This window comes from Leptodactylus fuscus, chromosome 11 (genome assembly GCF_031893055.1).
Source record: "Leptodactylus fuscus isolate aLepFus1 chromosome 11, aLepFus1.hap2, whole genome shotgun sequence".
In the NCBI taxonomy this organism is placed as follows: Eukaryota; Metazoa; Chordata; class Amphibia; order Anura; family Leptodactylidae; genus Leptodactylus; species Leptodactylus fuscus.
In genome coordinates this window covers 78453134-78597312 of record NC_134275.1, presented here as the reverse complement: position 1 = coordinate 78597312, position 144179 = coordinate 78453134, and the positions used below count along the sequence as shown (strand labels likewise).

The 144179-nt window shown below is 43.3% G+C and overlaps 5 protein-coding genes across 7 annotated transcripts in view; 1 reads left to right on the top strand and 4 right to left on the bottom strand.

The window, feature by feature from the left end:
* Nucleotides 1-50758, top strand: part of TNXB (tenascin XB) — a 51241-nt gene extending 483 nt beyond the window's left edge. The window contains exons 2-25 of one of the 3 annotated variants that reach the window (XM_075259292.1): nucleotides 9129-9361; nucleotides 15882-18257; nucleotides 18876-19000; nucleotides 19441-19591; nucleotides 20679-20942; nucleotides 22331-24682; nucleotides 26423-26503; nucleotides 28171-28461; nucleotides 32774-33058; nucleotides 33885-34157; nucleotides 34460-34732; nucleotides 36299-36574; nucleotides 36797-37099; nucleotides 37392-37514; nucleotides 37600-37737; nucleotides 37841-37960; nucleotides 38218-38361; nucleotides 38477-38607; nucleotides 38996-39128; nucleotides 47724-47875; nucleotides 47993-48089; nucleotides 48490-48651; nucleotides 48926-49089; nucleotides 49707-50758. In XM_075259292.1, coding sequence (XP_075115393.1) covers nucleotides 9160-9361; nucleotides 15882-18257; nucleotides 18876-19000; nucleotides 19441-19591; nucleotides 20679-20942; nucleotides 22331-24682; nucleotides 26423-26503; nucleotides 28171-28461; nucleotides 32774-33058; nucleotides 33885-34157; nucleotides 34460-34732; nucleotides 36299-36574; nucleotides 36797-37099; nucleotides 37392-37514; nucleotides 37600-37737; nucleotides 37841-37960; nucleotides 38218-38361; nucleotides 38477-38607; nucleotides 38996-39128; nucleotides 47724-47875; nucleotides 47993-48089; nucleotides 48490-48651; nucleotides 48926-49089; nucleotides 49707-49805 — 8715 coding nt within the window. In that variant the 5' untranslated portion in view covers nucleotides 9129-9159 and the 3' untranslated portion in view covers nucleotides 49806-50758. Of the gene's footprint in view, nucleotides 1-9128; nucleotides 9362-15881; nucleotides 18258-18875; nucleotides 19001-19440; nucleotides 19592-20678; nucleotides 20943-22330; nucleotides 24683-26422; nucleotides 26504-28170; nucleotides 28462-32773; nucleotides 33059-33884; nucleotides 34158-34459; nucleotides 34733-36271; nucleotides 36575-36796; nucleotides 37100-37391; nucleotides 37515-37599; nucleotides 37738-37840; nucleotides 37961-38217; nucleotides 38362-38476; nucleotides 38608-38995; nucleotides 39129-47723; nucleotides 47876-47992; nucleotides 48090-48489; nucleotides 48652-48925; nucleotides 49090-49706 lie in introns of all 3 variants that reach the window. The other 2 variants (XM_075259291.1, XM_075259293.1) reach the window with 2 other exon arrangements.
* A 4817-nt stretch (nucleotides 50759-55575) lies between these two features.
* CYP21A2 (cytochrome P450 family 21 subfamily A member 2) lies at nucleotides 55576-60823 on the bottom strand. Its single transcript, XM_075259315.1, has 10 exons — nucleotides 60589-60823; nucleotides 59817-59906; nucleotides 59573-59727; nucleotides 59278-59373; nucleotides 58471-58581; nucleotides 57047-57133; nucleotides 56757-56966; nucleotides 56348-56517; nucleotides 56002-56105; nucleotides 55576-55847 (listed from the first exon to the last, which is right to left on the bottom strand). The coding sequence occupies exons 1-10, from the start codon at nucleotides 60821-60823 to the stop codon at nucleotides 55576-55578; spliced, it is 1530 nt and encodes a 509-aa protein (XP_075115416.1).
* Nucleotides 60824-63196: 2373 nt separating this feature from the next.
* LOC142185525 (histone H3-like centromeric protein A) lies at nucleotides 63197-69664 on the bottom strand. The gene is made up of 5 exons (XM_075260953.1): nucleotides 69514-69664; nucleotides 64077-64211; nucleotides 63787-63923; nucleotides 63513-63590; nucleotides 63197-63344 (listed from the first exon to the last, which is right to left on the bottom strand). The coding sequence occupies exons 1-5, from the start codon at nucleotides 69662-69664 to the stop codon at nucleotides 63210-63212; spliced, it is 636 nt and encodes a 211-aa protein (XP_075117054.1). The 3' UTR covers nucleotides 63197-63209.
* A 980-nt stretch (nucleotides 69665-70644) lies between these two features.
* On the bottom strand, nucleotides 70645-78221 carry LOC142184456 (proteasome subunit beta type-7-like). Its single transcript, XM_075259335.1, has 8 exons — nucleotides 78004-78221; nucleotides 76247-76340; nucleotides 76070-76167; nucleotides 74744-74884; nucleotides 74170-74285; nucleotides 73834-73892; nucleotides 71979-72130; nucleotides 70645-70998 (listed from the first exon to the last, which is right to left on the bottom strand). The coding sequence occupies exons 1-8, from the start codon at nucleotides 78066-78068 to the stop codon at nucleotides 70893-70895; spliced, it is 831 nt and encodes a 276-aa protein (XP_075115436.1). The 5' UTR covers nucleotides 78069-78221; the 3' UTR covers nucleotides 70645-70892.
* A 4569-nt stretch (nucleotides 78222-82790) lies between these two features.
* On the bottom strand, nucleotides 82791-128479 carry LOC142184432 (complement C4-like). Its single transcript, XM_075259295.1, has 41 exons — nucleotides 128402-128479; nucleotides 125149-125350; nucleotides 124583-124766; nucleotides 122924-122994; nucleotides 119436-119518; nucleotides 117601-117683; nucleotides 117300-117387; nucleotides 117062-117167; nucleotides 116046-116169; nucleotides 115259-115374; nucleotides 114502-114657; nucleotides 113971-114156; nucleotides 112931-113113; nucleotides 112695-112847; nucleotides 112472-112595; nucleotides 111492-111560; nucleotides 111022-111228; nucleotides 109979-110090; nucleotides 109815-109885; nucleotides 109553-109692; nucleotides 109028-109240; nucleotides 108870-108921; nucleotides 108271-108360; nucleotides 107604-107807; nucleotides 107171-107246; nucleotides 106657-106816; nucleotides 105191-105292; nucleotides 104936-105104; nucleotides 104183-104349; nucleotides 103657-103809; nucleotides 102577-102636; nucleotides 102353-102443; nucleotides 101839-101998; nucleotides 100825-100915; nucleotides 100239-100313; nucleotides 99746-99848; nucleotides 98824-98913; nucleotides 97822-97905; nucleotides 83941-84024; nucleotides 83339-83468; nucleotides 82791-83142 (listed from the first exon to the last, which is right to left on the bottom strand). Exons 1-41 carry the CDS (start codon nucleotides 128473-128475, stop codon nucleotides 83001-83003), a joined length of 5028 nt encoding a protein of 1675 aa, XP_075115396.1. The 5' UTR covers nucleotides 128476-128479; the 3' UTR covers nucleotides 82791-83000.
* Between the last annotated feature and the right edge of the window lie 15700 nt (nucleotides 128480-144179).

Here is a 144179-nt window from a genome sequence, read left to right as displayed (position 1 = left end):
CAGCTTGTATCATACATATTCTATCATGTCACTTTATACAGATGTCACAGTCTATAACTGGGATCGGATAATTTACTACAGTAGCAAACAAAAGTCAAGTTAAAGTTTACTGTAAATGTTTATTTCATGTATTAACCGTAGTGTTAAACTTTTGCTGCATTTCTATACTTCAGTACGCATTATCATACCATATAATATTGTGCTATGTTATATTTTACTGTACTATGTCATATGATACTATGCCGTGTTATCTCTTGTTATAACATATCATACTTCTATCATAGTGCACTTTATGATACCGTATAATATTGTAGCATAACATCTCTTAGGATACTGAATAATATTATATCTTCTCATAACATATCACACTGTATCAGATTGTATCATGTCATACGATCCCATATCATATTATATATTAAATTATATTACAATTTATGATACTATATCATATGATACCACTATTATAGATCATACAAGATCATATAGTACACATTATCATACCGTATAATAGCATATAATAGAATATGATCATATTATACCTGGTATATTTATCATAACATCATACTATATCATATATGAAATATATCAGGTTATGTCATATGTTATACCTTACTATATCATACAATATTGTATCATATTATAATCTATCATTCCTTATAATAAGACACATCATAGATAATATATCATATAATATGTTACCAAACACTTCAGAAGTATGAGAGATGCTTAACTTCTAGTGTACCATATACAATGATAGCAATAGATATATTATATGCCATACCATACAGTATATATTAAACGTATCATTACTATATATAGTGATATAATATCAGATCATCATATAATACTGTATACTTCATGTCATAAAAGAACATGTAATAACATGTTATTGTTTCCGTCACACAGTGTTACATTGTATCAGATCATGTTATATCATATATTCCATATCTCATATTCTACAATCACATTAGCGGGATCATCTTTCACTGAACTATTTGGAAACCTGAATCTGAGTTTCCAATGGAAGTTTTTCAGATGAGAACAATAGAGTAACCCTCTCCCTGCAGGTGCTGCTGTTTCTGGACGTCTCATTGGTATCTAGTCATGGCACAGCACAGGCGGCCATACAAGTGCCAGGATCCTGCGGATGGACATGTGGATGCTGTATATATCATGATAGATATTATGTTGTATATTATATATTATATATATCCTCACGTACTAGGAATATAATGTATAAGATAATATGCCAGTGATATATAATGGGGGGCGCTGCTGCTTAGGGGTGTCATAGATGATGAAGCCGTAATTGTCTCCTAAGGACAATGTGTATGCAGGAGGTGCAATGGTTAACTCTTGGTGCCTGAGGACACAAATACAGCGCCGGGGGTTCAGGTTCACAATCCTAGAGGAGGTTTGATGGAAAGGAAGAAGCTGCAGAGCATCGCACCCACATGATGCATAAGGACTGGCAATGATGGAATTTCAGGGTTACCCATCATGACTTGGGAGCCCTGGAAATGTTATATAGAATTCTAAGTGCAAAGTGTGTCAGTGTGCTGTACCCCAAGTGTAGCCCAAGTGCACCCCATCATACCCCAAGTGTAGCCCAAGTGCACCCCATCATACCCCAAGTGTAGCCCAAGTGCACCCCATCATACCACAAGTGTAGCCCAAGTGCACCCCATCATACCCCAAGTGTAGCCCAAGTGTCAGCATACCATTGTCCTGTACCCCGTGTCAGTGTGTTATTATCCTGTACCCCATTGTACCCCAAGTATTTCCATGTCTTTATCTTGTACCCTGTGTCCAAATTTCATTATCCTGTACCCCAAGTGTCAGTGTGTCATTGTCCTATATCTCAAATGTAAGTGTCATTATACTGTACCCCAGGTGTCATCCTGTCATTATACTGTACCCCAGTTGTCAGTGTCTCATTGTCCTGTACCCCGGGTATAAGTGTCATTGTCCTGTACCCTAAGTGCGGGTGTCATTGTCCTGTACCCCAAGTGAGGGTGTCATTGTCCTGTACCCCAAGTGCAGGTGTCATTGTCCTGTACCCCAAGTGCGGGTGTCATTGTCCTGTACCCCAAGTGAGGGTGTCATTGTCCTGTACCCCAAGTGAGGGTGTCATTGTCCTGTACCCCAAGTGCGGGTGTCATTGTCCTGTACCCCAAGTGCAGGTGTCATTTTCCTGTACCCCAAGTGCGGGTGTCATTGTCCTGTACCCCAAGTGCGGGTGTCATTGTCCTGTACCCCAAGTGCGGGTGTCATTGTCCTGTACCCCAAGTGCAGGTGTTATTGTCCTGTACCCCAAGTGCAGGTGTTATTGTCCTGTACCCCAAGTGCGGGTGTCATTGTCCTGTACCCTAAGTGTGGGTGTCATTGTCCTGTACCCCAGGTTTTGGTGCCGCTCTGCTCCGCTTCCCCCTCCCCCCCCAGTAGTTTGCCTTGATCCCACTGGGGCTTCTTGCTGGATCTCCTAAACACAATCGCACCTTCTGGAATTCTAGAAATGACGCTCCTTGTCCTGCTGTGGGATTCTCTGCTGTTCGGAGCTGTCAGGTTCGTCTTCTGTGACAGGTCAGGAATTAATCATATTCTGCACTCCTGAGTGTAAAGTGTGAGAACTGCTCCTGTCTGCACAGGCCACAAATAGGCTCATGTCTTATAGATGGCCATACACAATATCAGGGACTAGATCCACAAGAACAACAAAAAAACTCACAAAAATGTTTCAAAAAATTGGCAATAAATATAAATGACGGGCATTAAAAAAGTGTACAATTATTTGGATACTCTGTTACAATACTTCATAGCCATCTCTGTACCCAGGAACTAATATGGCCGCCATCACAGCGGTGCCACCGGTTAAGGAATAATCCGAATATTACTCCATACTCCCCTTCATCCAATAAATATTGTCAATGTGTTCATCATAAAATATCAGCTGCACATAAACGCGGGCGGGGGAGAGGGGGGACGGGCTTTAGGACGTCGATTCATGTTGAGATTTTCTAGTGTCCTCAATATCTAGAGTAGGTATAAAAACATCTCTACTGGCTATACTATACTGAAAGGGTTAACGCAAGCATCAGGTTTATGGCAAACAAGAGGAAATGTAGCAATAGCGCCCCTAGTGGTTTAGTGCTGACATAGGGTTACGTTCTAGGGCAGGTAAGTGGCGAATATTTCCATCACTGGTGATCCAGAGCAAGGAAAAAGGTTTAATTTCTAGTAAGATTTCCAGGTGGTCTTAAGTGGGAAAGGGGTTAATGTTAAGCATCCTTGGTGGTCTACAGCATGGAAGAGGTTAATGTAAAGCAAACCTGGTGGTCTAGAGGAGGGAGAAATTCAATGGATATTCCCACCTTCAGCATGTATAGCATATCCACAAGGTACAGATGTAGCAGAATTATCTGAACTTGTACAATTGGTTAAACTGCTGCAGCGTCGTATCGTGCCACAGAAGATAACAAAAAAATTTCCAATGAGTTTTTACAGTTTTTTGTTGTCTTCTGCGATAAGATATCACTTTGCAGCAATTAAACCAATTGCAGGCGCTGAGGAGAAACTCTGCTACGTCTGTATGTCATAAATAGATGATAGATGGGACCTGCATCTATCTCCAGAATGAAGGACCCCGACCCCATTAATGTCAATATCCCTGGTGGTCTAGAGTGGTGAAGGTATTACTGTGTGTTTGTGATGGTAATATTATCAGCCTCCCTGGTAGTCTAGGGTAGTGAAGACATTACGATGAGCCCCTCCTGATGGTCTAAGGTAGGGAAGCTATCAATATCAACCTTCCTGGTGGTCTAGGGTTGTGACGTTATTACTATCTGCAATCTTAGTGGTGAAGGGTAGTGAAGGTTTTATGGTCAGCCTCCCGGGTAGTCTAGGATAGTGACAGTGTTATTATCAGCCTCCCCCAGGTGGTCTAAGGTGGTAAGCTATTACTCTCAGCCTCCCTGAAGGTGGAGGATAGTGAAGGTATTACTATAGGTCTCCCTGGTGGTGGTGGTGGAGGGGGGTATAGTATTACTATAAGTCTCCCTGATGTTCTAGGGGAGGGGGGTAAAGGTATTCCTGGTGGTTTAGCGCTGTAAACATATCCATGTCAGCATTGCTGGTGGTCTTGTTTGGTGAAGGGGTCAATCATAGCGGGTGTCTAATGTTACCCTACACTATGGAGTTGTGACGACAGGTCATTATAGTTGCCAGTAATGTATACAATTAGACCGAGCCGTATACAATGACATATATGACTGTACACAGTCTCAGCCATGGCATGTCCCGGGCCGCCGGGGTCCGAGCCTCCGTCTACTCTGCAGGTTGTGTATAATGGTTGGTACAACATCCTAAGCTCACATGTAATTCCTGGACACAGGGCACAAGTTATGTAACCGAAATATCTCACCGGCAGCCAACAATAGTTAGAAGGAAATGGAATTTTTTAGTAATAAGGAAAGAGGCGATCATTATTGTTTACTCTGGTAACTACGATTCATTTATTACACGGTGGTGGCGGGGGGGCAGGGGGGCACAGCTGGATGTTCTGTCCAGTCCTATGGGATTGTCTTCTTCTGCTACTTAATTCTTTACCGTACAAGCAGTAAACAGCTTTTGGTCCTTTGCTTGATGTCCCTCTAAGGATCTCGATGATTTACTGACATCTTAGTCTTTGGAGACCTCGATACTCCAGATGTAAGACAGAAAACAGGGACTGTGTATATCGTAACGAATGACAACATTACAACCAGTTATTGGCCCCTTGTAGAAGTACGCCTTAGGGACCAGTTCAGACAGCGCAGACTACTGCTCCCCGACCTGCAGCTCATCTACTGTTGGGAAACTACAACTCTCTGGTCTGTTGCGTTTCCTGGTTGACATATGTGTTGGATCGCAACGACTGTGAGTGAATCCGTTCCCTTAGTTGATTCTGCTAATTTTGGAATCCGTTGTGCGACCAACTTCTGATGACCATGGACCCCAATTCTCCAACCTTTGCCGATAGACTGGGAAAGTTGAGTTTCCTTGTGTTGCGTTTCCATGTGGTGCCCACTGTAGGGCAAAATTGATGATAAATGTAACACAAAGCGTTCCGGGACACCAGAGTTGAACCTGGTATTACAAACTTCTCAATCTTCTATTATAGATGAAGTTCCTGAGTAGTGATCCACACTATAGGACATGTCAATGGTGGTTGGCATCATGGGCCAATATAGTTGCCAATGTCCAAAATTTTCAGAAGTCTTAGCAAATTCAGCAGTCTTCACCTGAACAGGAGTATTGACTAACAAAACCACACCCCAAAGTGGGTGGTCCTTCAGTGGGTGATCCAGGAAGAGGCGTGTCTAAAGGTGGGACTTTAAACATCCCTAATTTACAAACTTTATAGTATATGACACCCCCTAAATGTATCAGGGATCGGGGGAGGTAACGGGTTCATTTCCAATGTAAAAGAAGGAAAGTAAAAATGATAGAAAAATAAAACAAAAAGTTTGGTAACGCCAAGGTATTGTCCACTATTGGGACCATGAATGAGTATTCATAAAATATAGTATAGGTGGGATTGCTCTTTAAAGGGATTGTCTGATATTGTGTGTTAGGTCCGGTCACTTTAATGGAGCTGAGCTGCAATACCAGACACAACCCATGGACGGGTGTGGCGCTGCTTCTGTAAGGAAGCAGATATAGTTTCCAAATCTCATAAGCCCCTTTGAGCAAAATTACAGTATAGTTACCGAAAGGCGGCAACTGGAAAGAACATGACCTGATCCGAAAACTTGAAGACCAGATGTCCCAATAAATCCCCCTTCTTGTGCATTGAGTAGATTCGCTCGTTATTTCCAGTAACAGATAATTTCTGTAGATACGGAGAGATCTAAATGGAATCTGGAGTAAACCTGATGTGATATTTTAGAGGAAACCCGAGACGCCTGAAGCGGAGTCATTTCATGAGTCCATAATGAGGTCGCCATTAGACTGATCCCATCTGGAGGTGCCAGACCTCATCTTCGAGACGTCCTGGAAAACCTGAGAGCTTGATGTTTTCACTTGGCGTAAACAATATTGATATAAAACCTGCCTTGGCGACACTTAGTAGTGATTTTGTGGCCGCTGGGGGCACTCGGTGTTGTCTCGCGGCCAGCCTTGATTGGGTGACCTTGTCGGAGCTTTCCCTGGAGTTAATTTAGATTGTTTGCAGGTTTTGTGTTGATGTTGTGCAGACCATAGGAAGCCATATGGAATTCATACAGCACAATGGCTCTAATTGTATGGAATCATCTCCCCCAAACCCCACGTCACCCTCACCTGTCTCTAGTTACTATGTGTCAGATTAACTCTTATCCTCAACGCTCAATTTACTCTCACCCTCCTCTGATTTATGCTTTCTCTTCTTTTTACACTTTATTCTTAGTCACAGTTTACCTTGTTTTTCTGAACTCTTTCTCTACCTCCCACCTTTTTTCTCCCTTTACTCCTGCTTTACCTCCCACCTTCCTTTTTCTCTTCTTCTCCTTTCACTCCTGCTCTACTTTGTATATTCCTTCATTTCCCTTCATTTCTCCTCAACCTCACACATTAATTCTTTTCCCTTCAGTTTTTCATCTTCTGTTTACTTCTGCACATAACAACGTTCGTCTCTTCATTCTTCTACTCTCTTCAAACTCTCTCTTTTCTCCATCTCCCTTCACCTCCTCTGTATCTCACACCTCCCTCCCTCCCTTCCTTCCTTCCCTCCCTCCCTTCCTCCCTTCCTCCCTCCCTCCCTTCCTTCCTTCCTTCCTTCCTTCCTTCCTTCCTTCCCTCCCTCCCTTCCTCCCTTCCTCCCTCCCTTCCTTCCTTCCCTCCCTCCCTCCCTCCCTTCCTTCCTTCCTTCCTTCCTTCCTCCCTCCCTTCTTCCCTTCCCTCCCTCCCTCCTTCCTTCCTTCCCTTCCTTCCTTCCTTCCTTCCTTCCTTCCTTCCTTCCTTCCTTCCTTCCTTCCTTCCTTCCTTTCCTTTCCCTTCCTTCCTTCCTTCCTTCCTTCCTTCCTTCCTTCCTTCCTTCCTTCTCTTACTTGTTCTCTACTGGATAGTCTTCAGTAGTTGATCCCTTTTTAATGGCTAGCTAATAATGGTGACAGATTACAACGTTTCGGAACTCTCGGCTCCTTTCTCAAGTAAATTTAAAGGGATTCTACCATTAAAGCAACTTTTTTTCTAATTACCACGTCGGAATAGCCTTAAGAAAGTCTATTCATCTCCTACCTTTAGATGTGGTCTCCGTCGCGCCATTCCTTAGAAATACCGGTACTTACCGGTATGCTAATGAGGTCTCAGCAGCAATGGGGACGTCCTTCTTCTTCATCTGCCTCCTCCCCTTGTCTGTCGTCTTCTTTCTTCGTCATGTCTGACACCTGCGCAGTCAGCTCTGACACGAGACCCTGTTAGAGCCGACTGCGCATGCCGGACGGCGGCCATATTTCCAAGGCTGCAATTGCGCGCATGCGCAGTACGCTCCTCACATCTTTGCCGAACAGAGTGTACTGCGCATGCTCAGTAAGGTCCGTACAGCCCTCTGATGCCTGGATGAGTTCACTCGCGCGTCGGAGGGCTGTACGGACCTTACTGAGCATGCGCAGTACACTCTGTTCGGCAAAGATGTGAGGAGCATACTGCACATGCGCGCAATTGCAGCCTTGGAAATATGTCCGCCAACTGCGCAGGCGTCAGACATGACGAAGAAAGAAGACAACAGACAAGGGGAGGAGGCAGATGAAGAAGAAGGACACCCCCATTGCTGCCGAGACCTCATTAGCATACCGGTAAGTAACAGTATTTCTAAGGAATGGCACGACGGAGACCACATCTAAAGGTAGGAGACAAATAGCCTTTCTTAAGGCTATTCCGACGTGGTAATTAGAAAAAAAGTTGCTTTAATGGTAGAATCCCTTTTAAAAACCATTTCTGAAGGAGCAGATTTATGTACAAAAGGACACATAGGGATAGAATTCTAGGAGGAAGGGGGGGGGGGATTGTTAGTAATTGGTATAAACAATGTAAACAATTCCAGGTTCTTATCAGTTCTCAGGTCAGTGATTTCTGTAAGATGCCATAAACCCATGTGACAGATTTAACCCCTTCTCCAGTGTTTGAAGCAGGGTCATAAGTTTATACTCATAAATCCGTCACTCTTTCTTTGATTTAAAATTCCCTCTTAAAACCAAAATTTTCATGTGTCCCACTGATAATCTATATGTTGGAGAGACCGGCCAGCAGCTTAGAATGCGTATGAATTCACATCGCCATAGAATTAGAGAACAAAGAATGGACCTTCCTGTATCAAAACATTTCTGCAATGAGGATCATAATATCGCCGATCACATGAAAATTTTGGTTTTAAGAGGGAATTTTAAATCAAAGAAAGAGCGACGGATTTATGAGTGTAAATTTATAACCCTGCTTCAAACACTGGAGAAGGGGTTAAATCTGTCACATGGGTTTATGGCATCTTACAGAAATCACTGACCTGAGACCCTGAGAACTGATAAGAACCTGGAATTGTTACATTGTTTCTACCAATTACTAATAACCCTCTTCCCCTCCTTTCTCTTGGACTTTTATTCCTATGTGCCCTTTTGTACATAAATCTGCTCCTTCAGAAATGGTTTTAAATTTACTTGAGAAAGGAGCCGAGAGATCCGAAACGTTGTAATCTGTCATCATTATTAGTCAGCCATTACAAAGGGATCAACTACTGAAGACTCTCAAGTTTTTTTTTGTAATATTTCCTCCCCACGGGCTAACACGGTGCGAGAACAAACATTTTCCTTGTTCTCTACTGGAGAACTTCCTTCCGTAGCCTTTACTTTCGCTCACCTCTCGCACATGTCAGCAGATAGATGTGTGGTCATAAAGATGAAGCTTGTTGGCAGCGCAACCCCTGTGACTGTACAGAAGAACAGAGGTTGTGCGGCCATCTCTACAGCTCACTATTAGTACTAATCCCCTCTAGCCCACCAGGAATAATGCAATTTTAACCCTAAACCACCCTGTGTAAACGGATAGGAAGGAAAGTTTTGCCATCTCGATCTTTGAAGTCATCTTGTTCATCTTCTAACGTCTTCCCTTCCTTTTCACAGGTGACCCAGGAATCTGTCCCTTTATTTAATAATGTCCCTCCTTTCAATATCTCTCATTATCCTCGTATTTGGGGGATCCCTGTCGGCACCTCCCACCTCTCCGCAGCCTAAATGTCCAGAAGCAGAAGGAGTCCAAAACCTGCTGAAACGTCTGATGATCTTGGAGAAGTTGGTCAGGGACATAAAAGGACAATGTACCTCGAACTGCTGTGGTAATGTACAAAGTGGTGCGGGTAAGTCCATGACAACCAACCCATTGTCCCTGGTACACTCTTTAGCCCTATTATTAACCTTTCTGGTTCCCTATTCCGTTCGGTCACAATGTATCTCTGTGTCTTGATGATCGGGACAGATGTGGTTTCCCAGGATTTGCAGCCATTAAACACTTTAAAAAAAAAATGTTAATAACTTTTCCACTTCACTCTCTTGTACATCTTTGTCCTCACGAACTTTCCTAGTCGCGCCCATCCCTTTAGTAACACACAATATTTCAAGTTTATGGAAAGGGAAAGACTTACTGTGGACCAGAGCAGAATTCCACATGGGCACTTGTCTGCAAAAATAAAAAGCAGATTCAAGATGTCATAGGTCGTGAAGATTAGGTTAGGTGCAACGCGTTTCGAGGTCGGTACTTGCCCCTTACTCAGGTCTAGAGAGTTAGTAGACCAAGGGACAACTGTCCAAATCCAACAAGAGCCAAGGATCAGTCTTCACATGAGTACAACTTTATTAAAGGTTCATCTTTTCCAATATTATCTATGGCAGAAGAACAGGCAAGTGTCAGCCCCAAAATGTGACGGACCTTTGTTGACATTATAATTGTATATGGCGGTATGAGATTCGCTATAAGTTTTTATATCACGTTTGTAAAACTTGTAAAATTTAAATCATCGTCATCCATTGAACCCAAGCCTGGTGATCACCTTGGAGGCTTGTAGAGATGGGATATATTAGGCTGCAAGGATATATAGACTTCAGTGGGACATCTATGTAACCAAAGGAGAGTTAAAGGCAGTGCACCATGGGAAAGTATGCAAATGTGATGGGGTGATGGTCTGTCTGTTACATTAATGTTCCAAAAGGGTATTCTGTTCTCAGTTCCATCCTAGAGATTGGGGGAGGAGGAGTGCGGCACATTAGGTGAAGGATACATGGCAACTCTGGCTGCAACTCCTGTTGTGTGACCATAAAGTGACGTATCGCTCTGCGCCTTCTTCACTAATGTAAGTGAATCAAGTCACATTGTGACCCAGAGGGTGCTACTACTAGTCTCCAAAAATATCCATCAGTGTTCCTTCTCTTTGTGGTTAGTAGTCGCATTGCCCCTGGGGTTACAATGTGGCTCCCCTTACATTAGTGAAGGAATCACAAGGTACCCTGGCATTCATGGGATGTGTGAGAGTGGGCAAAATGGCCCTGTGGCCCCCACCTTATACCACAGCTATTAGCAGCCTCTTTACCAGGGGGATTACCGAGACGTTGTCACAGCACACCACTCATTAGGGTCTTATTCACATGACCGTGTCCGTTTCTTGACTGTGAAAAATGAAAGAGCCAATAAGTTTTTGGTCAGGAGACGTCCTATAGGGAGAGATAGTAAAGGGAGTTATTAGACCATAAACACCCTGCTAAGGAATCTGGGAAAGGCAAATAAGATATTAGTAGAAAAGAGGAGTCTGCTGCTAGCGCCCAGTGGTGAACCTAGTCTCGCTGCTGCCTGAGGCGGCCGCCTCACCTCGCCTCATTAGTGGTGCGCCCTGATCTGGGATTGGACAAACCTACATCCACAGAAGATCTGGGCTTAGTTCTACAAGATGGCGGCGGGAATAACCTCCCTGCCCAGTTCTGCCAAATACTGTCTGCAAGTACCGAGAAGAACTGATGGAGGGCAAAGGGCAAAGGTCACACCGAACATTGATGGGATTTACATTTCTTTTATCTTCATTCACTTCAATTTGATAATGGATAAAAGCAATCTATTAACCCTTCTATTTTTGAAAGCTTTCTTACCTTTGCTTTGAGACAATTGCCCTTTAAATGTACTTTGAAGTGTTTTTTGGGGAAGGGGGGAGAGGCAGGTCTCCGTCCATATCTGGCGCGATGGCTAACAATCGCTGCGTTCCCGCTAGACTCATAAAACACTGTTTATCCAGATTCGCAGACTGTAGAAATACTCATTGTAACTGGACAGCAGTCAGATTTTCTGTGGGAGGAGAAGATAAAAACATATTTTAATACCGTTGCCAGCTTTGAATAGTTCGATGCTCTTCGTGGCCGTTCCCGTCTATCGCCCTTCAGCAATAATCCCCCGTCCCATTACATTTAATGAGCAGCTTCCCCTTTTACAAAGCGCAGGAAACATTACCTACCTGCCCGCACCGACCTCGGAGACCGAGGCCAAAACCAAAGTCATAAAGCTGGCACGAGGCGTGGAGTCACCGAATGACACGACCTGAGGCAGGAACACATGTCACGGTGACAAATGGCGGGGATGGCTCGTAAAATGAGACAGTTCTATGGTTCCTGGAAGAAAGTGGATATAATCCGCAGAGTCAATGACTTATTTATTCCTGTTTAATGTCTTGTTTAATGTTCAAGAACTTCACAAAGACCCGTAGAAGCAGAAATATTACCGAGGTGATGCTGGCGACGGCAACGAAACTTCAGCGTAGAAGCAAAAGCCATCTGTAGAAGAGGCTGCCATGTCAGATGAGGTCCAACATTCTGCACTCATACATTTCTTAAAGGGGGTTTTTCGGGACAAGATGTTTCTAATTTGTCCTTAGGCAATATAAAACTCTTGGGAGTCCAACTCTCAGCACCCCCATCAATCCGCTGATCATGGCAAACAATGGCACCTCCTCCTCAGGCCGTACTCTGGACGTCCTATACTTACTAGCATTGGTGCAGCGTATTACAGCTTTGTCCCGTACAATGCCGCAGTGCCGCACATTGCTGTTACTTTATGTATAGCATGCCCCCAAAGTAGTCTCCGCTGGCAACTGATGATGGTTTGCAGTCTCCAAAGTTAGATGTGAGAGTCGGTAAAAGTGGGGTCTGAACAATTCGAGGTCCATACGATATTATTTTGAGTCCCCAGTCCCTGAATTAATAAGGGGCTCCGGATTCCTAATAATTCAACCGCAATCCCATGCAACAGAGTTGCCGTCTACATAGTCAGAAACTTGCATAGATTTCAGATATAACTCATGACAGCTTTCTGGTCTATAAACTTGGTGGTCGGAGGTTCCCCCAAACTAGTACATCTTGGTCTCCACCCCACGCCACCCACTTTCATAAAAAGTAGCAAATGGGATACAGAAGGACCAAAGTGGTGAATGTTTGGTACAAGAGAGGGCTGTGAACCAAAGATATGCCACGTTTACATCCATCTGCACCAGGTGGATCTGCTTTAGGGAAATGTACAGGTGACATGTATCAGATCACACATACAGTGGGGCAAAAAAGTATTTAGTCAGTCACCAATAGTGCAAGTTCCACCACTTAAAAAGATGAGAGGCGTCTGTAATTTACATCATAGGTAGACCTCAACTATGAGAGACAAAATGAGAAAACAAATCCAGAAAATCACATTGTCTGATTTTGTAAGAATTTATTTGCAAATTTTGGTGGAAAATAAGTATTTGGTCAGTAACAAAATTTCATCTCAATACTTTGTTCTATATCCTTTGTTGGCAATGACAGAGGTGAAACGTTTTCTGTAAGTCTTCACAAGGTTGGCACACACTGTTGTTGGTATGTCGGCCCATTCCTCCATGCAGATCTCCTCTAGAGCAGTGATGTTTTGGGGCTGTCGCTTGGCAACACAGACTTTCAACTCCCTCCAAAGGTTTTCTATAGGGTTGAGATCTGGAGACTGGCTAGGCCACTCCAGGACCTTGAAATGCTTCTTACAAAGCCACTCCTTCGTTGTCCTGGCGGTGTGCTTTGGATCATTGTCATGTTGAAAGACCCAGCCACGTTTCATCTTCAATGCCCTTACTGATAGAAGGAGGTTTGCACTCAAAATCTCACGATACATGGCCCCATTCATTCTTTCATGTACCCGGATCAGTCGTCCTGGCCCCTTTGCAGAGAAACAGCCCCAAAGCATGATGTTTCCACCCCCATGCTTTACAGTAGGTATGGTGTTTGATGGATGCAACTCAGTATTCTTTTTCCTCCAAACACGAAAAGTTGTGTTTCTACCAAACAGTTCCAGTTTGGTTTCATCAGACCATAGGACATTCTCCCAATACTCTTCTGGATCATCCAAATGCTCTCTAGCAAACTTCAGACGGGCCCGGCCATGTACTGGCTTAAGCAGTGGGACATGTCTGGCACTGCAGGATCTGAGTCCCTGGCGGCGTAGTGTGTTACTGATGGTAGGCTTTGTTACATTGGTCCCAGCTCGCTGCAGTTCATTCACTAGGTCCCCCGCGTGGTTCTGGGATTTTTGCTCACCGTTCTTGTGATCATTTTGACCCCACGGGGTGAGATTTTGCGTGGAGCCCCAGATCGAAGGGGATTATCAGTGGTCTTGTATGTCTTCCATTTTCTAATTATTGCTCCCACAGTTGATTTCTTCAATCCAAGCTGGTTGCCTATTGCAGATTCAGTCTTTCCAGCCTGGTGCAGGGCTACAATTTTGTTTCTGGTGTCCTTTGGCACCTCTTTGGTCTTCACCATAGTGGAGTTTAGAGTCTGACTGTTTGAGGGTGTGCACAGGTGTCTTTTTATACTGATAACAAGTTTAAACAGGTGCCATTACTACAGGTAATGAGTGGAGGAAAGAGGAGACTCTTAAAGAAGAAGTTACAGGTCTGTGAGAGCCAGAAATCTTGATTGTTTGTAGGTGACCAAATACTTATTTTCCACCATAATTTGCAAATAAATTCTTACAAAATCAGACAATGTGATTTTCTGGATTTGCTTTCTCATTTTGTCTCTCATAGTTGAGGTCTACCTATGATGTAAATTACAGACGCCTCTCATCTTTTTAAGTGGTGGAACTTGCACTATTGGTGACTGACTAAATACTTTTTTGCCCCACTGTATCTATCGAAGTCTATGGAGAGGGGATGGGGGAGGATTGAGCAGAGAGAGAGAGAGAGGAAGATGGCAGCAGAAACTCAGGTTTCGATCACAGTCAAGTACTTTATTCACATCAGTACAGGTCAGTAGTTCTCTATATATGTCCTGGGGCTGTTTCTGAGTATGAGATTCTCCTCTACGTACTGTGAGCAGTGTCTGGCAGATAGTCTACAGTGCCCGGCTCAGGGAGAACTACAGACAGAGCCTGCGGAAGGGGAGACATGAGACATTGCAGAATACAAGCTGTATACTGGCCAGATATAGTGTTACTCCTCATGTACACACACCGTACTATATACAGTCCTATGAAAAAGTTTGGGCCCTATTAATCTTAATCATTTTTAGTTCTAAATATTTTGGTGTTTGCAGCAGCCATTTCAGTTTGATATATCTAATAACTGATGGACACAGTAATATTTCAGGATTGAAATGAGGTTTATTGTACTAACAGAAAACAGGCGACCATCTAACTTAACTGAACTTGAATTGTTTGTCCAAAATCCCTTCATCCAGGATCCAGGAACTGATTAAAAGCTACAGGAAGCGACTAGAGGCTGTTATCTTTGCAAAAGGAGGATGTACTAAATATTAATGTCACTTTTCTGTTGAGGTGCCCATATTTTTGCACCGGTCAAATTTTGGTTTAATGCATATTGCACATTTTCTGTTAGTACAATAAACCTCATTTCAATCCTGAAATATTACTGTGTCCATCAGTTATTAGATATATCAAACTGAAATGGCTGTTGCAAACACCAAAATATTTAGAACTAAAAATGATTAAGATTAATAGGGGTGCCCAAACTTTTTCATAGGACTGTATATAGTCTCTTTAGAGGTTAGGTACCCTATAAGAATTCCTTATAGTTTGATGAAAGTGAGTGTTGGGAATATAGCACAGCCCAATGGTGAGAACCAGAGGGGTTCATGTGACGCCTCCGCTAAACCTAGAGACTCTATAAACAACTGCCCCCTTATTGGCTCTCCGCAGGGTAGTCACTGTATATGTGTATAAAAGAGACATAGTGCAGGCAGGTTTGTCTAGGCTCCGCGCCCGCCTGTACTCCCGGCTGTCAGGCTGCTGGAGTATTATGTATTAGACCACAGAATGTGCTATGGATATAGAGCGGCTTGTATACTCTGTTTCCTGGTGAATAAGATAATGCGGCTGATGGAACCAGAAAGAATAGATGTGAATGATTAGAACTATCTGTGATAAGGGGGACAGATATGGAAAGTTTCATAATCCAATATGGAAAGAAATAACAAATACTCTCTCGGGAATGTATATTTTGCCTTCCTCTGGATCAATAGATAGATAGACAGACAGATAGATAGATAGGAGATAGATAGATAGATAGATAGATAGGAGATAGATAGATAGATAGATAGATAGATAGATGGATAGATAGGAGATACATAGATAGATAGATAGATAGATAGATAGATAGATAGATAGGAGATAGATAGATAGGAGATAGATAGATAGATAGATAGATAGATAGATAGATAGGAGATAAATAGATAGGAGATATATAGATAGATAGATAGATAGATAGATAGATAGATAGATAGATAGATAGATAGATAGATAGATATTAGATCATCCATTAATCTCTTTCTTCTTGTCATCTTTCTAATAGAGTTCCTTTCTTCCAGATGACCCGGCCAGCTTGAAGCCTCCTCCTTGTACCCAGGCTGTTGAGGATTGCCCTGGAGGTTGTGGCGGTGACTCTCGTGGCACTTGTGTAGATGGGCAGTGCCAGTGCAAAGACGGTTATATGGGAGACAAATGCGAACTACAAACCTGCCCCGAGGACTGTAATGACCAGGGCCGATGTGTGAAGGGTCGTTGCATTTGCTTTAAGGGATTCTCTGGCACGTCTTGTGGTTATAAAGCCTGTCCCAACAACTGCAACCATCATGGACAGTGTGAAGATGGAGCTTGTGTCTGTGATTCCGGGTTCACTGGGGAAGACTGCAGCTCTAGAACCTGCCCCAAAAACTGCATGAATCATGGGAAGTGTGAACGAGGCCTCTGTGTCTGCTATCCGGGATTTTCTGGCCCAGACTGTGGTATAAAGACCTGTCCCAGAACCTGCCTAAACCGAGGAAGATGTGAAAATGGAGTGTGTGTCTGCCGACCAGGCTTCTCTGGAGAGGACTGTGGCACAAGAGGTTGTCCCAACAACTGCCAAGGCCGTGGCGATTGTGAAGATGGAGTCTGCGTTTGTGATACTGGATTTACGGGTCCAGACTGCGGTATTAGGACTTGTCTCAATGACTGCAATGGTAACGGCAGATGCGAAGATGGAGTTTGTGTTTGTGACAGTGGGTATTTTGGAGAGGACTGCGCATATTCGGGCTGTCCTGAGGACTGTAATGAGCAAGGACAATGTATTTCTGGAAAGTGCGTATGTGATCCTGGATTTGTTGGTGCAGATTGTGGAATCAGGATCTGCTCAGAAGAGTGTGAAAAACGTGGCCGATGTGAGGACGGAGAATGCGTTTGTAATCCGGGGTTCACAGGGCCTGATTGTGAGATCAGGACTTGCCCCAGTAACTGTAACAACCAGGGCAAATGTGAAGATGGTGAATGTATCTGTAATTCTGGATACACAGGAGTGGACTGCAAATCCAGAACCTGCCCCAACAAATGTCACAATCGGGGTCGGTGTGAAGATGGAGTATGTATCTGTAACTCTGGATTTTCTGGACCAGACTGTGGTTCCAAAGCTTGCCCGAAGAACTGTAGTGGAAATGGACAGTGTATCAATGGCAAGTGTATTTGTAATACTGGATTTGGTGGTCCAGTTTGTGGGGCCAGAACATGTCCAGCTGAATGCACTAGACATGGTCGGTGTGTGAGGGGAAATTGTGTCTGCAACCCTGGCTACACAGGAGTGGACTGCACTATCAGAACTTGCCCCAAAAACTGTCATGACAGAGGTCGCTGTGAAGGAGGCGTATGCTTCTGTGATTCTGGATATACCGGTCTAGATTGTGGCACGAAGACATGCCCCAACAATTGCTACGATCGGGGCCACTGTGAAGACGGGACATGCGTTTGCGATTATGGATTTACTGGTGTAGACTGTGGTACGAGGACATGTCCAAATGACTGCAACAATCGGGGCCGGTGTGATGATGGCGTTTGCATTTGTGATTCTGGATACAACGGTCAAGATTGTCAGTCTAGAACATGTCCAAAGGATTGTAATAACCGGGGCAGGTGTGAAGATGGAACGTGTGTCTGCGACTTTGGATATACTGGTCTAGACTGTGGCTCTAGAACTTGTCCCAATGATTGTAACAACCAAGGTCGGTGTGAAGATGGTCGATGTGTTTGTGATTCTGGTTACATGGGCCCAGACTGCGGAGCTAGAACATGTCCAGATGACTGTAACGATCGTGGTAGTTGTGATGATGGAAAATGCATCTGTTACCAGGGATATACCGGACCGTACTGTGAGATAAGAGCGTGTCCCAATAATTGCAACAATCGGGGATATTGTGACGATGGGATCTGCCAGTGTGATCCTGGCTACACTGATATAGACTGTGGCCTTAAAACCTGTCTCAATGACTGTTCAAACCAGGGCCAATGTGATGATGGCGTCTGTGTTTGTGATTCTGGATACTCTGGCCAGGACTGCAGCTCTAGAACATGCCCAGAGAACTGTCATAACCAAGGAAGGTGTGATGATGGGAAATGTGTCTGCAACCCTGGATTTACAGGTTTGGACTGTGGATCTCAAGCATGTCCTGACAACTGTAATGCCCATGGACGTTGTGAAGATGGTATCTGTATCTGTAATCCTGGTTTCACGGGACCCAGTTGTGGATCTAAAGTGTGCCCCAAAAACTGTAACAATAATGGCCAGTGTGTGAATGGGAAATGCATCTGTAATACTGGGTACATCGGGCCAGTCTGTGGAACCAAGACTTGTCCAGGAAACTGCTACGGACGAGGAAAATGTACAAATGGTGTCTGCATATGTAAGAAGGGCTTCAGTGGTCCTGACTGCTCATCTGGTAAGTTCTTTGGCAAATTTGGCAAACTAGATTTGGACCCTGGTCTGCGGGACATACCATAAGACACAGTTTGTGGCCCCCTCCTGATGGTGGTTTTAGTCATTGCTTGTTGACCATCCATGCTTAGTAATTTCACAATTCCTTTTGGAAAGTGGAGCATGCATGTGCAATGGGGGGACCGGGAAAGTTAACAGTCTGCCGACAGCCTAGTAATGTCTATGGCCTACCTAAGCTCTACTAGTATCTCATAAACACAAGTATTACAATCCACACCGACATCCCAAAATTTATCAAAATGAGTTCTCCTCTAGAGGAAGAGAACTGTTTCTAATGCCACTCATCCAGCCAACCATTTGGGTCAGGAACCCCAAAACAACTGTCTACAGATCGATGTCTCTTCCTTTAGAAAGTGACCCGAGTTTGGCTGACATCCAAAGTCATTTTTCAGGGCTCTTTAATGACTTGACGTACAGGGTAGCTACCTACAATATGGTGGCAGTGACAGTCTTCTTCCTTCTGGAGGAGAACACATTTTATTGCCAGGTGTCAGCTGGGGTCTCTGCAAGGAGAAACCAGACCCCCAGAGCTCTAAGTAATGACTACTTTACTGTTTTGTAGAAGTTACGGAAATATTTGAGATCACCGGCCTTCATGTGATCTCACAAGAAGAATCAGCAGTCACCTTGGAGTGGGACCAACCTCCATCTGCCCCTGACTCATATGACATCACTTTCAAAGCCAAGGTAGGACAACAATGGTGGAGTGGAGTCCTGGTTGTAGAGGTCTATTGTGTGAGTTAATAGAAGGGTTCAGCCATTCAGAAGAGTGTCTCCTGCTCTGGAGGACCGGTATTGCCCTGCATTATATAGACAAACTATTAATTAGAATGTGTAATGCTTAGTTTCCCCTGTGGTGGCGCTGTAGGGAAATTGAACACTTACTGCCTGATTTGCCTTCAAATTTCAGCTGATCATGGCAGGGGGACACGTTTTGATCTGCTTATTATCAGGGACCTTTCTAATAAGTGGAGTGGAGTACCTCTTCAATTTACCCCCACAAAGTGCCCTTGTCCTTTATGATCTAAGAGTTTGATTGTCCAAAATTCCTACTGGTTACCTTTTAATGGACTAGTTTTTTTCCCCTTAAAAACAATTTTGATGTGTAATGGTTGTTTATAATACAGAAAGAAAATGGCGCCATAACCAACACCATCGATGGCTCATCGACCACATTTCATCAAACCGGCCTCGCTCCAGGAGAAGAATATATCATAAACATGCAACCTCGGAAAGGCTCAACACTAGGGCCCGAAACCTCCATAACCGCCAAAACAAGTGAGTATAGCCTGGACCCGAGCCAGCGTAATGCAGCAAGAACGGTTGGAGGGGGTAAAGGAGTCGACAGAAGCAAGATAGTCCCAAACATAAGCTTTGTACCATTTGCCAGGCCAGGATCTGCGTTTCTCATTGACAGGCTAATTGGTAGAGCGAGATGTGTTCCACAGTTAAATCTTTATTGGTGGAAATATTGGATCCTTCCAAAATAGCTGGGATCGGCCGCCCAGACTTTATTTTTTTGGAAAAAAATATGAATGAAGCAAAACAGAAGAAAATAGACTCCTCTGAAAATATTTGGACATCGAAAGACTCATGTGTTGGCCATCTGAAGCCGTATACACATGGGCGCCCATGTGACTTCAATTTTTTTTTGTAATAAAACTAATGTATAGCTTTGCTTAGGTGCCAAGAACATTCCATTAGATGTCTTCTTGTATATTTATTGTATGGCTTAAAGGTTTTATGTTTGTCGCTTCTCCAAGAAGAGATGGAGCATAACCTGCACCCCAAGAGTCCAGGGAGCGCACAGGAGCTACATGCAAAGCCGTATCTATGTGTATAGTGTTACTATCCTGCCAGATCTCCTAACAATATAACACATCTGGAACTAACTCATCCCCTTGCTAATAATATAATGGCTCTGCCAATTCTGCCCCAGTCTACACAGCAAAGCCAAACAGTAAACTGTAGAAAACGGGAATTGCCCTTTTTGTGTATTCTAGTGGCTGGTGTAAAAACATAGCCTAGGCATATATTTCCATTATAGGGGCATGGATTCTCTGGGATTGTGAGAGATCTCCATTCCAGAATATTGACACTGCTCTTGAGTCATCCATAAGATGAATTCTCAACTTGCATGAAGGTGAACCGAGCATTTTAGGATCTTTGACAAACTGAGTTGGTGCAACTATTTTGGCAAGCATTGGAAGTTTGGAAGTCCATACCAAGCAACCAAGATAACATGTGCATTCATAGATGAGCCTTGGTCATGGCTCTTGTCGAAGTCATCGAGTCTAAGTCTATGTGGTAAAGTAGGTTTGCCAAGTTGATTGTTATGATGTTCTTGTTATGTTCCTTCTTTTAGAGATTGAGACTCCACGTGGTTTCCGTGTGTCCGATGTCACCTATTCTTCTTTACTCCTAAGATGGGAAAGGCCTCAGTCTCTTCCTGACCGATACATTGTGACCCTTATTAATCCCAATGGGAAGGAGAAGAAATTGAGGGTCCCTGGGAAGGGAGATAGGATCAAAGTAACTGGCCTGGAAGAGAACACAGAGTACAGAGTCCTACTGAGAGCTGAGAAAGGACAGGAGCACAGCCAAGATACCGAGATCACCGGAACTACAGGTGAAACAAGGGGAGCAGAGGGGACGGGTGAGAGGAAAAATCACAACATGATGGTAGTGGTGTATGGGTGCAACCAAAGAGTGTGTGACTGCTGGGTGACCACCACAATATAAGAGAGAGTTTGAAACATGGGAGTCATAAAAAACCCTTTTATTAACCCTCTATAACCCTTATTTCTGATTCCAGGAGCAGTTTGTCAAAGTTCTAGAGGGACACTTTTGTCCAAGCGAACTTTCTAATTGACTTTTCTTTGTAGGTCTTCCTTTACAGGCCTGAGAGCGCTAACCACTACCAATAATACTTTACAAAAGGTTAAATGTGTATGTTGGCAATAGGATGGATCAAAGTGTACGATTTTATAGATGTAATGTGATTTAGTAACCTCTAGTCGTGAAGAGCACAGAGACTCTGCAGTTTGGAAGATTCTTGGAGTTTGTGTGAGATGTTATTGCGCAGTTTTCACCGCTGATGGTCACTGAGATATTTTGGGTATAATATGGTGAACCGACATGGGACCAGAATGGGATAAGGCCTCCTGTATGTCTTTATTATCTTCCTTATTATCTAGTACGGTCAATAGTCACTCATAGTTGAGATGCGTTCTTCTAGTTTTTGTGCACTGAACTCATTGTAGAAGTAGCAATAGCGACTGGGCCCATAATTCGGGATGGCCATCGAGAGCCCATTGCAAAAATCAGATTATCCTTCCTCCATTGAGGTAACCACCATCATTTTCATTATTTGGTAGTACCAAAATTGCTTGCCACAAGAAACTCTGGGAGAATAAAAAAATTGAGGGTTCCTAGAAGGGCTTCAAGAGAGGTTGGTCTTCAGAAGTGTTCATTGTTAATCTTAGTGCATCTAGTTGGAACAAATCCCAAGTAATATCCTCCATCGTGTTGGGTTAGACAATGGTAATGGTGCCAATGAGCAACTTAATGCAATGGGCGCAACTATTTGGGTTTATCCCAATGGGAATTTAGAGCAAGTCAAGATGGTTTCCATGCACCATTGAGTGAAGAGTGAGATTTTGTGAGAGTAGCGCCTACCTGGCCATTGCCTACTATACCATATGGTAAAGGTATTAGTCGTATTCTGTTTTTCTGTAAATTATTTCTCATTGTTTGGATAGTGTGACATAAAATAGTTGAACATTCTGGTTCCACAAGATCATTAAAAATATAAATTTGCTAAATCTCAATTTACTTTGTTACAGCGGATTCATCAAGACTAATTTTGTAATTTTTTTTAGGAATACATGCCTATTTCACTTGCCAGGTGTGCTAACATCACTTTATATTTTCAGAATTGTCTTATATCTTAACTTCATCCTTAATGTTGACTGCTAACAGGATAACTCTCATCTTCTTAATTTGGTGCTTTACTAGCTGGAGAAGAACGGAGACGTTTGACTGTGGAGGAGAAACGCATAGTCCACGGACCGGTCAAGATCTCTCATACAATTGACACTTCTGTGAATTTAGAGTCTACAAAACAGGGAAATTTATATCCTTCAAAGTTGCCGAGAAAGGAAATCTCACATGAAAGAGAAGAAGAAGAAGAAGAAAGTAAAGAAACTCTACTGGATAACCAAAAAAATAAAACCATCATACACACCCGAAAGAATATCAAAACTATTATCACAACTATATACGAAACACATCGGACTAAAGGAAGCCCGGCAGATCCTTACCAAGAACATGAAGATTCAGAGTACCCCTTAAAAATGCCTGCAAATAGACAAGATGAAGAGGTGATCACTACTGTGAGCGAAGAAGATTCAGAACACGTCAATCCATTGAACAGGAGAGACAAGTTACCAGGAACCAAGGTGGAGCGGTGGATAATCACAAGGAACATCACACATTTTGGACCATCCAAAACTGAAATCCCCATCCACTTGTATGAAGGAGAATCAGAAGATGTACACACAACCACTAGCGTCCATACTAAAGAGCTTATTAAAGGTGGTGGTCGATTGCCAGATAAGTCCAGAGTCGCCAAAAAGTTGTTAGAACTTGAATCCTGGCAAACCAAACCTTTAGAAAAACCAACCACAGAACCGTATTCTGGACATGAGGACAGGTTGGTTATTTTGCAAAGTGGAATTACTCCAGAAACATCAACAGAGAGTCATGTGGAGCCTGTTGGGATTGGGTTTGAAGGAGAAGAAGACATAGATGATCCCACAGACCCAACAAAATCTAGAAAACATGTCACGACATTAGTCAAGGTAAATAAGATTATCCATGTTTCTCGAAAAAAAACTGTAGGTGGAGAGGAGAATAGTAAACCATCTAATGAGACAGCTAGGGTGGAAGGACATGCACACGAGCCACCAACCTCAACAAAACCTAGAAACCAAACAAGAATATGGGGCTCACAAATAAAGGCTGTCATCGAGAACCTGCCTGAAAAGTTATCTATGTACAATGGGACATTTATTCAGCGATTAAAGAGTTATCTTCGAGCCACTTCTTATCCTCTTCGAGGCAACCAGACTGTGGACTCTGTGGCCAAAGCAATATACCTATACTTAATAAAATGGAAGCCTCATAGTTTTACAGATATGGTGTATGATCGTCTTCCACAAAAGACACCAGGAGCCACTGGAAACTCACAACCTGTAGGGGCATCCCGACTACAAGGCAATGTAGGGACCGCCAAAGCAATTGGTGATTCACAGGAGGAAGATGGTTTGGTTAGCGGACCAGATTCCACTAGAACTGTATCTGCCATTCCTAATATAGAGACTTTGGGAAGGGTTGAAGCTGCTGGGGAAATAAATATTCCAACGATATTGACAGTGGATAAATATAGGCCCGTCTCAAAAGAGATAGATGGAGATCTAAATGGAATAGGTAGAACCCCTGCCTCGACTGTAGCTGAGGTGGACTCTTCAAAACCTTCCAAACCAATAGCAGATAAAAGAACAGTGCCACAAAAGAAAGTTCCCCCTTCAAAAAAGGGCACTCCCCCAAAGCAGAAAACGGAAGATGAAATGGATAAACAAACATTGATAGAGGAGCCAGATCTAGATGTTGAAACATTTTCATCAGGTTCAAAGGTGCAGGAATATGAAAATTCAAGGAAGACTAGTTCGGGAAGCACCAATAAGAAACCTAAAGAGAAGGTAGTCCCTGGCTCCAAAACAGGAGGTGGTGCCGTAAATGTCGATGATATACCCAGAGGTCATGTGGATGATAGACAAGAACATGGTACCAATGAACCTCCAGTATTCCATAAAACACATAGAATAGAAAAGGAAGGGACTGTACACAAAGTACTGGTAGATAGGACTATTCCAAAATATCAGAACCCAACACGAGAAACTACAACACATGTCATTGACGAGACCTCAGAAACCAAAGACAATTCATTTGTGATCAATCACATTCCGGGATCTGGAGAAGACCAAGGTAGAACTGGCCCCATACAAAGTCCTATTGTTCTGAATGTTCCAAGTCCTGGTGCTCAAGGAAGACCCAGCATACAACAGAGAAATCCCACTAGCCTTGTGATATCATTAGAAGGTCTTGGGTTCATATGGGACAAGGCAGTAATCATTTATAGCCCATGGCCACCAGCTGCTGGTGTATCTCCTCATCAAATCGAGGTGGAAAGAGGAGTCAAGGAGGTGGAAATTAAAGATCTAGTCCCAGGAACTAGCTACAGACTTGATCTCCATGGGATGCTGAGGGGCCGCTCATCCAAGTCCTACTCACTGGTGGCTGACACAGGTACTGGGCAAGATAGCTTATAGGAAAGATGGGGAGCTTGGGTTATGTTGAGACTCTACTAGTTTATCTTTTTACTTGCCCATACCTTGACAAGGTAATATCACACTAATCGAATGATCAGTGTGTCTTGGAAGATTTAGTAGATAAATCCACCATCTAGAAGGACTGTATGACTTTTACTACTTTTCTTGTCCTCCTCCAAGCTTCTTGTGCTTTCCTTCGGTCCTTGACCCCAAGCTTTTTATGTGTTTTATGCCGTAACCTTTCGTAAGTTCCTTTTATTACCATTTGGATAGTTGGTGCCCACTGAATATTGTGGCCGTGGCATTGATAATTTTATATCTATTGCAAAATATTTTTTTGCATTTTTGATTTTTTTCTGGAATATTAACTTCTGCCTTAACTTTGATACCGATCTTCACGACCATTCACAGCCTGTCCATCAATCTTTCAGGTGGTGGGACAGATACTTTTCCATTAGATGATATTGATGTAGGATTCGGGTGCTGGTGGGTTGCAGATCAGACAAGGTTCTGACCATAGAGTCACTGACCATTTGCTAAAATTAGTCTTAGGGTTCAATTACTTATTTTTCCGTTCCTCAAGACATTACAGTAATATTTATTGGATGTCTAGGGTATCATATACCAGTTTTACCACCACCATTAATTACCCGACCACAGAGGGCATCTCATCTTTTGGAGGACCCAACATGTAAACATGATATGGACAGCCCATTCTTTATAATGGACACCATGTAATACTTCATTTCTCCTGTGGTGGTGCTGCAGGGAAGTTGAATGCTTAATGTTATGGTGATCGACCTGTGATCTTCTTGCACACTTTGACCTCTCCTGATAAGAATAGGGATCTTGATGTGTCGGTGAATATTGATATGGGACCAGACTTGCTCTTTCAATGTTTTTTTCACATTTTTTCCCTAATTTCTGTCTCGTTTCCCTCAGTCTGTTGCCCTCTCAACCACTCCCAGATGAATAACATCACAGTTTTACCTCACAGGCCTCTCTCTCCCTCTGCCGCTCGCTGTGTGCTCACCGTATGGCCAATGACACCGCGTCTGACCTGCTGATAACGCCTTTACCCTTCAGGCAATGTGAACGCACAAATGTATATATATATATCATATTGTTACAGAGTGTCGTGTGTATGTGTGTGTATGTGCAGCTGTATCTGTATGCTTGTCAACATCCGTAGTTCTTTCCCCACAAGCATACATGTATATTGGTGAAGTGAACGGAGTGTATATATGTGCTGTATACATGTATGTATGATATATATATTAATGACAGATATATGTACCTTCGCTTTCTGAGCCACTCTGTCATTATCCCTGTATATGTATATTCTATAGTATATATGTATAGGATTGCTGTCTATGTATACTATACATAGGCCTCACGCTGGTGTATGTATATATAATATATAAACTAGTATATATTGCTATGTGTGTGTGTAATCCCAGAAGATATAGTCACCTATATATCCATACATAGCAATATATGTTCACTGCTTTATAGCATGTCACCGTGCACATATTCTGCATGTAACATTCCTTGGATCGGCATGGAGGTATTAGATGTTTTTACAATATGGGGGGTGAAGAAGGGATAGCATGCAAGGGACACGTTATATAAAACGTAGAGTCATCGTCATGGGATTCAGGAGACCATGTTGAGTTGAGTCCTTTGGAAATAACATTGGTTTTGCCATTACTGACAGCTCCGTTAACCACAACCAGTCAACCACGCGTTGAAGTGACCACCAGAACGCCATATACAGCCGAAGTCATCACAACTAAAGGTAAATGATCAAAATGTCTGTGACCTTTACCCTCTCCTATCTAACCCAAGAGCAATGAAACCTTTGACCTCTTCTGTATACTTCTGTTCTTCTACATTGGTATAGCATCTTCTCCTTTGTCTTCATTATTAACCATGTTCAGTGTCAGGCTGAGGTTCCTTGGGTCCACCAGATAAAATGATTCTGGGGGCCCAACCCCGACAACCCATAGGAAATAGACCATAGGACTTTGTAAATTGGGATGTCTTCTGTTGGATTATGATAGTGTTCGAGCCCATGGAGGATCTTCTTGTATTCTGTTGGGATAGTCCAATACTGCTCAGGCTTAAGTATAAAGTATATTCTCATGTCCTAATTTTAAGTGTCCCCCGTACAGTACGAGAAAGACTGACATAGCCACCAACTCTGTAGGACCAACCAACTATTTAATATTGTTGTAGGTCTTTTGATGACCCTTCAACAGATGATCTTGGGTAAAGGAGGTTTAGGTATCTGGCAGCAGCATACCCATCTCTCCCCTTTATATACCCATGTATACTCAACCACAAGGGGCAGGTTCGTAGTGGGGCCAACCATGGTATGTGCTGTGGGTGCTGGTTGACAGGGATTACCAGTAGGCCACTTTTAGGTGCAATGTAAGGGCAGTGAAATGAACTTTTGCTTTGGATGAGGACTAACTGCACTGCCGACAGCTTTCGATGGCGTATGTGCACCTCTATGATTTAAGCCTATACCAGAGCTTTTACACCTTTCTCTATTGGGGCCTCACCAGTCAGAACATGGTGACATTTGGGTCACACCATTGGTGGAAGCCCAAGCCAAAATGAAAAGATGATCCCAGGTTGTCTTTCATTTTCTTTCCAGAATGGTATGAAATAAGCATAGAATGAGTCCATGACGTTTATAGTCCTGTTCAGCGTATGGTGACTGTTTCCTCAGGTGTCTTTACATACAAGTGGTGACTAGTGTGGGCCACCTCCCGATGGAGAAGTACTGCACTATACTATACTATGACATTGTGTTGGTTTTAAGCAGATCATACATTGTTACCAGCATAGCTGTTAAACAGATACTTCTTTGGTCAATGACTATTCCGTCGAACTTCTCCATAAAGTCTTGGTTGGTCGAATGTACATGGCTTGTCCATGGGGATAGAGAAATAAGCCACCATTGGACATCTCTAACAGTGACTTATCTTCCCTGAGAACAAAGGATTCTTCTTCCCCTACCTTCTGTTGGGGGAATATTGTCATGTGTTCATACAACTTTGGTTTTTGCATATGGACAGTTCAGGTCTATACTTCTACCTCTCAACTTCTCCTCAATTCTCAAATGAAGATGAGTACAATATCTACTCTTGACATCTCAGAAATAGAGCCTTGGCCTCCACCAACAAGCCTGGTATAAGAGTCTTAACTTCTACTTTTAAGCCTCTAGTCTATCTGTGAGTCCTAGCCTTTGCCTTCCAACCACATCTTCTTGTGTGACTAGAATTGTCGTGGTTGTGCTCAGCTCCTATGGTCAGATTCTTTGTGGGATTCAGGTTGCATATCAAGAACCAGTCCAGATGACAAGTGTTCATGCTTTTACAGGTAGAGAACTAAAATGTCTTCAAGGTTTTGTACATCAACTTTTATATAACCATATAGGCATTTTATTTTTTTCAGCTACGAAAAAACCTCCTGGACCCATTGCTCCATTGGGTGGCTTACAAATTCAAGATGTCACAAGTAGCAGTGTTACGCTAATATGGAAGGCCAGGCCGAATGTCTTTGAGTCCTTCCTGATTCGCTATGAAGATGTGACTGATAATTTGGGACCAAAAGAGACAACTGTTCCTGGAGACCAAAGAGAGGTGACATTGGAGGACCTGAGTCAGAACACCAGATACGCAATATCGTTGTACGGTGTGCGAGGAGGAAAACTATCCCGGCCTCTAAAGGAGGAGGTGACGACAGGTATGAAGGATCCCCTGGCACTACAAGATCAGCTCTAGCCATGGTTATTAGAAGGCATATTTTTACAGATCACAAATAGCAAATAAGACTGAGATATTATATGGTTGTTTGAGGACAGGCATTACCTAGAGTACAGTAGATCATCCCATTGTTGTCTGGAGCACTGACCTAAGCATTTAATAATCTAACCTCCCCGGAGACTGATAGAACATCAGCTTACTCCAGATGACTGATACACATTGATGTATTTTGCAGTACATCTCATGATAAGAAGTCAAGAATAGGCCAAAAAACATGATCTATTTTTAAACACTTGGAACCCGGGTTAACATCTGCAGTTCTAAAGGCCGCTCAGCTCAATTCCTGAAGATATATTCCCATGTAGGCTTCTTTCCCATCACGTCAGTACTTAGAATTGCCACGTTTTGCATTTGACATTTCCCTCGCGCATAGCTGGTTGCATTACCCTCTAGTAACTAAAGCCTCGAAAGCCACAAGTCAATTACAGTTCATGAAGTGTCTCATTTGGAGAAGCCATTGAGCTCTGCATAAACTCTTCTATAGAAATAATAGATTAGATGAAGAGAGGCTTTAACAACTGTGTATTTATAGTCTATCGGCCTACAAACCTTCATAACTTTGCAACGCAAGTGTCCTACTGATCAGGTCTCAGAGATGATCAGCTGGAGATGGAGATGCTCGATTGATGATCCACTATTCAAGATGTAATGATGGCCCAATGTGGTCTTAAGGTGGACATACAAATGAGTCAACCATATTAACCAAAATTTAGAAATTTAACACCAAACAATAGTTTGCCAAACCATGACCCACCATCATTGTCCGAAAACAAACTGGCCATGATTAAAGTTTTCATCCAATAGTCATGAAAGATATTCACGAATAATTGTTCATTCTTCACTCATCATGGGACATGTACAGTATGTCTGAGCAACTGTAAGAACCAATAAGGACAAATCATACAATCATTCAATAGTCTTTTTATGATTAACCTACATCTAATGTGTCTGGTCACCTATAGACCTTGCATTGGGGTCCAGTCTACAGAACTTGTATCTAATGTGTCTGGCCACTTATAGATCTAGCGTTGGGGTCCAGTCTACAGTACTGGTATCTAATGTGTCTGGCCACTTATAGACCTAGCTTTGGGTCCAGTCTACAGTACTGGTATCTAATGTGTCTGGCCACTTATAGATCTAGCGTTGGGGTCCGTTCTACAGAACTTGAATCTAATGTGTCTGGCCACTTATAGACCTAGTGTTGGGGTCTAATCTACAGTAGTTGTATCTAATGTGTCTGGCCACCTGTAGACCTAGCGTTGGGTCCAGTCTACAGAACTTGGTATCTAATGTGTCTGGCCACTTATAGACCTAGTGTTGGGGTCAGGTCTGCAGAACTTGAATCTAATGTGTTTGGCCACTTATAGACCTAGCATTGGGGTCCAGTCTGCAGAACTTGAATCTAATGTGTTTGGCCACTTATGGACCTTGCATTGGGGTCCAATCTACAGTATTTGGATCTAATGTATCTGGCTACCTGTAGACCTTGCCTTGGGATTCTTCTTATGGTCTTCTGCTCATAGACTTTTCCGATCGCACATCAACATAACATCACATTGGTCCTACTGACCAAGTTGATGATTCTTCAACTTGATATTGATCTTCCACTCTTAGGTTTTTTGGGAGCCTACTGGTGTTAGAATTATGTCTACTGATGGTACTCAATGTTTTTGTGATGTCCTGTTGATCAGGTCGATGATTCTCTGAGATTGATCCTGATCTTCCACTGTCATCGTCATCTTTGGTTGACTATTTGGGAAGAAATGGTCTTCTATGGATCATGAGACAAATATTAACGTAGCGATGGCTTCAATTACAATGCTACAATCTTCTTGTGGTCTTTAGCAATCCCATCTCGAAGATAACAGAACAGGACAATGTTGAGTAAAGTCACAGCTAACAAACACATGGGGAATCCCAAACCCACAACGTTTTTGTGCTTCATGTAAGTGAAGTAAATAAATAGCTGTGCAATGACTAATCTCCGAGCACTCGACAAACAAAACCAGAGATCCAGCCGTCTTCTCCGAGAAACCAATATCTCTCACAATGTTTGACCTTTCCCTAATCGGTAAACACAGTCACTGCACATCTTGTACTTATCTTCATCAGATCGACTTTGCTAAAATTGGCCAACACGTGATATGCTTTGTAACCGCACCCTGTGTAATGTCAGCTCTGACGGTCTGTAAATCCTCACTTCTATCTGTATATATTTTATTAAAAAAAATATTTATTCTCTCCATATTTTAAGAACTTAAAGGGAATGTGTCACCAGAATATAACCACATTTTTTATCAAGTTTTTCAGTTTTTTAAAAAAAGATTTTTTGGAGCGTTTTTGTAGGAAACATTCTCTGTTATCTACCGTTAAAAAAAATTCTAAAGAATTTGGAAGTTCTGATTTTGGCCACTAAACCAAATAATATGCTGAGACTTCCTGCAGAGATTTCACCTCACTTACAGCACACATATATGTTATCCACTCTGCACAGGTCACAGTTAGGGTTGAGCCGATCTTGAGATTTCAGGATTGATTTTAAAATCTGATTTCCGATCATTTTCCAGCCGATCCCGATTGTGAAATTTGCTCGAACACCGATCGGGATCCATTCTTTCCCGATTGCTCAACCCTAGTCAATGCTTGTCTATGGGAAAAGTCACTTTTACGGTTGAGCCGATCTTGAGATTTCAAAATCCGATTTCCGATCATTTTCCAGCCGATCCTGATCGTGAAATTTGCTCGATTGCCGATCGGGATACGTTCTTTCCCGATCTCGATCGCTGAACCCTGGTCACAGAGCATGCCTAAAAAAACTCACCCATAGAATCAATATTATCTGCTCCAGACCATTGTCTTATGGTCCGCCTCCAAGAAACAGCAAGTGACTGTTTTCGTCTTAATGGCAAGAGTTGAAATTGCAATATTTTTACGATTTTCTTTCTTGTTTAACATATGTATTAATATGGAAAATTAAAAACAACATTACCAAAAATTCTTAAAAATGTGTTTAACATAAAAAATGTGATTTAAACAATAGGTCATTTTTTGGCCGCACATTTTCTTCTAATGGAACGGCAAACAATGCCAGTAAGCTACACCTAAAGCCAACAGGAAATGTCACCGCCACAGCTTATTCACTACCAGGGTCACAAGGAAGATACTAGTGCGTTACTCTTCTGGGATCTGATCCCGTTATACATGGTGGTCATACAGACAACGCATACATCTGTGGGAATGAGGCCCTTACTGGAGCCAAAAAAACATATGGCAGCTTGGGACTCCTAATGACTGCAGTTTAGGCCATGTTCACATCTGTGCTAGTTGTCAGTCTGACAAGCCCAATTTTTTGCCCAGTGTCTGGAAAAAAATAATAATAAAACACCCAACAGACCCCCCCATTACAGGCAATGGGCTCCCTCGGGATCCATTGTTGTCCATCTTTGGACAGACCATTTTTCCATTCTTCTGGACCTGGAGACCAGACTCAAGGACACAGATGTGAACACGCCCTTAGTCTGAGCACCAATACGATGTAAAGTTACATAGAAGATAATGTAAATGACATAGCCAGTGGTAAGAGCGGAGGCAGCTGTTTCTTATAAAGTCCATGCTCACGTCTCGGGCCGCATTGAATTTTGGCCGGAGCTGATTTATAGCCTTCTCAGACACAATGTCTTGCTCTCGCTGACTTATTCACGTACAGATAAACTTTATTGGCAGTAACAAATACTATTACTTTTGCCAAAGCATTTATGGGTGAGTAAGCTCGGGCAGGGAACTCGTACGTTATCAGTGATAAATTACAGGAAAATGTCCCAAAAGTAGCTGGTATCGTGTTCAAGAGATAAGAATATTATATACGTGATGCATACCGATATATCCCACTACTAGGGTATGACATCATACATGTAGCTGATGCCAGCCATGCCAAATCCAGTATCAAGTGGCATCACATTACAGTGGACAGCAACTTTTTACTAGCTTGAGAGCATGGGTGACACCTGACAATGACATGGTGCCAAGTCCAACGATAAGAGGACATGCCTGGTCTATGTGCCCCTAAACACCATTCCCATGATCTTTAGGCTATTCCCCACCCCAATGATTGGCAAAAGTTTCAAAAACTGGTGCGACCATGCCACTTGTATGATTAAATTTTTACATAATTCTGTAATGGTTACAACAATTTGCTACATGTTTTTTAGTTCGGCTTATGTATTCTTACCCAGATTCATCTCCAGATAGAGGAACACCACCGCGCCTTTCTCCCCTCTCTGTGTCCGAGGTGCGGCCAGATTCCTTCCGTTTGACATGGGAACCTTTGGATGGGGATTTTGATGCCTATGTGCTACAGTATGGACCACCTGGAGGACCAAACAAAGAGGAGACTCTAAGAGGGGACGAGACAACTTACCTCATCACTGGGCTGGTGGTTGAGGTTAATTACACCGTGGAGCTTCGAGGGATTTGGGGAGACAGTTACAGCGAACCGGAGTCAATCTTTGTCTTCACAGGTAATAAGAGATAGGGTGATGGTGGAGAGAAATCGTGTTATCTTACCACTGTGGTGGTGACCACTGTGGAGGGACAAAGCCTTTAGATTAGATTAATGATAGAAGTGTGGTATCTAACAGGGTAGAAGAATCACTTTATGACCAATACATCTCCTGGAGTCAAAGGGCAAAGATAAAATTGAAGAGGTTGTCTAGATATTTGACAAATAACAGAGGAGAACTGTGCAGCTGTAAAAGTACCGCCACACAGTTCTCTCTATGATCAGCAGATTGTTTCTTGAGGAGAGCTTAGAAAATCTGCAGACATTTTTGAGTTGGAGGGAACCATATTCTCAGGTGGGAACTCCTACATGATATGATTCAATAAAGCCTCCATATGCAGTTAGAGGCTCGTAGAAGTACAGTACGGGCAGAGGAGTAATGCAATTGTGTCCATGACCATTTAGTCTTGGTTGTTGTAGATGTGAACATCTGAACCCAAATCTGTCCTCTTACCTTGTATCAGAAGACTCTTCATGACTTCTCATTAGGGTTGAGCCGATCTTGAGATTTCAGGATCGATTTTAAAATCCGATTTCCGATCATTTTGCAGCCGATCCCGATTATGAAATTTGCTCGATCACCGATCGGGATCCGATCTTTCCCGATCCCTCAACCCTAATTGTATATTATATATACAGTAGGGTTGAGCTGATCTTGAGATTTCAAAATCTGATTTCCGATCATTTTCCAGCCGATCCCAAAATTTGCTCGATCGTCGATTGGGATCCGATCTTTCCTGGTCCCGATCACTCAACCCTACTTCTCATCTCTTTCTGCCCAATAGAAAAACCCAAGCCTCCTCGTCTGGATTCTCTTTCTGCCTCTGATGTTCGCAGCGATTCGGCCCATCTCACATGGGAGGTCTCAGGTGGAGACTTTGACTCTTTTCTTCTGCTTTATCGGGATGCGGATGGACAACCAAGAGAAGTTGATCTAGAAAGTGATTTGAGGTCTTTCGATGTGAAGGAACTAAAGCCTGGAAAAAAATATAAATTCTTCTTATATGGTTTAACTAGTGGAAAGAAGAGTAAACCAGTGACTGCAGAAATCAGCACAGGTGAGAAGAGATCCAAGATAGGGCCCGTTTTTCAAGATCTCTACAAAATAAGTTATGTTGCATCTGTACCCTGACATATATTTTATTAGTAGTGGCTTCAACAGGCCATTTATGACCCTAGTAGGGCACACAGAAAAAGTTATATTAGAGAGGGCACCCCTTTAATGATGAATCCACTATCATGTAATAGTCACAGCAGAATGTTCTAGTCTTCTATAGGTTCTTGTATTCTATAGATATTTTATATTGACAAATACACCTGCCATCTTGATTTATGACGTTTCATGTTTGTTGTTCTTTAGAGAAGGCTACACCTCCACGTCTGGAGTCCTTCACTGCGTCTGAGGTCTACAGTGAGTCTGTCCGTCTCTCTTGGGAAGTCACTAGTGGTGAATTTGACACATTTCTTCTAATGTACCGAGATGCAGAAGGGAAACCTAAGGAGATCACTATGGATAAACAACAACGTTCCATAGAGGTTGAAAATCTGAAGCCTGGGAAGAGATATAAGTTTATTCTCTATGGAATTTCAGGGGGAAAGAGAAGCAAAGCAGCCATAGTTGAGACCACCACAGGTACTGGAGCTCACTGTGACATTTTCAGAAGCATAATAATGAATAAATGAGAGGAGAGACAGGGAGTCAGTACTATCTGTGCTTATAACATGTGCAGGCAGAAACAAGGAGACAGTACTATCTGTGCCTATAATATGGGCAGACAGAGACAGGGAAACAGTACTATCTGTGCCTATAATATAAGCAGGCAGAGACAGGGAGACAGCACTATCTGTGCCTATAATATGTGCAGGCCGAAAAAAGGAGACGGTATTATCTGTGCCTATAACATGTGCAGGCAGAAACAAGGAGACAGTACTATCTGTGCCTATAAAATGGGCAGGTAGAGACAGCACTATCTGTGCCTATAATATGTGCAGGCAGAAACAAGGAGACAGTACTATCTGTGCCTATAACATGTGCAGGCAGAAACAAGGAAACAGTACGATCTGTGTTTATAATATGGGCAGACAGAGACAGGGAAACAGTACTATCTGCGCCTATAATATGGACAGGCAGAAACAAGAAGACAGTATGATCTGTGCCTATAATATGTGCAAGCAGAAACAAGGAGAGAGTATTATCTGTGCCTATAACATGTGCAGGCAGAAACAAGGAGACAGTACTATCTGTGCCTATAACATGTGCAGGCAGAAACAAGGAGACCGTATTATCTGTGCCTATAACATGTGCAGGCAGAAACAAGGAGACAGTATTATCTGTGCCTATAACATGTGCAGGCAGAAACAAAGAGACAGTACTATCTGTGCCTATAACATGTGCAGGCAGAAACAAGGAGACAGTATTATCTGTGCCTATAACATGTGCAGGCAGAAACAAGGAGACAGTACTATCTGTGCCTATAACATGTGCAGGCAGAGACAGCACTATCTGTGCCTATAACATGTGCAGGCAGAAACAAGGAGACAGTACTATCTGTGCCTATAACATGTGCAGGCAGAAACAAGGAGACAGCACTATCTGGGCCTATAACATGTGCAGGCACAGACTGAGACAGTACTGTCTGAGCCTACTTAATTTGCAAGAAGAAGCACTACTATCTTTGCATGCATCAATTACAACAAAAGTGAGTGAGGTAGTACTATCTATATCTAAATAATTTCAGGGGTTGCGTTATATATTTACATAACTTATAACAAAAGATAGGGAGGCAGTATGATCTGTTAGAGGCAGCATTATCTGTGCCTACACAATTCTGAAGCATAAATATGAAGGTAGTAAATCTATGCTTACATCACTCACAGAGAAAGGTGGGGAAAGTGCCTTAGACATTGTCAGAGAAAAATTGGGAGGCAGTACTACCTGTGCTACATCATTTGCAGGGAGAGACAAGAACATAGCATTATCTGTGCCTAAATCAGAGAGGTATTGTGGCACTATCTAGATCTCCATCATTTATGAGATGGCACTATCTTTGCCATTAACTTGTGGGGAAAAAAAACTGTATTTCTCCCCTGAACAACATGACCACATACTGTATTTGATTATATGAATCGCTTTAAACAGTCATTGACAAAAGTAATCCTACAATTTTCACAGTGCCAAAAAAAGTTTCTCCCTCTGCAGCTCCTTTATTGGAAGCTCGACTGGTCAGCCTGGTGGCATCTGATGTGACCCAGGAAACCATAAAGTTATCGTGGAAAGTGGAAGGAAATGTTCAATTTGACACCATTGTAGTCCAGTGTCGTGATCCCGATGGTAGAATCAGGGAAATTGAGATTCCAGGAGAAGACACCAGCACCATTGTCCAAGGACTTCTTCCAGCTAGCAGATACGAATGTAACGCCTACGGTCTAAGAGGGAAGAAGAGAAGCATGCCCTTATCCACAGAGGTCACAACAGGTAGTCCATTAGTATATATATATGGATATACTACATAACCAACACCTGAAGGTTCCAGATTTTGTTAGTCTACAACACCCATGATGGGCTAAGTAGATCATATGTAGTTGGAGAACTTCTTGGTTTCTTGTTTCATCATTTTTCAAAAATATTAAAATTTTTGGGATATTTCTTATACTTATTTGCAATATTTATATATGTATGTATTTTTATATTTTCCAGCAAGACAAGGTCTTGAAAGACAAGGCGCACCTATCTTAAGTGAGATTTACCTTTCTTCACATGGACCACATGCCATTAATGTCTCTTGGGAGGCCCCAGAAGGTGCATTTGACTCGTTCATTATTCGATACGCCATCCAAGGTCAAGAGGAGTCTTCAAAAACAGTGACCATTGAGGGCACAGAGAGGACTATCCTTCTCACTGGTCTACAACCAGATACTGTCTACACAGTCAAATTGCATCGCCTCATAAATGGAGAGGAAGATAGTAGTCTTGAAGCTTCTGGAAAGACTGGACGTCTAGGTATTGAGAACCAAAAAATTTTTAATAGAGGTGGGAAATCAGAATTTCCTAAGGTGATATAGAAAAATGTGAATAGAGGGGGTTGTCTGTTTAGGACCCTTAGTCACATCGAGAGTAGCTATAAAGATTGTCTTAGTCTGGAGGACTTGTGTTCTTCTGTATTCTACATATTGCCAGGCAGTATTCCACATTAGCCAATGGCTAAAAAATAGTTTCGAGCTGGGGCACATAAAATGGCCATAGAAGTCATCTAGGCATCTACATTGAGGGTCATTTCCTTCCTTTGTTCTAGATTTGGAACCTCCAAGGAAACTCAGATTTACCAATATTGATGAAACCTCAGCCATTGTTAGTTGGGATGCCCCAAATCCTGATACAACTGCATTCAAAGTGTCCTATCAACTGGCCGACGGAGGTAATCTTACCTGCTCTTCTTAGTCGAGAAGTAAAACTATGGTAAACTGGGTTTTCCCCCAATGTATAATCTTCCAATGTTTTAGGAGAACCGGAGAGCATCAGTGTTGTTGGAACCACCACCCAATTGAAACGCCTCATACCTGGAACCCACTATGAGGTCACTGTGGTTTCTGTGCGGGGATTTGAGGAAAGTCAACCCCTGACGGACTTCTTCACCACAGGTAAATTTATGGGACTAAGTTGGTGTTTATAAACTTTTCTCAATGTTATCTAAACAACAAAAAGTGCAAAAAGAAGACTCTCTAATTCAGTGTTCTTTCGCAGCTGGAGGTGGTCCCCGATCTTTGCGGGCTCACGATATCACAGAAGTCTCAGCTCTTATGCGCTGGGAAGCTCCAACGGGACCGGTGGACAGATATTTGGTCACTTACAGAGCGGAAAACAGTAAGACTAGACTTGTTTGGTGGGCACGGTGAATGTAGACAACTTCTTTGAGAAGACCACCCCTGGTTTTCAACTCAACTTTTGCCCAGTTCTCTTTGAAAATCACCCTTCTAGAAGGCCATTTTCACTCAAAGATTTTGCTACTAATTCCATGTTGATTATTACAATATTATACCACTAATGGACGTTGTCCATTATTTGTTGTGGACCATATTGGTCTTGTCCAACTTGACCCAATTTTTTTTTTTTTTATGCAGTTCCCTTGGTCACGGTACCCGTTGCCGGTGATAGAACTGAGCTACCTCTGACTGGTTTACATCCTCACACTGAATACTTTGTCAGTGTGCAAAGTTCTCAAGGGTCCTTGACCAGTGCACCAACATCAACATCTTTCATCACTAGTGAGTAGGACTCTTCTCTCTCTTTTTTCGGTTTCCTAGGTAAAGAACTCTACTCAAAGGCCTTAAATTTATTGCAATCTATAACTTTACTGATGTTGACTTTGTTCACATATAGGTGCGGACACGCCACGAGATCTCACAGCCAGTCAAATCACAGCTCGTAGTGCGCTGCTTACATGGAAAGCTCCGGATGCCATGCCTGATGGGTATCTGTTGACTTATCAAACACCCGAGGGTGAAGTTAAGGTAGGGCAAACCTAAACTCTTCAACTGCGTGACAAACTATAAATTTGGCTTTGGATTTAAGATTGTAACAGATGAGGTAACGAAATTCAGATTAGATCTACATATTTATCTGGGAGAAGTTACTGGTTTGCACCAAAATGCAGCACTTTTTCCATTTTCCAATCTACTTGCTAGAGAAGGGAAGAGATCAAGCCGCAGAAAACTAGACTTTGCACCCTGACTGGTGTAAATGCCAATTTTGGCACATGAGACCTCTCAAGATGCACCAGAATTATTATGGGATTGAGGCTCTTTCATGAATGAATTCAGACTAGCAGAAGAAATGTGCGTCTTCATAAATTCCATCCAATATGTTTTGCTATATTTGTGTGCACTTGAAATCTTTCAGGAAATTCGTCTGTCACCTCATCTCTCATCCTTCACGTTGAGTCAACTCAATCCGACTACTCAGTACCGAGCCCAGCTCAAAGCTCTAAGAGGTGAAACCAGCTCCGCTCCCATCTCCACCACCTTTACCACAGGTGAGTCATTGGTCAAGATCCTAGATTGACTGAAAGGTAAAATATTTGCACCCTGGGTCATGTCTTCGGAACCAGTATCCTGCCCCGGGTTTGCTCCACCTCGTCCATCCTCTCCCGTTTTTACAGGGGCCTGCAGACTATAGTAACACCAGTGGCCATACGACAGGCTAGTGGTGAAAACGGATTGTAAAACACAAAGCAAAATAGGAACACAATATAAGTGTAACAATGATAAATGTATCAGTTCCATTGTGTATTCTACGCCCTATAGAGACATGTCCTTACCGCCAAAACACAAACAACAACCAAAAAAAAGGTAAGTATGACATAAATGTACAAAATACTAATAAAAATCTCAAAAATCTTTATTGTAATAATTTACCACATATACAAGATAGGACAATGTAAAGGAAACAAATGTACACATACAAAAATGGGTGTAGTGGGATAGTCCCTGCAGATGCTGCTAATTTTCCTCATACAACATCAGGAGTACAAAATATATACACACATAACATGTATTAAGATTCACATAGGTGAGTGTTACCATCAAAATACAACCATATAGGACCTAAATATAAATCCCAATATTTTTTGTATTCACCCCTAAAAGGGGCAATAGATATTGTAATATCAAAGTCTATAGGTCCTACTAGAATATATCTCTTACTTCCTATGTACAAAGAGCGGCACACACATTGCCCTCAGAGGTCCAGTAGCCAACATATATTAGGAAGTGGACATGTTGTAAGCACAAAAAACAAACTAGTATAGGCACTCACCCATGGAGGAAGATTGTAGACAGATTTGTACTCCTGATGTTGTATGAGGAAAATTAGCAGCATCTGCAGGGACTATCCCACTACACCCATTTTTGTATGTGTACATTTGTTTCCTTTACATTGTCCTATCTTGTATATGTGGTAAATTATTACATTAAAGATTTTTGAGATTTTTATTAGTATTTTGTACATTTATGTCATACTTACCTTTTTTTTGGTTGTTGTTAGTGGTGAAAACGGTAGAGAAGAGAGCTGGGGGTCGGGAAATGGTTCTGATCATGTTGGCCAAAGGCGGGACCAGCCCGAAACTGCATCTAAAAAACCCTGACTGGACAACCTCTTTAGGAATGATAATCTTTTACACCATGGGACCATATCTGGGCAGACATTTTATTTCAAGCCTTTGATGCTTTTGATCAAAAATGACACATTGGATAAAAAATCTTCCCGTTACGAAGTCCAAGGGGCTAAGATTGTGGCCTTTAAATTTACCATTGATTGGCAATGGCCAAAAGACTAAACGACTCCCAGCTGCTCGATGAACAATTTTTTGGCCAAGAGTCACACATGCTTGTACTTCATGAACCTTCTTTCTGCTCAATGGAAGGAGCATCCAACACAGCAATAATCCCAATGCAAGCCACCAAAAAATGCTGACAGTGCAGTATCATGGAGCCAAAACATTGTCAAAATATTAACCCCCATGTCAGCCCCTGCAAACCCCTCATATACATAGAACAGATGGAGCTAACTCACAATGCCCTTTATTATTTCTCCAAGAAATGACTGTTTTTGAGTCGGGGATCGGAGCGTCATTTCTGTAAGGAAAAGCTAATTTGGTTTTCATTAAAATGTTTATGGAGAACGGAACTGATAAATATTTGGGTAAAAAGGGAAAGTGCTTTGTGAAGAGAGACATATGTAACATTCCAGAGCGAGGCGACACAGTGCAACGCTTTACTACAAGACATAGCAGCCCGGCCAAGGTCACATTATTTAGTAACTACTTTACACCATTGAAGTAGTCAGGGACGTTAGTATAAGATCAGACCTTATGTAGTGACACATAATAATAACTTAAGGGGCATCTAGTACTCATTTTATTTTTTAAATGGTTAGAAAATTCCTCAGTCATCAAAAACTTCACATAGTGGAAATCGGGAAAGGAGGGGGATGCAGCTGAAGTTAGAAACAGAATGAGAACAAGGGGGCATGGAGAGGGGGGAGAAATACACAAAATCTGCAAATTTCATAATATATCTGACCATTACATCTACTATATATGCCCAGCTAACTAAAGTAAATATTGAGCACCCAAATCCATTACTGCTATGTACAAGAATATAACTACTATAATACTACTCCTATATACAAGAATACAACTACTATAATACTGCACCTATGTACAAGAATATAACTACTATAATACTACTCCTATATACAAGAATATAACTACTATAATACTACCTCCTATGTACAAGAATATAACTACTATAATACTACTCCTATATACAAGAATACAACTACTATAATACTGCACCTATGTACAAGAATATAACTACTATAATACTGCACCTATGTACAAGAATACAACTACTATAATACTACCTCCTATGTACAAGAATATAACTACTATAATACTACCTCCTATGTACAAGAATATAACTACTATAATACTACTCCTATGTACAAGAATATAACTACTATAATACTGCTCCTATGTACAAGAATATAACTACTATAATACTGCTCCTATGTACAAGAATATAACTACTATAATACTACCTCCTATGTACAAGAATATAACTACTATAATACTGCTCCTATGTACAAGAATATAACTACTATAATACTACTCCTATGTACAAGAATATAACTACTATAATACTGCTCCTATGTACAAGAATATAACTACTATAATACTACTCCTATGTACAAGAATATAACTACTATAATACTGCCCCTATGTACAAGAATAACTACTATAATACTACTTCTATGTACAAGAATAAAACTACTATAATACTACTCCTATGTACAAGAATATCTACTATAATACTACTCCTATGTACAAGAATAAAACTACTATAATACTACTCCTATGTACAAGAATATAACTACTATAATACTGCTCCTATGTACAAGAATATAAATACTATAATACTCCTATGTACAAGAATATAACTACTATAATACTGATTTTATGTACAAGAATATAACTACTATAATACTACCTCCTATGTACAATAATATAACTACTATAATACTACTCCTATGTACAAGAATATAACTACTATAATACTACTCCTATGTACAAGAATATAACTACTATAATACTACCTCCTATGTACAATAATATAACTACTATAATACTACTCCTATGTACAAGAATATAACTACTATAATACTACTCCTATGTACAAGAATATAACTATTATAATACTGCTCCTATGTACAAGAATATAACTACTATAATACTACCTCCTATGTACAATAATATAACTACTATAATACTACTCCTATGTACAAGAATATAACTACTATAATACTACTCCTATGTACAAGAATATAACTATTATAATACTGCTCCTATGTACAAGAATATAACTACTATAATACTACTCCTATGTACAAGAATATAACTACTATAATACTACCTCCTATGTACAAGAATATAATTACTATAATATTACTCCTATGTACAAGAATATAACTACTATAATACTACCTCCTATGTACAATAATATAACTACTATAATACTACTCCTATGTACAAGAATATAACTACTATAATACTACTCCTATGTACAAGAATATAACTACTATAATACTGCTCCTATGTACAAGACTATAACTACTATAATACTGCTCCTATGTACAAGAATATAACTACTATAATACTACTCCTATATACAAGAATATAACTACTATAATACTACCCCTATGTACAAGAATATAACTACTATAATACTACTCCTATATACAAGAATATAACTACTATAATACTACTCCTATGTACAAGAATATAACTACTATAATACTACCCCTATGTACAAGAATATAACTACTATAATACTGCTCCTATGTACAAGAATATAACTACTATAATACTACTCCTATATACAAGAATATAACTACTATAATACTGCTCCTATGTACAAGAATATAACTACTATAATACTACCTCCTATGTACAAGAATATAACTACTATAATACTGCTCCTATGTACAAGAATATAACTACTATAATACTACTCCTATGTACAAGAATATAACTACTATAATACTGCTCCTATGTACAAGAATATAACTACTATAATACTACTCCTATGTACAAGAATATAACTACTATAATACTGCCCCTATGTACAAGAATAACTACTATAATACTACTTCTATGTACAAGAATAAAACTACTATAATACTACTCCTATGTACAAGAATATCTACTATAATACTACTCCTATGTACAAGAATAAAACTACTATAATACTACTCCTATGTACAAGAATATAACTACTATAATACTGCTCCTATGTACAAGAATATAAATACTATAATACTCCTATGTACAAGAATATAACTACTATAATACTACTCCTATGTACAAGAATATAACTACTATAATACTGATTTTATGTACAAGAATATAACTACTATAATACTACCTCCTATGTACAATAATATAACTACTATAATACTACTCCTATGTACAAGAATATAACTACTATAATACTACTCCTATGTACAAGAATATAACTACTATAATACTACCTCCTATGTACAATAATATAACTACTATAATACTACTCCTATGTACAAGAATATAACTACTATAATACTACTCCTATGTACAAGAATATAACTATTATAATACTGCTCCTATGTACAAGAATATAACTACTATAATACTACCTCCTATGTACAATAATATAACTACTATAATACTACTCCTATGTACAAGAATATAACTACTATAATACTACCTCCTATGTACAAGAATATAATTACTATAATATTACTCCTATGTACAAGAATATAACTACTATAATACTACCTCCTATGTACAATAATATAACTACTATAATACTACTCCTATGTACAAGAATATAACTACTATAATACTACTCCTATGTACAAGAATATAACTACTATAATACTGCTCCTATGTACAAGACTATAACTACTATAATACTGCTCCTATGTACAAGAATATAACTACTATAATACTACTCCTATATACAAGAATATAACTACTATAATACTACCTCCTATGTACAAGAATATAACTACTATAATACTACTCCTATGTACAAGAATATAACTACTATAATACTGCTCCTATGTACAAGAATATAACTACTATAATACTACTCCTATGTACAAGAATATAACTACTATAATACTGCCCCTATGTACAAGAATAACTACTATAATACTACTTCTATGTACAAGAATATAACTACTATAATACTGATTTTATGTACAAGAATATAACTACTATAATACTACCTCCTATGTACAATAATATAACTACTATAATACTACTCCTATGTACAAGAATATAACTACTATAATACTACTCCTATGTACAAGAATATAACTATTATAATACTGCTCCTATGTACAAGAATATAACTACTATAATACTACCTCCTATGTACAATAATATAACTACTATAATACTACTCCTATGTACAAGAATATAACTACTATAATACTACTCCTATGTACAAGAATATAACTACTATAATACTACCTCCTATGTACAATAATATAACTACTATAATACTACTCCTATGTACAAGAATATAACTACTATAATACTACTCCTATGTACAAGAATATAACTATTATAATACTGCTCCTATGTACAAGAATATAACTACTATAATACTACCTCCTATGTACAATAATATAACTACTATAATACTACTCCTATGTACAAGAATATAACTACTATAATACTACCTCCTATGTACAAGAATATAATTACTATAATATTACTCCTATGTACAAGAATATAACTACTATAATACTACCTCCTATGTACAATAATATAACTACTATAATACTACTCCTATGTACAAGAATATAACTACTATAATACTACTCCTATGTACAAGAATATAACTACTATAATACTGCTCCTATGTACAAGACTATAACTACTATAATACTGCTCCTATGTACAAGAATATAACTACTATAATACTACTCCTATATACAAGAATATAACTACTATAATACTACCTCCTATGTACAAGAATATAACTACTATAATACTACTCCTATGTACAAGAATATAACTACTATAATACTGCTCCTATGTACAAGAATATAACTACTATAATACTACTCCTATGTACAAGAATATAACTACTATAATACTGCCCCTATGTACAAGAATAACTACTATAATACTACTTCTATGTACAAGAATATAACTACTATAATACTGATTTTATGTACAAGAATATAACTACTATAATACTACCTCCTATGTACAATAATATAACTACTATAATACTACTCCTATGTACAAGAATATAACTACTATAATACTACTCCTATGTACAAGAATATAACTACTATAATACTACCTCCTATGTACAATAATATAACTACTATAATACTACTCCTATGTACAAGAATATAACTACTATAATACTACTCCTATGTACAAGAATATAACTATTATAATACTGCTCCTATGTACAAGAATATAACTACTATAATACTACCTCCTATGTACAATAATATAACTACTATAATACTACTCCTATGTACAAGAATATAACTACTATAATACTACCTCCTATGTACAAGAATATAACTACTATAATACTACTCCTATATACAAGAATATAACTACTATAATACTACTCCTATATACAAGAATATAACTACTATAATACTACCTCCTATGTACAATAATATAACTACTATAATACTACTCCTATATACAAGAATATAACTACTATAATACTACCCCTATGTACAAGAATATAACTACTATAATACTACTCCTATATACAAGAATATAACTACTATAATACTACTCCTATGTACAAGAATATAACTACTATAATACTACCCCTATGTACAAGAATATAACTACTATAATACTGCTCCTATGTACAAGAATATAACTACTATAATACTACTCCTATATACAAGAATATAACTACTATAATACTGCTCCTATGTACAAGAATATAACTACTATAATACTACTCCTATGTACAAGAATATAACTACTATAATACTACCTCCTATGTACAAGAATATAACTACTATAATACTACTCCTATGTACATGGATATAACTCCTAGACTGTGTATAGGTGCTGTGCAGGTACAGTATCAGGACCGCCATCCTCCGCCCTGTAAGTGATGACGGGTTACGTTGTGCAGATGTGACATGGCGTTCTTATTACCTCTCATGCTGTGCTTGTAATTCTCTTGGTTCCAGCTGGGATATTTCCGCCATAAATGTGCTTGCATGGTACGGCCGGGTGTCATCTCCTTGTTCTACTAATTAAATTTTGACAAACAGGAAGATTTCTTTCACGATATCACATTCCTGGCATGTGTCTTGGAAGTTTCAGAAGATCCCGTCCAACATGTATGACATCTGATCCCCATCATCCCCGTCACGGCAGCAGAACTGTGCTGACAAAGCCGCCGCGCCTTCCAAAGGACTTTCTGAAGATTATTAGAAGATAAATCTCTGTTCCCCGACATGTAGATGTATCTGCTCTGCTACAGTGCTAATAACGCGACCGATGAGAGGGGGGCGCTAGAGGGTTGTCATCTGGTAATAGAACTGCTATTGTAACCCTGAGACACCACTAATAACCTGGACGGTACATGGTCATCTGTGGCTTTCACAAACCCACACGCAACTATGGTCTAAGGTGAGGGGTAGTGGAATGGTCTATTGGTATTGGTCTATGATATTGGTAACAAAGATGCTCCAATCTGACAATCATCGTAGCATGAGAAAAACCTAAAAATGTTCCTGTTCTCTCCCATGATCCCAGTTCTCATGGACATCCATTACCTCTGCCAGCACCTTCATAGGTCATCTGCTGTTAAGTATGGATAGCGACGTGTCTACCCACCACACATCTTGTACAGATCTCCAGTCAGTATGTACCTTCTCCGGATGTAATTTCCATTGTTGATGATCCTTCATGAAGTGCGGCCGAGGCGGAATACTTATTTTATCTTGGACGAAAGAAAAAATAAATCAGCGATCACCTAATAACCGTGGAGTACACGGAGTCAGGCGCATTCTGATTCATTATGCTGAAGACTCGAGGGGCAGAAGATGGAGCTTCACGTCCAAATACTCAGGCCGTTTGGATGCCATTCACATAACGCAGGCTGGAAGCCACGAGAAGGTCTAACATATTATAGGCGAGTCTCTAAAGTTCATTCCCAGGGGGATCCCGAATTGAAATTAAAGGATTTCCCAGCCAAAATGTGCAGCGTTTACAGGACTCCAGGTGCTAAGTGGAGATGTAAGCACACCCTTCACCACATCCTACAAGAAGTCGCTGTAGACCGGTGGAGAAAAAAATTAGAGACACAGTTCACGTGAGAGAAGCCAAGAATCCCACCAGCAGATTTTGCATTTTCCTTCCCTTTCCTTCTTTGCTCGTTTACAGGGATTCTGCAGGCAGGGAAACTTAGGCTGCTGAGACTTTAGGAAGATGCTACTTTCCCTCTATGAGATTTACCAAAATTTTCAATGCCAAGATGAGCTACTAAACATAACGAACATTATAATACTTACCCACCTTTAGGTCGCATGAGGTTCCCCTATCCTCGAGACTGCTGGGAGCAGAGGACGAATGGAGAGGTTCAGAATGGTACCTTTACCATATACCTTGGCGGAGACAAAGAAAAGACGTTGAAGGTGTTTTGTGACATGGAGACTGATGGCGGAGGATGGATTGTGAGTATTGGATGCCGAATTACCAATGACCCTTAATTTTCAACCATTCTACCACGCCATGATACTTGGTGGCATTGTGCTCAATTGTTGAGATAAACCCTTCTATCCTCTCCATAGGTCTTCCAGAGAAGAATGGATGGGAGCACAAACTTCTACCGGGATTGGGACAACTATAAGAAAGGATTTGGTAACCAAACCTCCGAGTTCTGGCTGGGTAAGTGCTCACAAAACACAAAGCCATCCACTTCATCAGTTCTATTTCTTATCTATGTTAGCATCTCAATTTTATAGAGGTTGGCCTTGACTTTTGGTCACGATCATTATGGTGGGGTTAATCCTTCAATGTATGATTAGTAGGGGTTTGGCCTTCAGGCAGGGGTTGAACTCAAGTAGCAACCCTACTGGCTGGATGAAAGATGGTCGAACAGGACTTCACCTATAATAATCCCCTGTCCGAGGTGCTAACAGTTTTACTCCATAGTCCATTATCCCCGCTACTTAAAGTGAGGCCAAGACGTGCAACTGGAGAGTTGGATAAATAAGACATATCAATCACACATGATAACATCCTTCTCCATCATTATGGTCTCATCTTTTGTACTTCACTTGTGCAGGTAACATTGCTCTGCACCAGATCACCTCTTCAGGCTCCTATGAGTTACGTGTGGATCTCCGTACCGGAGACGAGGTTGCCTATGCTGTCTATGACGATTTCCGTGTGGAGTCTGAAAGTGAACATTTCAGGCTGAGGCTTGGACAGTATAGAGGAAATGCAGGTAAGTAGGACAATGAATGTCTTTGTGACTACAGTATCATTGAGAGCTTATTAGATGCCATTATGTCACATTCATATCTAGCGATAGTCTGGGGTTCTAAATGACTAAAGCTGGACAAAAATGAAAACATGTCCAATTCTATATTTGGGATATCTTGAGTCTTAAATGATCCACTCTGTGGCCCACCAAAATCTACCACGAACAGACCCCCCCACTACATAATGATAGGTGAGTGTATAGGCAAAGAGCACTAACCAATGATATTTTTTTCTAGGGGACTCCATGAGCTATCACAACAATATGATCTTCTCTACTCGTGACCGAGACACTCAGCGTAGAATCCTTCCATGTGCCATGTCATATAGGGGAGCGTGGTGGTATAGAAACTGCCACTTTGCCAATCTCAACGGGTTATATAACAACAACAAGGACCACCAGGTGAGTGACCAAAGTTATGTTCAACCTCTTCGGGAAACGTTACCAAGATACATGGAGTATTTTTAGAATAGTCTTCAATGTTCCTGTTTTGTTTCTTTGCAATCACGATGTGTTTAGTCCACCTTTCTCTACAAGAACATTGTGTAGCTGTCGGGATCTTGAGCTCGAGATAAATCTTGTAGTTGGGTATACAAAAACTTATAAGCTTACGATAAACAACTCAACAAACAGCTGAGACTGGACCATAACTGGCATTTGCCGTGAAACATCCATTGTAAGAGCTGAAAAGCATCAGGTGACAGAATATAGACTAAGGCACGTTGAGATTCCACCTAGCATTGCAAATTTGAAAACTGGAGCACTAAATGCCAAGGAAGTTGTTTCTCTCAAAGTTTCCATTCTCCAGGGCAGAATGCCCAAAACCAGCCATGCAATGATGCTTCGATTTGGTCTGCAGACCATGTTAATGAATGGATGTTTTTCTTGGTGTGCCTGATTGTTTTTGGTCTACATCCCAGGTCCCATGCAGCTACTTGACACATGAATATACGTATTAACCAGTTTTTTTACTCCAGTGAATCATTGAGGATGTAATAAATCTTCTCTTTATTCCTTAGGGCATAAATTGGAAAACTTGGAAAGGCTTTGAGTTCTCCATTCCCTTCACCGAGATGAAAATGCGCCCTCGAGGAGTGGGCAACAGACGCCGACTCTAGATCTGAGACCTTCTCTGGAACCACTAAACTGAAAACTGGAAGCAATGTGACACCTCCTGCAACCTTAAGACAGTCCGTCCTTCCAGGATACTCAATCTCAGCAAAAACTATGGACCTTTCGAAATCAGACTGGAATGCAATATACATATTATTCTACAGGATTCAAAAAATTCAAGGGACAGTCAACGCAGGAAGAAAAAATATGGAATGGAAGATATAGAAAGGACTATGGGTTAAAGAGGAACAATGGTGTATAGGGGGGTACTTTATTATGGTGGGGAGGGGGGTTTCCACCAAGGAAAGAAGGGTCTGTCCTTCCCCCACCATGACACTTTAGCCAGTTGCCAACGTAGTTCCTCTGGAGAGAGGAGTCCTGCACAGGTTCTTGTCACCCAGTAGCAAAGGGGTTGGGACCAACCAGGGCTGGGCCCCCTCTCTCCAAGGGCCCCGTCACAGTGGCATGGTCTGTGCAGGATGCACAATGAAGGATGGGCTTGTATAGTGAAGATCTAAGATATTGAAGAAAACAGCAGTAAGCTAAATGTGAGAAGAAAAACATGTTGAGATCCAGATATTGTAGATGTATATAGATGTAAATGCAATCTTACTAGAAAGTTCTAAAATAGAAAAAAAAAAAAAAATAGGAAAATATTTGTCATAAAAGACCAAAATTGTCACCAGCAAACCTGTGAGCAAGGGCTGCAACCTCAAAGATGAGGTCTGGGGTAAGAGGTGCGTGTCACAGCGTCAATGAGAAAAATGGTGGCAGGAGTGGGACCCTGGTTCTACCCCATCCCTGCCGCCTATATATAAATAGATATATATATATAGCAAAATGGATACACTGTCTATTTTTTATAAAAGCACAGCATCGGAGGGACCCTACTGGGGAGGGAAAGATGGTGAAAGTCTGTTCTGCAAACCGCTTCAAATAAAATCTGATGGGACATGAAGTCAATGACGTCTTGTGTGTGATGTGACTAGGCATGTACTCTGACACAGAGGTAGGAGGTGTGACCGAGCCAAAACTGGCTCAGTCTAAGCCCAAAAATAGGCAAAATATAGATCAATACACTGGAGAAGACTAAGGGCAAGTAGGGCCATACAGAGGATTCAGACAGTCTTGGCGAAGCCTACCACCCAACTGAAGATGTCCATATACCTATAGGAAGAACACAGGCCACACTCCGAGAATTTGCTGGTTTTATTTATATCAAGACATAATAAAACATTCCACCATCTTATTATCTACTATATTTAACAAGAATGAAAAACTAGATGCCCCCATGAAGCAATACCTCGTACAACCACCTTTACTGTAATACGTCCTGGTCTTCTGGATGACTTTATCAATCTTTCACATCGTTCTAGAGAAATTTTTCTTGACATCGTTGCGTCGGGTCATTGAGGTCTGTGTCTTTTGATTCTGCTTAAAGGTCCCATAACAGCATTTCTATTGGGCTGAGGATTGAACTGTGAAGAAGCCATTACGACTCCTTTTTTTTTTTCTATTTCTGCCAAATTATGGCCAAAAATCACTACTTTGGTCTTTCTTGTCCAAAGGATATTATTCCAGATGTCTTTTGGTTTGTTCAGATGCAACTTTGCAGAGTTAAGCCAGGCGGCCATGTTCTTTGTAGTAAGAAGAGATTTTCTCCTGGCAATCCTTATAAAGACGCCATATTTGTTCAGTCCTTTTCTAATTCTACGGTCATGAACTTGAATATTTAAGATGGTAACTGGGTCCTGTATCGTCTTAGAAGTAATTCTTGAGTTTTATGCAGTTTCTTTTAGCATTTGATGTTCTGTGAATATTCCTTCTCATTGTAAATTGTTTGGCTGTGTCCTTATACCCCTTCTAAGATTGATAAACAGCAACAATTACTTAGCTTAGATTATTGCTGATGTCTTTCCTCTCTCCAGACCAGCAAACTGCCAAACTTCTGCTTATGTTGGTCATACTTTCTGATGATCAATTAATCATGGGCATTCCACTAGCAGCACCTGGCCGCTACTTACCCTCTTTATACCTATGGAAGCTGTAAGGGTATACTTAATTTTGGATATATCATATCCTGATACATAAAACTGTAGACGTCAGAGAGGGTGGATGTAATTTTCTCATGACTATATATAAAAGATTCGGACATGTAAAACCTATGGAGTATTCAAACAATCTTGCAGAAAGTAATTGTGAGCCTTCACAATTTCAAAAGGACCGACCAATTATAGGTGTGAATTGACCCCCACCCCAGTGTATTGAATTAATTCCCCTCTCCACATTCAAAACACATCCATGCTTTCTTGGCCCAACTTGATAAGGGAAGGTTGGGAGGAATAGCTGGTGGACATGACGTGGGTGGCCACATACAATACAAACATGAAGACATGATCCTATTTTTGTCGGATAGTCGAAATGCAGAATATTGGTACCCTAATACGGTACTAATCCTATAACTATCTAGGGCTCACATAATGGCGCCATACACATAGTGCCAATAGATAGGCAACCTTATCTCTTCTATTGTCACCGATAGAACAGGTTTTTTTTTACAATTATGGCTCATTATGTTTCCCTTTGATTGAGATCCTCGCCCTTTCCTTTCTGGAAAACAAAGTCATTGATCATCTCATCTTATAACACAGCTGCGGCTTATTATCGAAGAAGCCATAAACAGAGGCTGAGTCATCCATTAACACAGATGCGGGAAGAGTGAAAGTGCCGCCGCAGTAGAACCAGGTCCAGAAATCTTCATATCGTACGAGAATGCGCTGGACCAAAAAGTAAAAGCCCCCAACGCAATAAACAATAGAAACATAAACTCTAAAAATAAAGACAAACGACTTTGCACAACTCAGCCATAACAGCTGGAGAGATCCAACATCTCAGACGGATCGCCATCGTAATTACCATCAACAATAAACAGCCCACCCAACTACAAATGGGCTGATACGATCAAATCCTAAATCTTGTGGCAAACAAATGAGCACGAAAAATTGGGTAATGCATCAAACGAGACTGAAAATGTCATCGAGCAGGAGTAGCGATCACCATCGCCTCGGAAATTCTTCACTGCCAGACCCTCTCGTGAACCACAGACCATTAGTAGTGTTTTTACCCAAGAATATGGCTTCTAAAAGCTTCCAAGCCCAAGTATCTCACGTCGAAGAGATGTTATACTAAGAACCCCCAAAGCTTGGTCCTGCTTTTGCAGCATATTCTTGTTGTAAGTGATGGTGGTGCCAATTTCATTTGAGATCAAAGTATATGTTTGAGGGAGCTAAATACTGTATGTGGAGTCCGGTGCAAGTCTTAGCAAAATGTTCTCATAGCAAACAATCAGCGATATCAAAAGCAGATACAAAATGAGAGCTAGACATAATATGCCGCCAATGTTCCCGTCCCAAGAGTTCCTCACTGCTCCATTTTCAATGCTCTTTAGGGCCCAGGTCCGGACTACTTCCTTGACACACAGTAAGTGCTACTTAGTCAATTTCTTTCCACCACTTCAATGTGTGGTATGATTGGGGGACCAGTAAGTAGAGACCAGCAAGGAGACCGTTTCAGCAGTTTGCCTGTTGTCTCTTCTCACTTCCTTTATTTCATCCCCCTCTCCTCTCGTTGAACGGGACACTAAGAGGTATCACAATACTTATGCATATCAGATAATATGAAGACTTGTAGAGAACAGACTCAGTGTTATCTGTGTGTTTACATAGAGATAACAGACTCAGCTTTATCAGCAAACTGCAATTAGCTGAACGATTGTTCTGCTGGTAGAGCAGTGAGTGACTTCACTTGTCCTACAGTTCTGTGGTTATGGAAACGCTGCCTAAACAATGGGAGGAATAAGCTCACATAGCAGGCAAACAAAGCAGCATTTCTAAAGCAATATATTTAGTAAAAGTCTTCATTTTACATAAGCTACCAGTATAGATAGGATCCTATATAATGTATGGGGATTAATAACACTGTTGAACAGCTAAGAGACGGCCCAAGCGACCATTCTGGGGCCTGTGGAAAAATGGGGCCTCCACCTTAGTTTAATGGGTGGTGTGTGCCTAAATAGGGGTTCCCTCTTTAAGGGTCCTACCTACCAAACCAATAGGAAAGTAGATTGGGGGCCACTGATGTGAATTACGGATACATGACCCACATATGAACCCAATAGGAAAGACTAAAGGCCATTGGTGTCCACTTTCTGTCCCTAGTGGTCAGGAGTGTGGTGGTCTTTTCTACTTGGTCTTCTCATTTCAATGTTCACTCATGAACCAGTCCAAAATGTCATAACAAATTAAACCATGACCAGGATATTTGGTTATCAGGAACCCATCGCTGATGTGAACTAGCCATATGGGATCAATATATGGACCCAATAGGAAAGACCGAGGGCCACTGGTGTTTACTTTCTGTCCTTGGTGGTCAGGGGTGAGGTGATCTTTTCTAATTGGTCCACTGACTTCAATGTTCACCCATGAACCAGTCCAAAATGCACCCATGACTATGATACTTGGTTATTACGAGGAACTCATTGCTGATGTGAATTAGCCATATGGGACCCACATATGAAACAAATAGGAAAGAAGACTGAGGGTCACTGGTGTCTATTTTCTGTCCCTGGTGGTCAGGGGGGTGGTGGCCTTCTCTACTTGGTCCTCTCACTTCTATGTTCACCTGTAAACCAGTCCAAAGACAAGCTAAATGTTGACTGTGAAGTTTGGTTGTTATGTGGACCCCATCGCAGATATGAATTATCCATATGCGACCCACATGTGAGACCGGGGAGGGGGCGACGTGATTTACAGTACAGCCAAAATTGACATCAATTTTCTGAAATTTAACAGTGGAAAATTTTGTTTGTTTTGTTGTGTCGTTCAGAAGCCTTCCAGTCACGCACAATAACAATTACTGAGCTATTAAGTGGAGATTTACGATGGATTGTTGTGTGGTCATTGTTGGCCAGGAGACGTGGCTGATACAATATTATCCATGACTTCAATGTTACTAAGACGTGAATCATATAATCATGTGCACGTTGTTTTCCTAGAAGCATACCTTCCAGTTTACATCACACGGCGCCTCCTCAGTATAGATGTGGGACTACATGAGTGTCGTCATTCACAGCTACTACTCGATTCCTAGGAGTATACTTCTCGCTACAGCTTACATACTCTTATTATCAGGCCATAGTCTTCTCCAACACATTACAGCTCAGCCCAGCAAATGTCTTTATCACATGTTCGTAACGGCCATCTTGTATGATACGCTCCCGTTCACAATGCCATACGACCCTACGCCATAAAGTCATTGATTTCCAATGTATATATAGACAGAATTCTGAAAAATTGGTGGTTTATTCAACCATTGTACAATTTTTAATCCTGATCACTACTGATCTCCCGTGAGGACATCATCATCGTGTGTAGAGTCCACTTAAAGGGGACTTTTCACCATCTCCCCCAATTCCAACTCTGCACATTCTTTAATAGTCCCTGCTCCACTGATTCTGGCATAGATGGAATTTTTTCTCTAGTCCTCACCAATCCTGAGTAATCAGCGCAGTTAGTTTCAGTGTCTACTCTCAGGTGGGCGGTCCCCGTCTGTCTCCTCCAGCCTAGAACCGCCCACCTGAGAGTAGAGAACCAAATTAAAATGTTGGGGGCTGAAACTAACTGCACTGATTGCTCGGGAATGGTGGGGGCTACACAAAAAATTCCAACTGTGCCAAAAACAGTGGAACAGCGTCTTAGAGTTGGAGTTTGTGCCAAATCAAGCGGTTTCTAATGATATTGTTGGGACTTCTCGAGGAAGGGCCCGAATTAAAAATGGGTGACATTTCAGATTGATCCCAAAGACGCCTCGAAGATCAGGAAGATGAGTTGGTGAGAGAGGAGAGAAGACAAAATCCCTCAGGAGATGAGAGAGGAAGAAAAATATTTCCATGCGGGCCATGGCTTCTCCAATGCAGAGTCTTGCCCCCATACTGAATGGGAGGAGGGACCTGGAGGACAGGTTACCTTCAGTACTGGTTAGGAATCGTTCTAGAAGAGAGGAGACAGGGACTGTTATTCTCATGTACTATCCTGATACCATAGTTGTGCATAGTACATACCCAGAAGTTAAAAACAGAGAAGGCAGCCATTTTGTTGGCTACCAGTACCAATTCACTCCCCACACCTATCAGTAGGTACATACCCGGGCAGAACTGTGCAGGATTCTCCCAGACCGTTTCATCGTGGTGAGCTGCATAGATATTGGGAATTACGGTGGTCCCTTTCGGAATGGTGAACCCTGCGATGCTAAGCAGGAAATAGAATATACAAGTTTTAATAATTGAATTACCACCAAATTGTATCATAGTGCAATATCCTGCAGCTGCATTTCCCTCCTCCCCCTGTTCCATGTCTTCTATTTTACTCTAGATGGGTTTATGGCGACTGAGGAGGTTTCTGAACATATACAGAGGACCTGAGGGCACTGTCCAAGTCTTCTATATCCACATAATACAGTCTATCACATAGTCTATTTTATTTTACTATACCTGGTGTCCCTAGTGGTTGCATGTGGCACTGCAACAGGCACCACAGGGCGCAGCCTCAGTATCTCGGTGATGGTGGCGCAGAGATACGGCATACTGTTCCGGTCTGAGTATGTTGGGTATTGATCATGTCCCACCACACTTAGGATTTCTTTGTGAATCTTCTCCTGAGCCTGAAAGAAAAACATCTGACATTTCAAGTATGAAAGATTTTCTATAATCTATGTGATGTAGATTTCAGCCACAATGATGTGGAAGACGGGACGGGGAGGTGGTCTGGGGTCTAAATTTATTGTGAGGTCAAGGATCATTAATTCATGTGGGGTCTACATTTTATCAGGGGCATTCAAAAATGTGCTTTGGGGCCCTGCACTTTCTGATGTGTGATGTATGTTGTATGTGGTTGGTGTACCTGGGGGTGGTGGATGAGGTAGGCCACAGCCCAACTTAATACAGATGCTGTGGTCTCAGTGCCTCCAATGAACAGGTCGACCACCGCCATATGGAGATGCTCCTCTGTGAGCTCTGAGGCGTCTCCACCTTCATCCTTGGTGTTTTCTTTAAGGAACCGGATCATTTCATGCAAGATGTCCTCCTGCGACTCTTCTTCCAGGAGTTGAACCTACCACGATAAGTAAATGATGACATCACCTCCTTACTAAGACACGATAGGCCACTGCTGGATTACGTCGGGTTACGCACCTTATGTTTCTCTATCTGACTCCTCACAAATTTGTCTCTCCTGTCCACTGCCTTTAAGAGACGAGTTAAGGATTTGTTTGGGAACTTCTATATGGGAGGAAACCAAAGACAAAAGGAAATTCAAAAATATCCTTATACTAAGTATAGGGTGGCCACAGACATTACATTTTGGCAGCAGCAGCTGATCATCGAATGCAGGGGTTGGGAACGTACGGCTCTCCAGCTGTTGCAAAACTACAACTCCCAGCATGCATACTGGCTCTGCTGTTCTTGGAACTCCCATGGAAGTGAATGGAGCATGATGGGAGTTGTAGTTTCACAGCAGCTGGAGAGCCAAAGGTTCCCTACCCCTGATCTAATGGAATGATTCCCAACCAGGAGGCCATCACACTTCCCTGGAAAGATGACCATGTCTTCATTCAACTCTGTGTACTTAGAAGGTTGTTAAGTTGACTACAATGGTGAAGCAGGAAGACTTTAGCTTCCTGCTCCACCATTCAGGCCGCCTCTAGTGATGTCAGCGGATCAGTGCAGTTTTGCTGCATTAAGCTTAGACAAGTGAAGGAGAACTGCAGAGAGGTCCATGGGAATAGGACTGGGTAAGCATTATTGTTATTTATTTCTCTGGTACTACTACAGCATTATAAAGTGTTTGGGGGGTGGGAAGCATTATACTAAGTGGGGGAATGGTGTTAGCAATAATGATGTTGAAATTTGGTATGTGCTGGGTGGGACTGGGTGGATGGTGGTGCCAACAGCTGTCTACACTCTAGGACCACATGCAGCAGATCTGGGGTTGGACTGGCCAGATCCCAATACAGTCACAATCTGTGTCTCTTAATGTCCCCATGGAGGGACTGTCATATTGCTGCATATGTATGGCTTAGAGGGGGTTATTTAGCTCAGGACACTTTTCTATGGGGCAGAGAGCTGCTCTCACCATGGCAGACTGGAACCCTCCGCGTGGGCATGGTCGCCCTGCAGACAGTATGTAAGGGCAGCCACCTCCTCCCTACGGCTGGACTGGTACAACATGATGAGAGGTAAATATATATTAATCATTCTATAATCAATTCTGCATCTTTCTCCCATACTTTATAATTCTACCATGTCTGCCAGGTTTCTGCTTTGCTGTCAGTGAATAGAAACCCTCTCACGTACATCCAAAGGAGACTGAATAAGTCTTGGAGGTGTTTGCCATTGTATCCAGTCTAGATAATACTCTATGGACTCCAGGCTCATCCATTTTACCTGCACTGATACACTGTAACAAACCATAAGGATATGACACCGCTGTGTTTCCGGATTGTCTTGCTGACCAGAGAGCACAGTTGGGTAAGGTCTACAGACAAGGTGGAGATTCCTACCCAAGGCCAAACACATCTCCTTATTCAGCTGCTGGATTTGTTCCATTTTCTTCTTACCCTCAGGAACGGGATGAAATCCAAGATGTTGACAGCCGGAGCCTCGAACAGCTTCACTATGTTCACAATACACCGGTGGATGTCCTGGAACGTGTGGTCCGACAGCTTGTACTGCGAAACGCAGGAAGACACAAGATGCAGAAAGAAGGTAAAATAAACGATAGTAGAAGTCTCAGAGTCATCTTGTGACATATTCAAGCAAGGGAGGACACAGACAGCAGAGGGCGCTGTGCCAGTACAGCATATGGGCCCTTAGCTCTACATCAGAGCAACACAGCAGCTGCTACGGCGGTGACAACGGGCCCCCTCACCTGCAGGGCCCTTGTACCGTTTACATATATGGTACGTCCGCCCCTGGGCTCATGGCTCGAGTACTATTTGGTTCACAATAAGACAGAAGTTGGCAACCTTTGGCACTCCAGCTCTTTTGAAACTACAACTCCCAGCATGCATCCCTGCTCCGCTGTTCTTGGAACTCCCATAAAAGCGAATAGAGCATGCTGGGAGTTATAGTTTCACAGCCGCTGGAGTGCTGAGGGTTGCTGACCCCTGCCATAATACAGCAACAGATGGTACTGCCGGGGGCGCCATCAAACCCCAAGACCCACTCTGACTATTCTTGAGTTAAGCCTGAACTTGGCAGAGAAATAATACTCTATGGATGTAGCAGAGCTCATTTTGGGGTAAGTTGCAGTAGCTTTGTATATATCATGATTGGGGGGCATATGGCACACTCAGCTCTGCTACACCTGTAGTTGTATAGCTTTGAAGAAAAGAGAGAATACAGAGAATGGAGTGAAATCTCACCGATGTGCCGAACGTCAGCTCTGCGATGACTTTACACGTGCGCAGGGAGAACTCTTCGGCCACGTCGATCGGATCACCCTTTCTGCTCATGAAATCCTGGGGAGGAGGAGAAGAACTCTCAGTGTCCTATTAGGATTCTGCACTAGGTTGACCAGTCTGGAAGCCCAAGTATCCTGAAAACGAAGATGCCCACTCCTCGACTACAATGTGCCTCCACCCTCAGCAGGATTAGGTCCTGAGCACCCCCTCCTAACTTTACGCACTGCCAGACGCCATGATCGATTCTCCCACTCACCTGACAGAGCTCCATCGCCTCTGCCGCCAGCGTCGCCTCGAGACCCCTCCGCACCCGTTTCTGTAGGGACAAGTGAGTGAGACGCCTCTGCACCTTCCAGACGGGACTGTAGTCTCCGAGGGACAAGTCCTTTCCCCCCTTTGAGATCAGGTCAGCTGCACCGGGGCAGATAAGAAATAACGTGTGAGCCAAAGGCAGCCATGGTGACTACTCATCAGGACGATCGCCGCCGTCTTGGACCTACCTACGTAACTCTGGGGTCTGCCGGCAAAATCGGCCCACTTTTTTATCAGAGCTTCCCGGATCAAAGCTGCGTTGTTCAATACGACAATGTCTGTGGGAGGACAAGATGGAGGTAAGGTCATGGCTTTGGGTCGCAGCCTTGGAGGTCTAGTCTGGCGAGCACGACAAATACTACCCTGTATATAGTCATATCCATACACTCAAAACTGGCACTGTAGCAGAGCTGTGTTAGTCCTCAGGCTCAGGCAATGAGAATAGGTGAGGACTCTGCCTAAGAGTACACGTCATACATGCAGACTACCCGTCATCTATTGCATTAGTAAAGTCTGCAGAGTATTACAGTACCAGATATTGCAAGATCTCATTTACATATAGCAGAAGAAACAATTCTTTTGATTTATGTTGCAGATTTGCAATGCATAGTGTGGAATATTTGGCAAATTTGCAACAAAATCTACATGTAAAACTCACAGATAAAACCCAGTGACTGGCTACTGAAGTAAATGAACCTGCAGTCCTATGTAAGACCATAGGCAATACATCGTTGCGATCAAGGTAAAACCCAACTCTGCTACATCTATATAAGCTTGGCTAGTCAAGGTTTGGATTTCTGCCGATGGTCAGTGACAATGCAGTATAGCCACATATTAGAGGGGACACAGCGACCATCTTTATAACAAATGTAACGTCCCTTTAAATCAACCTATCATTCTAGTAATGTGACGATAAGAATGAGCGACAACCCCCCAACTCCTGACCCGTCACCTACTCACCGTGACCCCAGAAGCTGAGCCGATAGATGGGGCCGTATTTCTGGGACAGATGCATGAGGTGGAGAGGTAGATCTCTGTGCCCCAAATCCATCAGGTTGCCCAAGAAGGGCAGAGGAGTGGGGCGTGGAGGGTACTGGTTCTGGCCGGAACCCCAGAGCCGACACTTGGTGTGAGAACATCCTACATATAGAAAGAGGAGGAGGAGGAGGAGAGAAGGCAGCAGCAGAGGGACCATTGTGAAGCTTCATGTGTAGGACATGCTGGGGGTTATATAGGGATGGGATAGCCTTGAGGAGGCCTGAAGATTGATGGGACAGGAGGCAGTGTGGTATAAAGCTGTGCTGCCCAACCGGGGACTGTCCGGCTGCTGCAAAACTACAACTCCTAGCATGCCCCGACACCTGAGTGATTGGAGTTGTAGTGTCGTCACATCCGAGGAGCTACAGGCTGGAGATGAAGGATCTCAAGATTGTGGATATTGTGTAAAGCTCCTTGGGGGCTCAGAGGTGGCTGCACCCCTTATAGCAAAGCCTACAGGTCCTGTACACCCCTATATATGCACTTCTTACAGCAATGACAGGGTCACTTTAAGGCTAGGGATCGCTTTGTGGCCTGGAGGGGGCAACCGCTGTCACCACAAATTCGTGCGACTGCATTCACTATCATTAGATGTGAATTGCAACCTTTCCACGTAGTAAAATTCACGCTGCAAATCCTAAAGCTATTTCCATAGGTGTATAAAGAGGAGCGGGTCCTTTAAGTGTCAGACTTGTTTTCCCCAGCCCAGGATTCTATGTCCCCGACCTTCTTATCGCTTCATCTAATGAACGATGGGGCTGACGTGACTGTGCCGACCTTGGATGCAGATCCAGAGGATGGATTCTGAGCTGAGAATAGGTCAAGGAGAGATGGAAGGATGGATAAGACTAAATATCCAATTGTAGTTCTATGGAAATCACCAAGAGTCGTGCCAAGCGACAAACTCAGCTCTACGTAATAATAACCAGCCCTGAATGTCACACAACCAGCGCCAGGTATCCAGCTTCTATTATGGCCTATCCTTCAAGGATATTTCCATTGTTGCCGATCAGGTCTATGGTCAATGGTTTAGCAACGACGGCGGCCATAGAGACAGGCAGTGCGGGTTATGTCTGGCTGGACATGCTGGGAGTTGTAGTTCTGCCACAGGAGACACATACACTGTAAAGATCCTATAACTTACTATTGGCGTCTTGTCTATCATATATAATGGAAACCAGGTCTCCATGTAGTACAAGCAGAGCTGCAGTGTAAAGCATGGAGGCAGCGTACAAGGTTCATAAGACAGAGGAATGCCATGAAAGCCTGAGCAGAGCTAAAGCTGGAACCACAAAATAAAAACTGCAATAAATAAAGTTATAAAATACAAAACAGGTTTAGATTTTATTTGTAACAAAGAAAAAAACTCGCATAATGAGAAACAGCAAACTGCACCGTGTGAACAGGTGCTAAAGCAGCCAGCTGGATTGTACGCACATGCCATGGTCATCTTGCCATATGAAACGTAGGTCCAGGTTCACACATCGCGTCATCACATCAGTATTACCCGGATGATCTAAGCCTGTAGTATGGAAATCCACAAGCCGAGAATCTGACGTCGATGTAACAGCTCAATGTGTGAACACGGCCCTAGGGTTCCCTCACCAGTGCTGGATGGAGTGTCCAGCAGCGCCACCATGTGGTCATTATTTAATACATAGCATTTACCCCTTTGAGCAGTCAATTAAAAAAAAATAGTCCATAGAAATGGATGAAGCCTTAGGTTATCTCTCCCCAGGAAAGAAGGGTGACAAGCAATACTCTGCAGCTACTGAGAGCGTATCATTACATTGTTGTGTCACATGACCGGTCTGCTGCTCAGTCTCATCCAAGTGAATGCGCTGAGCTGCCAATCCAGATACAGTTACTATACAATGTGCGGCACTAGTGAAGAGACCGCAGCACGCATGAGCCTTGGTGAGCGCGGCGACCTCTTCATTACTGGGCACGGCGCCAGACATCCGGTACTGAGAGAATAAACATAGCACGAATAATGCACAATAGGGTAGTGGAGCAACAAAAAAAATTAATCACCGACATATTAACCCATAGTATGTCAATACTCCAAAAACCTAAAAACAAATCTATACGGTGGGGATGGCATGAAAGATGAAAACGCGTAACCAAGAAATAAAATAACTGTATATATTTGTTATGCGTTTCCATCTTCCACATCATCCCCACCGGATTGATTTGTTTTTCAATCCGGTAGTGGCTGCAAACAAAATCCAATATAACACACAGGCAGTAGAAAATGTAAGGCACCGCGCCTGGTACACAATAAAGAGGCAGCAGAACGTCCCTCCAAACATGCGGGGAGTAGGCCCATAGGATAGGCTATCCATAAGTGCCATAAAAAACAAATCCTTTTAACACAGATGAGGCCGGAGCACTTGAGCATTATGGGGAACGTCTCACATGTCCAATGTTACCAGCATCAGGAGGTGGCGCTAAAGCCCCTTCACCATTCCAAATAGTCTCCTTAATGCCAAGTGCACGTGAATACAAAAGTACGTTATAAAATCCTGATTGTATGTGAAGGGTTATCCCAGTCCCTCTTGGATGCCTCGGATTCTCCGGGCGAGCTGTACGTCCTTTACAAAGAGAGTGACCCTCTTGGCGTGGAGACTGCAGAGGTAGGAGTCTTCAAAAAGACGCACCAGGAAGGCCTCAGCTGCCTGCGGATACAGGAGGACAGGACAGTGTATATCTTACTACGTGACTAAGAGGGACTTGATGAGACTTGAGGAGACAAGTCAGGGTATATCCCTCTAAGGCCCCTCCATATTACCCAATAGTAGCGCTCCCTCTGCAGGTCCACCTATAACAAGGGCTAGAGTACTCACCTCTTGAAGCGCCATAATCGCTGTGCTTTGCCAGGAGTACGGGACGCCGCGGGAATACTCCATGCAGACTTCCCTCACCTAAAATAATTAAGAGGGGTTAATACTAGAGGTGAGCGAATAGTTTTCGAAACTCTAGGGGTTAAGCACCGGCCGCTTCCATTCATTCCTATGGAGCGAGGTACTAGAGTCTTGAATACTATTCGCTCATCTACTATTCGCTCACTAATCCTACTGATCACAGAAAATGGAAGCCGCAGGGAACAACCGCACTCACCAGCCTGGAGAACGGGGCCTTCCGGATGAGCAGATCGGTAGATTTTTGGTACTTTCTTATTTCCATCAGCGCTCGGGCTCCTGGGCGGTAACGTCTTCTTGGATGAGTGCTCCGCCTGTGACTAGTTTCTGGTTTTTCTGTAAAGGAATAAATAGCAGCTTAAAGGGGTATTCTGGTCACATCAGGTTACCAAAGGCCGATCACCTGAGACCCCCTCAACGATCAGTCTGAATGGAGCGGCAGGTCACAAATGCAGTTTCAATGGGAATTGCTGGAGATAACTGAAGTACGGTCCTCGGCTATCTCTGGTGGTCCCACTGAAATGATAGGAGTGGTAGTGGTACGCAGACCCGCTGCTCCAATCCTTATAGAGATACAGAACGCCCCAGGACTAGAGGTAAGAACCCCTGTATCTGCAGAGGACACTGAATACAGAATACACGCAATACAATACACAGAGTTACACCTGGATGGAAGAGACACTGACTTTGGGGGGACCGAGGAGGTTCTGCAGGCCTCTTCTGTGGATGTTTCAACTTCCTACGGGGGGAGGTCCGGTGAGGGTCTCTCATGGTGATGAGAATGCTGTAGAGAGACACAACCATCAGACAAGAGACATTAGGCAATGCAGCAGAGTATAGCAGTGACTAGAGATGAGCCAACAGTGAAATAATCAATATTCGTTTCAAATAGCCCCTCAATATTCAAACGAGTATGGAACCCCATTATAGTCTATAGGAGAAAATGCTTCGTTTCAGGGGAAACCACTATTCGACTCAGGAGAGTCACCAAGTCCACTATGACACCCCAGGAAATGAGGACAACACCCGGTAATGCAACTGGGACAGCAGGGGAAGCATGTCTGGGGGCATCTAACAAGCCCAAGTCACCGTATTACGTCACTAATAATGCGCGAGCTGACTTTTTTCCATAGGAATGCATTGGCCAGCATTGATTGGCCGATTGCCATACAGTGTACAGCATTGGCCAATCAACGCTGGTTCTGCCAGAGGCTCGTCTGTGAGGAGGCGGAGTCTAAGATCGGTCCACAGCAGTCTCCATTGTGGTCTGATCTCAGGTGTAGCAGAGTTGAGACAGCTTTGCTACATTTCAGGTGTAGTAGAGCTGTGCGCTGAGCTCTGCTACACCTGAGATAGAGCGGTGTAGCAGTCTCATATGAACCGAATATGAAATCCACTCTTCGTACTCTTTCCGATTTTTTTTTTGCCTCCATTGTCGTGGTTCCTGTCCCACCTCCCCTGCACAGTTATTGGTGCAAAAAAAGTGCCAGGGAAGGTGGGAGGGGATACGAATTTTTACTACGTTTGCCGCGTGGTATTCGATTGGAATCGAATATCTCGAACAGCCGAATACCTATTCGATCGAGCGCCGTTCGCTCATCTCTAACAGAGACCTATAGAGAACACTGAGGTCATACATGCCTGTTAACCCTTGTCTACCTGGGACGGGGAGCAGCTGATCAAAATTTCACCAAACATGTAAGCATCTGGGCTAATGCGCTTCACCTGTACAGGCCATGTGGCCTAAAAACAAATACATCTACCCCCAGTTCACACAAGGCAGATTTCTTGCTGAATTTTCTATGACTGAACCCTCTTCCGTTTTTTGGATTTACCCCATTAAGCCGCAGGGAATGATCAGAGAAGTTTCACCAAAGAAAAAAAAAAAAAAAAAAGTCTGCCACGTTTGAAAATAGCCTAAATAAAAACCCACAAGACTTAACCCTTATTGACACAAGTAACCCACACAAGGAATAGACATGAGATCCCCAGATGTCAGTAATGAGCACATTAGACCTCCTGGTATTCATTAACACAACAGCACAATCAATTATCTGTTTATTAATGCAGCAATAAAAGAGCTTCCGCAGCAGATCCAGCGGCTGCAGCCCACGGATGAGGATTCTGTCATGTAGAGTCATGGTAAAGACCCCAACCCCCCTCCAGTCACCACCAAAGTCACAGGCAGGACGAGGACAGCCGATGCAGTGTGAACACACGCCAGACAGCATGTGCAAGACTAACACCTGCTGGACAAAGGTGCTATTACACCTGGTTCATGCACTGGGGGTCCAACATGAAAGACAAAGGGGGACAATTTAGAAAGCTTGTGTATTTCTTGTGCTTACTTATACAGCGCCATCATATTCCGATTTACAGACATTCACTTGTTAAATGGGAAAGTGCATTGGTTGCCCCTAGCAAATATAATATATAACATGAGAGTCAGAAATGGGAGCGGTAAGATTTGGTGCAGGGTTGTGTGTCAGTGGATGGAGTATATACCATATATACTCGAGTATAAGCCAACTGTTTCAGCACATTTTTCATGCTCTCCTCGGCTTATACACGAGTCAGGGTCCACGCAGCACAGAAAACTGGAAGGACCTGGAAGGGGGAGGTCCTTTAGTGCTACTGCTCTGTGATTGGCTTGTCAAAAGGTCACGTGACTGATGTCATCAAAGGTCCTGTAGCCACTGGTATGTAGCATCTGCAGATAAGGTGGAGTCTAAATCCTAGTAGCTCCGCCCACACCAGAGTCCGATCACATGGTCATGGCGTCATCAGAGGTCCTTTAGCACACATTATCAGTAACTCTTATGTGAGGCACACAGGGGGTTAATGTGAGAGACATGCATACCTCCCAAGCGTCCCGATGTCCCGGTTGGAGGGAGGTATGTCCCGATTTCAACTCAGATCTGCGTCCAGAGGACACAGATCTGAGTTGAACACATATACGGCTGAAGCAAGGAGCTGACACAGGTCAGCTCCTCGCTTCGCCGCTGCCCGCCTCTCTCCCTGACACATGCGGCTGAAGCGAGGAGCCGACCTGTTTCAGCTCCTCGCTTCGCCGCTGCTCCTGGCTTGTAGACGCGATGTACAAGCCAGGAGCCGGCGGCAGCGGCGAAGCGAGGAGCTGACACAGGTCAGCTCCTCGCTTCAGCCGCATGTGTCAGCGAGAGAGAGACGCAGCGGCGAAGCGAGCACGCGAGCAGCTTCAGCCGCATGTGTCAGGGAGAGAGGCGGGCAGCGGCGAAGCGAGGAGCTGACCTGTGTCAGCTCCTTCCTTCAGCCGCATGTGTCAGCGAGAGAGGCGCGCAGAGAGCGGCGAGGGAACGGAGGAGAAGGTAAGTTTAATGTGGAGGTGGAACGTGAATCTGGGGGCAGATGAAGGAGAGGACGGCATGGCAGTGGGGGCAGAGATGGGGGACATGAATCTGGGGGCAGAGATGGGGGGACATGAATCTGGGGGCAGAGATGGGGGGACATTAATCTGAGGGCAGAGATGAGAGACATGAATCTGGGGGAAGAGATGGAAGAGGGACATGAAACTGGGGGCAGATGAAGGGTGTATATGAAACTGGGGGAGAGATAGAGGGGGGACATATAATTTACAGGTGACTGTAGGAGGATTATACTGTGTGCGGGCACATGAAAAATTAACGAGTGGGCGGAGTCAACACAAAAGTAGGCGGGGCTAAATTTGCACATTTTGTCCCTCTTTCAGTTCTTCAAAAGTTGGGAGGTATGGACATGATGGAGTTAACTGCTATTACTATGATCCCCATGGAATTACTAAGCTGTAATGCACATGACCAGACTTTTTATCTGCAATGGTGGATTTCCCCCCTCGGCTTATACTCAAGTCAATAAATTTTCCCAGTTTTTTGTGATAAAATTAGGGGTCGCGGCTTATACTCGAGTATATATGGTAGCTTCCCTTCACCTATAGCTGGAGACTGTGCAGTGTGATGCCTCTGATGAAAGATAGTAAAATATCTATGCAGTGAGCGCCCCCTAGTGGCCACTGCAAGCACAATTCTCCATCAGTCGGAGGACCAGAACAACAGACAGACGGACTGCTACAATAGCGGGCACATACAGAGCCCAAAGGACCCCATTAACTATAAAGGGATCCAGCGGGTGTACATTCTTTAAAACTGAAACTACCAGATGAAAAAGTTGGACTTGCAGGACTTTTATTTCAGACGCACGTTGTGACAGTCTTTCCAAACGGAGACTCCCACGCACATGTGATCTTACCCTGTCTGGGGTATCTGGGTTGGTGGCCACCATCTTTAGCCCAATGTCTGGATTATTCAGCTTTATCCAAGTCCTCAAATAGCAGAGCAAGAGCCCTGACAGACCCCATACTAGGATACTTTGAGCCCCTTGCAGACGACCATGGCGTGGGTCAGTGTGCTAGCCATATATTTCCTGGCACTGACCCATTCTTTTCTATGGGCCCGTACACAGATGACTTTCACGGTCCCGTGTGCAGGCTGACAGTCCTGGCCGCATCAGATACGGTAGGATAGGTCTTATTTCTGTCCTATTTTGCAGCCCATGTGTCCGTAGTTCCTACTTACTAAATGAAAGGGGCCACAGAAGCATGGCCCATGCATGGGCAGCACACGGGCACATCCCGGGGTCCCCCATGTGCAGTCCGTGCTTTTAATCCATGGCAGGCCAGTTGCAGCACAGTCGTCTGCAACCAGACCAAGATTGAGGGCTAGGTGATGGTGGGGCCAGGTAAGCACAATTTTTGTGGAAGGTGGATTAGTGTTTTGTGGGGCACTGTAAAGCCGGGTTCACACGGGTTTTTTGGGGCTGGATTCTGACGCCGAATCGGAGACAGAATTCCGCTAAAAAAATGCCTTCCATTGAATTCAATGGGTTCTATTTTCCGCAAGCACTGTGTGTGCAGGGGCCACTTTGAGTCATAATGCTGTGTGCAGGGGCCACTATGGGACATAATACTGTGTGCAGGGGCCACTATGGGACATAATACTGTGTGCTGGGGCCACTATTGGGGATAATACTGTGTGCAGGGGCCACTATGGGACATAATACTGTGTGCAGGGGCCACTATTGGGGATAATACTGTGTGCAGGGGCCACTAAGGGGCATATAATACTGTGTGCAGGGGCCACTATGGGACATAATACTGTGTGCAGAGGTCACTATGGGACATAATACTGTGTGCAGGGGCCACTATGGGACATAATACTGTGTGCAGGGGCCACTATGGGACATAATACTGTGTGCAGGGGCCACTATGGGACATAATACTGTGTGCAGGGGCCACTATGGGGGATAATACTGTGTGCAGGGGCCACTATGGGGGATAATACTGTGTGCAGAGGTCACTATGGGACATAATACTGTGTGCAGGGGTCACTATGGGGCATAATACTGTGTGCAGAGGTCACTATGGGACATAATACTGTGTGCAGAGGTCACTATGGGACATAATACTGTGTGCAGGGGCCACTATGGGATATAATACTGTGTGCAGGGGTCACTATGGGGCATAATACTGTGTGCTGGGGCCACTATTGGGGATAATACTGTGTGCAGGGGTCACTATGGGACATAATACTGTGTGCAGGGGTCACTATGGGACATAATACTGTGTGCAGGGGTCACTATGGGACATAATACTGTGTGCAGGGGCCACTATGGGGGATAATACTGTGTATATGTGTGCAGTGTGTATATGTATATATGTATATATGTGTGTGTGTGTGTGTGTGTGTGTGTGTGTGTGTGTGTGTGTGTGTGTGTGTGTGTGTGTCAGTATTAGTCTGACATAAGTCATGTGCTGTGAATACTGACATACTCGTACATGTCGCCCGCCTGAGCCCCGTGCTGGGACTTGTAGTGTTACCGGTCAGTGAGTCCCGCCTGCAGCCCCCGGTAATACCTGTCTCCTCCGGTGTCCGCAGAGGTCGCTCTCTGTCTCCGCCTTCACGTCTGAACTTCACTTTAAATCTAAACATCCGGCCGCCTCCTGCAGGAATCCCGAGCGCGGCCGCCGTTACCAAGGAGACGGAGCGCGGCCTGCAGCCAGCCATTAGCTGAGGAGCATTATTTTTTTTTCCATTCAATAAACTTTATTGTACAGAACAATGAGCACTCTGATTGACAGCGGGGCATTGCCTTGTGAGTGGTGTCCGGGGCAGCCGATCCTCTCTCCTGCAGGGCTGATCACTGACTGAGCTGTCATTGAAGGGACCACAGGAGACATCTTGGATTTCTAGGGAGATGACATGATCTATTTTTTTGCATTTCATTGGTCTTATTTCTCTGGGATTTCCGAAATTTTAACCAATTGGAATTAAAAAAAAATCTCCATTCACCTCTTCGTGCACCCCATGCACCCTGTTATTTTTGCAATAATAAGGATTTGTTCACCCTATTATTCGGTGGGTGTTTTAGGTTTGCAGTCCATGTTGTCCTCGGCTTTTTCGCCTTTATGGGGGCTAGATTGTGTTATTCTCATGCGAGTCTAACGGATTACTTTATATACATTGCACCCCCATGCATTTGCTCTAATATGGCCGCTCCTGACCTCAGTATACAGATCATTATTACTCTTTGCTGATGATATATCTTCCATGTATGTTTACTATCCCCTCGACATAATCCCTACTGCCATATGTCTACTCCCGCGCCTGCAGTTCATCTTACCTGACATACAAAGTTTTCCACCAATGTTTAGTTACTTGTATAACTAAGGACGCTCCTGTTGAAAGGTGGAATGTTGTCCTGTGCGTCTTCGATACAAGGTGCTCCAGGATCGGTCGCTTCCCCTCACAACCTCATTGATGGAGATAGAGGATAAGTGTCCTTAATGGCACAACCCCTTTAAGTTTGGTTCACAGACTCTACGGCAAGTGGTACAAATGTAAGATGAATGCTAAAATGTAAGATGCAAGGAGGGGAAAGAGAATCTGTGCTGGATCAGATTACTGGAATTTCTGTATTTACATGACATCACATGACATCACACGAGTGTTAGGTTTATTTCTTTTTATTAAAGGTAATTTCCCACATAGAAATCCCTTGCTGCATCAATGATGAGGACATGAGGCCGGCCCTGCGGAGGAGAATATTATGGATCATGGATTAGACGTATGGATATGAAGAGAACAGCCGTAGCAGAGGTTTTGCGTGTGTTGTGATGTCATCCTATATATGGCGGCAGAGTTATGCTTCTCATGTACAAGGCCGAGCACATGAGTGTTCTTAGTAATAGAGCTGATCATTCGTATAATGGTAATGGGCCCCCGTCTCTACTGGTTAGTCCATGTCCATTAGTTGAATGTTTTCTTCCACCACATCAAAATGAGTAACGGTCTCCCCCAGGACGGCAGTGGTGCCCCGCTTGTAACGGTATGAGGAGAACCTAGGATAAGAGGAGGAAGGATTATATATACACTGCAGGAGCAGATATTGAGGGTGACAGAAACCAAAATGGTGCATTGTTCACATTCAGTGGGAGACATGAGTCGCCTTTGTGAACCTTAAGAATATTCTCAAGGTTTCTCGAACCAGAAGTGCTGCCCTGGCCCTTCACTGACATTCACCTTCCCTCATTTGTCTTTGGATCCATTGCGGCATCTGTTGCTCCTTGAGGTGTCTTTTACTTTCTTCTGGCCTCCTGGGTGGCATCATGGGCCCCGCGGAATTGCTGAGGCCTGTAATTGGGTCTCAGCAGTCATGTGCGGCCCACTGACCTCATGGTACTTTAACACAACACTCTGTGGTTCCCTCGGGCCCGTGACCTGTCCCAGGAGGCTGGAAGAGGCCAGAAGATGACCAAAGAGGATGGTGAGGGAAGGTGAGTATCGGTGTTTATTAAGGCTCAGTACCCTCGGGCCATCGCTTATTATACTCTGGATATTGAAGAGACCCCAGTGGATAATAGTGAGTCACGGGTGGCGAAGGAGTTTTCTAGTTTTTATATAGTGATGACCTGCTTAGGAAAGGTCATGAATATGTAATTGGTGAGGGTCCTATGCCCAGGTCCCCGCTGATCAGGTGATTGCAGGGGCGGCAGTGTTCATGTTGCATCCTCTTCACTAGTCAGACATCACAGCACTGTACATTGTATGATGGCCGTGCTTGGTATTGCAGCGAAGCCGAATTTACTTGAGCCATGTGTCATGTGATATCGGCGCAAGGCTGTAAGAGGCCGCTGCAGTCTCTTCATATAGCTCAGTGGGATCCTGGATCCTAAAGATATATATAATTCCTGGAAAACCCCTTTAACGTAAAACCCCTTTAAGCTGGCCATACACATTGTGCGCTCGCTGAAAGATTAGAGGACCCCCATAAATACATATGAGCATGCTACTCAATATATTACCCATTGCATTATCTTACCTTTGTCCCTTGGTCTCCGTCTGGGTGTAGCCCCTCAATACTTGCGCCCCTTCTTGTGTAATGACACATAGATCCACTCCACTGCCAGATCCCAGGTCACACATGATACCCGCGGTTATGGCGTCCTTCACCAGCTTCTTAGCCTCCTCCATCTAAGAGAGGGGAGAGTAAACCATACCTTACTGTCTAGACACAACAGCCCATCCTCTGCCCAAGAATGATCTAGTCAACATCCAGGGTCACTATTTGGCAGTGCCCCCACACCCACAGTATAATTCTCCTTGGTGCCCCCACGCACAGTATACCGCACTCGCTATAGGAGAGAACCACTTAAGGACTGAACTGGTGTGACATGGAGACCTGGCTGCACCTATATCTTATGGGAGAAGACGGAGTCTTATTGACTTCTCTATAGTTCTACTTTTTTCCCTGAGATGTTTTGCTCTCTCTGAACATCAGCAGATAGACATTTGTAGACAAAGTAACTTTTGCAGACATATAATCTTGCAGAATGGTAAATATTTCCTCGAACCATCTTGGTGGTGACATCTGTTGTCTTGATCAGTTGCCAATGTCTATGACCATGAATACAGGAACCTTCTATGGGCTGACACTTGTCTGAAATCCAGCTACGAGTTCCTTATATCAGGCATGGACGCTGCAAGCGCAGGAAGATAACCCGGCCACAATCGGGAAATCATGGCTGGATGTCTGCCAGACTATAGAAAGTTCCTGCATTTATGTTCAAGATGTCGCCACTAAGATGTTTAGAGAAAATCTTATCTCTGCAAAATTCTTAATGGTGAATGAATACGGTATATAGTTTAGTAAATGATTACTTGCAGTAATTGAGGCCGGGCCCCGCGTTGCGTACACACAGCGTATTGCAAAGTGGATGGGATTCTGGCTAATGCCATCCACACATTGCAGAAACAAATCCGCAGCGGAAATAATACAAATTCAATGTCAATTATACAGACAGACGTTGGCGGTTTCCCTATAGGTATAATAGAGGCTGAAAGACTGTAGAGGAAAACTCTGTGGACTTTCTGTGAAAGACATTGAGGAAAAAAATCCTGATGCGTTCCAGATGCGATCTATTCCACAAATACAAATAAGCAGTATTGTGGGGGAACTGCAAAAGGACTTTTCGGTGGTGTGACCGATCACAAGCAGGGGTGTTGTTTGTACAGGAGGAGGAGCTGGCCAGCAGTGTGGTCTGACCATTGCACATCGGATGATACATGCGCTTTCAGCTCCGAACAGCTCAGGTGTTTCTCCAATTTCAACCACAATTTAAGTGGAGCCGTGTAAATTCAAATTTTGCAATTTTTTAATTGAGCTCAAAACCTGTATTACAATTGTTTTGCACTAGATTTCAGGAGATTCGTTTTTGCACCTACGGCGAAAATTTACCAGTGCTCTATTTTTGCATCAAGCCTCTGACTGCAGTGTGACCTCAAAGACCTCATTAGGTGCAGGGCCAGATGGCAATCTTTAGGTGCAATGGCGGCCGTAGCCAGTCGCTGTATTCCTAGTCTTAGGCCACATGTGGAAACACAGTGGGGGAAAGTTATCATTAGGGGAATTTTAAGTCCGTTTTGCTGGAGTCCGCATTGCAATCTACCAAATTTATCAAATATTTTGCATTGTTTGGTAAATTAGAGACTTCTAGAAGTCTGGCGTGTATGTCTTGAAGCATTGCTCCACTTTTTACGCCGTCCACTGACTGATGTGAGTTTGACGGCTTGGCAGGCTAGCCACACCCACTGCCCCACCCACTTCTGAAAAGGAGTGCTGCAGGAATTAGTTACAAATTTTTTGCAACATTTAGCTCCTCTTTTTGTACACTTACCTCCATGTTGGGTTTGTAGCTATCTTCTAAGACAGCGATGGCCGCACTTGCACCAGATCCTAAAACAATGGCAAAGATGTATCAAAAACGATGGAAAGCCAAAGTGACGCATTTGCTCATAACAACCAATCCGGTTGCAGCTTTCATTCAGAAAGAGATCTCCAAAAACTATGGGTGAGATTGGGAATTATGGTTACTATGAGTAGGAAGGTCTGGCTGATGCGAGTGAGGCAGCCATTGTACCTTTGGGTAGGAGATGATGACATCATCATCAGACTATACATTTTTGGGTGGATTTTCGTTAAGATGTGACGTATGGGTCATTTTGTGTCTCACCTAGAGCCGTGTAGAGGTTGACGTCGGTGGATCCATGAGGGTGGACACTAGTAAGATGAGGACCGCGTATATCAATCCCTCCTATGATGATCGACGCCCCTATGTGACCTTGATATCTGCAAGAAAGAAGAATGTAGGGTTGTGTCTGACAACCTGTATGCGCGTCAGCCAAATCTGTCGAAAAAATGGGGTAACACCAGTGTCCGACTGGCCTATTAGAGTACTAGAGGATCGATCTTCTTTTGGGCCCAAACTCTATATTGGTCCAGCAAAAATCAACCAGATTTGATGGTCTAATTCCTAGGTGGGACTGGAGGGTGGACCCCAGAATAATTTTATTTGGTGGACCCAAGGAACTTCACTTCACCCGTGGGCAGCACTAACTAGTCTCGCAGTCTGGACGGTATTTCATGGATAGAAGTTTGTGCTCCAGAGCTGACCTTCTTACAGTGAGTTGAATGGGAAGTGGATACCATTGTCCGCCATTCTGAAGTTTACAAAGCGGAGTCTTCTAGTCAATCAGTCAGCTTGTGTTTAGTATGTCCATTTGTAACATGTGACACTCAGTACTTACCTGAACAGCAGCTGTTTTAGCATGCGGGTGGCAGTGCACACCCGAGGTTGTCTCTTTGTGGACATAGCATGGACTGCCAGGTTGCTGGACAAAAGATTCGTCACATATTCTGCATCGGCGGCTACTCCGGCTCCACAGCAGCTAGATGCAAATATAGGGGGTCAAAGAATACATATCAGTAGTGCCCTTCATGTGAGGGTTACAGAGGTGTTGCACCCAACTGATATCCCACAACAGGACAGCCTTATTTCGGAGACAGGACCACCTCCAACTATTTGTACCTTTCAATAGGCTCCACTCCACTGATTCTGAAGCAGTTGCAATTTTTTTTCTGTAGCCCCCACCAGGGTCAGACTGGCCTGTCGGGGAGCCGGGGAATCCCCCGGTAGGCCCCGAGCCTTGACTATTACCCCCACTGTTCCTGATTGGAATTGGTGCTGTTATTTTGGGCACCCAATATGCTAAGTAGGCTCCCTAGTGTCAAATGGGTGTTTCTGGGCTGGATCTGGGACCACCCACCTAACAATAGCAAGACTAATAAGCATATTGAGTCCTGGAAATAACAGCATTGATTACTCAAGAATGGTGGTGGCTACAGAAAAAAATTACAACTGCATTGGAACCTTATGAGACCTGTTTAGCAGGTTTGACCCTCTGGTTCGTTTCATACCAAACTTGTTCGGATCGAACCGTAAGTGCTTTGATTATACCCAGGGGTCTCCTATTACTAAGTAGAGGCCCAAGTATAGAGTTAGGAAAAAGATCAAACCCTAATACTCACCTTGTCTCACCTCTGCTGGGCATCTTTGCAGTATATAGCGGTTCCTGGTGTCCTCTTCTAGCCTCCATCTGACGTGTGATCAGGCCTCAGCGATGACCCTGGGGCACATGATGCCAGATGGAGACTGGAAGAGGCCAGAAGGGGACATCAGGGAACCACCAGAGGCCCAGGAGAGGTGAGGGAAGATGAGGTGTTTGTTAGTTTCCCTCACCTTCCTGGGTCTCCATAGACCCCAGAGTATAACAGTGTTTTGTGGTCAACAAACCCCAAAAGTATCGTGTTCAGATAAACCTGAAACTTTTGGAAATTTGGGAACAAATCTGGTTCTAGATCTGGTTCACCCATCCCTATCCGGAATCAGCTACGCCTACATAAGGAGGCAAGTAGTTGGTGCAGGTGATGATAGGGCCCTCAGAGGTGCCTCTGCATAGTGTCCGGTATTGGGGGCAGGGTGCCCCTTAGTCTTGGTCACTGGAGGATGGTGATTCGATGAGGTGTCAAACAGAACACGTGTGAACAATGGCCCACAATCCAGTTGTACTTACTATATGTTGTCTGTGATGTAGTGGATCTTGGCACAGTTTTTATCGGCCACAACCATGTCATTGGTGGCTCTTCTGTCCGCTCCTAGAATAACACCATCCTATATAAGAAACCCACAGGTCAGTCAGTGCTACCAACATCAGTCACTGGAAAACCCAACCCCAACCGCCCGAACCTACCTTATATATGACTCCGGCAATGGTGGTCCCGGTCTTACGAGCTTTTGGTGGTTGGAGACCAAGATCTGACGCATTCACCTCAATGGAGGTATTTCTAGAGACATACAGAAGACACGTGTGAATACTGACCTAGCTAAAGCTTATATCATATCTGGACCCCAGTCATTTCTATAGGGGATTAGGCCTGGTGTTGCCCTGGGAAACAGACAGCAGTTTTGCTGTCAGACATCCCACTACTGTCAGACATCCCATTACTCTCTGACTATTATGGCGGATGTCAGGTCTTTAAAGATGGCGGCTGGTCAGCTACTGGTTAACCCCCTTTTACTATTACAAAACAGCTCCCGCAAGGCGAGATCGTGGAAGCCATCTTGTTCCCTTGACAGCCGGGAGCCTACTGAAGGTTCCCAGGCTTGTCTTTGCATTATAGCTATTGAGTCTGGTCTATGACGAGCCTCAATAATAAAGTAGTGAATCTCCCATAGACCTGCAGTACACACATTGTACATCCCTGTAAAAACGCCCGGTCTACAAACATATAAAGATTTTTTTTCTCATACGTAAACACCAGCGGGAAAAAAAATCCAAAAAGTGTCAGAATATGATGACTCCGAGAAAAAAAAAATTTCTTTGCAAAGTTTTGGATTTTTTGAACGTAAAACAAACCCTATAAATTTGGTATCCCCGGAATTGTACCAACCCCTAGAATACAGGTGACTTGTTATTACTGCAACTGTTAGTTGATCAAACGTGGCTCTAGCTACCCAGCTTTCCTAGGCTCCTGAATGGCAAACATGTCAACCTAAGCAGCCGTATGATAGAAAGAGGCAGGACTGCAGCTTTTACAGTCAGGAAAGATGATTGTCAGTCCTTGCTGATTCCTATATTGTCACCCAGCTTTCTCAGAAACAGATAAACCAAAATCCTCTGTGAATACAACTATATACAATGTATTTAGCAATATCCTTTACCAGTCCTGGGGAAAGCTGGGTGACAACCAATATGGTCTCTCTGAGAGGTTCACACAACTCTCCCAGAGTCCTGCATGGCAGTCTTGTTTTGTTTTGCAGTATTATTACCACTTAACTATTTAAAGCCCGACCATAGTCACAGCCAAAGCGGTTGTCAGATTACCAGTAATAAACCCAATAATCCGGCATTAATGCGGACCCGCAGATGCCGGATTATTGGAATTTTATCACGAGTATACGGCAGGAAGGTCTGTATACCGCGTACACTCGATACATCGGCTGCAGCGGCCATTTTGGTACATGGGCCGGTGGACATTTTGTGATTGTAGAGAAAGTGAAACTATTTATAGGTGTAAATTACAGAACTAGAACAGTAATACAGATGGATAAATGCCAGGGGAATCCCGCACCACACCGAGAGGGGGCCCCAAAACCCTTGGGCCCTGAGAATGGGGTTTTTATCCCAGTGAGGTCTCTAGTCAGTGACTGATTTATTTAGTAACATGCACACTCGGCTGCACTACATGTGTTTCATCCATGTATGTACCTGCATAATAAATTGTGACCCCTCCTTCGATGCCCCTTGGCGGCCGCTACATTGCCCCCCCTTGTCTCTGTCTGGCTTCTCCTACCCGACTGGTAACGTGACATGGAAGGAAGCGTTATAAAGATCCCCGCCACATATAAATGAGACCGATCTGAGTACACCCCATCTTCTTCCTGGGTGCCAATGCAATTTTGGGGTAGCTTAACAGTAACTGCACCCAAAAAAAGTTTCTTTCTTACCTGAGACAGTTCTCGAAGCTGAATCCTCCTTGTGGGGGGTCATATCTGGCACCTCCTGGCTCCATTTCGGATGTCGGGCGCTATGTTCCGATGCCTTTGATGTCCAGGTGCCTTGCACCCCCTTTGCAGTCTTCCTGTCGCCCTCAGTCCTTGCCGTATTAACCCCTCCTGTCCTGCTCTCCTCACTTGCTTGCTTGCACTCAGTTCCTTCTCCCTCCCGTCTATTGTACACTCTGCTTTCACTTTCATCTTCTTACCATTCACATGATAGATGTTCAGCTCTGTATACGGGTGTATTAAATCACACGCCACGCTCTTGGATAAAGGCCCAGTCACTTGTGACACCCGTAAACAAAGTTTAATATGCAGTTAGTGTATAAGAATAGGGTAAAACTTAAGGGGCAACTACTTAAAGGGACAGGATTAGAAAAACATGGCTGCCTTCTTCCAACAAAACAGCACCAGACCTGTCCACAAGCAGCATAGTATCGCAGTGAATGAGCTGCAATACCAGATACAACCAGGGGACGGGTGTGGCGCTGTTTGAAAAACAGCCAACCATGTTTTTTTAGTGCTGCAAAATAGAGGTGGTCCTATCAGGATAAGTCTACATGTCTTATTAGTGTGTATGGACCCTATAAAGGGGGCTTATTACTCGAAATCCCTCGTTTCGTTGGCATTTAAAGGGGCAGTACAGAATATTTTTTTTTTTTTTTTTTTAAAGGCTACTTTTGTATAGAAACAGTGTACGCAGTCTTTGGGTTATGTCAGGCATCGCAGCTCAGCTGACAAGTGTCTACAGACAGCTCATAAAGGGTTAAAGCCGTATGGCCACTTTATCAATAGGGCGGTGCAGGAATCTATTATTTCTGGCCTTAGTACAGACACTGCCTGCCGGGGCTTTCCAGAAGACTTGCTTTCAGTTTGGAGGAAGTCTGAGCATATAACACCTGCACATTAAGAGGCAAGAGGCGTAATGGAGGACAACACTGTAACCGTGACCCTGGGCCGCAGACAGTCTTCACACGGAGTAACGCCGGCCTCAAGGCGTAGAAATGCGAGGGTAGCGTTTACGTCGCATTTACGCGGCGTTTTTTACTATGAGCGTATACGCTGCGTTTACGCCCGCGTTTTTTACTCGCTTAAACGCGTTAAATCAGAATGGACGGTGTAACAATGAGACAGATTTATCATTTAACATTTGATTTGGCTCATTTTACGACTGGTCTAACATTACACTGCCCCACTATCTATCCTCAGGCCTCATCTATCACTGGTGTCCTGGCGGCCATCTTGTACTGCTGTGTTGCCATGCCAGCGCAGGCTTCAGTTACGGCCTAGTAGTGGTCAGCAGAGCCTCTCTGATCTCTGTGTCCTGCTCCATCCAGGTGAATAAAACAGAAGTCTTCTTTTTGTTTTGTTTTTTATTAATATTTTTAATCATGCTAGTATTTTTTTTTACATTTCCTACCAGGGGACATAATACAGTGTGTTATGTATGTAATACCATGTGTTATGTATGTAATATGGTGTGATATGTATGTAATATGGTGTGATATGTATGTAATACGGTGTGATATGTATGTAATACGGTGTGTTATGTATGTAATATGGTATTATATGTATGTAATCCAGTGTGATATGTATGTAATACGGTGTGATATGTATGTAATCCAGTGTGATATGTATGTAATACGGTGTGATATGTATGTAATACGGTGTGTTATGTATGTAATACGGTGTGATATGTATGTAATACAGTGTGTGATATGTATGTAATACGGTGTGATATGTATGTAATACGGTGTGATATGTATGTAATACGGTGTGTTATGTATGTAATACGGTGTGATATGTATGTAATACAGTGTGTGATATGTATGTAATACGGTGTGATATGTATGTAATACGGTGTGATATGTATGTAATACGGTGTGATATGTATGTAATACGGTGTGTTATGTATGTAATACGGTGTGATATGTATGTAATACCGTGTGATATGTATGTAATACCGTGTGATATGTATGTAATCTGGTGTGATGTGTATGTAATACCGTGTGATATGTATGTAATCTGGTGTGATGTGTATGTAATACAGTGTGATATGTATGTAATACGGTGTGATGTGTATGTAATACAGTGTGTGATATGTATGTAATACGGTGTGATATGTATGTAATACGGTGTGATGTGTATGTAATACAGTGTGTGATATGTATGTAATACGGTGTGATATGTATGTAATACAGTGTGTGATATGTACGTAATCCGGTGTGTTATGTATGTATTACGGTGTGATATGTATGTAATACGTGTGTAATATGTGTTATGCCTGGTCACAGAACACTGCCTGTTGCCCTACTAGGCCCTGCGGGGACTGTCATGGTTGCCTTAGTGGTTTACACCCAACAGACTATCTATAATTTAAGTAACATGACAGAAGTGGACGTCACTCAATAACTGATCCGGTGACTGACAGTATGGCTGACACCACCATTAACATGGCAATGATCTGACTACTTTACCTCTCCTCTCTAGCGCGAGGCCAGCATACACAATGACAGCGAGGTGGACCATGCCAATATGGCTCCTGTGCTGTAAGTATTCTGCTTTTAGGACCTGGCAAAAGTCCATAATAGACCAAATTCCCACTTCTTTGTATATTGTTTCTCCAGTCTTAGCTGTATTGCAAGGATCTCATGGACAGGAGGGGGTCGGTGATCACGGCGCCGCTCAAGATCCTGTGAGTAGATGTTATACCAGCTATAAGTCACTTTCTATCATAGATCTAGCTGGACTATAAATATGGTGGAAGGGAGGCGGCCATTGCCGCAAACTGGTGGATGAGGGCTACAAAAACTGATATTTTAATACGTACTGAATACTCTATCATGGTGTAGTGTCCTGTTTAGTGCTGTGTTGTCGAGTTATATTCAATGTTTCGTCTCACAGCCGACTCCATCTGAAGGGATAATCCAACCGCCAACTACAGCTAGATGCCTCCTCACCTCAACTGGAGCCCTCCTCGATATGAACAATGCTACCGACAACATAAACACGACCGCCATGTCCAACGACTGGAACAGCTCTTACCGGACCAAGAACATGACAGGTGGACATAATACAGGATGAGAAGACAACAAGGATGATGATGGTCTTCTCGTTCTTCTGACCCCTAATCTATTCTATGTTCTTATTTCACCAGGACTTGCTTGCAAGTGCAGTGGTGATCACTCCTTGATCTTTGCCAGAATGTGGATCGCTGTCCTGTCCATTGTCCTTCTTTCTGGGATACTTCTCCTTGCTGGTGTCTATGTGTATTTTACTGCTAAGAAGACCAAGAAGGAATCAGATGACGATGTGGAGGAGCAGTTATTATTTAGTCCAGAATCTGATCCGTGAGATGAGCTCTGACTACCCAGAAATATTTTATGTTAATAAACATGGACTGGTCCTGAATACCATAATGAGTGGATTTACACTATAGTGTAGATGTGGATCGTACGCTAGGTTCACACTGACATTCAGCTCTCCATCGTTTGAGTCCACATAGTGACCCGAATGACAGAGAGCCTGTCCACATAGACTATCATGTGATCCACCAGGTTTCTGCCAAGTACCATATATACTCGAGTATAAGCTGACCCGAATATAAGCCGAGGCCCCTAATTTTACCACAAAAAACTGGGAAAACTTATTAACTCGAGTATAAGCCTAGGGGGGGAAATAGATCCCCACCCCCCCTCCTAGAAAGAAAATTTTTTTTTTTTTGCTGACTCAAGTATAAGCCTGGGTTGAAATTGGGCTGAAAAATTCGGCTGAAAAATTCGGCTGAAAAATTATGCTGTATGTCCTGGTTTTATATAGAAACTGGCAGAGAGAAAAGTCCTTTTGTCTCCACCAATTTTACGTGAATTCTGCGGTGGAGTCTCAAGTGCAAATGTGAACCTAGTCTTACTAAAGCTGGCCAAACGTATTACATTAATGTTGGGCGAACTCTGCTATTTTAGTAGAAACTATCGACCAATTTAAAGGGGTTTTATGGCCTCAAATAAAATTTTCATACCGATGACCTATCTACAGGATAGCGCAGCATTGTATGATCTGTCGGGGGTCTGACACCCGGACGCCACATGGCATGGGGCAGACTCCCAATTGTAGAAGCTGCTGGTGGACAGGGAGTGTACGCAGCACCGATACTATTACTTGAATATGAAGGGTGCTGAAAGTGCTGCCCGTCCACCAGCAGTTTACGGCACCCTGAGGCTACTGGAACAACCAAATCTACATGACGCCGAATGTCAGTCAACCCCAAAAGATCACACATTGATGACCTATCAGTATGAAAAATCAATCTGAGGTTGGATAAACTTAACTATATGGGCCTTCCAACCTGCCCCAGGCAGCAGATGTCACCTAGATTTAGGAATACCCGATTCTTTGTTCTCAGGGCAAATAAGCCACTGGCATTGGATTATTTTCGGGCACTTGGACTTTAACTTGCCCGATCCTTCGCTCTCACTGGAGATAGGCCACTTCTGAGATATCAGGTAACATCTTACTCCCCTCTTCCCGTGCTGAGCATGCATGTGTATGGAGGAGTTGGCAGACATACCTGACAGCTATGTAATGTTTGTGGCCGGCCTATGCAGATGTCTATGAGATGTCTCCACTTCCCACATCTTGTGCACCAAACTGGAGAACCTTCTTTATTAATTCACCACACAAGATTTTTACTTGATTGTTAGTTTATTGCAGAAATTGAAGTGATAAGAAGTAATATACTAAAGAAAATGTCTACAATAATACTGAGATTTTACGGAGATGATGATACTGTAGGTTACACCGCACAACTCCATACAACCATGGTCACCCCATACATACAGCCATGTGCCACCAGCTAAGTGGTCGCAGTATATTACAATGTGGTTACGTTTTACAGCCATACTATACAACTATACTATATCATGCGGTCTTACTATACAACCACACGGTTACACCTTGCAACCATTTTCCCGGTAATCAACCAAAAAGTCGTTCATTTTGTTGCACGCATTTCGGTTACGGGTAGCTTTACAAGCCGAGGCTCCAGCCAGTTCCTCCACCCATGAGTTGCTTTCTAATAAGTATCTCATTCTGAAAGAGAAAAAGTGAGAAAGAGAAGACGTATCAAATAGATGCTTGAGAGTGTAAGACACAAACAATGGGGAAAACTTGCAATGGGCCCCCACTGTCCAGGGACCCCATAGCAGCCACATGGGCTCTTGTCTATGTTATGAAAGAAAACTGAGATCTGGGGTAATAGCACCATCAGGATGAGGCCTCCACCCACCGTCCTTGGTCATCTGTGGTCTGTCCATCTTGGCCCATGATCAGATACTCCTTGTTGCTTAGTTGCATTTTGCAGGCTGAACGTTGGTAGAAGTATCTGATGTCTCCTTGTTGGATGGTCTCATCTGAGTCTGCAGGGTGGAAATTGAAGGGTCAGTAAAATATCTGATGTGGTTCTGAAGATCTTCTTGAATTCCCATGGAGTATGGACATTTATGACAATAGCACGTACCCAGCAACACAGAGTATTTCAGGAGAAGAGTGTGCTGATGTAACTACATTCATCTTATGTAAAAAATATTGTATAAAGTTCAGCAACTTTATTATTTACATAGAGGAAAGATGCTCCGACCCCTCGGGAGGTCCCTTGTGCCAGAATTGAAATCTACATCATTTGGTTTAACTCACTCCAGTTTTTTGTTAGGCTGAGGCATCCCAACCCCAACCCACCTTCATCCCCATTCAGATCTGTGGTAGGTGAATCCCAAAAATTTTGGGTTCTCTTGAGGTTGAAATTTTTGGAAACTTTGTAATGAATACACCTTGTTATAAACCAGTCCACCCATCTCTATGCAAAACCCACAAATTGCAGCCGTGACTTACGTTTCTGCAAAACTTCAGCAATCTTTACTGTGTAGACAGTAAATGCGTCCTCCGTCCTTGTGTCCACTACATTCACACGGTACCCTGTATTTTGGAGGAAGATTACGTGATGTTATGTGATAAAAAGATATATGGTCTTGGCTAGAGATGAGCGAACACTAAAATGTTCGAGGTTCGAAATTCGATTCGAACAGCCGCTCAATGTTCGTGTGTTCGAACGGGTTTCGAACCCCATTATAGTCTATGGGGAACAGATACTCGTTAAGGGGGAAACCCAAATCCGTGTCTGGAGGGTCACCAAGTCCACTATGACACCCCAGGAAATGATGCCAACACCTCTGGAATGACACTGGGACAGCAGGGGAAGCATGCCTGGGGGCATCTAACACACCAAAGACCCTCTATTACCCCAACATCACAGCCTAACAACTACACACTTTCCACATTCAAAAAAACCTCTATCAAAGTGGGAAAATACCTGGAAACCTTCTTTACTCCCCAAATGGATGGACACAAACCCCAATTTAAGCTCAACAAACAGTAACAACCACCCCTTTAAATCACGTTCCCCATGACAACCACAAATGGAATAGGCAATGGGAATTCCAAAAGCCCTCACCCTTAACTGTCATTTTGAGTGTGTGTGTGTGTGTGTGTGTGTGTGTGTGTGTGATGTGGTAAGACCTTCCAAAATTCACTTTTCTAGCCCTTAACATGAGCCCTTCCAAACAAAGTTACATGACCTTAAGCTGAGCTACCAGCAGAGATTGAGGCCCTTGGCATGAGTAGAGCCTTGCACCAGCAGTGTTTTTGGCACTTAGGGTGAGTTGAGCCTTGTACCAGCGTGTGTCCCTTAACATCAGGCGGGCCCTAAGTTCTGCGCTTTGCACAAAAGTTCCACATTAACTAGGCTGAATGGTACAAAGATTAGTAGGCCCGAGAACCAGGAACAGGTCTTGCAATGGCTGTCGGATAACGCTTAAAGCACATTGTCCACCAGCCAGTCAGCCTCTACCTCCTCTTACCCAACAGTCTTGTCCTCCTTCCACCCAAAATTCCCAATCTTCTCAGAACAATAACCCCAACTGTCCCTGCTCCCCAGAGCTGTTCTCCCTTCCTTTGACTGTACCGCAACCTGCCCCTCCATTTCGCGATTCCACGGACCTAACAGACGAGTATCTGTGTCCAGATGCTCAAACACTAGAGTCTCCTCCATTCCATCTCCGGTCGATTTGGTGGCGGATGACCAGCAACCCACCCTCATCGACGACGATGAGACGCAGTTGCTGTCAGGGCAGCCAGTTGACATGCGCATTGTGCAGGAGGAGGAGGCGAGACAGAAGTTGGAAGAGGAGGTGGTGGACGACGAGGACACCGACCCCACCTGGACAAGGCAGATGTCAAGCTGGGAAAGTAGTGTGGATGTTGAGGCAGGTGCAGCACCAAAAAGGGTAGCTAGAGGCAGAGACATGTCCAGAGGCAGAGGTCAGCTGCTTTGCCGAAGCCAGGCCAGACCCGGAATGTCCGAAGATGTTCCCTTTTGTACCCAGCCCAGAAAAACTCCCCCATCGAGGGCACGTTTCTTGAAGGTGTAGAGTTTTTTCAAGGAATGCGCCGAGGACAGATATAGTGTCGTCTACACAATTTGCCTCTCGAAATCGAGTAGGGGCCCTGAGAAGAGCAACCTGTCCACCACTTCAATGCACCGTCATTTGGAATCCAAGCAATGGAATCAGTGGCAGGCAGCAACGGCAGGACAAACGTCGCCCGCCGTTCATGCCACTGCCTCTGCTCACAGTGCTGGCGATGCACTCCAGAGGACGAGCCAGGACATCACTTCATCTGCCTCCGCCACTTTGTTGACTTCTCCCTCATCCTCCCCTGTTTCTGTCTTATCTCCTTCTCCTGCACCATCAAAGGCACCATCAGGCGCTTCTTTACAACAACCCACCATCTCTCAGACATTGGAGCGCCGGCAGAAATACACCGCTAACCACCCACCCACGCAAGCCTAGAACGCCAACATCGCTAAACTGCTGGCCCAGGAGAGGTTGGCGTTCCGGCTTGTTGAAACTCCCGCCTTCCCGGACCTGATGGCAACTGTGGCACCTCACTATGCCGTCCCTAGCCGTCTCAACTTCTCCCGGTGTGGCGTCCCCGCCTTGCACCAGCACGTGTCACTCAACATCAGGTGGGCCCTTAGTTCCGCGCTTTGCTGCAAGGTCCACTTGACCACCGACACTTGGACAAGCGCCTGTGGTCAGGGATGCTGCAGTGCTTATCTTTAATGACAGGCAGGGTGAATGTGGTGGAGTCTGTTCCCCGGGTGCAAACTGGGGTGGCCTATCTCCTCTCCCAGGCCAAAATTCATGGCAGGAGTAGACTGAAACCCTACGACGCTGCAACCTCCACCACAGCTACTAGCGGCAAACGCTAAAACACTGGTGTGGGGAGACGTCAGCAGGCGGTGCTGAAGCTCATCAGCTTGGGGGACAGACAGCACAGTGCCTCCGAGGTCAGGGATGCCATCCTGGCTGAGATGGCATTTTTTTTTCCCTGCTACACCTGGGGCCTGGCATTTTTACGCCTGTGATAATGGCTGGAACCTGGTAGCGGCTCTGGAGCTTGCCAGCCTCCAACACGTTCCATGTTTGGCCCACGTCTAACCTAGTGGTGCAAAGTTTTTTAAAAACATACCCAAATGTACCGAAGCTACTGTTGAAAATGCGGCGCTTGTGCGCCCACTTTTGCAAGTGCACAGGAGTCGCTGCTAGCCTAAAAACACTCTAGCAAGGCCTACATCTGTCCAAACACAGGCTGTTGTCCGTCATTCACACACGCTGAAACCCTACAATACCATATCTTAAGCAGGGTGTGTGAGCTGCACAGACCTTTGATGGAGTTCCATCTACAAAACCCAAGGGTTCCTCAAAGTCAGCAACCAAAGTTTCTGCACCATGAGTTTCCAGGGGTGGCAGAGTTATGGCTAGGGGAAGAGGCATGGATAGGGATGATGTCTAGGGGCAAAAGCAGTGTGGATGTGGAGGCAAGCTAAGCAGGAAAAACTGGGGGTACAAGCTAAGGCATGGACTGGGGTGATGTCTAGGGGCAAAAGCAGTGTGGATGTGGAGGCAAGCTAAGCAGGAAAAACTGGGGATACAAGCTAAGGCATGGACTGGGGTGATGTCTAGGGGCAAAAGCAGTGTGGATGTGGAGGCAAGCTAAGCAGGAAAAACTGGGGGTACAAGCTAAGGCATGGACTGGGGTGATGTCTAGGGGCAAAAGCAGTGTGGATGTGGAGGCAAGCTAAGCAGGAAAAACTGGGGGTACAAGCTAAGGCATGGACTGGGGTGATGTCTAGGGGCAAAAGCAGTGTGGATGTGGAGGCAAGCTAAGCAGGAAAAACTGGGGGTACAAGCTAAGGCATGGACTGGGGTGATGTCTAGGGGCAAAAGCAGTGTGGATTTGGAGGCAAGCAAAGCAGGGAAAATGGTGGCTAGAGGCAAAGGGATGTCCATAGGCAGCAAGGGCAAAGATGCAAAACTCTCCCGTTTCAAGAATTTTCCTGACTTGTTTCCCCACAAAACATTCCTGGGAGGAGGGCTGAAACACCACCCTCCTCCTCCTCCGCTGTTAGATTTACCCCAGCTACGAGCTGAAAACGCTGCAACACTGGTGTGGGGAGACGTCAGCAGGCTGGGCTGAAGCTCATCAGCTTGGGAGACGGACAGCACACTGCCTCTGAGGTCAGGGATGCCATCCTGGATGAGATGGCAATTTGTTTATCCCCGCTGCCCCTGGGGCCAGGTTTTTTAGCTTGTTGGAGGGCTCTGGAGCTTGCCAGCCTCCAACACGTTCCATGCCTGGCCCACATGTTCAATGTAGTGGTGCAATGATTTTTAAAAACATACCCCAAATTAGCTGAGCTAAGGGTGAAAGTGCGGCACTTGGACACCCACTTTCCCCAAGTCTACAGTACCTGGAGCTAGCCGCAATACACTCCAGCAAGGCCTACATCTGCCTGAAGCACCTACTGTTGTGCGAGGTCACCACACGCTCTAACCCTAGATACCGTATGTTCAGCAGGGTGTGTGAGCAGCAGAGACCTTTGATGGAGTACCAGCTACAAAACCCAAGGGTTCCTCAGAGTCAGCTCCCTCACTTTCTGCACCATGAGTTTCCATGGGTGGCAGACTTATGGCTAGAGGCACAGGCATGGATAGGGGTGATGTGTAGGGGCAAAAGCAGTGTGGATGTGGAGGCAAGCTAAGCAGCAAAAACTGGGGGTACAAGCAGCCGGTGACATCATCACTGACAAGCACAGCTGTCTGTCAGCTGACAGGCTGACTTTCACCAAAATGAACAGACAATGGATAGACTCATCATATACATGTCAGTTACATGACAAATTTAGTGCAATTTGCAAGTCCAAGATGGTTTGGAGATCTGCGGAGAGGAATCTCACCACCTCTTGCGGGTGCCATCATTTGGAAGGCAAGCCCTGGGCTCAGTGGGTGAGAGCAAGCGCAGGATAATCGTCGTTTGGCCTGGCGGCCACTGCCTCTTCCACTGTTGACAGGGCTGGCGCTGCAGTCCAGACCAGGAGCCAGGACACCTCCACATCTGCCTCTGACACTTTGGGGAGTTCACCCTTATCCTCACCTTTTCCTGCCATTTCTCCTTTTGCCCGCGCCATCATGCGCCTCTTCCCAGCAACTCCCCATCTCCCAAGCCTTTCATTTCATGCTAAAGTACAGCGCAACCCACCCACATGCCCAAGGCTTCAACGGCCTCATCTCAAGAAATCTGGCCCAGGAGATGTTGGAATCCCGGCTGGGGGACACTCTGCCCTTTTTGGGCAGAGTGTCTACTGCGCCACCGCACTGTGCCGTCCACACCAGCACTTTCCCCCAAACATGAGGCGGTCCCTAAATTCAGCGCTTAGCCCTAAAGTTCCATGTGACCAGTTACGAATGGACAAGTGCATGCGGACAGGGACGCTACCTTTCAATTTGGGCACAGTGGTTGAATGTAGTTGAGGCGTGGACCGGGTCGCAAAATGTGGTGGCCTGACTTGTCTCCCCACACAACATTCCTGGGAGGAGGGCTGAAACACCACCCTCCTCCGCTGTTAAATTGACCCCAGCTACGAGCTGGAAACGCTGCAACACTGGTGTGGGGAGACGTCAGCGGGCCGTGCTGAAGCTCATCAGCTTGGGGGCCAGACAGCACACTGCCTACAAAGTGAGTCATGCCATCCTCGATGAGACGGCAATGTGGTTTTTGCCACTGCACCTGGGCCCAGGCATGTTGTCATGTGTGATAATGGCCGTAACCTGGGATTGGCTCTGTAGCTTGGCAGCCTGCAACATATTCCATGCCTGGGCCACGTTTTTAACTCATTGCTGCTAATCTTTTGAAAAAGGTACCCCAATGTTCCTGAGCTACTGGTGAAAGTGTGGCGCTTGTGCGGATAGTTTTTAAAGTGTATAGTTGCCGCTGCTAGCCTCTATGCACTCCTACAACGCCTGTACCTGCTGGAACAACGGCTGTTGTGCGACGTCTCCACACTGCTGGCACTAAACATATCATGTGTTGAGCAGAGTGTGTGAGCAGCACAGACCTTTGATGTAGTTCCAACTCCAAAACCCTCGGGTTCGTCAAAGTCAACTCCCTCAGTTGCTCAACCATGAGTGGCCATGGGTGGCAGACTTATGTGAAATCCCATCCCATCCATTGCACTGGACACGAAACATTAGCATGCGCTCAGCACAACTTCGGATATGGCAGATGCGTTAAGCAGGGTGCAGGGTACAACACAGACCAGGCCCGAGCACCAGGAACAGGTGTTAGAAATACTGCAGCATCTGCCATTTCCTTCCAATTTTGGGGTTTTGGACCCGCCACCGACTTGTCTGGACCTAAGTGGGGATCATGAGACACAGTTGCCATCAAGGCAAGCTGTGGTCATGTGCGGTTTGCAGTAATGGGGCAGTGCGCAATTGGAAGAGGAGTTGGTGGATGACGAGGCCACCGACCCCACATGGACAGGGGTGATGTCTAGGGGCTAAAGCAGTGTAGATGTAGAGGGAAGCTAAATCAACAAAAAACCTGGGTAGAAGCAAAGGCATAAACTGGGGTGATGTTTAGGGGTGAAAGCAGAGTAGATGTGGAGGGAAGCTAAGCAGCAAAAACAGTGGGTAGAAGCAAAGGCATGCAAAACTCTACCCTGTTGGAAGACTTATTCCTAGGTCTGGAACACGTTAATGGCCCCCCTGGACAAATTACTGCCACTCAGGGGCCTAGTGTCACCAGGAGGGACAAGTATAGGCGCATGTTGTGGGAATACCTGGCCGACACCAGCTCTGTCCTCTCCGATCCCTCTGTGCTCTACAGCCTAAACTTATTTTCTCATCTTTTTTTCTGAACTGCACATCTCTTGCCTGCTTCCTTTGGGATCTTAGAAATGGTGGTCCACTTCCACAGATGGTAACTTCAATAGACAGTGTAACGGGAGTAGCTGAGGGATCGCTGTCTTAACCACTTTTTGGCACAAAATTAACTTCCAAAGCCAAATATGGTGCAAGTATATGATGCAAGGACACCTACACACCTATCTCTGACACATTGGGGAGTTCACCCTCATGCGCCCTTTTGGCCTGCACCATCATGCGCCTCTTCCCAGCCACTCCACATTTCCCAAGCTTTTCATTGCAGGCAGAAGTACAATACAACCCACCCCCATGCCCAAGCCTGTAACAGCCTCATCGATAAACTGCTGGCCCTGGAGATGTTGGTGTTTGTTTATGCTTCTGGAGACCCAGGCCTTCCGTCAGCAGAAGGCAGCTGGGGCACCTCCCTATGCTGGGCCTAGCCGTTACTACTTCTCTTGGTGTGCTGTCTCTGCCTTGCGCCTGCATGTGTCCCATAACATCAGTCGGGCCCAGAGCTCTGCGCTTTGCTGCAAGGTCCACTTGACCACCGACACATGGACAAGCGCCTGTGGTCAGGGATGCTGCAGTGCTTATCTTTAATGACAGGCAGGGTGAATGTGGTGGAGTCTGTTCCCCGGGTGCAAACTGGGGTGGCCTATCTCCTCTCCCAGGCCAAAATTCATGGCAGGAGTAGACTGAAACCCTACGAAGCTGCAACCTCCACCCCAGCTACTAGCGGAAAACACTGTAACACTGGCATGGGGAGATGTCAGTAGGCCGTGCTGAAACTGATCAGCTTGGGGGACAGACAGCACAGTGCCTCCGAGGTCAGGGATGCCATCCTGGCTGAGATGGCATTTTTTTTTCCCTGCTACACCTGGGGCCTGGCATTTTTGCGCCTGTGATAATGGCTGGAACCTGGTAGCAGATCTGGAGCTTGCCAGACTCAAACACGGTCCACGCATGGCCCACGTTTTCCAACTTGTTGGTGCCATGTTTCTTTGAAACCTACACCATTGTGCCTGATATACAGGTCAAAGTGGGGCCATTTTCGTAAGTGAGAACTAGCCTCTGCTAGGCAGAAAACATTCAGAGCACACTCCTCTCATCTTCGCACCGTTGGCTGGCGGAGGAAGACGAGGGGGTTGGAGTGGCATCTGATGTCCCTATCCCACACGAGGCTAGAGGGTGCACTTCAGTGCATCCCATTGCTTCACCACAAATGGTGTGAAGGGGAGTGGAAAATGGAGGAAATGGAGAGTGACCCTTACAGTTGGGGCCAGCAAAGGCATGCCAAGTAACACACTGGCACACATGGCTGACTTCATCTTGGGTTGCTTTTCAACACATATTTCACATCATGAAGAACAAATAATACTGGATTTTTTCAAGCCTCGAACCCCGGTCTAGGTCTAATGTCTGTTCCTTTCTTATATTAGGGGAGAGGGAAAAAAAATTACTTCAGTGATACGTTTAGCGTACATAGACTGACTATTAATGTGTATCCCACTTAGTGTTGTTAGGGTTACACACCGTCACAACCTGGCTAAAGCTTCTATAGCTGTTAATAAAGTCAACATAACTTTACGGTATCCAAAAAGACAGCTGGTACCGACAGAGAGCAAGACAAATGTCACCCAAAGCTGTGAGCTCTGAACACCCACAGTGACTTTGGCGTCATCATCATTATAAGGGAGTGGGTGGTAATAAATAACTTGGCAGTGCCTAAAACCCAAAAAGCTTATACAACTATATTTACATTAAGATACACAAATGAAACTTTTCAGTAGCATGTCATGAGACAAGCTGATAAGCTCTTCCTTTGTGCAGTGCTATTTGAAAGTTAAACGCTGCCTTTATTTTAATTCTGGAGAAGGTGCAGACATTAGATTTAGAACATGTTGTCTTCATTGTCCAAATCCTCTATATAGGTAACGCGTTTTTCGGGCCGAGCTGTCTGGGAACGAGCTGGTGCAGCACTGACAACCTGGGTGAATATGGCAAGAGCCTGAGATGTAGGGTGAATGAATCCCCAAATTATTTGTGGAATTCCCAGTGAGACAATGGCACTGTATACCAGTATTAAAAATTGTGGGTGCACATAACCCCCATATATTCTTTGAATTCCCAGTCAGACAATGGCACTGTATACCAGTATTAAAAATTGTGGGTGCACATAACCCCCATATATTCTTTGAATTCCCAGTCAGACAATGGCACTGTATACCAGTATTAAAAATTGTGGGTGCACATAACCCCCATATATTCTTTGAATTCCCAGTCAGACAATGGCACTGTATACCAGTATTAAAAATTGTGGGTGCACATAACCCCCATATATTCTTTGAATTCCCAGTCAGACAATGGCACTGTATACCAGTATTAAAAATTGTGGGTGCACATAACCCCCATATATTCTTTGAATTCCCAGTCAGACAATGGCACTGTATACCAGTAGTAAAAATTGTGGGTGCACATAACCCCCATATATTCTTTGAATTCCCAGTCAGACAATGGCACTGTATACCAGTATTAAAAATTGTGGGTGCACATAACCCCCATATATTCTTTGAATTCCCAGTGAGACAATGGAACTGTATAGCAGTAGCAAAAATTGTGGGTGCACATAACCCCCATATATTCTTTGAATTCCCAGTCAGACAATGGCACTGTATACCAGTAGTAAAAATTGTGGGTGCACATAACCCCCATATATTCTTTGAATTCCCAGTCAGACAATGGCACTGTATACCAGTATTAAAAATTGTGGGTGCACATAACCCCCATATATTCTTTGAATTCCCAGTCAGACAATGGCACTGTATACCAGTATTAAAAATTGTGGGTGCACATAACCCCCATATATTCTTTGAATTCCCAGTCAGACAATGGCACTGTATACCAGTAGTAAAAATTGTGGGTGCACATAACCCCCATATATTCTTTGAATTCCCAGTCAGACAATGGCACTGTATACCAGTATTAAAAATTGTGGGTGCACATAACCCCCATATATTCTTTGAATTCCCAGTCAGACAATGGCACTGTATACCAGTATTAAAAATTGTGGGTGCACGTAACCCCCATATATTCTTTGAATTCCCAGTCAGACAATGGCACTATATACCAGTATTAAAAATTGTGGGTGCACATAACCCCCATATATTCTTTGAATTCCCAGTCAGACAATGGCACTATATACCAGTATTAAAAATTGTGGGTGCACATAACCCCCATATATTCTTTGAATTCCCAGTCAGACAATGGCACTGTATACCAGTATTAAAAATTGTGGGTGCACATAACCCCCATATATTCTTTGAATTCCCAGTCAGACAATGGAACTGTATAGCAGTAGCAAAAATTGTGGGTGCACGTCACCCCAATATATTCTTTGAATTCCCAGTCAGACAATGGCACTGTATACCAGTAGTAAAAATTGTGGGTGCACATAACCCCCATATATTCTTTGAATTCCCAGTCAGACAATGGCACTGTATACCAGTATTAAAAATTGTGGGTGCACATAACCCCCATATATTCTTTGAATTCCCAGTCAGACAATGGCACTGTATACCAGTATTAAAAATTGTGGGTGCACATAACCCCCATATATTCTTTGAATTCCCAGTCAGACAATGGCACTGTATACCAGTATTAAAAATTGTGGGTGCACGTAACCCCCATATATTCTTTGAATTCCCAGTCAGACAATGGCACTATATACCAGTATTAAAAATTGTGGGTGCACATAACCCCCATATATTCTTTGAATTCCCAGTCAGACAATGGAACTGTATAGCAGTAGCAAAAATTGTGGGTGCACGTCACCCCAATATATTCTTTGAATTCCCAGTCAGACAATGGCACTGTATACCAGTAGTAAAAATTGTGGGTGCACATAACCCCCATATATTCTTTGAATTCCCAGTCAGACAATGGCACTGTATACCAGTATTAAAAATTGTGGGTGCACATAACCCCCATATATTCTTTGAATTCCCAGTCAGACAATGGCACTGTATACCAGTATTAAAAATTGTGGGTGCACATAACCCCCATATATTCTTTGAATTCCCAGTGAGACAATGGAACTGTATAGCAGTAGCAAAAATTGTGGGTGCACGTCACCCCAATATATTCTTTGAATTCCCAGTCAGACAATGGCACTGTATACCAGTATTAAAAATTGTGGGTGCACATAACCCCCATATATTCTTTGAATTCCCAGTCAGACAATGGCACTGTATACCAGTATTAAAAATTGTGGGTGCACATAACCCCCATATATTCTTTGAATTCCCAGTGAGACAATGGAACTGTATAGCAGTAGCAAAAATTGTGGGTGCACGTCACCCCAATATATTCTTTGAATTCCCAGTCAGACAATGGCACTGTATACCAGTATTAAAAATTGTGGGTGCACATAACCCCCATATATTCTTTGAATTCCCAGTCAGACAATGGCACTGTATACCAGTATTAAAAATTGTGGGTGCACATAACCCCCATATATTCTTTGAATTCCCAGTCAGACAATGGCACTGTATACCAGTATTAAAAATTGTGGGTGCACATAACCCCCATATATTCTTTGAATTCCCAGTGAGACAAAGGAACTGTATAGCAGTATTAAAAATTGTGGGTGCACGTAACCCCCATATATTCTTTGAATTCCCAGTCAGACAATGGCACTGTATACCAGTATTAAAAATTGTGGGTGCACATAACCCCCATATATTCTTTGAATTCCCAGTCAGACAATGGCACTGTATACCAGTATTAAAAATTGTGGGTGCACATAACCCCCATATATTCTTTGAATTCCCAGTGAGACAAAGGAACTGTATAGCAGTATTAAAAATTGTGGGTGCACGTAACCCCCATATATTCTTTGAATTCCCAGTCAAACAATGGCACTGTATACCAGTATTAAAAATTGTGGGTGCACATAACCCCCATATATTCTTTGAATTCCCAGTCAGACAATGGCACTGTATACCAGTATTAAAAATTGTGGGTGCACGTAACCCCCATATATTCTTTGAATTCCCAGTCAGACAATGGCACTATATACCAGTATTAAAAATTGTGGGTGCACATAACCCCCATATATTCTTTGAATTCCCAGTCAGACAATGGCACTGTATACCAGTATTAAAAATTGTGGGTGCACATAACCCCCATATATTCTTTGAATTCCCAGTGAGACAATGGAACTGTATAGCAGTAGCAAAAATTGTGGGTGCACGTCACCCCAATATATTCTTTGAATTCCCAGTTAGACAATGGCACTGTATACCAGTAGTAAAAATTGTGGGTGCACATAACCCCCATATATTCTTTGAATTCCCAGTCAGACAATGGCACTGTATACCAGTATTAAAAATTGTGGGTGCACATAACCCCCATATATTCTTTGAATTCCCAGTGAGACAAAGGAACTGTATAGCAGTATTAAAAATTGTGGGTGCACGTAACCCCCATATATTCTTTGAATTCCCAGTCAGACAATGGCACTGTATACCAGTATTAAAAATTGTGGGTGCACATAACCCCCATATATTCTTTGAATTCCCAGTGAGACAAAGGAACTGTATAGCAGTATTAAAAATTGTGGGTGCACGTAACCCCCATATATTCTTTGAATTCCCAGTCAGACAATGGCACTGTATACCAGTATTAAAAATTGTGGGTGCACGTAACCCCCATATATTCTTTGAATTCCCAGTCAGACAATGGAACTGTATAGCAGTAGCAAAAATTGTGGGTGCACGTCACCCCAATATATTCTTTGAATTCCCAGTCAGACAATGGCACTGTATACCAGTAGTAAAAATTGTGGGTGCACATAACCCCCATATATTCTTTGAATTCCCAGTGAGACAAAGGAACTGTATAGCAGTATTAAAAATTGTGGGTGCACATAACCCCCATATATTCTTTGAATTCCCAGTCAGACAATGGCACTGTATACCAGTATTAAAAATTGTGGGTGCACATAACCCCCATATATTCTTTGAATTCCCAGTGAGACAATGGAACTGTATAGCAGTAGCAAAAATTGTGGGTGCACGTCACCCCAATATATTCTTTGAATTCCCAGTCAGACAATGGCACTGTATACCAGTATTAAAAATTGTGGGTGCACATAACCCCAATATATTCTTTGAATTCCCAGTCAGACAATGGCACTATATACCAGTAGCAAAAATTGTGGGTGTATATAGCCCCAATTCTATTGCTAGGGGACTTGCAGGGTATTTCTGAGGTGAAGGTGGGGGGGCACACCGTTGGAACGGGGATTTGGGGTGTATATATGGGGTATACGGGAATACACTGTCAGTGTGTTCCATTCAGGATCCTGGGAAAGCTGGGTTGCGGCGATTGAGCCCATCAGTGCCACGTTACACTGACAAGCTTCTCCCTGGAATTGAAGTTATATGTAAGCCCAATATATTCTTTGAATTCCCAGTGAGACAATGGCACTATATGGCAGTAGCAAAAATAGTGGGTGTATATAGCCCCAATTCTATTGCTAGGGGACTTGCAGGGTATTTCTGGGGTGAAGGTGGGGGGGCACACCGTTGGAACGGGTATCGGGGGTATATATCGGGTATACGGGAATACACTGACAGTGTATTCCATTCAGGATCCTGGGAAAGCTGGGTTGCGGCGATTGAGCCCGTCAGTGCCACGTTACACTGACAAGCTTCTCCCTGGAATTTAGCTCTTATAAGAGCTGTTGGTTGTCTTCTCCTTCCTATCCTAGCCTGTCCCTGCCTACCCAGAATCTAACCCCTAGCTAACTGGACGGAAACCTCCGTCCTCGGTGAATTGCAAGCTCAGAATGACGCGAAGCTGGGCGGCGCTGTTCTTTTAAATTAGAGGTCACATGTTTTCGGCAGCCAATGGGTTTTGCCTACTTTTTTCAACGTCACCGGTGTCGTAGTTCCTGTCCCACCTACCCTGCGCTGTTATTGGAGCAAAAAAGGTGCCAGGGAAGGTGGGAGGGGAATCGAGTAATGGCGCACTTTACCACGCGGTGTTCGATTCGATTCGAACATGCCGAACAGCCTAATATCCGATCGAACATGAGTTCGATAGAACACTGTTCGCTCATCTCTAGTCTTGGCTCTGTAGGAAATATAACTCCTAGCATGCCCTGACAACTGCAGGTATTAAAGATAAGTGTTCTAAACAGGACATGTATTGTAATCAGTTATGTAGTATCCTGTTGCTCATGCTGGGCAGCAGACTGACTTCCAGGCAGGCATACAGGGTTGTGATCAGGGTTCCCCCCTCAGGTTTTCAGGGACCAGTATAAATAATAACATTATACCAGTTCTATATTAGAATGACTCCTGACTGGTTCTCTGCTTGTCCCCAATATCTATCCAGGATTTTCCCTCGTATTCTACCCTCTGCCCCAGGTTACTTATCTCACCATATACTACTCTTGGAGAATAACAGGCAAATTCTTGACGATCTTCTTTCAAGTCCAGAGAGCGCCGCCTGGTGGGACACGATCCTGTGGAGTAATGAGAAGTAATCAGGGAACTTTAGCTGATTTTTATTAGATTATCCATATACCAAGGACCTTCTGAATGCTATATTTAGCTTTTGAGGGGTCCAGCCAATTTCCAACATTGAGTACAATCCTATGAACTTGCTAAAGGGAATGTATCATCAGTAAAACATCTTGAAACATTGCAGTTCTCATACTGACCACTAGAGTTGTCACAATTGTCTGACACTTGCTGTTTTTGGCAACTCACTTTTCAGTTTTGCTGTATAGACTGGGACAGAGTGAGCAGAGTCGTCTCATAAATAAGAGGATGGGTGAACTGCAAATCAGCTCCTGTTTGCAGTGGAGTGGTCTGCTGTACACTGTCAGATGTGGTATGTGAAGAAACTGGTTGGGGTGCGAGGTGACAGCCCGCCACAATGTCATATTAATGACCTAAGTATACATATATACCCTCAAGACCAGCTCTTGGTTAATCCTTGTAATGACAGGTCTATTGTACTGCCGGAAGCTTACATAACGCAAGCCAGTAACTCTATACTGTACTACGTATATAGATGAGACCCTGTATGCAGCCCCCTGGTTTCTGGGGAGGCGTTTACTCCATCACGTCCCGAAGCCCAGATCTTTTGTGGATGTAGACTTGCTCCAATCCGTCTGTCTCTTCATGTCATTCCAGACAGACTGGATGATGATGAGATCAGGGCTATATCTGTGGGGGCCGTATCATCACTTCCAGGACTCCTCCTCCATAGGGCAAAGGTCACACCAAATATTGATGGGATTAACCCATTGGAATTAACCCTTCTATTTCTAAAAACATTCCTACTTTGCAGCATTTTCTCATGCATGCCTAAAACTTTTGCACAGCACCGTAGCATATCAGTAAGTTCCTGCACCTATGCTGCAGTACACACTTACCCTCGGCACACTGACACAAGTCCTCTGAGCACAGCTTAGTTATCAGGCTGGATTTTTCGGGGCCTCCATAGAACACTCTGCATTGATTTTCTGCAGGAAGACAATGGTTGGACACAATAATAAACCTTTAGAAGAGTCTGGTTGGCACATGGAGGGGGGTCATATACCACTGGTTAAAGGCAATGTCCACTCTGACCTCCAATTCACTTTCATACAGATCCGATCTATATCAAGTATTGAGTCACTTTGTATTCTTATTACATTGATTATTTTATATTGAGTTACACTTAGATTTACCTCTGAGCTGTATTCACAATTCTGCAGGATCTCTCAACATTTAAAGTTCAATATCCCCCTTTATCTGCCCCCCAATTTAATTTCCCTCTTCATCTTCCTCCCAGTTTAATGTCTCCCCCATCTGCCTCCACAATTTAATGCCCCTTTTCATATGCCATCCCAGTTTAATACCCCCTTCCATCTTTAGCCCAATTTAATCTCCCACTTCATCTTCCCCCAAGTTTAATGTCCCCCTCCATCTGACAACTAAAGTTTATTGTCCCCTCCATCTGCCCCCTCCAATTTAATGTCCCACTTCATCTCCCCCCAGTTTAATGTCCTCCTCCATCTGACACTAAAGTTTATTGTCCCCTCCATCTTCTCCCTCCAATTTAATGTCCCTCTTCATCTTCCCCCTCCAATTTAATGTCCTTCTTCATCTGCCCCCTCCAATTTAATGTCCCTCTTCATCTTCCCCCTCCAATTTAATGTCCCTCTTCATCTGCCCCCTCCAATTTAATGTCCCCCTTCATCTGCCCCCTCCAATTTAATGTCCCTCTTCATCTGCCCCCTCCAATTTAATGTCTCACTTCATCTGCACCCCCAGTTTAATGCCCCCCTCTTCATCTGCCCTCCTATCTCTTACCTGGCTCATAAAAATCATACAAGATGGCAGATGCCGGCAGCAGGGGGGAAATCCTCACTTTCTGGACGGCTTCAAAGGTCACACAGTCTATGATATCGGAGACCTTGAATAAGAAGAGACATTAAAGGTGTAGAAAGATGTCTGGAGATCCTGGGAAAGAGATGGAGAATGGACAAGGGATATGGAGAACTAGGGGAGGTATGTTGTAGCGGGTGGGAGTTGTCATAATACTATGAAAGGAAGACCCCTGGTAATGCTAAGGGGGAGGAGCTTGACACAGATTCTCTCTGGTTTTATTTGCATTTCTGTATCATGCTCCGCCCCTCAGGCCCTTCACCAGATATGAGACATCTTAGCAGTTTTATCTGGAGTGTTCCTTTAAAAATTTGACTAAGATTCGTGCCCAAGTTCCCATCATCTACTCTTTTGGAACCATGGACATAATTTATTGCTGGATTATAATTTTGTTTTTCCCCCGGTTTATTGTTCTGACCTTATCGAAGTAGATGATGAGTCTTTCTCCGTGGATCTCATAGTGACTGATGTAACTCTCCAGAGCGTCCTTCAGCTGTAAGGAACAGAAAAGGGATGACAATAACCGTACACTGGATAGTCGTGTGAACGCATAGCCCCAACAGTCCAAAGTTTTTTGAAAATGTCCTAAATTTTAGTTACGTTCCTGGCAAAATTTATATTTTGGGACCCAAAAAGGGGAAGGATTTGTGCAAACACCATCTGAAAGTCAACGGGTTGGGGACTACCTGGTACTTTAATGCAAATTTTTGCAAATTTTGGTATATCGGTCAGGGAGAGTCAGCAGGCCCTAATTTATATAAAAAATTTAGCCAGTCCCATCAAAATCATCCATTGGAAAAATCCATTAGTGATCGATCGGTGGAGGCCCAACTCCCCAGATGGCTGCGCCCACGTCTTTGTTAACCTATACATCATCCAGACAATCGGCATGCCTGGTACCGCTCCTCATCCCAGGCCCTACACCTTACTCATCACTGGGAACCCATAGGCCAGCCCCCGACCAACGAAACATTGATGGCCTACGATAGCCAATCATGGTTCACCTTGTTCAGATCTTGAGTGCTGGGCTCAAACCCACTGAGCATCGTAATATCCACAATCACCATACCGGATGGCGCAGCCTGGGATTTTCTCCTGGAAATACATATTTAATAGAAAAATAAATTTTAAAAAACTCAATGAAATAAAATTTCCAGAAACTTTCCAAAAAAGCCTGGTGACAACCAATATGACCACCACTACAGCCAACATGGAGGTTGTCAGACAAGTTTAAATATCATATAGAGACATAGTATGGGAACACAGAGTATCATGGGTGCTATAATACATTTCAGTATGGCATGTATAAGCATGAATGTGCTAATAAGGCGTTAGGGCAGCCCCCTGCTGTCTTTTTGTAATACCTCCAGGGAACCCCGTGACCCACACATCACATCCCAATGCTGAACAATGCATGGGACCCCCTGGAGGCTGAAGGGGAAGTGGAGGAGGCCGTGGGCATGTGTCGGGAGCGGTAAGTGAATAGTGGACTTTACCTCCTAAAGTAATCCAGCAGGTAGTGGCCTAAAGTCAATGTATGGAGGGTACTTGCTGTATAGGTGGCGACTAAAGTGGGAAACTCACTGCATAGGGGCCAAGTAAAGGACACTATACTGTGGGGGGGCCAGTAAAGGGCCAGTAAACAAGGCAAAATACTATATGGGGGCCAATGAGGAGGCAATATACTGTGTGGTCTTCAGTAAGGGGGGTCGTTATTCTGTGTGGGAGACCAGGAAAGGGGTTTTTAGTCCATGTGGAATCCAGGAAAGGGGGCATTTTACTATGTGGGGGCCTATAAAGGGGGCTTTTTGCCACATTGGAGCCAGTAAAGGGGGCTTTATACTGTTTGGGCACCATTATAGGGGGCATAATACCATGTGGGATCCAATAAAGAGAGCATTATACTATGTGGGGTCAGTAAAGAGGGGATTATACTATGTAGGTTCCAGGAAGAGGGGCATTATACTATGTGGAGCCCAAGTTAAATGTTTGCTATGAGGCCCGGTCTTTCCTCTTACCCTAGACATACTTCATACAGGACTTGCACATCTTTTTCTTTGGGCTGGGAGACCTCCCTCCGCGCTCTGGTCCTGAGGTCGTGCCAATCAATGTTGGTCCTGGGTTCATCCGACATGGCCTCTTCATCATCGTCATAATCCTCATAGTCATCTCCTTCAACTTAGAGAAGCGCAGAAGAACAAGAAAGCTTGAATACCAAAATTACGTTAACCTGCTCTGCCTACTGTGCTCAGGACAGATGGTCGGTGATGGGGCGAGTGTCAGACCCCTCCGACCTCAATCTAATCGCTTGCCCTAAGGACATGTCATTAATTTTTAGTCTCGGATCTTTAGATGTAAATCGAATGGCTATAACGGATTGGATGATGTCTAACCATTGAGAGTTGGACCTTCATTATGGTACCTCGGAGTGAGGACAAGCTGTATTGTGCAAAAGTATTGGCACCCTTAGGACATTTGGGCCGTCTTCCATAGGTAAAAAAACCCCACCAGGTTCTGATATGAAGAACTCACCATCTCTAACATCTCCATGCACCTTTACCCTAAGCTCCAGCTTTGAGCAGGTCGTGTTCTCCACTTGTATGATGTTATACATCTTCAGAACCTACAAGCAAAGTCACATCAATCAACAACCACTTTTTTTGGTTTAGCCCGTACTACAGCAAGCTTGGCCCTTCCATCTATTACATGGTCGCCAATACAATGCGCGCCACATTACACTATTCCCCCATACTTACTTTTAAGACGCCGGTTCCTTTTCCAGACACTTTGACCCTAAATTTAGTCCCCATCGATCTCTAGAAGACATAGAATAATCGTACTTGTAAGGTTTTTCCAGAAACAATGCTACTCTTAATGGCTCTGTGTCATCAATCCATCACGGGAAATCTCGGAGCATTTATATAACAGAAGAAAGACAACAAGTCATATTGTACAATGTATAAGACATGGAAGACTAGGGAGAAAGGTGTAGGATGAACAAAGATGGTCTGCCCAAGAACCTTCCTCTGTACACACCATATAAACGAAGAAAGAGCAGATATGGTTTAATAGGGATAACTTTTTTATTCTAGCACAGGCCATGGTCTGTATGAGGTCTTGACTAGGACCTGTTACTTTCTTGACGGAGACCTATCACTTTCTTGACCAGAACTTATTGCTCTCTTGAATGGGAACTATAACTTTCATGACCAGGACCCAGTACGCTCTTTACTGGGACTTAACACTTTTGACTCAATTACTCTCTTGATTGGGAATATGGGAAATATCACTCTCTTGACTAGGAACTAGGAACTTTCTTGAGAAGGACCTACCAATCTCTTGACTAGGAACAGTTATCTTCATGAGATCAAACACTTTCTTGACTGGGATCTATGACTCGCTTGACCTACTGCTCTCTCGACTGAGTCATATCACTCTCTTGACCAGAACCTACCGCTCTCTTGACTGGGTCGTATCACTCTTTTGACCAGAACCTACTGCTCTCTTGACTAGGACCTATGACTTTCATGACTGGAACATAGCACTCTTTTTAAAAGGATCTAAATCTGTTTTGACTTAGGGCAACCACTTTCTTAACTAGGAACTATCACTGTCTTGAATAGGACTTATCACCTTCTTGATTGGAACTTATCACTGTCTTGGACAGGACCTACCAATCTCTTGATTGGAAACAATCATCTTTTTGAATGGGATTGAGCACTTTCTTTAGTGGGACCTACCACTCTTTTACATGAATCCTATCACTCTCTTAACCAAGAAGTATCACTGTCATCTCCAGTTCATCCATCCTTAAACCAAACATCCTCACGTCTCACCAGTTCTTCTTGGACACTCTCATCGCTCCTCAGTTTGATCTGCTGCTTTAGAGATTTTTCCAGAGAGTTGATTTCCACATCTAATTCCATCTTGTCAGTTGTGTAAGTCTTAATCCAATATTCCGAGAGAGCTTCCAGGGCCATCACTGTGTCCTAGAGGTAGACAATATAAGAAGAAGACTCTATAATGGTTAATGGGTTTGTTTCTGCTTTAGATAATCCTCAGCTGTAATCTGTAGGGCGGCCCTATTGCAGATGTTCCCCAACATCACCACTATGAGTGAAAATTAGACAAAACATTGAAGGTGTAAATGACTCCATAATATGGTATCCAATGGTGAATACTTCATGATGCCATATAGGCGCACTATATGAATGCACATGGAGGGCATGTGGTTCCATAGTATGGAAAAATGGGAAATATCTGCCGAGAATCGGAATGGTTTTCGCAAAGGGGGCCAATATGTAATAAGATATTAGATAACTAGTGACTGATGGAAAGGTTCCATCTGGTCCAAAGACTAACCTGTGTAGACTTAAATCCTCCACCATAATTCTCCTGCTCTGACAGCCAAACGTACATCTTCTTGGCACTGCGTAAATCTTTCTGGAGCAGGGCAGTGAGTAATGCATACGATGTGGCCTCCACTGCAAGGGCAGTCCCGGAAGGACCAAAGTGCAGACTCGTCTTTTCTATGAATGAAAGAATTTTTTTTTAAAAAATCAGAATCGGCAGCATTTGACTTTTCCTCCAAAACGTAAAAAGTGACCTTCAAGGTGCCATATAATCCTTTGCACATTTTTGACACTATCCCATGGACCCCCCCTAAATTAGATTCATACAATTGTCCGCATTAGGACCAAGCTAGATCTAGTTTGAAGCACCATTTCCCTTATACCGCCCAAAAACTGAAGATCCCATAACACCCCTCTAAACACAGCAAACAAGGGGAGTAATGAACCAATTTTTTTATATACCCTGGTTCCTCATCAGTCTCTACAGCAGGTTTGACCGGTGAGACTATGGCTAGGATCTTATGAAATTCATACAAATTTTTCATAACTTTTTTCCATGAAAATTAATAATAGCATCAAATTGTGCTGTCATATTCTACATAGACTATATGTGTGTGAATTGTGACAAAATAGTTGCATCTCCCTCTAGCACAGCAGGAAATCCCAGCACACTTGCAAATACCAACAGATGGATCCCATCCAACCAATCATTTTCTTCTTATATTTCTAGGTGCCTTCCCCTGACAATTAGCATGCTACTTACCAAGGTCTTCCTGGGACGTAAACATGAGTTTTCTGTACGCTGTGTCCTTCAACGTTTTGTCGCTAGAAGCGAGATTGAGGGCATAAGCAGCCACAGCCAATGGGTAAGCCTCTTTGACACTCTCTAATGAAGAGCGGAGGTAGTCTATGGCGGCACTAATGCTGCGTTTCTGCAAATGATGGAAGAAGTGATGTTGTAGATCATATGATATCTATGTAAATGTTCCAACCAGTGAAGCAACGAAAGCTCACGTACCACTTTATCATCATCTTCAGGCATAGCATCCTTGGCATGATGGAGAGCCACCAACACGTAGGCTGTAAGAGAGACATCCGCAGTCTTTCCTGCAACACCGCCCTAGATGGATGATATGTGTTTAGATACAGAGAACAAAGTGTAGAGTCTAGAGGGTTCTCCTACAGTGTGTTCATTTTTGTTCTTATGGTATCAATGAGACTCAAAGTAGTTGACGATTCCCTTCATACAGTAATGAGAGAACGTTTTCATAGCCTAGTGACTAGTTAGAGGAGTCAGAACTTCTAGTCCCAAATTATGACGTTACGAAAGACCATAGGTGGAAATAGTCCAGTTGGGGACACTAAAAGGACAATAGCCAACCCATTAAGACAAGACTAGAAACATCAACCAAACCCTTAACGCCTATCTGTAGATGTCACTGTTTCTGATCTTTTGCACTTCATCAGTTTTGTATCCTTTTTTTTCGATAATCTTGTTTATGAACCTCCCTACAACACCTGGATCTCCAGAAGGAGGACAAATACCTTCCAAGATCTGCTTCAAAGACATCTCCTCGAGTCAACCACAAACGGATGAGTAGTCTGCAGATGGTTGTCTCTAGTTTGTTGGACATCCTAAGGCCCCATGTAGATGACCGAGTGTTCATCCGATATGGGGCCAGGTTTGCAGTGGAATACATTTGGATGACACTAGAAGTTACATCGAGTGTCATCTGAGTCCATTCCACGATGTACTTCCGTCTGTGGGGGCTTCCACTGCGTTCTGTTCCGATGACACAGAGCAGGACCTGATCTATTTGACTTACAGTATGGCTACAGATGAGTGGTAGTACTCTTTCTAACAAAGCATTGTCTAGATCTCCACAACAAGGATCAGGACTAGAGATGAGTGAACACTGTTCAGATCAGCCGATCCGAACAGCACGCACCCATAGAAATGAATGGAAGCACCTGTGACCCCAGCCAGCTGCCGGCAAAGTCAGTGTCACAGGTGCTTCCATTCATTTCTATGGGTGCGTGCTGTTCGGATCGGCTGATCCGAACAGTGTTCGCTCATCTCTAAACAGGACCTTTCGAGAGCTGAGTTTCTCCTACTTATGTGTGACTGATTTCATGTCTATGTAGTGAATGTGGACCTTAAACCCAACAACATTAGACAAGGAAACTTAGTGAAAAAGCCTCTATCTACTCATTCCTTCAAATCCATTGCATGGACCTAGCATGGAACCCATTGTAGAAGAATGAAATATTTGGGGAATTACTAGATAGTTGGTCATCTTCATTGATTTTGCCCAGTTATACTACTACACCGATCGTCTAAACTCAGGACACCCATGCCCAGGCACTGGAATAGCACCAAGGGTTAAAATGCCATGTTATGGAAGACCAAGACCAAAAGGTGAAGAATATGGAAATGTAAGTTAGACATTCGATAGGTTGAACAAAGGTTCAGCTCCATCATACCATCATATCTTTGTGGATTACTGGAGTGGTCTCCATGAAAGCTCCAGTGTCAGATTGCTTCGTGGTGAGGTACGTGGCAGATTGCCGGATTTCTGGTACCACCACTTCTCCCATATATTTCCGGCAGAGGGACATGACTTTAACCACAAATGCAGTCAACCTAAAAGATATTACGAGTTTTTATGTAGACAACCACGGCACATCTGATGTGTGTGTAGGCAGCAAGATTGTGTATTCAAGGTTCCATGTTCTATTCAATATGTCTTCCCCTTCACGGCCCGGAGCCTTATTACTGTACAGGTGGTTCTACAAAGTACCGATACATGGAGTTGATACATGACTTTTCCAATATGGCTTCATGTTTTTTTTAATAGATAATGAATCAGTGGAGTGTTGTCTATCTGAGGGTGGATTTATCTAATTTTAAATATCCTAAACTGTGTAGATGGGTGTGTGCAAGGTATGTATTGTAATACAGAAGAAATATAGAGGACTAGAGACGTCCCGATCTTACCAGGTACTACTGGGCCTGTGCAGCCATGCGCCATAGGATCCATCTTCCTTCCTGTACTGCAATATCCTTGAGTATCCTGGGGACAACAAGTCAATGTACAAAGGAGCCAACATGAATATTGTTTGTAATATATTCTAACAGTACAAATGATACAGAAAAATACTCAATTTTTGTAAGACCTTGCCACCAAATATGGAATTTTTGAAGCTGGGTTTCCAAGAATGGCAGAATCTCTTTCTACGCCCTGATTCTTCACAAGGAGGTGAGGAGCAACAATAAGTTAGAAATATGAAAATCCACCCAAACGTCTTGTGGCCGTGCCAACCTCCAGTTGATATGGATGATCCAGATTTGGTCCTACAGGGCCAGTATCACAGTATGGTCCTCATATGTATAATACGTAATACGTATAGGTAACGTAGAAAATCAATACCATTTCTCATGTTCTGCAGCCCCTCGTCTTTGCGGTCAGGTGGTAGCATCATCCACTTATCAGTGTGATCTAGGTAGCGCAGCGCATAGACCCCAGGAGCCGTGGAGATCATTGTTTGCTCGGCACAGCCATATGGGACACGGATGAGTCTACTGACCCCATCACTGCTCAGGCTGTTGTTTATGGTGTTTATGGGAGAGTCCACTGTAATAGGAAACAAGCAAAGGGTTAACGGCGCAAACCAAAGCTGGAGAACAGGGCCGGCAACACCCTTCCCTGCTCCCATGCCAAAACACATAAACGGCATGTGCCATGTGAAATCTGTAGCACTTGCTCCTTGGCTTTTGTGGGCCCCTCTAGGAGCTGTGGGCCCTGACACCTGCCCAGATTGACAGGGTGCTGACTCTGGACCTGCTGGAGAAAATTATATGTAATATTGCTTAAGGTCATAAACCTGTCCACGGGGACACGGGATATGTCCATCAGGCCAAGATCTGAATGAACTTGAGAGGTGACAACCAATTTTGTAATGTGGTCGGAGATGTTGTCGCTGCTCTCAACACCTAATAGATCATACAATGAGCATTGCACCGAAGTCTGAGCCACACAACCTCCATGAGATAAAAGGAACCTACATGGTTTTCCAGTTCACTGCCGGTCTACTCACCACTTATCTTGACACTGGAGCGGAAATCTCCATCAGGGATGATATTTGATGGAAGTTCCTCATCGACTATGATCTCATTTCTTGCTCTCACTGCAGGAGGTATGAGAATATAAAGGTAAAGGTTATCAGGAGTCTTCAAGGAGACTTGAGTAGAATAGTCTTATTTTTTCCGTTATGAAGACACAACTCCTTGAAGGCTGAAGACGGAGCAAGTTAATATTTGGCCAATATTGGTGATCTGCTTTCCCTGGGAGTCTTCCATTGTGATGATATCATAGAAGGGATTCTTTAGGACTTTGATATCGATGGCCTACTCTTAGGATAGGCCACCAGGTCATGACTGTTGGGCAGAGGCCTGGATCCCAATGCAAAGTCTATAATGGAGTTTATATTTATCATGTGACATTTAGAATAGTTTAGACCTTTGGGACTCCCTTAAGGTCCAGGTCCGGTAGCAAATGCTACCTCGGCCACCCCTATAACTATTCCCTTAACATTGGGTATCCAACTCTCGGAACCAAGCATGAAGGACAGGTATACAGAGATAGATGATGGTATGTGGAAACAATATCTACCAACGCTTGATGCCCATGCCTTACCTTTGGCATCTACCATATAGGTTTTCTCTTCAAGGACTGAGACTCCTTCCCTCTAAGGAAAAGAAAATCTGGTGAATCTCAGGTCTATCGTGCTGAAAAGCCTCATGGTAAAAATAACTAAGGAGTACTGGCAGGTAAGATGTCTTGTGTCACCTCACCAGAATTCGCAGAGGTTTTTTCACAACGTCAGATATTCCATGTTGTCCTAGGGCCTTCACTATTACCATAGGGTTTGACTTTCCAATGGGCACCACCACAAATGGGACAGCTATAGCGGAGTTATTTGGCACTGTTACAATTCGCTCTACTGGGTCTCCTTCGGGTGTGGTGGCGATACATAACTCTTCTGACTTGTCCAGTGAAACTTTAACCTGCATCAAGAATGGAGCGAATAGGTCAGTAAAATGGCACGAGAGGCTCCAAGAGGAACGTGAAGTCCTAGATCACCAGGACTATGTTATAACTGTCTAGATCACCAGGGACTATGAAATGGGCCAACAGATAACCAGGGACTTTGTAATACACAACTAGACCATCAGGAACTACCAGATTACCAGAGACTATAAAATAACCCACCAGGCCACCAGGAACGGCCCCAATTGGGTCACAAATGTAGGTGTGAACCAAAATATGTGGTATCCTCATGACAGTAGAGATGACCACTGGCACGTCCTTGGTCTCACCTTTATTTCCTTTTCATAGTAATTATACAACACCGGCCTCAGCTCCATCTGCTCAAACCTCTTCACGGAATAAGGGAGTCGAAGGTTAACGTGGAATTTCTTGAAGACTGTGACTTTGACAGGCTCAGCCACACAGAATCCTGCGGACATGAGAAGACCATGAGATCATTGGAGCTCCTCACTGTGTCAGGCTCTACATTTTATGTATATGGCGGTAGAAAGAGTGCGTTTAGGAGCTATGGAGCGCTGGAGATCGCCTTACCTTTTCCTTCCGACATACCGACACCTTGTATCTCCCATGTGGTGAGAGAATCGTGGACCGATATCATCTCACTATGGGAAGAGAAATAAGTAGACATCACACTATTATCTGAGTCAGACCCAAGATGGACAGAAAAGTAAAGTATGAGACGCCAGTGACCATACTTGTGTTTCTTGTTGACGGTGATGGTTCTCCAATACCAGCTTTCTGGAAAAGATGAACGGACCTGCGCCTCTGTCTCATCTGTGAATTCCTCCTCCTCTTCCTCAATTTGTGCTGTAGGGAGGTTGGTGAGACGGTGATCAGTACTGAACAATATATATATATATATATATATATATATATATATACACACTGACCCATACATTCCTTGTATCTAGATGTAGGTCATGGTGCAATACGGAATTTCGGGGCAGTCGAGTCAGAAGGCCAAGCTGTCAACCCCGACAACTGATTCTGACGCCGACTCCTTGATAAATGCCGGACATATATGGCCAGAGACGCAGTAAAGCTCCTCAAATACATATGTAACAAACCATATATCTAATCAATTCTACAATATTAATCATTCCATAATATCATTAAAAATAGTTCATCAATTTGTCTTGACGCCGGAGTTGGTAACTTTTTCCAGCTCCGATTACACCCAAAACTGGCCTGACTCTGACTCAATGCCCCCAACTACAAGCCCTGATTGCTTTAGTTAAAACGTGATCTCTAGCGCCCCCTATAAGTGGCTTTTTTTGTGAAGCAATGCCTGTGCTTAGTTCATAGACACTCATCTGTAATAAGTTAGGTCTTATATGGAGGTAATCCCCCATTGCCAGCGCAGAGTTGGCATTGGCTTGGCTTTCGAAGACACTATGTTTCTTGTTGCCCTACAAAATAGTCACCAGTAGAGTGATAGTCATCTTTGTGGACACTATTAAAGGTAATGGCTGAGATTTCTAATATCCCTTCCTACTCCAGTAGTGCCATTATGGTGGTCCTTGCCAGTTGTGCAGAAATGGAGTACCATACATGCAACTCAATGGGATCTTATTCCGGCCAAGTCTCGAGAAAGATCCCATTGAGCCAAGCTGAAATGTTGCATGGGTAAAGTGACCGCCTTGTTTTTATTCTTGGAGCCCTGCTCCATTTTTTGTAGCCATCATTAGGAGCCTGGACGTCACTTTGGAATAAACTAACATTCCCTAATGTTTCTTACTTCTTCCGATGATATCCTTCTTTTTATTCAGCTTGATCTTTTTGCGCAGCTCCTCGGCATATTTGCAGCAGTCAAGGAATGCTTTTCGGCATTCATTAGCTTCTATGCGGTTGGCTCGAGCTTCACATTTTTTTTCCATGCGAGGAGGCAGTGCCTTCATCCCGGTGATACAGCATTGCTTGAGATTTTGGGTTTGGAATTGGTTTACTGGGGAGATAGAATAAGATAACATAGGTGACGAAGTCTACAAAGACTTCAAGGAAAACAGCAGGGCTCTCTGATTCATATGAATATTGAGGTTTTGAACTGATTGGAGCCAAAAAGCTAACAATGAGAGTCCTAGAAGAGGTATCACCAAAGAGTGGCATGGGGAGTGGTAGCCCCTCACGGTGGTACCTACAGTATACCCTTGGTTGGGCAGTATTATCATAGGAGACCCGTCCAAAACTCATCCATTTTATAAAATTAACCTTTCTGGTTTGCCAATGCGTTGAAGTCCGCAGATCTTTTCTTCCTCTGAGAAACTTTACAGCCAAAATCTACAAGGAAATTAAACAAAAAGTTAAAAGTCAACTACAAACTCCATTGGTTTGGTTATTGCCATTTCTATAATACACCTTTTGCAACCTTTTATCCTGTTTTGATTTATTTACTGGTTAAAATTAAAAAAACTTCCCCAAATTATAAATTTCTTCAATTCCAATTTTTTTAAATTTATGGTTCTATTAAATATTTCTGACATTTGTAAAATTGTTTATAAAATGATACAATACAAAGCGTGTAGAATTCTTGTTATTTCTTACAGATTTTGCACAAGAAAACAAATTTTAATTTTAATATTTTTTTATAATACCGCTTGTTTGCTGTGGTAAAATAACACCCAAATACGTGACAATGAGACAGGAAATATAACTATGGGTTTTGGGTTCTGAATTTTGTTACGGACAAGTTGATCAAAGGTTTTATACTGATTGCCAGTTTGGAGTCGGTAAGGAATTTTTTCCCCTGAAATTGGGCAATTGGCATGAGCCTCATCTGGATCAACACTGTAGGGTTATAGGTTGGACTTGATGGACTGGTGTCTTCTTCCAACCTCATCTACAGATAACTTGCTTCTTCCACCATATGATTGATGGAACCCACAAAGGATATGACTGTGGGAATGAGGTTCCTAGGCCTCATCTTATAAGCTATGGAGGTGCAAGTCTCCAAGGGCCATACCAAGAACCCTGCAATGATATGATAGTGAGCTTTGTAGTACCGAGACTTTGTACTACATCATGGTCAAGTGGAGTGGACACACATCTGTAAGAGACAATTCTTGGTATCATACGTATAGAGTGCCGGCACCATGTAAAACTTAACTATGCCATGACTAAATCACCATTCTCTTCATTGTAATCAAACATTTTCCACTTCCATTGTATATAATAAATGGCTTTTCCATCACCTCTCATATCACTGTATCCCACCGAGGAGACAAAAGCTACTCCTGCATCCATGAAGACAGACTTGTAATCCTTTCCACTTCCAGGGGAACAGCCCAGGTCGTAGTCATTCATGGCCTTAAACACCTGGAAGACATGGAGGAGAACAAATACCATATAAAACCAACGACAGACATGTCATCCAATACATGGAGACCAGGCACTATATATTAGGTATCGGCCTACCTTGCCTTGGGTCAGCTTGTTCTTGGAGTTGAGGAGGTACACGGCTGTGTCTACCGCATTTAGAGATACGGATGTCTTATCATCTGTTTCTATGGTGAGTCGGAAGGATTGCCCCGGCTCTAGACGGTCATTCACATTTGTACTGAGTTCAAGCTAAAACAAATAGATAATCCTTTAATAAATTCACCTATAAAATCTTCTGGGAAAACATGTAGAACCTGAGATGTTGGAGTTACCTTGCCTTCACAGACATCATGAACATCCACCCAAACAGAATTGGCCACAATCTCAGAGGCCATGTAATAGTAGGCGATAATACGGAAAGAGGGGACCATCTTGGGTGTGACAAATACGTTGGCCACCATGAATTCTTGTCCGGCAACGGACTTCAATTCGAGAATTTGACCTTTATTGAGAATCTAAGAAAAAAGATAAAGCAGTAAGTATAGGATCAGATATTCGAGTAAACTGAATAATTGAACCGAACCCCGAGAGCAAGGGACAAACCGTATGGTATGGTATCTATATTGTCTACGTTGGGTCAGAGTGGGTAAACACACCCTAAATGTAACAATAAGAGTGGACTAATCGATACAAAGGGTGCAGGTGATGTAAAGGACTTCCTTTTTTCATTACTTTATTTGTCAGTTTTACTGTATGAACTGGGACATATTGAGCAGAGTCATCTCATTAATATATAATTTTATATGACTTTCCACATGAATAAAATTCTAGACAAATGCTTTTTTTTTTACTCCGGCCACTAGATTAGTTACTCAACACAGCTACTTTTCTTTTTCATTCCTCTATTTGTTAGCTCTGCTATAGAGACTGGGACAGGATGTGCAGAGTCATCTCATTTTCATTAGAGGATGGGTAAGCTATTGACATCTGTATTTGCGTTGCTGGAGGCCTAGAGAAGGCTCATGTTACAGATAAAAGTCTATATTCACCTCCCCTAGTTATCTGAAAATATGTTTCAGTATCGGAGACCATTCACAGATCCCTAGATGAACTCTACTCCAAAAACACATAATGGAAGATTTTCATTACATTTTACACTTTCGACCAACCCTTGGTCCTTCTTTTAAATGTTGTCGAGTTTGGAAAATTCATATAATGGGTTCTCATGGCACATGGCTCCCTCCATTACCAAACCTGCTTATTGACAGAGTCATTCAGATTACCTTATACGCTTTTTGTTCTGGCAATCAAGCACTCCATATTGGCCAAAAACTTGGGCCAATTGCTTTCATCTGATTCCCAATCGACTCACCATATAATAAACGTTTTTCACTGCCGTAGGATTGGCGGCCATAACCTTCAATGATATTTTTAGACTCTCTCCAGGGCTCATTATCTGGTTTGGGACATCCAGGTAAAGGTAGCTATTTGCTTTGGAGGTATAGGGAGATAGGTGTAGCAGCTCCTCCTGGCGGCCACCGTCATCTCCTGCCGTGACCTGTATTCAGTAAACATATAATCAGTGGCTAAAGGTTGAACTTCAGAGATAGTGACCAACATAGCACAGTGCAGCAGAGGTTCTCAATATTTGTGGTCCTCAAACATATCTCAGCATAGTACCCCCAAGGCTAGGACCTTCTGAAATCCCAATGTCAGCACATAAGATGTCATATACCCTCAAGGGCACAAGTATGGCATATTGAGAGCCAATGTTCTAGATTGCTCACGGGTCTAACGTTGCTCCATACCTGTTTTTAGGCAAACATCTGAACAAATGAAAGCAAAGGGCGCCCAAACGTGTCGATGGAGATGGAGAAGTTTATATGTACATTTGTGCCATTACCTTAAGTTCAAAGGATTTCTGGTTGACGTCCGTGTTGACTTGAAAGGATGTTACCCCATAGTTGTCAGATTTGAGTGAACTTTGTAGAACTTTAGATTTGAAGAGCTTGACCATGACTTGAGGAGCTGGAGATCCGTCTGTATGGGTGACCTCGGCCTGTCATAGAACACAGAGAATTGATTGAATGAAAGCCTTCGAGGATCTCCAACTATCTTGTTGATGGGTCATACACATTAGTGGTCAGGTAATCAAATGTCTTGACCACCTAAGGTGCGTGAGGGTGCCGTTGGAGCAGATAACTCGAGGACTCTGGAGTTCTTTAGATAATCTCTTATTCATTTTTTAATAGTCTAAATTGGTTTTCGGAATTGTAATTAATTTTTGTTACAAATTTTGGAACAATTGTCTAACACAATTTGCTTGAACACTGGGCAGAGATAGAGGCCATAAAACTATTGGATAGCTCGACTGCTGGGTTTGTCACAGGACGGCACTCAGCAGCTTGCTATGTCTTGGAATACACTGAAGCTTTAGTAGACAGTCCAATATTCTCAATAGAAACAGAATCAGAAAATGTTTTTTAGCCCATATTTTCTTAGGTCCTACTAGATCAGATCTAAGTTATATTTCTAGATTTTGTCACAGTTTTACATTTTCTGGTTTACGACTTGACCATAGGTCTCATCTTTCAGGAGACCAGTAGAGGACAATGTCACCGTATGGCCAATCACTAGACGGAAAGACTGTAACCTCTTACCACAACCGTTATGGGCGTCCCAGGGTTAAAGTATCGCTTTGTTTTGGATAAATTCAGAACGTAGGGGGACCTCACAAACTTCACATAGGTGATCTCCTTCTCTTCTAACGTTCCAGCTATGAGAAGAAGGGACAAAATCAAACCTACTTGTCAAACTAAACATGGCCACAAGTCTTAAGGACCTCCTCAGCTCCTCCGTTGGTCCTCATTGATATTTCTCAATGAACTGACAGATGGGAGTTACCATTCCCCTTGTCAAAAGGGTGTGTCCGGATAAAACATGACACTGACAGCATTGATTGGACGGTGCTAGAATCTGAGGAACATCCCACCATAGAATCTGAGGAACATCTCACCAAATGAAACATTTGGGGACAGATTTATTACTGTGGTATCGACTAGACTAGGTGTAGGGTGCGCCACAATGTGGCATGTTGCTTTATATTGGCCATATCTTGATACATATTGAACCATTTTTGCTTCAGTTCAAATTACTGCTACAAAAGTTTAAAGGAACTGTACAGGATTAGAACAATATGGCTGCCCATCTACAGGTGGTGTCTGATACTGCAACTCTGCTTAATAGACAATGAATGGGACTGGGCTGCAATACCACACACGACCAGTGGACAGGTGTGGCGCGCTTTTGGGGGAAAAAAAAAGCAACAATGGTTTTGCAATCCTGAAAGCAATCCCTTTAAGTCTTATAGTCTGATGGGGAACATCAAGAAGACAAATATACTCTGTAGTGCGTATTACGGTCTTGTATGTACGCAGTGGGACTTACACGCTGTCTCCATCACACTGACTGCAATGTACAAGGTGGAGCCCACTAGGTTTCCTTCTGGTTGGTTAATCTTCTTTACAATGTCCTCCTTCCTCACCACGGCAATGCCCTCTCCCCTCGTCAGCTGGAAGTCAGGAAGTAGTCAGGGAATTATTCATGAAACTTACAGGACTATATTTTTGTAAGACGTCCACTTTGTATAATCCATTTTTCAGGTGCTCGTAGGGAGCCTCACTAATGTTATTCCAATGATAACCTGGGAGGGAACCCTGGGAGCAAGTGTGCAATTCCACTGCAGCACCACCACAGGAGATATGAAGTATTACAAATTTCTTCCTGTCGGGTCCTCCAGCGAGGGAGACACTCTTTACCGCTCTCAAGGACCTTTCTTTATTAACTCATGATTTCCCATCATTTATCTAAACCAAGACAACCCCTTCAAGAGCTGAACTACCAATTAAAGGGGTTTTAAAGGCCTATTCTAGGGATGCACCATTAATATTGTGAAAACGCAAAACTCCTGACCACAGGTTTGAAAAGCCCAATGACATCCATCAACAGATTGGTGCTGTCAATCTGAGCATTTTGGTGTTTTGTTTATGCAAATCCATTCAGCCATTCCACAGATATAAGCCCTGTTAGTGTGGATGCACACTGTGGGCGGTAACACTGTAGGGTCTCTGGGGGCGGAGCCTATGAGTACTGTGTGTCAGGCAGAGTCACCTGGCTAGTAAACCCTGTTTTGTGTCAACACTAACAGGGCTTATATCTTTGGAACGGCTGAACGGATTTGGATAAACAAAACACCTACATGCTCAGGGCGACAGCGCCGATTAGATGGTGGAGGTCATTCAGCTTTTCAGACCCGGTGACAGATCCCCTTTAAGTAGTGGAGTTTTTTAAAATCCCATTGGCCATACCATAGTCTATTACTTTATTACATATTAGCTCATTAAGGCACTGTATATGTCTGAGCCGCTGATACTTTGTTGTATATGGAAATACATTTTAAGCACCTTCACATTCTGCTCCAAGCCATGCAGCATAGTCTTCTGCCCGTCCTGCCCTATTATCCCGAGGCGTAAGTAAGTGATGCCATTCACGTCCTCACCATACACATATCTGAATACGTCAGAGACAAGAGAGGAAGGTTATGGAAGTAACTCCACGGATCCCGGATAGTATGGCCATGTTCACATGTCTGTAAAGCACCAGCATATACATAAACCTCCGGTCATTGATGTGACGTGTTACCTGGCTTCAACTTTGATTTTAAATTCCTTGTCAGAAATCAGAAAATAAGAAAGTTCCGGAATTATCTTCACCTCAAAATTGGGCAGAACTAAAAAAAAACAGACAAATAAATAAAAATGACAAGTGACACATGGACAATTCAGCAATGGATGAGAAATACAGGCGGGGGGTGACAGAACTGACCCCAATGGGCTACAGATGAGGATACAATGGGCAACGTCAGCTAGTGACCTCACCATTAGGGTTAGCCTGAGCCGGGTATGACAGGAATGCTCGATGATAGAAACTTCTGGAAACTCACCGTATTTCTTCACTTCAAAATCAGCTGTGGAGTTTGATTCAGGAGCGGAGGTGAAATACGCAGTGATCCGCCATATCCCGGGGCTACGGGAGGAAAGAATGTACAGAAACATTCACATTATATATGGACTGTGCCTAAATACATATAGATTGTGCAGGAGATAGATAGATAGATAGATAGATAGATAGATAGATAGGAGATAGATAGATAGATAGATAGATAGATAGATAGATAGATAGGAGATAGATAGATAGATAGATAGATAGATAGGAGATAGATAGATAGATAGATAGATAGATAGATAGATAGATAGGAGATAGATAGATAGATAGAGAGAGAGAGAGAGAGAGAGAGAGAGATAGATAGATAGATAGATAGATAGATAGATAGATAGATAGATAGATAGGAGATAGATAGATAGATAGATAGATAGATAGATAGATAGATAGGAGATAGATAGATAGATAGATAGATAGATAGATAGGAGATAGATAGATAGATAGATAGATAGATAGATAGATAGGAGATAGATAGATAGATAGATAGATAGATAGGAGATAGATAGATAGATAGATAGATAGATAGATAGGAGATAGATAGATAGATAGATAGATAGATAGATAGATAGATAGGAGATAGATAGATAGATAGATAGATAGATAGGAGATAGATAGATAGATAGATAGATAGGAGATAGATAGATAGATAGATAGATAGATAGATAGGAGATAGATAGATAGATAGATAGATAGATAGATAGATAGGAGATAGATAGATAGATAGATAGATAGATAGATAGGAGATAGATAGATAGATAGATAGATAGGAGATAGATAGATAGATAGATAGATAGATAGATAGGAGATAGATAGATAGATAGATAGATAGATAGATAGGAGATAGATAGATAGATAGATAGATAGATAGGAGATAGATAGATAGATAGATAGATAGATAGATAGGAGATAGATAGATAGATAGATAGATAGATAGATAGGAGATAGATAGATAGATAGATAGATAGATAGATAGATAGGAGATAGATAGATAGATAGATAGATAGATAGGAGATAGATAGATAGATAGATAGATAGATAGATAGATAGGAGATAGATAGGACATAGAGAGATAGATAGATAGATAGATAGATAGATATTAGATAGATAGATAGATAGGAGATAGATAGATAGATAGATAGATAGATAGGAGATAGATAGATAGATAGATAGATAGATATTAGATAGATAGATAGATAGGAGATAGATAGATAGATAGATATTAGATAGATAGATAGATAGATAGATAGATAGATAGATAGGAGATAGATAGATAGATAGATAGATAGATAGATAGATAGATAAATAGATAGGAGATAGATAGATAGATAGATAGATATTAGATAGATAGATAGATAGATAGATAGATAGATAGGAGATAGATAGATAGATAGATAGATAGATAGATAGGAGATAGATAGATAGATAGATAGATAGGAGATAGATAGATAGATAGATAGATAGATAGATAGATAGATAGATAGGAGATAGATAGATAGATAGATATTAGATAGATAGATAGATAGATAGATAGGAGATAGATAGATAGATAGATAGATAGATAGATAGATAGATAGGAGATAGATAGATAGATAGATAGATAGATAGATAGGAGATAGATAGATAGATAGATAGATAGATATTAGATAGATAGATAGATAGATAGATAGATAGATAGATAGATAGATAGGAGATATCTGCGCAGTTACAGCTGTGTATGAGGGACGGCTATAAACCATGAAGTATCTCCAGATCAGCAGAGACATTGCCAGGACTCACGTTGAGATATCCGGAATCTGGATATTTTCATTTATTAAATTCGCCTTCTTTTGGAAACTTGCCACTTGTAAGCCCTCGGCATTCTGGGTAATGTCAAGATCAGGAATAGAATTCGAGATGGAAATAAATTTGGAAAAAGAGGAAAAATTAGGTAGAAGATCAGACATTTGCTATTTGTACTGGTCAGAAACCAGAGCACTCCCCTGCCCGCTGCCGTAGTTGTAGTCAGGCTTTATTTCACCCTCAGCGAATATTCCTGTTGCCAGTGCTATATAATAACCCTATAAGTCTAATGGTGCAGGGAGGTTGTTGCCGCCATCTTGGAGAACTAAGCCCAGATCTTCTGTGGATGTTACTCGCTCCAATCCGTCTGTCTCTTCATGTCATCCCAGACAGACTGGATGATGATGAGATCAGGGCTATATCTGTGGCAGCCATATCATCACTTCCAGGTCTCCTCCTCCTCCAAATGTTGATAGGATTTACATTTCTCTTTTCTTCATTCACTTCACAAAAATAACCCATTAACCCTTCTATTTCTAGAAGTATTGTTTCAACACCTGCCTAAATTTTTTGCATAGTTCTGTATTTGAGCGATAACTGGCTCAGCAGCAATCCCAGAGCAAAAATAAATCTGGAGTCGTCTCCTAGTCAAAGGTCATCAAACTACAGAGCCGACAACAAACAAGTGCAGTCCAAAGTCAAATCAAAGGTCTCCACCCAAATGAGACAGAAAAACATCACTTAAAGTGGTACTCTACTATTTTTTAGGACTCTCTTGATAATAAGCAGATCACAAAGTCCTCCCCTTACAGGGTCCCCCAGAGATGATCTGTAACCTATCACAAAACCTGGCAGTGCTCAAATTCCCTGCAGCACCCCCACAGGAGAAATGAAGTATTACATGGTGTCCATGTTCATAGCAATGGCTTGTCTTCTAACGCGGACAATCACTGCAAAGACTATCTCCAGTTACAGAGAACCTGAAATGGAGACGTATCTAAAGACTTCATTGGTGGGGTCAAAGAAATGGTGTTGACTTGAATATACAACAAGTTCGGATCTCGACTGAAGATGGTTAATAGATTATAATGTAGGTCTAATTGGGTGTGGGGGGGGGGGGGTCCAGCTCTCCTGAATAGCATAAGGGGAAGCTGAGAGGAGGAAGAGCGAATAATCATCTATTGAGTGGATTAGTAGCCTAAAAATGGTGGAAGTCCTAGAGCTTGGACAACCTCTTCCTATATGTTCCGTTTGGTTTTGTACCATGTTAGCCAGTGGGTATGAAATATAAAAAACAAGAAACCTGAGAGTCTTCAGTAGGTGATACCTTTTTTAACCCCTTAAGGACCCGGCCATTTTTTGGTTTCGCATTTTCGTTTTTCCCTCCTCACATTTCAAGAGCCATAACTTTTTCATTTTTCAGTTCACAGAGTCACATGATGGCTTATTGTTTGCGGGACAAATTGTACTTTGTAATGGCATCATTCAATATGCTGTGCAATGTACTGGGAAGCTGGAAAAAAATTCAGAATGAGGTGCAATTGGAGAAAAAATGCATTTGCGCCATTTTCTTATGGGTTTAATTTTTACAGCGTTCACTGTTTGGCACAAATGACATGTTACCTGTGTTCTACGTGTCAGTACGAACGCGGTGATACCAAATTTATATAGTATTTGAAATGTTTTGATACTTTTAAAAAAATGATAAACTTTGCAAAATAGAAAAAATTTTTTGTGTCATCATGTTCTAACACCTGTAACTTTTTCATATTTCCATGTATGGAGCTGGTTGTGGTGTCTTTTTATGCGGGACAAGATGATGTTTCTATTGATACCATTTGGGGAAAGATCTGATGGTTTGATCACTTTTTATAAAATTTTTTATAGGAGGCAAAGTGTTGAAAAAAACGCTTTTTGGCGGTTTTTATTTTTTTTGCCGCTACGCCGTTCGCAGTACGGGATAAATGTTTTAATATTCTAATAGTTCGGGCATTTTGGAGGGCGGGGATACCTAATATGTTTATGTTTAATGTTCTTTAATTACTTTTATAGCTAATCTAGGGAAAGGGGGGTGATTTGAACTTTTATATTTTTTTTATTTTTTTAATACTTTTAAAAACTTTTTTTTTTCTTCTGTTACATTTATGATCAGACCCCTTAGGTACCTTGAAACCTAGGGGGTCTGATCGCTCATACTATTCACTGCAATACTACAGTACTGCAGTGAATAGCAGAATCCCAGCACTTCTATTAGAGGCTGCCTCTGGCATCGTCTAATAGATCTCGTGCAGAGACAAGCCTGGAAGCCTTCAATAGGCTTCCGGCTGTCATAGCAACCGATCACCGCCCTCATGTGACGTTCAGGAGGGCGGCGATCGGGGAAACATGGCGGCGCCCATGCCGCCGGCGCCGTTTACACACTGCGGTCACGTTTGACCGCAGTGTGTAAAGGGTTAACAGCAGCGATCGGCTCGGGCACCGACCGCTGCTGTTATTGGCAGGTCCTGGCTGTATTATACAGCCGGCATCTGCCGTGTATGGAGCGAGCTCAGCGTGTGAGCTCGCTCCATACATCCCCATGCGACCCATGACGTAAAGTTACGTCAAGGGTCGCTAAGGGGTTAATGGCTAACTGATGAGGAGAAAAGGCTCATTAGTATATACATGCAAACTATTCACAGTCCCCAGGTTCTTATCTTTATGGCTGTCTTAGTTCATTGATTTCTATAGCATGACATGAACCCATGTGAGAGATTCATTCCATTCTCCCGAGTGTTAAATAGGGTCATGCTCTTGTATTCATGAATCAGTCGCTGTTTCCCCCGGGTATGTTCACCTGTAACGCACCTAATGTAGTGTATGTAATAATGTGCACCAAATGTTCCACTGAAAATCTGTATGTTGGAGAGACCAGACAGAAGCATAGAATGAGAATGAACGCACATCGCCATACAATTAGAGAACATAATATCACCGATCACATGAAAATTTTCATTTTAAGAGGGAATTTTAAATCAAGGGAACAGAGACACATTCATGAATACAAGTGCATGACCCTATTTAACACTCTGGAGAATGGAATGAATGTTTCACATGGGTTCATGTCATGCTATAGAAATCACTGAACTAAGACATAAAGATAAGAACCTGGGAACTGTGAATTGTTTACCTGTATATACTAATAAGCCTCTTCCCCCCTCCTGAAATCCTATTCCTGTATCCTGTTGTACATATATATGCAGCCTGCAGAAAGTGTTCTTAGTTATATCTGAAGAAGAAGCCAAAGAGCTTCGAAACGTCCTATTCTGTCATCAATATGAGTTAGCCATTAAAAAAGGTATCATCTACTGAAGACTCGCAAGTTTTTTGTTCTTATATGTTCCGGGCATATACTGGACATGGTCTCCACTCCAAAGACATCAACTTGTTCTCAGTATCTACAATACAGATCTGTATAAAGATATTGTAAGTCCAGGACTACTCACAGACACCGCGCAGGTGATAACGTCTGCCGAGGGTCTCATCATGTGATCCAGAGCAAACACCCGAAATTTAACTGGATGGAAAGATCCGAGTATGAAAAATACACATCATATGAGCTAGATAAATAGATAGATAGATAGATAGATAGATAGATAGATAGATAGATAGGAGATAGATAGATAGATAGATAGATAGATGATAGATAGATAGATAGATAGATAGATAGATAGATAGATAGGAGATAGATAGGAGATAGATAGATAGATAGATAGATAGATAGATAGATAGGAGATAGATAGATAGATAGATAGATAGATAGGAGATAGATAGATAGATAGATAGGAGATAGATAGATAGATAGATAGATAGATAGATAGATAGATAGATAGATAGATAGGAGATAGATAGATAGATAGATAGATAGATAGGAGATAGATAGATAGATAGATAGATAGATAGATAGATAGATAGGAGATAGATAGATAGATAGATAGATAGATAGATAGATAGATGGATAGGAGATAGATAGATAGATAGATAGATAGGAGATAGATAGATAGATAGATAGATAGATAGGAGATAGATAGATAGATAGATAGATAGATAGATAGATAGGAGATAGATAGATAGATAGATAGATAGATAGATAGATAGATAGGAGATAGATAGATAGATAGATAGATAGATAGGAGATAGATAGATAGATAGATAGATAGATGGATAGGAGATAGATAGATAGATAGATAGGAGATAGATAGATAGATAGATAGATAGGAGATAGATAGATAGATAGATAGATAGATAGATAGATAGGAGATAGATAGATAGATAGATAGATAGGAGATAGATAGATAGATAGATAGATAGATAGGAGATAGATAGATAGATAGATAGATAGATAGGAGATAGATAGATAGATAGATAGATAGATAGATAGATAGGAGATATATAGAGAGATAGGAGATAGATAGATAGATAGATAGATAGATAGATAGATAGAAGGTAGATAGATAGATAGATAGGAGATAGATAGATAGATAGATAGATAGATAGATAGATAGATAGATAGGAGATAGATAGATAGATAGATAGATAGGAGATAGATAGATAGATAGATAGATAGATAGATAGATAGATAGGAGATAGATAGATAGATAGATAGATAGATAGGAGATAGATAGATAGATAGATAGATAGGAGATAGATAGATAGATAGATAGATAGGAGATAGATAGATAGATAGATAGATAGATAGATAGATAGATAGATAGGAGATAGATAGATAGATAGATAGATAGATAGATAGATAGGAGATAGCTAGATAGCTAGATAGATAGGAGATAGATAGATAGATAGATAGATAGGAGATAGATAGATAGATAGATAGATAGATAGGAGATAGATAGATAGATAGATGATAGATAGTTAGATAGATAGATAGATGATAGATAGATAGATAGGAGATAGATAGATAGATAGATAGATAGATAGATAGATAGATAGGAGATAGATAGATAGATAGATAGATAGATAGATAGTTAGATAGATAGATAGGAGATATATAGATAGATAGGAGATAGATAGATAGATGATAGATAGATAGATAGGAGATATATAGATAGATAGATAGATAGATAGATAGATGATAGATAGATAGATACCTGTTTCCTTAGGAGTATATATACTCTTGTCGGTCTGGATGAAGAGGTAGCCTTGTTTGTAGGACACAGGTATGGAGATCACTTGAACTTTTGAGGAGATAGCGGTGCTACTTACTACCAGCTGAACGTAACGTCCTTCCTTCTTTTCGTCCAGCTGACACAGTGCGGCCATCTGAGGAGTGAGCTAAGGACACAAGGCAGGAGTGAGTGATTCTGGAGATGTACAATATATAAGAAATCCCTGCTGAAGCCACGAGAAACAAGATGGCCAGAATCTGTGGAATCCCAGTAAGCGCAGGATAGTTTACGTTTATGAGTATTATGTTTACTTCTGAAGTATAGACGAAAGATATGTCACAAGCAGTAGGAGATGATGGGATAGTAGAAGACAATGATGGAGAAGTAGAAGATGGGGCCATAGAAGATGGAGCAGTAGAGGATGCAGCAGTAGGAGTTGGAACTGTAGATGTTACAGTAGAAGATGGAGCAGTAGATGATGGAGCAGAAGATGTTGCAGTAGATTATGGTGCAGAGGACGGCGCGGTAGAAGATTGCATTGTCCATACCTCTATGTCCTGTTTGGCGATGTAGTCCTTGGCTTTGTTCAGTGTTACAGTATATTGACCGGAACATTCTACATAGTTTTTCTGGTTCCTCAGGTACATTACCACTGTAACATCACCGGTGCGCTGAGGAATACCCTCCACCTGCACCCATATGGTTTCCTTCACACCTCGGTGCAGAAGACGAGGGGCAGTAATCAGGAACCTGCATATAAGATGGAGGCAAGTAGGAGGACTGAGGACTCAGGAGGAAGTATTTTAAGTTATTTGGCATTTTTTATTGTAAAGGGATATCCCTAGTAGGGCTTCTGGACATCACAGAGGGGACACCCTGCACCAGTGTGGTGGAGCTGCTGCAAAGATAAACGTCAACTCTGTAATACCATAATCCTCCAGTAGTGGCCTCCTCTATAGATAACACCACTGACCCATCATTGCATCACTATTGATAAGAGATGATGTCACAGTTTAGCTCCTCCCACTCCCTGCACACAGAATACTCTTCCATAGACCTCCCACTTCTCATCATACTATGGCGGTATCTGCAGGAGATCAATGTGCAACGTACAAGACAGACTGCAGAAAGGGACTGCGAAAGAAAAAGCCTTATTATGTTTATAGTAACACAAGTAACCAAGGAGGAGAAAGCCATAAGCCATTCATGGCCACAAGACTTCAAGGAAGGATAGTATAGTCCAGGACTCCAAGTGAGAAATGGGCACTGTATGGTAATGTTATTATTGAGCACTGTATGGTAGTGTTATTATTGGGCACTGTATGGTAGTGTTATTATTGGGCACTGTATGGTAGTGTTATTATTGAGCACTGTATGGTAGTATTATTATTGGGCACTGTATGGTAGTGTTATTATTGGGCACTGTATGGTAGTGTTATTATCGAGCACTGTATGGTAGTGTTATTATCGAGCACTGTATGGTAGTGTTATTATCGAGCACTGTATGGTAGTGTTATTATCGGGCACTGTATGGTAGTGTTATTATCGAGCACTGTATGGTAGTGTTATTATTGGGCACTGTATGGTAGTGTTATTATCGGGCACTGTATGGTAGTGTTATTATCGAGCACTGTATGGTAGTGTTATTATTGGGCACTGTATGAAAGTGTTATTATCGGGCACTGTATGGTAGTGTTATTATCGAGCACTGTATGGTAGTGTTATTATTGGGCACTGTATGAAAGTGTTATTATCGGGCACTGTATGGTAGTGTTATTATCGGGCACTGTATGGTAGTGTTATTATCGGGCACTGTATGACAGTGTTATTATCGGGCACTGTATGGTAGTGTTATTATTGTCATGACCTGGTTGTTTGTATATGTTGGTGTGTGTGTGTGTGTGTGTCAGCTGGGGATTTGATCCGGGCTCCTATGTTTTGCTGGTGGTTGCTTTGCCACTGGACCATCTGGTTTGGTATTGGTGTCAGTCCTCTTAGCATACTCGAGGTTCCAGGAATCGAACCTCAGGAGTTTAATATTGCCATCATCCTATGGGAGGATTCTGGGGCCTTTTTAAGGAAGAGGGCTGGCCCCACATGTTGCCGGTTTTCGTGGTTTACACCTTAGGATTCTTGGCTCTCGGAGGAGGATTGTTTTTGGTGAAAGTTCCAACTGATTAGGAAGTGGTGTGAGAGTTGCCTGTTGTGTGTATCTGGTTTGTTCCCTCACACCCTGTCCTTCTGCTCTGTGTGCCTGGCACTTTCTTGTGGTTTGAGAGGTTTTGGGTTCCAGTGTTTTGCCCCAGTCCTGTGTTTACCCTTTCCTCACCTCTCCACTGTCCCTCTCCTCATTTTCTTGTTTTGTGTTGTGCTGCGTGTCTGTAGTCCAGCACCTCCTAGCCCGTTTGTCTGTCTGCAGCTGCACCTGGATTTCTGTAGGGGTCACCACTTTAGAAACCCCAGTCCCTAGCTCTCCTATAGCTCTTTCCCTATCTGTCTGCTAGGTCTTCGTGCTAGAGAGCCAGGAGTTATCGGGGCCAAGATTAGCTTGGGGACAGCTGTCCGCCACCCGTAGGCAGGGCCTAGCTAGCCACCGTAGTGCCAGGGATAGTCTCCCTCCCCTGTTTCCTTAGCGGTGCAACCTGCAATCCGGAATCTGGGTCTGGACTCAGACACGAACGTAACAATTATTGGGAACTGTATGGTAGTGTTATTATTGGGCACTGTATGGTAGTGTTATTATTGGGCACTGTATGGTAGTGTTATTATTGGGCACTGTATGGTAGTGTTATTATTGGGCACTGTATGGTAGTGTTATTATTGAGCACTGTATGGTAGTGTTATTATTGAGCACTGTATGGTAGTGTTATTATTGGGAACTGTATGGTAGTGTTATTATTGGGCACTGTATGGTAGTGTTATTATTGGGCACTGTATGGTAGTGTTATTATTAGGGGCTGTAAGATACTGTTATTAGCAGGCACTGATATTATTGATATGTGACACTTTATTGGGCGCTATGTGGCACTGTTACTTTTAAACAATGTTTGACACTGCTATTATTAGACACTGTGTTAAACCTATTACTGAGCACTATATAGCGCTGTTATTATTGGGAACTGTATGATACTAATATTATTGGACATTGTATGACTGATATTATTGGGCACTGTGTGACACTGATATTATTGGGAACTATATGGCACTGATATTATTGGGTACTATATGACACTTATTATTGGGTACTGTATGGCACTATAACAATTATTGAGCACAGTATTAAACAGCATTGTATGGTACCGATATTATTGAGCACTATATGGCACTGATAGAATTGGGCACTATATGGCACTGATATTATTGAGCACTATATGGCAGTGATATTATTGAGCACTCTATGACACTGCTATTATTGGGCACTCTATGGCACTGTGACAGATATTGAGTGCTGTATTAAACAGCATTGTATATTTCTTTAATTTGGAAACTGGTTGTATCTGGGCACAATATGGCACCCATACAACACAATGTAGTAGCCCCTACAGAGCTGCCCCCAGTCATGAGTCCTGACATCAGCTCTGGGTAACTGACCAGTGACTGGTTTATGTATAACGTGTTTTAGTATAAACCTGCTTGCAGAATCCCCTTGAAGAGTTAAAGTCAAGGTGTAGGAGGATATATAGAGAAAGTACAGGGAGTGCGCAGAGGGGAATATACCAGCAGGGGAGGGTAGCTGAGCGCAGGGTTACATAACACCTAGAATATAATATAGATACAATATATTTGGAGTTTGGAACTTACGATGGACTTTGTGCATCCCCGATGGAGGATATGGTCGCCCATAGTAGACAACACAGCAGAGTAGAGATCCCCATGGTGCCGGACCCAGGACTGAGGCAGAGAGGAGAGCAGCCAAATATTTAGACAAGGGAGGACGGGCTAAGATAAGAGAAGATGGACAGAACGGCAGGAGGAAGTCCATAGACCAAGTCAAAAGAAAGGGAAAGTCCAAAATGTGTAAAACATGCTGAATCTACAGAGATCTACAACAGATGGCGCCACCCTTTATGGTTTTTGATTTCTTACATAGATTTGGCCTGTAAAGCGGCCGTCGCTCCATTCACTTCTATGAGGCTGCCGGAGATCACAGTATTGGCCATATATATGTGTAAACCCCCAGAACACTAGGGGGCGGTGGTCCTACCATAGATGAGGACTCACAGAGTGTTGGGGCTGCAACAACCAATCTGTAGGTGCTATGTGGTTGTTCATCTATAAGCAAGAAGCCTTCAATAGTTTGGAAGGGCAGACCGAGAACAGGCCGAGCATCAGAACTTGGAGGAACTTAGAGTAGAGTCCTGGATTGGAGGACTATAGAAGAAGTATTGGTTCCCAGTAAGTGGGGTCCATCATGCAGAGACAACCCCTACATCACTGTGACTGATCCTGTGCGTGGGAGAGGGAGACTTCCCTAGCACGGGCCGCCGCCTGAAGACAATAAGTGGCGTCTTCAAGATCTGTTCTTCTTTCTAGATTCTTTTTCAAAGTTGTTCAAGTTTCAGTAAAGACCTCATTGGTTGTAATCGCCGCCCCCCTCTCAGGAGAACGTATGGATCCCCGTTCCTGTGATTCGTGGCTGGGACACCTAGTGGTTGGACATTTATACCCAACCTGCAGATCGGGTCCATAGTGGGACAATCCCTTTAATAGGTAGCTGTCCCAGTGAGACCGCCACAGGACTTAATAGGCCATAAGAAAGGGGATGTAGGAAGCAGATAAACCCTTTATCTAGGACTATGCTCACTCATTAGGTAAGCAATGTCAGCTCTGCTACATGCTTGAGGCCAGTGGTGTACCTATCATGTCCACAGACTACAGTCCACAGCTGCTATGGGGCCTGTAGGGTCAGGGGGCCTGGCACTGATGCTCCCCCAGCTTTCTGACACTAATTCACTGCATATTCCTGCAGCCACCACTAGGGGGAGCATAGAGTAAGGAGATTTTCACAGCTTTGACATTGTTTATTGGCAGCTATAGTAATTGCCACATAGCTCCCCCTAGTGGTGGCTGTTGGCAGCAAGTTTTATCACTCAGTGCCGTATCGGGGGATTTATCACTGTATGACATGATGACTGATTGATACAAGGTATATCAAAAGCAACATTTTTAGTGCACGACCATTAAATTGCGACTTTTGGGGCCCTATGATATGTATGCATGCCCCTGCCTGAAGCATGATGTCGGATGGCCCCCTGCCTGAAGCATGATGTCGGATGGCCCCCTGCCTGAAGCATGATGTTGGATGGCCCCCTGCCTGAAGCATGATGTTGGATGGCCCCCTGCCTGAAGCATGATGTCGGTTGGCCCCCTGCCTGAAGCATGATGTCGGATGGCCCCCTGCCTGAAGCATGATGTTGGATGGCCCCCTGCCTGAAGCATGATGACGGATGGCCCCCTGCCTGAAGCATGATGTCGGATGGCCCCCTGCCTGAAGCATGATGTCGGATGGCCCCCTGCCTGAAGCATGATGTTGGATGGCCCCCTGCCTGAAGCATGATGTTGGATGGCCCCCTGCCTGAAGCATGATGTCGGTTGGCCCCCTGCCTGAAGCATGATGTCGGATGGCCCCCTGCCTGAAGCATGATGTCGGATGGCCCCCTGCCTGAAGCATGATGACGGATGGCCCCCTGCCTGAAGCATGATGTCGGATGGCCCCCTGCCTGAAGCATGATGTCGGATGGCCCCCTGCCTGAAGCATGATGTCGGATGGCCCCCTGCCTGAAGCATGATGTCGGTTGGCCCCCTGCCTGAAGCATGATGTCGGTTGGCCCCCTGCCTGAAGCATGATGTCGGATGGCCCCCTGCCTGAAGCATGATGTCGGATGGCCCCCTGCCTGAAGCATGATGTCGGATGGCCCCCTGCCACTACAGGTCCAATGCACTGCTGGTAAAAGCTCTACCTGTATCTGAGGGCTAAGCAGTACATGGGGCGGACACCAGGACAATGCTCCGCTTTGATTTACGGTACGTCTCGCACCGGGTGCCGGATTATGGATCTTGGGCAATAGTTGCAGGTTATTCCATTCAGCATTACAGGGATTTAGAGAAGAGTAAACATCAGACTCTCCCTATGCCAAGGCCAAAGCTCTGCACCCCCCATGTGTACACAGGGCGAGCTTACGGGAACTGGTCATGTGATTGTTGAGAAATGAATCGAAAAAAAGGAAAAAAGTCTGTAAATCAGTCCAATGAAGAAACACTGAAAGAGATATCAGCACCGCGCTGCAACGTATTGCCATAGAGAACGTACAGTCCCGGCTTTCCCCCTGTGCATGTGCGACTGCCGTTATGTGCAAATGGGGGACTTGGGACCCCTGTTCTGATAAGTCATGGGGTCCCAGCACATAGACCTCCATATACCACGTTTAGTGGTTGCTATTGCCCAGTCTGCCCCCCCAACGCCGACCCTGGAGACAACCGATGTCACCAGTAGAGGAAATCTTTAAAACTTTGCAAAATTTGTTCACAAATCTGAATGTGGTCATGATCATGGAGAAACCCTTTAAATCTTGGGGCAATAGAATTTAAAATGCAACGACCAGACCACCCCAAACCACCATCTAGGCATCTGGGACCTAAAGCTAACCTGCGGTACGTTGCACTTCTTTTAGTAATTCGTTATTGAGCGAGAACATCTGATAAATTAGGGAACTAATTCTGCAAGTGTGGAGTGAGAAATATCACGGTCTGTCCTCGTGTCCGGGCATTCTCTGCCTGCATGATAGATGTGCATGGTAGACACACACTCTCCCTGATGTGCACGATTATCCCCTGCATGATGGAGGAAAGAATCAGAGCTTTACAATCATCTCACAGCAACCTGACATTGTGCGACTGAAGGCCCAGCAGGAATCTGCCAGGGTCCAGGGATAACTACTCGGGGGTTGTGGGCTTATTATTAGAGGGTCCAATATTCAGGGCAAATATTGGGAAGAAGTCTTCCTAGGAATACTTGCACCTTTATCACTTTGACCTGAGTGTCCCGGGGCTACTTCATCTGTGCCCACGCTGATGTGGAGATGGAGCGGTTATTGCATTTCCTTGGTGTTACTCCCCCTAGACTCAGACTCCTCCACATCTCTGCCATTGCACTTGGACTTTGCACCCTAGACCATCAGAATGGTAAATGTCTGGTGTACTGGAAAGAACCGATCTATTGGAAACAGTCAACAATCCAACTTTTAGGGACACTCCTAATAGGTTCCTATATGTTAAGGGCACAGTTAGGGCTCTGTCACACGGGCACAGAGGGGGCAGATTATGGAGCGGAATCCACATTATAGCACAGTATACAGCGCCCTGACCATATGCTATAGGCTCTTGTCCCATTGTCCCAGCTCGATCTGGCTGAGTACCTGGCATACAGTATTAGCTGATCAGGATGGGGTCCGGGTGTCAGACCTGATCTATCTGATATTGATGACCTACCTTGTGCATAGGTCATCAGCATCCAATTTTACTAGGTCCTGGACAACCCCTTTAAGAATGGGGCTGTATACAGTGCTGTACATCTTATCCGTGTGCTAAGAGAGACGATGGGCCTTGGGGCTGCTAAGAGCAGATATGGCCACTCACAGCGGTCAATGTGTCTCCTTCCTGCAGGTCCAGGGAACGCAGCAGAATAAGAGGAGGGTGGACAAGGGTGGAAAACGGGAAGAAGAGACGGACTGAGATAAGGGAAGACGAGCGCAACGTCTGGAGGAAGTAAATGAAGAAGATCCCAAATTTAGAACTTGCTGAATCTTGTTTCATGCTCAATAAATAAACATCTGATGAAATTCGCTGACCCTGCAGGAGTCTCGTGTATGTCTCATATGTCAGGGTCGGGCCGGCCAACCAGAGTTACAGAGGACCCCCCAACACACACACACCTGGTCCAGGCTCTGACTTCTATGACCCTCAAAGTTGTCGCAGATCTTTCCTGATCCACTGAAGGAAGCCGTCATTAACCCATTAAGGCTGCGTTCACATGGAGTGACGCACCGCTCATTCTGACACGTAAACATGTGTCAGAGTGAGCGTAGTGAAACAGAATCCCATTGACTTCAGTGGGTTCGGTCTTATGCACGCTACACATTGAAATCAATGGGAGGCTTTTTAACCCCTTGATTTCAATGTGTAGCGCGCGTGAGCTGACACCCATTGAAATGAATGTTTTGAGCGCTCACACTCTGACACGTGTATAAATGCATGGCGCATTACATCATGGGAACGAGCCCTTAGGATGTTTGGGCATTACGACCATTGAGGGAGCTAAGGAAGGACTACATTCTTGCAGGACAAACTTTAGTTCAGGCTAAACACAAAGCTTTTTTTTCATTGCGTTTTCTCAGTTTTCCTCTATTATACCTATACGGAAAATGCCAGCCTTTACACAGATATAATTGACATGCTGCAATTTCTAAAAACGGGAGTTTTTGAGAACAAAGTTTTACTGCTGCAGATTGTTTTCTGCAATGTGTGAATTAGTCAGAACCCCGTTCATTTTGCAGGTACTATAATAAGCAGCCATATTGGATTGCAACCACATGTGAATGACCATATGTCCTTACATATAGTCCTGTCATGTGGCCATAATCAGAGATAAAGAAGGAGTTAACTATATAACACCTGTGTTAGTCTATATATATATATATATATATATATATATATATATATATATATATATATATATATATATGCATCCAGCTCCCTCTAGTGGAGGCTGCCAGTACAACTGTCATAGAGGCCAAAATTACAATAATAATAATAATAAAAAAAATTTGTAGCAGTTTAGGAAGAACGGCTATAGGGGAAGGGCCGGCAAGGTGAGCATAGTCAGCACTTGCCTTAAAGCTCTGAGGTACATGAATAGTGTTTGTAGAGTCCCCATGGTGATGTGGATTTGCGCAGGTTGCCTATCACACTGCAAAACATACTGATGGGTTAACTAATCCTATGAAATATTATATATACCATAAGGCCTTTTTCACATAAGGATCTAACATTTTTGAAGAATCTAATGGGTGCTAAGAACAGACACACACATCCATTTTTAATGCACATTTTGCTTCATAAGTATCAGACTTAATTAGTCACTGTGATAAATCTGGTGTAGTATTAGACATAGGATCAGTCACTGTGATAAATCTGGTGTAGTATCAGACTTATGATCGGTCACTGTGATAAATCTGGTGTAGTATCAGACTTATGATCAATCACTGTGATAAACCTGGCGTAGTATCAGAATTATAATTAATCACTGTGGTAAATCTGGTGTAGTATCAGACTGCCTGTCTAAGTTTACACTATTCAAGTAAATCTGAGCCGTGTTTCTTGTTAATAAGGCCAAAATGTGACCATGGCATAACAAATATGCAGTACAAAGTGGTGGACACTAGAGGGAGACACAGAGACTCATATAAAGCCTAGCCGGTGTGAATAGCTGGTACATTATTATTTTCTTACGTTTCTCGGTTTAGTGATTCCCTCCTCATTTTTTTTTATTTCTATATCATTTGGGTCTTAAAGGGGTTGTCTCCTGCAGATGGGCCCTGATACACCTGTATGTGGGCTGGCTGGAGCCATCAGCTTTTATTGGCTGTGCCATGGAGTCTTCTGCAGGACAACTTAGCACACGGGGCCTCATTTTCTTTACACCAAAATTTAGCAAATGTGGCGTCCTTAGGTGACAGATTTATGACCACCTGTGCCCTATGTGATATATCTGTTGTCACATACGTCCCACCCGTTGCCTTCCACACTGGCTATACAAAGGGAGTAGTAGTTTGACAGCAGGCGGAGCGCTGAAGGTTCCTGACCCCTAAACTAGGAGCTCAGTGCGGTATATCAGCATCCCGCCCATTGTAGTGTATAAATTATAAGCAATCTCTGCGCTGCCACCTACTGCTCATAGATAATACTACAGTATCACGTCTTGAAATCATGTAGGGTTACATCTAGTCCTAGTAAGGTTATGTCCAGTGATCTGTATTACCCTATAAGCAGTGATACCGTACAGAGCGGCTCACAGGCCTCCGCTAACCCCTTCTTCCCCGGGCTCCGCAGGACGTTGCTGCCTTTTATTGTCCTGCCTCTGATTTCATGTCCTTTTTTTTGCTGTCAAATAAAAATTTCCTTGTGAGGTTTCCCAGAGCTCATTGTCCTATTTCCGCCTTATTTTCCTGTCACACGCAGCGCAATGTGATGTCACGTCTCCCCTGGGAACAATGATATCATCTCTGATATGACATCAGCTGTTTTCCCTGTAAACCAAGGCTGTGCCAGCAGGTGTTGTCACATATTCCTTCCGCTGCGGAGACTCCTTGTCACCGCCACAACCTTAATGAGTCTTAAGTGTCTTACCTGACAGCCCTGATATATCCTGAGTAACTGTATACTGAGTGCTATATGATGTATTATACCGCTATACCATCCTGAGTATTATACTGTATATTATACCGCCCTGAGTATTATAGTATGTGTCATACCGCTATACCATCCTGAGTACTATACTGTATATTATACCGCCCTGAGTATTATATTATGTATTATACCGCTATATCATCCTGAGTACTATACTGTATATTATACCGCCCTGAGTATTATAGTATGTGTAATACCGCTATACCATCCTGAGTACTATACTATATATTATACCGCCCTGAGTACTATATTATATATTATACTGCTATACCATCCTGAGTATTATACTGCATATTATACCGCCCTGAGTATTATATTATGTATTATACTGCTATATTATCCTGAGTATCATGCCATATATTATATCGCTATAACACCCTGAACATTATATTATGTATTATACTGCTCTGAGTATTACAGTGTTGGCCAAAAGTCTTGTCCCCCTGCAGTTCTGTCAGATAATCCTCGCTGTCCCCAGATAATGATTACAAGCACAAACTCTTTGGTAATATCTTCATTTATTTTGCTTGCAATGAAAAAACACAAAAGAGAATGAAAAAAAAGTCACATCATTGATCATTTTATACAAAACTCCAAAACTGGTGCGGACAGAAGTATTGGCGCCCTCAGCCTAATACTTGGTCGCACAACCTTTAGACACAATAACTGCGCACAACCGCTTCCGCTAACCAGCAATGAGTTTCTTACAAGGCTCTGCTGCAATCTTAGACCCTTCTTCTTTGGCAAACTGCTCGCGGTCCCCCCTGAGATGTGAAGGGGGCCTTCTCCAAACTGCCACCAAGAGATCTCTCCCCCTCCCCACAGGTGCTCTATGGGACTCAGGGCTGGACTCATTGCTGCCACTTTACAAGTCTCCAGGGCTTTCTCTCACCACCATTTTCTAGTGCTGACCTGAAGTGTGTTTTGGGTCCTTGTCCTGCTGGAAGAGCCCTGACCTCTGAGGGAGACCCCGCTTTCTCACACTGGGCCCTACATGATGCTGCACAATGTGTTGGTCGTCTTCAGAATTCATGCCATGCACACGGTCAAGCAGTCCAGTGCCAGAGGCAGCAAAGCAACCCCAAACCATCAGGGACCTCCGCCATGTCTGACTGTAGGGGGCGTCTTCTTCTCTTTGAAGGCCTCTTTTTCCTGTAAACTCTATGTTGATGCCTTTTCCTACTTTTGTCTCCTCTGACCAGAGAACATTCTTCCAGAACGGTTTTGGCTTTCTCAGGTAAGTTTTGGCAAACTCCAGCCTGGCTTCTGTCTCTGGGTAAGAAGTGGGGTCTTCCGGGGTCTCCTCCCATACAGTCCCTTCTCATTCAGACGCTGACACTGGATAGTACGGGGTGACACTGTTGTACCCTCGGACTGCAGGGCAGCTTGGACTTGTTTGGATGTTAGTCGAGGTTCTTTATCCGCCATCCGCACAATCTTGTGGTGAAATCTATCGTCGATGTTTCTTTTGCGTCCACATCTAGGGAGGTTAGCCACAGGGCCATGGGCTTTACACTTCTTACTGACACTGCGCACGGTAGACACAGGAACATTCAGGGCTTTGGAGATGGACTTGTAGCCTTGAGATTGCTCATGCTTCCTCACAAGTCCTCAGACAGTTCTTTGGTCTTCTTTCTTTTCTCCATGCTCAATGTGGTCACACAAGGACACAGGACAGAGGTTGAGTCAACTTTAATCCATTTCAACTGGCTGCAAGTGTGATTTAGTTATTGCCACCACCTGTTAGGTGCCTCAGGTAAGTAACAGGTGCTGTTAATTACACAAATTAGAGAAGCATCATATGATTTTTCAAACAGTGCCAATACTTTTGTCCACCCCCTTTTTTATGTTTGGTGTGGAATTATATCCAATTTGGCTTTTTGACAATTCTTTTTGGGGTCTTCCATTGAAGACAAAATAAATGAAGAAAATACTAAAGAATTTGTGATTGTAATCATTATCTGGAAGAACATGAGTATTATCTGACAGAATTACAGGGGGGCCAATACTTTTGGCCAACACTGTAAGTATTATTAAAGTTGTCTAAAACTTTTGCACGGTGATATATATAGTGATGCCTCTTCCAACATGCCACCTCCTATACCCACCCTGTATATACCTATATACCCCTTCACCATCCAGAATCTCTATATGTATGTCTATACTAATATGCCCCGTCCTGTAGCCCCCTATGGTGCCCTGCGGGTGACCTGTATCAGTGGGTGCCGCGGGGTCCAGTATAATAAATGATTATCTGCTCAGACACATGAACGCAGGAAAACTCCCATTGTGTATCATACAAAGAAATGGTTTAATCCACAGACTTGACCTTTACAGTGCGAGAGATGGAGACATAGCAGAGAGGGCTGAGGGGGGCGACAGAGGGGGAACAAGGACTCAGGGCGGGGGAGGTGAAAGACAAGTAATGTGCAGATGCTGAGGACACAAAACCGCTAAATGTAGCCCCTCTGGATCGCAACCAAGCCCTAACATGTCCTAAAATGAGCCCCCACCCCAAATGGGACCATCCTCTCCTTATGGAGCCTATAGCAGGGGTCCGGGCTGCCCCTATTGTATGGACACCCTTGTGTTAATGGCGTCCGGGATTAGAAAAAGATCCTGCTTTTATTTCAGAGATAGCGCCCCTCTTGTCTATTGGTTGTGTCTGGTATTGCAATTATTTGCTATTCAAATGAATGCAGCTGACCTGCAATACCAGATACAGCCCATGGACATGGTGGCGCTAATTCTGAGAAAAACTGTAAGATTTTTTTTTAGCCCATGAAATTCATTTAACAAGTCAAGGCAAGTAAATCAGCAGACACTGAAGCTGCAAGGTGCAAAGTCATGAGATGTGAAAAGAGAAAACCAGCAGATTCTGAAGACGAGAATTGTAAGATATAAGAATCCAGGCTCAGCCCAGCCCCGTATCTAACCAGCTCATACAGTTTCCTCTCAATGAGTCACATACCAGCGCCCGACTAGTGATATCCAGAATATGTGACTGAACTTGTCATTATATCTTATTTTATCCAATTTTATGTCATCAGGTTATATCAAAATTATATTTATTTGTATTCTGGATCATAAATGTGATGATCACTTCCAGATCAAGTATCCACTGTAGTAAACCCAGGACATCAAGACTGTGTTATACTCCAGAGCTGCGCTCACTATTCTACTGGTGCAGTCACTGTGTACATACATTACATTACTTATCTTGTATTATACTCCAGAGCTGCGCTCACTATTCTGCTGGTGCAGTCACTGTGTACATACATTACATTACTTATCTTGTATTATACTCCAGAGCTGCGCTCACTATTCTGCTGGTGCAGTCACTGTGTACATACATTACATTACTTATCTTGTATTATACTCCAGAGCTGCGCTCACTATTCTGCTGGTGCAGTCACTGTGTACATACATTACATTACTTACCCTGTATTATACCCCAGAGCTGCGCTCACTATTCTGCTGGTACAGTCACTGTGTACATACATTACATTACTTATCTTGTATTATACTCCAGAGCTGCGCTCACTATTCTGCTGGTGCAGTCACTGTGTACATACATTACATTACTTATCCTGTATTATACTCCAGAGCTGCGCTCACTATTCTGCTGGTGCAGTCACTGTGTACGTACATTACATTACTTATCCTGTATTATACTCCAGAGCTGCGCTCACTATTCTGCTGGTGCAGTCACTGTGTACATACATTACATCACTTATCCTGTATTATACTCCAGAGCTGCGCTCACTATTCTGCTGGTGCAGTCACTGTGTACATACATTACATTACTTATCCTGTGTTATACCTCAAAGCTGCGCTCACTATTCTGCTGGTGCAGTCACTGTGTACATACATTACATTACTTATCCTGTATTATACTCCAGAGCTGCGCTCACTATTCTGCTGGTACAGTCACTGTGTACATACATTACATTACTTATCCTGTGTTATACCTCAAAGCTGCGCTCACTATTCTGCTGGTGCAGTCACTGTGTACATACATTACATTACTTATCCTGTATTATACCCCAGAGCTGCACTCACTATTCTGCTGGTACAGTCACTGTGTACATACATTACATTACTTATCCTGTATTATACCCCAGAGCTGCACTCACTATTCTGCTGGTACAGTCACTGTGTACATACATTACATTACTTATCCTGTATTATACTCCAGAGCTGCGCTCACTATTCTGCTGGTGCAGTCACTGTGTACATACATTACATTACTTATCCTGTATTATACTCCAGAGCTGCGCTCACTATTCTGCTGCTACAGTCACTGTGTACATACATTACATTACTTATCCTGTATTATACTCCAGAGCTGCGCTCACTATTCTGCTGGTACATTAACTGTGTACATACATTACATTACTTATCCTGTATTATACTCCAGAGCTGCGCTCACTATTCTGCTGGTGCAGTCACTGTGTACATACATTACATTACTTATCCTGTATTATACTCCAGAGCTGCGCTCACTATTCTGCTGGTACAGTCACTGTGTACATACATTACATTACTTATCCTGTATTATACTCCAGAGCTGCGCTCACTATTCTGCTGGTGCAGTCACTGTGTACGTACATTACATTACTTATCCTGTATTATACTCCAGAGCCGCGCTCACTATTCTACTGGTGCAGTCACTGTGTACATACATTACATCACTTATCCTGTATTATACTCCAGAGCTGCGCTCACTATTCTGCTGGTACAGTCACTGTGTACATACATTACATTACTTATCCTGTATTATACTCCAGAGCTGCGCTCACTATTCTGCTGGTACAATCACTGTGTACATACATTACATTACTTATCCTGTATTATACTCCAGAGCTGCGCTCACTATTCTGCTGGTGCAGTCACTGTGTACATACATTACATTACTTATCCTGTGTTATACCTCAAAGCTGCGCTCACTATTCTGCTGGTGCAGTCACTGTGTACATACATTACATTACTTATCCTGTATTATACTCCAGAGCTGCGCTCACTATTCTGCTGGTACAGTCACTGTGTACATACATTACATTACTTATCCTGTGTTATACCTCAAAGCTGCGCTCACTATTCTGCTGGTGCAGTCACTGTGTACATACATTACATTACTTATCCTGTATTATACCCCAGAGCTGCACTCACTATTCTGCTGGTACAGTCACTGTGTACATACATTACATTACTTATCCTGTATTATACTCCAGAGCTGCACTCACTATTCTGCTGGTACAGTCACTGTGTACATACATTACATTACTTATCCTGTATTATACCCCAGAGCTGCACTCACTATTCTGCTGGTACAGTCACTGTGTACATACATTACATTACTTATCCTGTATTATACTCCAGAGCTGCGCTCACTATTCTGCTGGTGCAGTCACTGTGTACATACATTACATTACTTATCCTGTATTATACTCCAGAGCTGCGCTCACTATTCTGCTGCTACAGTCACTGTGTACATACATTACATTACTTATCCTGTATTATACTCCAGAGCTGCGCTCACTATTCTGCTGGTACATTAACTGTGTACATACATTACATTACTTATCCTGTATTATACTCCAGAGCTGCGCTCACTATTCTGCTGGTGCAGTCACTGTGTACATACATTACATTACTTATCCTGTATTATACTCCAGAGCTGCGCTCACTATTCTGCTGGTACAGTCACTGTGTACATACATTACATTACTTATCCTGTATTATACTCCAGAGCTGCGCTCACTATTCTGCTGGTGCAGTCACTGTGTACATACATTACATTACTTATCCTGTATTATACTCCAGAGCTGCGCTCACTATTCTGCTGCTACAGTCACTGTGTACATACATTACATTACTTATCCTGTATTATACTCCAGAGCTGCGCTCACTATTCTGCTGGTGCAGTCACTGTGTACATACATTACATTACTTATCCTGTATTATACTCCAGAGCTGCGCTCACTATTCTGCTGCTACAGTCACTGTGTACATACATTACATTACTTATCCTGTATTATACTCCAGAGCTGCGCTCACTATTCTGCTGGTGCAGTCACTGTGTACATACATTACATTACTTATCCTGTATTATACTCCAGAGCTGCGCTCACTCTTCTGCTGGTGCAGTCACTGTGTACATACATTACATTACTTATCCTGTATTATACTCCAGAGCTGCGCTCACTATTCTGCTGGTACAGTCACTGTGTACATACATTACATTACTTATCCTGTATTATACTCCAGAGCTGCGCTCACTATTCTGCTGGTACAGTCACTGTGTACATACATTACATTACTTATCCTGTATTATACTCCAGAGCTGCGCTCACTATTCTGCTGGTACAGTCACTGTGTACATACATTACATTACTTATCCTGTATTATACTCCAGAGCTGCGCTCACTATTCTGCTGGTACAGTCACTGTTTACATACATTACATTACTTATCCTGTATTATACTCCAGAGCTGCGCTCACTATTCTGCTGGTACAGTCACTGTTTACATACATTACATTACTTATCCTGTATTACACTCCAGAGCTGCGCTCACTATTCTGCTGGTACAGTCACTGTGTACATACATTACATTACTTATCCTGTATTATACTCCAGAGCTGCGCTCACTATTCTGCTGGTACAGTCACTGTGTACATACATTACATTACTTATCCTGTATTATACTCCAGAGCTGTGCTCACTATTCTGCTGGTGCAGTGTCTGGCGGAATGACTACAATTCCCAGCAAGTTACAGGGCGGACTCTGTGCAGACATTGAACAAGCAGCGGATATCTATAAATCTGAGTGTCCAGTGTTACATATTGTGCCGGGCAGTTGTGTACGAGACGGGGCAATTACAAGGATGCACCGACTATGGATCCCCAGGAAGCAGAGATGATGGAGCGCCCCCTGATGGGGAGATGAGGACACAAAAAATGGAGAAGTGAGATAAAAATGGAGAAGTTAGAAAATTATAAGGAAATTAGAGAGGAAGACGACACAGACAGTGATGAAAGGGAAAGTGTCTTAGTGTGCGGGATGGAGGCCGAGGAGAGGGGAGAGGACTGGAGGAGAGGAGGGCAGGAAGGAGCAGAGGAAGGAAGCGCAATGTGCAGGGTGAGGGCTGAGGGAATGAGCTGGAAGGTCAGCTGGACATGTGAGATCTGTCTTTCGGGCCACGATGCTGGGGGGCATAAATTGGGCATGATGCCACACACAGGGCAAACAAGAGCTTCCCTTGTCTCCTGCCCCCCCACCTCCTTTTGCCTGAGATTCCAGACAGAGGGGGTAGCGCTGGCACTGACCTCACCCCTCTCCCTCCTTCCTCCAATATTCCCCCCGTGACAAGGCTTCAAAAACTCCTCAAGACCCTCCTTGATGTAGAGAAGTGAATGGTGAATATTATAGTGGGTGAGAGCCCCCCTGCCGGGGCACACCGGGAATGTGAGGGGTTATAGGGGCTGACGGGGGGTCGGGAGACTGAATGGATGACATTATATTGTATCGCACCCCACCGCCATATTGAGCCCCACGAGACGCCGCTTCCATGACCCAGCACTTTCTCATGTATTTCTCATGGTATCTCTTGGCTTTAGTGAAGTTCTAAAAGGCAGGAAGACGATAAGAATCCAGATAGCGAATGTTTGGAGGGAAGGAGATGGAGATAGCGGCAACGTGACAATGCGAGCGGACACTGAGCAGACTCTGCATGGAGGGGCGGTCATTCAAGTGGGCCTGTGGGTGAGGAGCTGGACACCTTCCATGCTGTGGGTCTGTCTCATATCGCCCCACTTATTTGTGCACCTGTTAGCCCGTGTCTATAGGGCAGAGGGGCCGCTGTACTCAGTACTTCCAATATAGGTGGGCACCAAGGCGTGCAGGAGCAAATGTCAGGGCAGACATGTTGGTGAGCATTGTAGTGCAGAGCATGGTGGCATGAAAGGTGACATAAGGAGGACATTTGGTGCCATAGCGGTTCCTTGGGGGTGCAGTGTGGCTCCAAATCAGTGACCGGTGAAGTCCTATGAGTACCATGAGCACCTTCCAGACTTTGGCCGTGCAGGACAACTGCGCCTCCACGTGGTACAGGCAATCACTAGACGAGTATGAAGAAAAGACAATGCTGCCACCACCCATGGCTCTCGGCTCTACCCTTCGGTTGGGTTATGATGGGCATAGACTGTTGTTGCCAATTTCAGAGGCCCCCAGTATCAGAGTAGGGACTATAAAAAAAGCTGCCCAATGACCTTACCCATAGTGCCTGCTGTGGAGAAGATCACTGAGGACACAGCGCCTTCCTAAATTAGTGGCATCAGGTGCAGAGAATGGAAGGTGCCCATGGAGGTGCCCATGAAGGTGCCTATAAGAGGTGCAAGCGAGGAGGACTACTATATAAGAAGGTGAGTCTATATAGGGACAGTATTTGGCACCACATGGGGATTGTGTGCAATGGGACAGCATTTGGGAACCTGCCATAGACCTGACGTGGTCCATAGGAGCGTGGACTGAAAGATGGAGCAAATAACCGGACCCTCAGTGGTCTCGTGGATTGAGGCGCATCCTCCAGTCTCAATGGAGGACACACAACACTCAGAAGGTAAGTTCTTCACCATTCAAAAGTGTGTGCCTCCAACCATCAAGCGTGTGGTGTCTCTCCATGTGTTGTAACCATCCAGAATTTATTACCATCATTGCTCGGGTTACTCAGGGCAGGGCACGTTGGCGCACATGGAGAAGAGTGGGCTGGCTTGGGGGACATCTTGAAAGAAGGATTGCTTGGAGGGGCAAGGATAGCTTAGACAATCCCTCCTTGGGTTGGATAAAAGGGAGGACTCCTCTTAGCCAAAAAGTGCCATCGTGGTTCCAAAAACGAAACACTGAAGGCCACCAGTGAGTAGGTGGAAACTGTGGATTGCGACGTTGCTCACATTAGAGTCGCCATATTGCCAGTGCCCCAATGCTGGTGCCTATTTCACTACTGTCACTATTAAAGGGGCTTCCGGAGTCCTCATATCGAAACCCTTCATCTGGTCCTCCAGTCTCACATGACTCAGACCCCACAAGTAGTAGACCCTACACCTGCCCTGTAC

What these genes read in the sequence shown, in the direction of transcription:
- CYP21A2 (XM_075259315.1), bottom strand. Translation starts at nt 60,823, where the DNA reads ATGGTCCCTCTGCTGCTGCCTTCTCTCCTCCTCCTCCTCCTCTTTCTA. An exon ending in CAGACCCCAGAGTTACGTAG is followed by an intron (nt 59,728 to 59,816) that starts GTAGGTCCAAGA and finishes GCCCCGGTGCAG; the next exon opens with CTGACCTGATCTCAAAGGGG. An exon ending in GTCAGATAGAGAAACATAAG is followed by an intron (nt 56,967 to 57,046) that starts GTGCGTAACCCG and finishes TTATCGTGGTAG; the next exon opens with GTTCAACTCCTGGAAGAAGA.
- LOC142185525 (XM_075260953.1), bottom strand. Translation starts at nt 69,664, where the DNA reads ATGGCTGGCTGCAGGCCGCGCTCCGTCTCCTTGGTAACGGCGGCCGCG. An exon ending in GCGGACACCGGAGGAGACAG is followed by an intron (nt 64,212 to 69,513) that starts GTATTACCGGGG and finishes TTCTGTATTCAG; the next exon opens with TGTCCTCTGCAGATACAGGG. An exon ending in AGGCCCCGTTCTCCAGGCTG is followed by an intron (nt 63,591 to 63,786) that starts GTGAGTGCGGTT and finishes TAATTATTTTAG; the next exon opens with GTGAGGGAAGTCTGCATGGA.
- LOC142184456 (XM_075259335.1), bottom strand. Translation starts at nt 78,068, where the DNA reads ATGGAGCCAGGAGGTGCCAGATATGACCCCCCACAAGGAGGATTCAGC. An exon ending in AGCTTCGAGAACTGTCTCAG is followed by an intron (nt 76,341 to 78,003) that starts GTAAGAAAGAAA and finishes GTATGTCTCTAG; the next exon opens with AAATACCTCCATTGAGGTGA. An exon ending in TTGCCGGAGTCATATATAAG is followed by an intron (nt 76,168 to 76,246) that starts GTAGGTTCGGGC and finishes TTTCTTATATAG; the next exon opens with GATGGTGTTATTCTAGGAGC.
- LOC142184432 (XM_075259295.1), bottom strand. Translation starts at nt 128,475, where the DNA reads ATGGGGATCTCTACTCTGCTGTGTTGTCTACTATGGGCGACCATATCC. An exon ending in CAGATTCCGGATATCTCAAC is followed by an intron (nt 117,684 to 119,435) that starts GTGAGTCCTGGC and finishes TTCCTCCCGTAG; the next exon opens with CCCCGGGATATGGCGGATCA. An exon ending in TGAAAAACGTTTATTATATG is followed by an intron (nt 113,114 to 113,970) that starts GTGAGTCGATTG and finishes CTTTTTTCTTAG; the next exon opens with ATTCTCAATAAAGGTCAAAT.